Source organism: Lemur catta, chromosome 4, assembly GCF_020740605.2.
Source record: "Lemur catta isolate mLemCat1 chromosome 4, mLemCat1.pri, whole genome shotgun sequence".
Lineage (NCBI taxonomy): Eukaryota > Metazoa > Chordata > Mammalia > Primates > Lemuridae > Lemur > Lemur catta.
In genome coordinates this window covers 35,665,099-35,809,277 of record NC_059131.1, presented here as the reverse complement: position 1 = coordinate 35,809,277, position 144,179 = coordinate 35,665,099, and the positions used below count along the sequence as shown (strand labels likewise).

Here is a 144,179-nt window from a genome sequence, read left to right as displayed (position 1 = left end):
GGTTTCATTTTGCTTAAAGTTGCAATTTCCAAGAACCTATTGACATGTTAAGTGAGACTTACTGTACTATGTTCTGAATTTGTTTATGGCTTATCTCACCAAATTAGAATGTGAGCTTCACAAAGCTAAGAGTTTTGTCTTGTTGTCTCCTCCTAAAATATCCTTAGCACCTAAAACAGTGCTTAAGTGACTGAATGAATACTGCTTACAGTAGAGAGGCCACATGGTAGAGTAACAAAAGCACTGGAATTAGAATCAGAAGTGGGTTGGAATTCAAGCTCTGCCACTTACTAGTTGTGTGATCTTGGACAAGTTAACCACTTGAAGCCTTCGAGGCTGCAGCAAGGCCTTGAGATGTGAACATGCTCATCAGGGCAGGGCAGCCACTGTAACTGCAGCGTAGAGAGTAGGCAGAGCCCCGTGGAAAGAGATGAGAGAGTTGAGTGTTGAGAGGCAGATTGTGTAGGTCCCACGGGCTATTTTAAGGATGTGGAGTTTTTCTCTGAGTGAGAGGAGAAGCCAATAGGAGAATGTCAAACACAGGGATGACATGATTTGTTTTGCATATTACAAAGACTACATAAGGGCAAGGGCAGAGGCAGATCAAGTAGGAGGCTTCTGCAATAATCCAGGTAAGAGATGATGGTGGCTTGGGCCAGGATAGTAGCAGTGGAGGCAGTAAAAAGACTGTCAGATTCTGGATATATTTTAAAAACACAGCCAATAAGATTTGCTGATAGTTTGAGTATGGAAAGAAAGAAAAGAGTCAACAATACTCTTTTGGGGGAGCACTGTGGGAAAAGCAGATATGATGTGGGGGAATTAGGAATTTGTTTGTAAGAACAAATTAATTAAGGACAGTTAAGTTTAAGAAGCCTATTAGATGTCCAAGGAGAGCTTTCAAGTTGGCAGTTGGATAGAAGATTCTGGAGAGATACAGGCTGGAGATACAAATTTTAGTATTGTCAACAGACAGACCAGAAGTTTCTATCCTAGCTGCTCATAAGAATCATGTAAGGAGATTGTTTTTTTAAAACCAAACAAAACAAAAACAAATATCAAAAAACAAGAACTTGGGCTCCAACCTAGATCAATGGAATCAGAATTTTTTGGGATAGTGATTGGGCCGGTATTTTTAACAAATATACTGAGTGTTTAGACTTGAAAAGATAAAGGGGAACCATAAAGGAAATGGAAAAGGAACAGCCTATGAAATAGGAGGAAACCAGACAAGTGGGATGTCCCCAAACTCATGTACAAAAAGGATACCAAGAAGACAGTAATCAGATACTACTAATTGGTCAAGTTAGATGAGGACTAAAGAATGATCATCAAACTTAGAAAAATGTAGATAACTGTTTTCCTTAACAACCCCTCTTGAGATGGTTTCAAGAGAGATTTTATATTGATGTGCACTATTATATTTATTTATATTAAAAATAATGTCCAATAATATAGCACCTTTTGACATCAGAGCCCATTAGAAGTTCTCCATTCTCTCGTGTCTTGTGTATCACCTGTAACTCAATATTCAGGACAAGGTCAGTTGGTGATTTGGTCCCAGCCTGAGTCCCCTGCAAAAGGAGGACTGCAAAAAAAAAAACAATATGGACCTGCATATTGTTCTCTGAGCCAAAATGAAGAAGGAAACTTTCAACTTGATTACCCAGGAGATGGGATGATAAATCCATCTAGCCACTCCTAGGAGCCAAGCCAAAGTAAGGCAGAAGAAGGCTGTCCTAGAAGAAATAGGACAAATCAAGGCAAACACCAAGAAAACAGAGCTCCTCCTCTTTGTTTTTTTTTATTTCTTTTATTTGAGAAAAATGCCCTGTCTCCTCTGGCAACAATACCAAACAAATGCTTAACTTATGATGTTTTAAAGATTAACAAACTTGAGCTTTGCCAGACCCTGACACAAAGGGAATTCAGAGAATAGAGCTGTCCATTGAGAAAGATCTGCTGCTCAGATTCAAGTGTATGTTCTCTAGATGTCTCCCCTTGTCCTTCAGGGTCACTTCCTTTTTGCTAACTTTGAATCTGCCCTCAATTTAGTCATGAATCTGGTTAGAGGCATTCACTGCTTACCAAGAGCCTTTCTACAACTCTAAAGAACTAATGCTTTTTTTTTTTCCCTGCCTCACTCCACTCCCAAGGGACAGAAGGTCTGATGAAGAGGAAAGATAAAATCAAGGATAAATGCAAAATATAACATGGTAGCTCTAGAAGGGGATGATGTCAAAATTCTTGTCCTTCATGTTATTCACTCACTTCTTTCCTCTTACCTCATGTGGATGGTATATTATGAACAGACACCTAAGGGTCCCTCCTGCCCCTAGAGTAGGATTCAGGGGAGGACATATAGGCTTCTCTATAGGGTCAAGAGGTCTTCAAAAGCTATGTTGTCCCACCCAGTTATCAGAACAAGAGATAAAATAGAGGCCTGGAGTTGAAACTCCAGTAAATAATACAGAGGGGAAGTTTCCCAAAGCAGGGTTTCTCAATCTAGGGGCTATCTGTATGCTATGGACTGAGTGTTTGTGTCCTCCCAAAATCCGTATGTTGAAGCCCTAATCCCCATTGTGGTGGGGGGGGCCTTTATTAGTTCATCACGGTGGAGCCCACATGATGGGATTAGACCCATATAAGAAGAGATACAAAAGCTAATTCTCTCTCTCCCTCTCTCCCACTCTGTCTCAATTTCTCTTCCCACCATTTGCGATACAGCAGGAAGGTGGCTGTCTGCAAACTGGAAGGTACCTGCCCCTCATCAGGTACTGAATCTGCTGGCACCTCAATCTTAGACTTCCCAGCCCCCAGAACTGTGGGAAATAAGTGTTTGTTGTTTAAGCCACCGAGTCTATGGCATTTTGTTATAGCAGCCTAAGCTTGCTAAGATACTGTGGATGTTTGGAATGCTTCAGGGACTTTGCATACCTTTAGAAATTATTTAATATAAGTAATATTTTTTATAAAAGTGGCCATAACTCTCATCAGAGATTCAAAGGACCAAATCTGTGACCCCCAAAAGATTATAGACCACTGACTTGGAGGGACTCTTGTGTTCTTATCCTGTAGAATCACAAGAAACTTCAGGATTGGGGATTCTAGACCTGGTCTTCATTTCCTACATGAAGACATGACCAATCTCTAAGTGTATTAACAAATATGATGAAATAAGAAAGATTCAAGACGATACACACAATTTCTTTGTCCATCTGAGAAAGTTTACTATCCACAATAAAATGTGGAATTTTACCCTACAATCCTCTGTATGTATTTGTACTACATTTCCTATAACATTTTAACAATATCTACCTTAGGTCCAAGAAACTTAAATCATTGGGCCTGACCCTAACACTGCTTTCTACCACCTCCACCCCCATATTATATGTATTCCAAAGCCAACTATAATTTTTTAGTGGTTCATTGTGATTAAGTTTCTGTTTCACTGAGCCTCTCTGTAGAACAGACAATGCAACTTTGGAGAAAAAGGTAGTCTGGCTTCACTGGACTGTACAGCAAAGGTGGGGGGAACAATATGAGTATCATTATAGCGCCGAGGGAAAAGTTTTTCAGAAGAGATCAAGAGGCTGGGCACCGTGCCTCATGCCTGTAATCCTAGCAACTTGGGAGGCCGAGATGGGAGGATCGCTTGAGGCCAGGAGTGTGAGACCAGCCTGAGCAAGAGCGAGACCCCATCTCTACAAAAAACAGGAAAATTAGCCAGGTGTGATATCATGAGCCTGTAGTACTAGCTACTCAGGAGGCTGAGGCAGGAGGATCTCTCCAACCCAGGAGTTTGAGGTTGCAGTGAGCTGTGATGACGCCACTGCACTCTAGCCAGGGCAACAGAGTGAGACTTTGTCTTAAAAAAAAAAAAAAGGTATAAAGAATAAAATAACTTGAAAACCACCACCCATACAGGGCCATGGTTAACATTTTGGTGTATTTTTTCCAGGTTATTTTTCTATGCATATGTAATAGGGAAAATATTTTTGAACTATATGAATGTGATTTTCTCTTTTGCACCTCCTTATATGTCACCAACCCTCACTCTGTCTGAAGCATCCTTTTTCCTTAGACAATTAGGATTCTTACAGTAGGAATGCAGAATGAAGAAAAAGCCAATGTTCAGTTTTTTATTAAACTTCAAAAATAAGATTTTTGAGCAGACATTAACAGTTTTGAAAGCCAAACTTCAAGAACATAGAAAAATTTTTTTTTTTAATTTCCAGAATATTACGGGAGTACAAACATTTAGGTTACATAAATTGCTTTTTTATCATTTGAGTCAAAGTTATAGGTGTACCCATCCCCTAGATAGTGTGCATTGTACCCATTTGGTGTGAATTTACTCATGCTTGATTTCAGATGAATGTTATTTCCATATCTGCACATAAGTGTTGATCAGTTAGTTCCAATTTAATGGTGAGTACATGTGGTGTGTGTTTTTCCATTCTTGTGATACTTCACTTAAAAGAATGGTCTCCAGTTCCATCCAGGTTAATACAAAAAGTATTAGGTCATCTTTTTTTTTATGGCAGAGTAGTACTCCATGGTACATATACCACATTTTATTGTTCCACTCATGTACTGATGGGCACTTGGTTTTTCCCACGTCTTTGCAATTGTGAATTGTGCTGCTATAAAATAATTTTTTAAAGCGACTTCCTTTCCCATTAACATAAGAAGTAGAACCAGTCAACTAAATCTTAAATTTTCCTGAAAGCCAGGAGTAAAGAAATCTCAGGATGTAGGGAGTGTACTTAGAGGGGGAGCTTTAGCTCATGGGATTATGGGGAAAAGAAGGAAATGGCGGCAGGGAGAACAGATAGTCAGACATGTGTATTCTGACCGCCACTTTCTGGACCAAATTCCTGGAGGGGGAAAACATGTTGGGTAGATTGAAGGTAAAGCAAAAAGGCAGAGGAGCCTTTGCCCTGCTCCACAAAAGAAGCCTGGGAGGAGACTGCAGCTCAGGAAGATCCCATGCTAGAACCAGGGCGGCGTGAGCCGTGGCAGAGCAACAGTGGGAAGGGAGCAGACAGATGACACAGAACAGCAATCCCAGACTACTCTTGGCTCCACTGTGAGGCAGAAGGGACCCCTCCAAGGGAAATGAAAAAGTTAGCCGAGGCTCAGTTGGTCAGTTGGGGAACAGCTGGTGCCCATTGACCAGAACAGCTGCGTGCTGTGGAAACCACCCCCCGAAGCCACCCCCCACCCCATACCCCTGCCAAGGCCATGAGGACTGGAGGATGTCCCCATGCATACTCTATCTTGGGAAGGAGAAATAGCCTTGTCAGTGAGTTGAACTTTGAATCAACTGAATATTTACCCAATAAAGACCATTTTAAATCAAAAATAGACCGTTAAACCAACAGAGATTGTTTAATCTGGAGGAGACTAAGATAACTTTAACTAGAAGGGTGGGAGAAGATTAGATCGGTTAAGAAAAGTAAAGAAGCTACTTGGCTCTTGCCTCTGAGTAGTGATTAGTCTATGTCCCCAGTGCAGAACTTACAAATATTCTTGGCAAAATGAAATAAATAGCATGAATAAAAATTTATAAATATCTTTACTATACACATTTTTATAATCTGATGTTTTTCACGTTACAATACTGTTTAAATTTTTTTGTTTATATATTTTTTCTCCCAACTAAGCTATAAATATCTGGAGGACAGGGACTGTTTTATCCTCCTTTGTATACTTCTTTGAGTCTACCGCAGTGCTGATCACAGAGCAGACACTCCATGTCACTGCCATCTAAAACATTTCTGGTTCTCTCCTTATGCACGTGCAATTAAAAAACAAGCAAACAAAAAAACCTTGAAGCAAGCAAAAGATAGTTTGGTAGAAAGAGCCAGTGGAACAGGCATCTGAGTTCTCGTCTCAGTCACTGACTTTAAGCAAGTCACTCACTTCTCTTGCTGTCTTGCTTTCTCCTTCTGTAAATTGGAGATAATGTCCTTACTACCTTACAGGCATGTTGCGAGACTCAAATAAGGAAGACTTCACGAGATCACTTAGAAGAGAATACAAAATGATTAAATACAATGTTTAATCCCAATTTAGTTTTACTAATGACCCCTGACTAGAATACCATAGTGCTTGAGATCAGGCTTTCTTTTCAGGCTTCCAGCCTTGCACAACCTTCCTCCCAAGTCTGTTGCTACAGCATCCCCCAGCCCCACCCAACCACCACCCCAGGTCTCTCTGACTCAGGCAGTCAGACTGCAGTCAATGATCTCCCAGGAAATACTTGTTTTTAAAGAACAACTGAAAGATTTTTATTTAGCTGACTTGTGTGTATTTCCTGGATCATTTCCTCCAGATGGAGAAACGTTATTTCGAGACAGGAAAACAATAAGGGCATTTTTCGTTCTAATAGTGATTAAAGATCTTTAATCTTTTCTGCTTCACCAATTAGCGGGTCTTACAGATGTTGACCAAAACCCAACAAACAAAAATAGGGATTTTCTCCACACACCAAAAGTCATTTATGGCATAAGCAAGCTGTGTAGCCAGAATATCCCGAGGCACGGCACCGCACCTTGATTCTGCTGTCACTTTCTGTGACATGTGGAAAATGGTTCCAAACCTTCAGTAAAACCTAGAGCCTCCCTCCAGTGGCTTCACAACCTAAAGCAAGCATGAGTAACTCTGCTGTTGTTGTTTTTAATCTAATTCCAATTTAAGTATCGTTCACATAGCGAAACAGATCTCTGAGAAGCATATTCTTGAAAAACAAAAACACTTCTTAATGTTGACCAATTATTCATTCACTCAGGAAACATTAAATGAGTATCACGTGTCAGGATCTGTGCTAGGCACTGGGATACAAAAATGTTCAGTTTAGTAGGAGAAACAGATATGTCAAACAAGTCCTTGTTCTACACTGTAGTAAATGCAGTAATAGGTGTTCACAGGCACAGAAGAAGGAGGGAGCAACTCAGTTTGGAGGCTGTAGGAAAGGTTTCATGGAGAAGGCTCTTGAGCTGGATGTTTTCATTTATGTACTCATTCCACAAGTATTTACTGCATTCTATATCTGTGTGTCAGGTCCTGTTCTAGATATCGGGAATATAGTGGTGAATGAAACAGATGAAAATCACTGCACTCATGAAATTTACATTCTTGTGTAAACAATAAAGAAGATAAGTAAATACATCAGCTATTTATCTAGCTAGTGATAAGTGCTAAGAAAGAAAAATTAAACAGTGAATGTAGAATGGCAATTATAGATGAGAAGGCCATGGAAGGTCTCACAGAGAAGGTGATTCAGTAGCTAAAGCAGATGTGGGTACAAGGCTTAGGGGTGGCAAGATATAGCAGAGGGAGTAGCAAGCACAAAGGCCTGAAGTAGACATGTGCTTGAAGGGTTAGGAACAAGAAGGTCTGTGTCCCTACAGCTGAGTGAATGAAGGCAGGGTGTTGGGAAATGAGATTGGAGGGGCAACTAACTGATGAAGGGGAGGGCAGACTTTGAACAGGAAGTTATTGGAAAGTTCTGAGCAAGGAGTGATATGATCTGACAAGATGACACTGCATGATATGGTCACCAGGCACAAGCAGACATGACCAGTTAGGAGGTCATTGCAGTAGTCCACATGAAAGGTGGTGGCTTGGACCAGGGTAGTAGCAGTGGGGGCAACGAGAAATAGTCAAATTCTGGGTATATTCCAAAATTAGAGCCAACATGATTTGTGGATAGTTTGAATGTGAAATGTGAGACAAAGAAAGGAGTAAGAAAAAAAAAAATAGCGAAGTTTTTGGCCTGACCAACTGCAAAGGTGGAATTGCCATGGAAAGAGTGGGGTGAGGGGGATAGATTGAGAGCACGACTTCGAACGGGTTTGGGTTTGAAATGTTTACGATATCAAGCCAGAGATGTCAAATAGACAATTGTATATTTTGGTCTGCAATTCAGGGCGGAGATTGAGTTTGGATATATAAATTTGGGCCTCATCAGCATGTAGATTGAATTTAACACCGTGAATTTGGATAAAATCACTTAGAGAGAAGGAGGATATAAAAGAGAATGAAGAAGAATAAAGTAAGAAAAGAAAAGGATTCCAAACAGAGGAGAAAACAAATACAAGGACAAGAGAGTAAGTACAGATATTAGCTTGGTTAAGTTAGAATAGGAGTTGATAAAGCTTTTCTGGAAAGGGACAGATAATAAATATTTTTGACTTTGTAGGTCATATTGTCTCTGTTACAACTACAGTCATCCTTCAGTATCCTCTGGGCACTGGTTCCAGGACCTTCCGCAGATACCCAAATCGGCAGATGCTCAAGTCCCTTATATAAAATGGCATACATAGTAGTTGCATGTAACCTTCACACATTCTCCCTTATACTTTAAATCATCTCTAGATCGCTTATAATCACTAATACAATGTAAATTCTGTATATATAGTTGTTATACTGTATTGATTTTTATGTGTATTTTTTATTCTTGTATTGTTATATTTTAATGGTTTTTTTTTTTTAAATATTTTCTATCTGTGGTTGGTTGACTGCAGATGCAGAACCCGTGGATACGGAGGGCTGACGGACTATACTGTACTTTGCTATCATAGCACGAAAGTAGCCATAGACAACACCTGTATAAGCCAGGGTTCTCCAGAGAAACAGAAACAATAGGAGTCACAAATATATACATAACGAGAGGGACTGGCTTGCGCAATTATGGAGGCTGAGAAGTCCCATGATCTGCCATCGGCAAGCTGGAGGCCCAGGAAAGCCAGTGGTGTAGTTTCAGTCCAAACCCGAAGGACTGAGAACCAGAGGAGTCGGAGGTGTAAATCCCACTCTAAGTCCAAATGCCCAAGAACCAGGAGCACCTGATGTCCAAGGGAAGGAGAAGATGGATGTCCTAGTTCAAGCAGAGACCAAATTTGCCCTTCCTCTGTCTTTTTGTTTTATTCAGGCCCTCATTGGACTAGATGATGTCCACCCACATTGGTGAGGGCACCTTCCGTATTCAGTCTACTGATTCAAATGCTAATCTCTCTTGGAAAGAGACACACCCTCACAGACACACCCAGAAATAATGCTTAATCTGGGCACCCCATGGCCAGTCAAGTTGACACATAACATTAACCATCACAACACCTAAATGAATGAGAGTGGCTGTGTTCAAATAAAAATTTATTTATGGACACTGGATGTTGAATTTAATGTAAATTTCACATATCTTTTGATTTTTTTTAACCACTTTTAAAAATCTCAAAACCATTCTTAGTTTGCAGGCCATACAAAATCAGACAACAGGACAGATTTGGCCCACAGGCTACCGTTTGCTAACTTCTAAGCACAAATATAAGATAAATTAGTGACCAATGGGAAATGAAGTTTCAGAAGTAGTCAGAGTTTATGTCATGGATTAGAAATACTAGGTATAAAGTGACTGGTACATGATATGCACTCAGTAAGTGGTAGATATCATTATTGATCTGATGTGTCAAATATAGAGAATTAGAAGACAACTTTAAGGAAGTAAGATTTATAGTCAAAACTGGGACCTACAACTGTAGGATTTAGCAATAGCTAAACAGAGAAGAAAGAGGATAAATGGAGCTTTAACTGAACTAGGATGAAGGATGACTTGAAGGGCCCCAAAGGTATCACCCTTGGTGATAGGTACTGTATAAATGCATACATGGATGATAAGATATATACTTTAATTTTAACAAAATGTGTGGAAACTCATTGGGGTTGCAGGCATGACTCATTAGCAACCCATGAACTAAGATCTTAAATCATTAAAATGAAAGAGCATGCCTATAGTCCCAGCTACTCAGGAGGCTGAGGCAGGAGGATCGCTTGAGCCCAGGAGTTTGAGGTTTCAGTGAGCTATGATGATGCCACTGCTCTCTAGCCAGGGTAACAGGGTGAGACTCTGTTTCAAAAAAACAAAAAATAAAAAACAAAAGAAGCTTCAGAGCAAATGAACCACATTTCTGTGATATAGGAGCTTATTTAATTATATGCAAGCTTATCAAACCATAATCACGCTGTACCAATGTTTGAGCTTCAAGCGCTCCCATCCTCCTCAGACTCACCAGGCAGAATGTAGGCTGCTGCATAGTACAGTGACCTACCAATCTTCCCCTCTAAACCACCTCCCCAGCAGCAGGACAGAAGGTTGAGTCTACTTGTTGTTCTGCTGCCTACTAGGTGGGTGATCTAAGCCCAAGTGGTTAACTTTATAGGACCTCACTCTTCTATAAAATGAAGCTAATAATATATTTACTTATTCAAAAGCTGGAGAATAAATTATTTACCTTTTGTTTCCTTTCAGTTAATTTTTTTGTTTGTTTTTGTTTTTGTTTTTGAGATAGAGTCTTGCTCTGTCACCTGGGCTAAAGTGCAGTGGTGTCATCATAGCTCACTGCAACCTCATACGCTGGGGCTTAAGTGATCCTCCTGCCTCAGCCTCCCAAGTAGCTGGGACTACAGGCACGTGCCCAGCTAATTGTTTTCTTTCTTTCTTTCTTTTTTTTTTTGTAGAGAAGGGGTCTCTCTCTCTCTCTCTCTCTCTTGCTCAGGCTGGTCTCTAACTCCTGAGCGCAAGCAATCCTCCTGCCTTGGTCTCCCAGAGCACTAGGATTATAGGTGTGAGCCACCTTGCCCATCCTCTCAGTTAATTTTAATGAAGAAAATAAAACAAAAAAACTACCCAGTGACCTGGCCTTCATGATCTCTAATTATAATTATTTTAAAATAAATTGTATTTCATTATAGATGTAAGATATGCTCATTTAGAAAATATGGAAAATACTGAAAAGGAGAAGCATGGTTGAATGGGGGTAGAGAATCACCCTCACACTCCAAGAAAATCACTATTAAAATTTTGAAGTATTTGGTTTTCCTTTCTATAATTATTACATTTTAAATTTCCAAACTTTTTGCCACCACAAAACTTCAGCTTTCAGCCTGCCATAAAAATAACCTGAAAACACCAGAATGTATTGAAATTATAACACGTATTTCTTCAGTACACAAAACAGAACCTCATAGTCCACCAACAATACATGATTAAGATTCTTGAGGATGTGCTTCAGGACTGTTTGTTGAATACTTAAAAATACAAATCAGCATTCCATTTTTAAAGAACAGCTGGCTGTGACTCCTCTGCAATTTTTGCTTTATGATCCCTTCTGATTCTTAGCTGTAATTAATTTACTGGAAAGATTTTACGAGACTGAATTAACAATGCAAACACACAGTTGTATGATAAAAGTCTGTTTTGTTATTTTTCATGTCTATATTTTTTAAAAATTATAATTATTTTTCAAAAAGCCTATCACATACAGAATCAAATTATATTACATGACAACTATACAACCCCTTTTTAACCACAATAAAAACATTCTCAAGAATCATCTAACAGCCTACAAATGAACTTTAAGGAATATTTGACAAAATACAAATTTCAGCCCAGCAAGATACTGTTCCTTAAAAATTGTTAAGAAGGAACTAGAGCTATGACAATGAATTAGCATATGGCTATGGAGCATTTCCTGGCTGTTGTTTCAGTTCTTATATTCTGTTTTGCCCTACATAATAGTATTGTTGTGTTGGGGGTGGAAGGTACAGCTAGTTAATGATTTCTGCACCTGTTGTTTTGCAAGTGAAAGTTGAGCATTTGCTAGTGAATTCAATGTCAGGGTCAATTGTTAGGGTCCAGGAACCCTCCTGTGAAAGGTGGTTTGGTATGAAGAGCACTGGACTAGGGTCCTGGTTCCTAATTCTGACCCTGCCACTTTTTAGCTTTGTGTCTCTTAACTATTCACTCAAACTAAATGAGCTTTCATTTCCTTATTTGTAAAATGAGGGTAATAATAACTGCCCTGACTACTTCTCAGAGTTGCTGTGAGGAACAAATAAGATAATGCAAGTGAAAAGTGCTTTACAAACTGTAAAGTACTAAGTAACTATCAAGTACTTTGTTTTACCTTTTTTTGGTAGTAAAATATACATAACATAAAATTCACCATTTTAACCACTTTTAGGTGTACATTTCAGTGGTATCAAATACTGTCACACAGTGGTACAACCATCACTACTCTCCATCTCCAGAACTTTTTCATCTTCCCAAACTGAAACTCTGTACTTATTAAACAACTCCCTGTTCCCTCCCTGCAACCTCTAGAAAAACCACCATTCTATTTTGTATTGCTAAGAATTTGACTGCTCTAGGTATCTCATATCAGTGGAATTACATAGTATTTGTCCTTTTGTGTCTGGCTTATTTCAGTTAGCATTATGTCCTCACAGTTCATCTATGTTGTAGCATGTGTCAGAATATCCTTCCTTTTTAAGGCTGAAACATATTCCATTGAATGTGTATACCACATTTTGTTTGTCCATTCGCCTGTCAATGGACATTTGGATTGTTTTCCCCTTTTGGCTATTGTGAATAATGCTTCTCTGAACAGTGGTGTATAAGTCTGTTCAAGTTCCTGCTTTCAATTGTTTGGGTTGTATACCCAACAGTGGAATTGCTAAATCATATGATAATTCCATGTTTAATTTGTGGAGGAACTACCATACTGTTTTTCCACTGCAGCTGCACCATATTTTAATACAATCCCACCATCAGTGTACAAGATTTCCAATTTCTCCAAATCCTTGCCACCACTTGTTATTTTTTGTTTTTGATTTTGTTTTTGTTTTAATAATAGCCATCCAAATGATTGTGAAGTGGTATCTCATTGTGATTTTGCTTTGCATTTCCCTAATGATTAGTAACATGAAGCATCTTTTCATGTGCTTAATTGACTATTGGTTTTTCTTCTTTAGAGCAATGTCCACTGTTACAGCAAGTATTACAGCGGGTGGTCCCAGGGACAAACCAAGCAGCACACAGAGTCAGAGAATCAAGGTTTATTCACCAGCGGGCTCAGAGGGGTCTCACCACCAAATTCTGAGCCCCGTCTACCTGATTTTTCCCACTTTTATTAAGTTGGGGTGGTCCGAGGGGTGGGGTCTCAGGAGGCTAGTGCCTGCCAGGTAATAGATTAATTGATGGGCCAGGTAATAGGTTAGTACTATGCTGATGCGGGTCTTCCATGAGGGTTGGGAGGGTCTCTGGTGGCTACTGTGCCAAGTAATAGATGGGGGTTTTCCTTATCATTCCCCTCTTTGAAACTCTTATATGTCTATTAGAGGGCATCATTTCCCAGTGGGTGATAGCCTCATAAGGCCGTTATGTGAGCTGTTGCTCCCCAGGTTACAGTTGTCTCTACGAATTTTATAACTGTGCTCAGTATGCAGGGGCCTACAGTGACAAGGAGAAGAATAGTTATTAGCGGCTTGGCCAGAGGTAGTAGCCATGAAGTCCATTGTCCTAAGTTGAAACCCCAGGTTTGTTCTAATTCCTTGTTTTTTTTCTGGATTCGTTCTCTTAACTTCCTGACTTTTGTGGTTACTATTCCTGTCTAGTTTATATAGTAGCAGCACTCTTCCCCTAGAAATATACAGGTTCCCCCCTTTGCAGCAGTGAATAAGTGTAAGGCCCACCTATTCTGTAAGATTACTGCTGCTCGTGAGTTAGTTGACTCTGTTACTGAGGCTCTCTTAATAAGCTGAGCCTTTGTGTCTTCGACCTGCTGGATTTTAGCCTGGTCTTGGACTCCTCCCCCATCAGACATTGCCAGTGAGTGTAGTAAGTCCAATAAGCTGGTTTGCCCCTTGGGGCTATACAGGTTCGAATATCACCTGTAATGGTGCCAGTCCAGTATTTCTTTCCCCTGCTGTGGCACACCTGAGCCTGACTATAACATGTTTTTGGCATGTAGGTGTGGACTGTGAAACCTCTCATGGTCCAGAAGTCTCTAGTAATCCCGTTAGTGGAGGGAATCCAAGTCCTAGCATAACAAGCCTCAGGGCAGGGTTTCTCTGCCATAGTTGTTAGGGCAAGTGCCCCAACCAACTGAGGCAGAAGTAGACATCCTATAATGAGCCAAAATACCACAGAGACGCCCCCTGCAGTCCAGTCCAATCTCCCAGAGCTACCTAGAAAAGTCCCATCCCCAGTAAAGTCACTACAAACCCAATGAGGGCCAGGGCCAGTGCTCCCATTTACTCCTGTTCAGTCCTGGGTGTGGCTGTTCTCATTGAGAGACGGTTAAGCTGGATCTTTAGTGGGTTCTGCTGGTCCTGATGTGCAGTCCAGAGATCACTTTCATTGTCTGGTTCAGCCTTTTTCACCCGGGAGTGGTGGATCCACAGAGTGATACCTGCAACTTCAACAGCAGTGGAAGTAACTAGTATCACAGTATGGGGACCCTTCCAGGTGGGCTCTTGGGGTATTCTTTTCCAGACCTTTACCCAGACTAGATCCCCAGGTTGGTGGGGCTGGACAGGGAGACCCAGAGCAATAGGGTTTTTTTTTTCTAGGATGGTGCAGTCGGTATGGCACATAGTTTTGGCTAAGGCTTGGAGGAGTGTGTTTATATTCAATGCCCCTAGTTGTCTGATGTCTCCCCTTAATCGCTTAATGAGTGGGGGAGGTCTACCGAACAGAATTTCAAAGGGTGAGTATCCTGTCGGCCCTGGTGTGCACCTGACTCTGAACAGGGCTAGGCTTAGCATGTCTACCCAGGGTAATTGTGTTTCCTGACATAGCTTCGCTAGGGTGGTCTTGAGGGCCCGATTTATGCTCTCTACTTTCCCTGAGCTCTGTGGCCTGTAGGCTTTATGTAGTTTCCATTTGATTCCTAGTGCCTTGGTGAGGATTTGCATGACCTCTGCAATGAAGCTTGGTCCATTGTCACTGCCAAAGGAGAGTGGTAAGACCGTACCTGGGGAAGATTTCTCTTAATAGAAACTTTGCCACTTCCCTGGACTTTTCCATCTGGGTAGGGACTGCCTCCACCCAGCCTGAGAAGGTGCATGTCATTACCAGCAGGTATTTTAGCCCTGACATGGTTTTGCTTCTGTGAAATCAACTTCCACATCCTCGAATGGAGAGGTTCTGGTGTACTGAATTCCTGGGGCAGGTCTTGGCCTGACCATTGCATTGTTTTTAGCACAGGTCTGGCAGCAGGTGCTGACTGCTGCCGCAATGGACGGAAGTTTGGTGATGCAGTAGTACCAGGCGAGTAGCTGTGCGAGGGCTGTTTTCCCCAAGAGAGTCAGGTTGTGATGTTGGGAGACAATAGAGTATGCTAATTTACTGGGGATAAAGATGTTATGGTTCCATAGGTGCCACCCATCTGCGTCGTTCTTGGCCTTCTCCTGCTCTGTCCGCTGGTTTTCTTCTGGAGTATATTTTGGTTCTTCGGGCCACTCGGGTGCCAACAAGATTTGGCATTGGGTTGGAGTGTTGTCCTCTGAACATTCTCAGGTGGCTGCATTTTTGGCTGCTTGGTCTGCCAGGCTATTGCCAGTGGCAATTGGATGTGTGCCCTTTTGCTGCCCTCGACAGTGGATGACCGCAACTTCTTTTGGCTCCCAAACTGCCTCCAGCAGTTGGAGGATTTCATCCCTATTTTTGATCTCCTTTCCACCTGAAGTCAGCAGTCCCTTCTCCCTGTATATTGCCCTGTGGATATGTATTGTGGCAAAGGCATATTTAGAGTCTGTGTTTATGTTTGCTTTCTTACCCCAGGCATGCCGGAGGCTTGGATGAGGGCCCATAGCTCTGGCCTTTGTGCTGACCACTCTTGGGGAAAAGGAGCTGCCATGATAACCTCATTGACTGTGGTGACTGCCAAGCCCACCAGTCATTTCCCATTCTGGATAAAATTACTGCCATCCGTGTAGAGTTCTAAGTCCGGTGCCAGCAGAGGACTATCTTTCAGATCTGGCTGGCTGGCATAGACCTTCTCTACCACCTCAGTGCAGTCATGGTCCTGGGGCCCTGGCTCGGTGGGTAGGAGGGTGGCAGGATTCAAGGTTCACACAGGCTCCAGGGTGACCTGCGGATTTTCACATAGCAGTCCTTGGTACTGCACTAACTGGTTGCTTGAGAGCCACCAGTGCCCTGAGGTGTTCATTAGAGATATTACTGTATGAGGAACTCACACACAGAGGTTTTGTCCCAGTGTGAGTTTGTCTGCTTCCTTGACTAGCAGGACGGTGGCCACCAGTGCACAGAGGCAAGGTGGCCATCCTGCCACTACCGGATCTAATTGTTTTGAAAAGTAAGCCATTGGTCTCTGCCATGGGCCCACAGTTTGAGTCAAAACCCCCAGAGCCACTTGTTTCTTCTCATGTACAAACAGGTTAAAGTCTTTGGTGAGGTCTGGTAGCCCTAGTGCAGGGGCTCTTTTTAGTAAGTCTTTTATTTCTTGGAAAGCCCTTTCCTGACTCTTGGCCAATTCCAATTCTTTGTTTTCAGGCCCAAGTAGGGCCTCGTACAGAGGCTTGGCCTTTAGGGAGAAACCTGGGATCCAGATGCGGCAGAATCTGGCTGCACTGAGGAATTCCCTGAGTTGTCTCCAACTGGTTGGCCAGGAATTGTACAGATGGTGTGCTTACACTCATGTCCCAGTGTCTGGCGCCCCTGAATGATGTGGAAACCGAGGTACTTTACCTGTTGCCTCCAGATCTGTGCCTTTTTCCAGGAGACTTTGTATCCTTTGTCAGTGAGCAGTTGGAGCAGGCACCAGGTTCCCTGGTGGCAGTCTTCTCTGGTTGGGCTTGCTAGAAGGAGGTCATCGACATACTGTAGAAGTGTGCAGCAGGTTTTTCTCGCAGAAAGGAGATGAGGTCAAGGGCTAGAGCCTCTCCGAATACAGATGGTGAATTTTTAAATCCCTGTCATAGTTGCGTCTAGGTCAGCTAGGTTTTCCTTCTAGTCTGAGAATCTTCCCACTCAAAGGCGAACAGGGCCTGGCTCTTCGAAGTGAGCCACATGCAGAAGGCATCCTTTAAATCCAGGCAGGAGAACCAGGCAGCAGCATCAGGAGGAATGAGGCCCAGGAGGGTTTATGGAATTGGTACCACTGGGTGGAGAGTCACTGTGGCCTCATTAATAAGTCGCAGGTCTTGGACAGGCTGGTATCCACCTCCGTTGGGCTTTTTGACTGGCAGGAGGGGATTGTACCATGGGGATTGGCACTCCACCAAAATCCCCTCCCACTGGAGCCTATTGATGTGTTCCTGAATTCCCTCTCGAGCCTTCTTGGGGATGGGGTACTGTTGTCTCCTGGTTGGCTGGATGCCCAGTTTCATCTCGATCATGAGGGGTGCATGTTGATGTGCAAGATGGAGGAGGGGGAGGGGTGGGTTATCCTCTGCCCATACCAATGGAAAATCCCACCCAAAGTCAGGCGGGTTCTGTTCTTCTTTGGCCTCATCATATAGTTTCCATTCTGATTCCTGGGGCAGGGTGACCACCATTATAAGAGTCTCTGGAGTGCCAAGTGTGAGGCTCATGATCCCTTCTGGGTGGAAGGCGATCTGGGCTTCCAGTTTGCTCAGGAGATCTCGACCTAGGAGGGTCATGGGCAGTCTGGCATGTATAGGAATTCATGTCTTATCTGGTGGCTCCCCCAATCTGACATATTTGGGATTGGCAGAAGGGTCGAGCTACTTGAGTTCCAGTGGTTCCCACGATGGTGGTTTCCTGCTTTGTAAATGGAGCCACTGGGGTTGTTACCACCGAGTGTTCTGCCCCAGTGTCCACCATGAACGTTATTGGTCAGCCCCCTACTTGCATTACGACCGTAGATTCCCAGGGGCCAAGAGTCAGGGAACCCAGTCTGTCCTATTCCAAGTCAACTCCAGTGAGACCGATGAGGTCCTGGGTATCCAGCTCCTGCTGGAAGCCCCTGAGCAGGTTCCTGTTTGGCGGTGGGTGGTTTCTTTTGTTGGGACATTCATGCTTCCAGTGACCAAACTCTTTATAATAGGCGCACTGGTCAGGCTTCAGGGTCCCTCGTCCCCTGGGTCCTCCTTCCTGTGGTGAGCCAGGTCTCTTGGCTGGGTCAGGTCTTCTGAGGACAGTGGCCAGGAGAGCGGCTTTCTGTTTCATTTTCTTGTCATTCTCCCTCTAGGTGGTCCGATCTCGATTAACATAGACCTTCTGGGCCACTTCCATCAGCTGCATGATGTTCATTTCTGCAAACTCGTCAAGATTCTGGAGTTTCAGTTGGATGTCAGTATAGGACTGCCCAACAAATGCGGCATTCACCATCTGCTGATTTTCAGCTGCCTCTGGGTTGAAGGGTGTGTAGACTTGGTAGGCCTCACTAAGGTGCTCATAGAATTCTCTCTGTGATTCCTCTGGCTTCTGGGTGATCAGAGCAACTTTATTCATGTTGGTTGGTTTTTCTGGCTCCCTGCCGGACCCGGTGGAGGAGAGTTTCCTGATACCTTCCAAGTGCCTCTTGTCTGCTCAGGCAATTGAAATCCCAATCCTGGTTGGTCTCAGGTGTTGTTCTCTGTGCCCACTGCTCCACATCCAAGGTCCCTGCTGGAGCTTGGTCCTGGAGCCACCTCTGGGTCCCAGCTACAATCTGGCGTTGTTCTTCCGTGTTAAAAAGGGTCAGAAGGAGCTGGCGGCAGTCTTCCCAAGTGGGACGGTGAGTCTGAAAGATGGATTCTAGGAGGTCAATGAAGTCCTGAGGTTTTTCGGAGTATGGTGGGGTGTGGTGCTTGCAGTTCAAAAGGTCAGTGGTGGAGAAGGGCTGGTAGTACAGGACTGGCTGCCCTGGCTGAACGGATCCATCTTCCATAAACTGCATTGGACCTCGCATTTTATGCAGGGGCATCTGGAGGGCTGAAGTTGGGGCCTGAGCTGACCGTAGCTGGTGGGTGATGGGAGTGTTGGCACCTGATTGGTCTGGAACTGGTGGTGGGGAGACTGATGGTCGAGAGGTGTCTGGTGGATTCGGGGGTACTTCAGGAGGTGTCACAGTACGGTTGTAGGGTGGTGGTGGATCCTCTTCAGGAGCTTCCTGATAGATGGGTTTGGACAGTTTGGAGTCTCTGGTCCTTTGGGCCACAAAAATCCTGCTCTGTTTCTTATTAGCACAGAACCAGACCCAAGGGGGCAGGGTCTGAGCAATCTCTAGCCGTGAATCTATGTAAGGGAATTGGTCAGGGTGGCCGGGAGTCCCAGTCACGATTCTCCAAACTGCTCGCACAGTGGGGAAGTCTAGGGTTCCTCTTGCAGGCCAGTCAACCCCGAATGTGGGCCATTCGTGTTCACAGAGGGCTCTAGGTCTACTGGGACTCACTGTGATCCCATAATCTCCCATGAAACCGTTCTTAAAGTTTTTTAACATGCATCTAAGGACTGTAGGCTTAGATTCTACACTACCCATCCTAGACCCTTGAACGGTGTCACAGCTTAATAGACAAGGGAGGGCGGGTTCTCTCAGATGTCCGCCTGGCTGTGTCCCTCGCGGGAACTTAGGTGCGAGGAGCGAAGATATTCCGCAAAATGGTGGTTGGTGCCAGTTTGCTTCTGTTGCTGAGGTCCTGCCGGTTGCTGTGCCCATCTCCGAACTGGTGTCTTCAAGGGGCCACAGCGAGGTCGGTTTTCCCAGTCAGGGAACCAAAAATGTTACAGCAGGTGGTCCCGAGAACAAACCAAGCAGCACACGGAGAGTCGGAGAACCATCAGAGAATCAAGGGTTATTTGCCAGCGGGCTCAGAGGGGTCTCGCCACCAATTTCTGAGCCCCATCTACCTGATTTTTCCCACTTTTATTAAGTTGGGGTGGTCAGAGGGGTGGGGTCTCAGGCGGCTAATGCTCACCACGTAATAGGTTAGTATTATGTTGATGCATCAGGTAATAGGTTTAGTGTTATGCTGATGCACCAGGTAATAGATTAGTTGATGGGCCAGGTAATAGGTTAGTATTATGCTGATGCGGGCCTTCCGTGAGGGGTGGGGGGTCTCAGGTGGCTGCTGTGCCAAGTAATAGATGGGGGTTTCCCTTATCACTACTAAGTCCTTTGCCCATTTTTAAATTGGGTTGGCTTCATTGTTGTTGAGTTGTAGGCATTCTTTATATACCCTGGATATTACCCAAATATTTTTTTCTCCCAATCCATGGATTGCCAGGTATTTTTATTTTTATTCATATACCAGATCCTATTAAAAAAATGTGCTCAACTCCTCACCTTGGAGTTTTAGGAACTGACAACATTCCCTCAAACAGACTTCCTCTATACAAACACGATACCATAGTTTAAAGACCAGTTAAGAAATTTCGAGAGGTGTGGCAGGGGAGGAAAAAAAAAATAAAAAATAAAAAAAAGAAAGAAAGAAATTTCCATTGGCAAAATTTTTTCAAGTTTAAGTAATAAGAAAAAAATATTTCAAACTTCCCCTATTCACAACCTGTATCAGTAAGATATTTAATTTAGTAGCAAGCTGGAAAGCGATTTTCTTTACCTGCTTACACACAAATTACATTGATTAACAAATTTGACAACAGGAGGCTAAAGCATATAGCCCTAGTGGAGAATACAGAGACAACTTTTTAAAATAACCATTCCTGCTTGGGCCTTGCCATTCACCATCCACAAAGGAAAAGCCAATAAGCCATATCCTAGCAGATAATAAATGCCCTCCTCGGCAGCAAACTGTTAAATTGCATGAGTGGAAATAACATTAAAAAAATATTGAAGACCTATGGGTCTTTCATCCATTTCTTTATTTTACAAACTTGATAGGCTTGAATCTGTGTTAGGTAGGTGCCAGAGACACAAAAATGAATGAGCACAGTTCCTGCCTTCAGGGAGCCCTCATTCTGGTGGGAAAAATGACCAAGTAAATAGACAATTACAATACGATATAGTAAGTACCAAGGAGCTCTAAGGATTGTTTCCATCATAGGTAATTGACACCTAAGTGCTGTGAAGATTACCACAGATGTATGAAGCCAATTGCTAACGTGTAGGGGCTTATAAAATCCATTATGAATATAAAACCTTATGAAATGTTAATTACTGTTATTACATTCTCAATACTCTTTTAGAACTAAAAGATAAGGTGCATAAACCACCTGAGATTTTGTGTCTAAAATTCTTTTAAAATTTGTTTTCCTCATAAAAGTAACGTACCTTCATTGTAGAAAGTGTAAACAATACAGAACTCCCCAGAGGTAACCACTGTTAACAGTTTGCTGTATTCTATTTTATCTAAGATGCCATTGACTGCAAAATGGATTCTAAATTCAAGGGTGCTGAAAAGTAGAGGAAAAAAAGTACTTTTTAAGCACTTGAAGCCTTGAAGCTATATGAGCAGAGCATAGAGACACAGAGGTAGGCCTGAGCAAACTGCACAGGGGAATCAGCAAGAAACCTGCATTGTGTGATTATAAGAGGATTATATTAATTTTCATACTAATGTTTTTGTACCTCTAGGTGTACTTTTAAGTATACAGAACAAAGAGATAACCATTCCAAAAAGCCCTGCTCTTAGAAGATACTGTTTATATTCCCAAAGTTATACTTAGTACCTTATGAGTAGGTTAAAGAATATGATCCTCACTCTTTGAAAGATTTAGTCTGTATTACTTGAATGAATCTTTGCCTGGAAGAAGATAAATCTCTAGTTTCTGAAACATTGGTCAATATGTATATATATTGGTCCCACATGGACTGAAAAAATATGAAAGAGCATATGGCTTTTTTTTCATTCATTGTCTTACATTTATTTTCTCTACTAAAAGGATTTTAAGGAATGAAAAATGTTGGGATGCAGCCTGACCAACTGTCAGGTCTCTTTGTTTTGGAAACATTAAGTAGGCAGCATGGTATATCATAGTATAACCTGTGCATGGAGAGACCTAGGTTCTACTCTTAGCTCTACCACTAATTAGACGTGTAATTTTAGATAAATCACTTAACCTCTCTAGACCTCTGTTTCTCATCTCTAATTACTCTATCTAGTCCATAGGTTATTATAAAGATCAAAAGAAATCATAAATATGGAAGCACTTCAAAAAATGTAGCACATGCATATTATAAGGTATTATTAATACTTACATTTATTATTGGTCTGCAGTGGCATTCTTTGACTCAGGCAAGAAGATCCCCTCCCTGAGCCTTGTACTTCTCAGAGCCTTGCATACCACAAACACACATGCCCACAAATTTATTAAACATCTATCAACATGTTCCTAGGAGACAGGGCCTCAACTCTGACAATAGCAATGACATTCTTTGGAGTAATTCAAAGATTATGTACAATATTTTCTAGATCTGTCCAAAATGGATCAATTTGTTTAAACACATAAGAAATTTGACCTCATAGCCACTCTTGGTTAACTATGGAGACATGATTTCAATGCAGCTAGAGCAGTTAGATTTAATTTAGACAGGATAGTGAGCTGCAGTAGGATAGTTAAGTAAAACACTAGAGGATCCTCAAATAAATAAGGAAGTGTGGTCTACAGTGGGTAATACTTTTGATTTTGTGCTAACCACAATTATTTGGTATGGACTATTGCTTGCTGTTAACGATGTTAGCAAAAGCTTACAAAACACGCAGGCTGATCTAAGGTTGGCTAATTCACTTTTTAAATAATTTAAAATATTTTTAAAATTTTTAGATAAAATGATTTTTCTAAATAGAAAGATATTAAATGTGGTATAGACAACAAAAATGACATTCCAGTAAGATAAAGAAAATTGAAACAATGAAACAAAAATGTGTGATTATAAAGGAAAAGTTCATGTACAAATCTATATCTATATATTATGTATACACATTTTCTATACATTCCAGATAGCAGTATGGTCTCCTTAAAGAGAGATTTGAATAAACTGAACCACATATTTTCTCTTTGTTCTTCTTTATAATATCCCAGCATTGAAAAAAATTGACAGAAGAATTTGATACTATATAGATAGATATTGCATTAAGGGCTGGCAAAAAGATTACAATATAAGTGATAGAATTCATATGATAAAATTAAAAATTTATAATATTTTCTATAATGATTATCACTATTGCAACTCCATTAAAATGTCTGAATATGATATGTAAAATTCATGATTCATTTCCAAATGTATTGATTTAAACATTTTATTGACAATGCCAGTTTCTACTGCCTCAGCAGAATAAAATGTTTCCAATTCCATTGAAATTAATTTTAAAAACACTTAATATTGAGGAATTATTTTTTGATGTGAAAATATTATTAAGGTAAATTTTTCTTTCTTTCTGTTTTTGTTTTTTCTTTTTGAGACAGAGTGTCACTCTGTTCCCTGAACTAGAGTACCATGGCATCAGCCTAGCTCACAGCAACCTCAAACTCCTGGGCTCGAGCGATCCTTCTGCCTCAGCCTCCTGAGTAGCTGGGACTACAGGCATGTGACACCATGCCTGGCTAATTTTTTTCTACATAGATTTTCAGTTGTCTGGCTAATTTCTTTCTATTTTTAGTAGAGACGGGGTCTCGTTCTTGGTCAGGCTGGTCTCGAACTCCTGACCTCAAGCGATCCTCCCGCCTCAGCCTCCCAGAGTGCTAGGATTACAGGCGTGAGCCACCGCGGCCAGGCTATTAAGGTAAATTTTTAAGAGGTCTCCTTTTCTAGAGATGCATATTGATATATTCATAGATAAAATTGTATACCTATGATTTACTTCAAAATAATTGGGTAGAGAAAGTTGAGGAATATAAGTGAAGCAAGACTGACCAAGAGTTAATTATTGAGGCTAGATGATCAGTGCATGGGAATTCTTTATACTCTATTATCTACATTTCCTATTGAAGTCAAACAAAAATCTAAGAAGTATGTGAGGGAGGAAAAAAAAACAAACTTTTCCTCTGCCCTTATAGGTTGTGTGCCTTAGGCTTGCAAATTAAACTGGCAAAAGACAGATTTACAGCAGAAAAAGCATATAAATTTTATTTAATGTTAATATTTTAATTTTTACCTGCATAGACACCTTCACAGAAATGAAGACCCAAAGAAGTGGCTAGAACTGGGTCTTATATACCATTTTAACAAAGGGTGATAAATTGTGTAGGAGAGACGAGACAAAGGAAAAGCGGTTTGGACTTCTAGGAGGAGTAAATTTCAGGAAGGCAAATATATGGGGGAAACTAATGGAAGATAAGGGTTTCAGTAAGGTTTGTTTGTGCAGATCCATCTTAGTGATAAAGGTTGTTCTGTCTCCAGTGATAAGTGTTGCTCTTCCTCTGGTATTGGAAAAGAGAGAGAGAACACCTTCACGAAGATATATTTATGTCCTGTCTTAGGCACATACGAGGACAGAGTTCTTTTTGTGTTTGCTGCTTCTTAATTACCTTCAGCTCAAAATAATCCTTATGCCAAAGTAGCAAGTTTTAGGGGGAAATATTCTGACCCCCGTCAAGTACACTGATTCAAGAAAAGTTGTCTATTTTGCTATCATTGTCAACAGAACACAAATTACAGGAAAATCTGGATTATAACAATATAACTATTTTGCTGAAAAAGATAAAATATAATACTTATGCAATTAATGCACAATAATTTATGAATTATATACATATTTTATTAGTATCCAATATTACCAGTCCATCAATGTAACACCCAAATGCACAATAATAACTAAGTCAAATCATTTTTGCTGTTTAGCTGAATTTCAATCATATAGTAACCATTGTTTTATACATATTTTTAAAAATTCTGTCATAATAAAGGTATATTTGACAATTTGTCAAGGAAGGTGGATAGAACATATTTATTTAATGGTTTGTTAGCTTCACTTATAATTTTTAATGATTTAGATCTATTGTATGTAGCCTTCTACTTATACTCTAATCTTAGGTACTATAAATGTTAGGGACAAGCATGTTATTCCCAGAGTTTCTATTTTATTCTTAATTTTAACAAATAAGAATGTTCAGATGAGGATCCCTAGAATAATAATTTTATCTTCCCCAAAATGTTTTAGAAAAACAATTTATAATTTCACTGGATCTTAGAAATGGAGCTCAGATATCTGAATATTTTACCCTCAGCAGGAAACATATATTCATGGTTGTGTTGACACTCTCTGCCCCTCTCCAAAAAGACCCATCACCTCTTTAGCAAGAATAGGTGGGATCAAGTTACAGTCCTTTCAGGGAAGAACTTAGGGGTGATTTGAGATAACTGGTCATCCACATCAAAGATGTTCTATAGAGAGTTCTGTTTATAATCCCAGCCTCTTGTTCAACATAAATATGAGACCTGAGAACCATTAATGTAGAGAGAGAGTTTGAGATCCCTTATCTTCTATATGATGGTGGTATTTAGCTTCATATTTCCTTTGCATCTAATCCCCAAATAGAAAATGCAAAGAGGTAAAGGGGCTAAGGTAATTATCTGGATAACAGCTAGTCCAGATAATCAACTAACAATTAGCTAATTCATTTTGCCTTAACTATCTATATCTTCCTACCCCTAAAGTCCTTTTTCTGCTGTATGGTAACTCAAATATCCATGTGTAACATTTTCTGACTCTTGAAAAAACTGGTTGTCTCTAGTAAAGTACATTGATACAATATATCTCCAGGTCCAAGATACTTTTGATTGTAGAAGGGGCCAAAAATATAGCAATTACTTTTTCTAGGAGAAAAAAGAAAAAGACTGTAAAATTAATTCTAATTTCAGAAACACTGAAATGTACAAGTAGCACACACTGTATGTCTAAGAATTGAGAAAACACTAAAATATTTTTAAAGTGTGCTTTAGAATTAAGAAAGTTATTAATTTTATGGGAGTCCTTAGGGAATGACAGGAGTCAGGGAAAGATATACATGTGAATGATTATATAGGAACAGCATGGTGGGCCTCAGCTCTGGTCATAAGGGCACAGCATTCAAGTCTGAGGACATGGAAGGAAGGACACCAAGAGTGGGGAAAGGGGGCTTGAAGGCAGCCATGGTAATGCAGGGGTGGGGCAAAAAAATACATTAGTTACATCAAGAAACTGGCCTATGTCTGGCTTTGACTCCAAATAATCCTAAACAACCAGAAACCTACAAGAAGTTATTGGGGTGAGGCCTCACATCTGAAACTTCTTCCCCTGGCTTGTTAAAACCTAACCATCAGGCCAAGCACAAGACCTTACAGTTAGCCTGCTTGAGAAACAGGGCTGAATGTTCTACCTCCTTGAACATTTTAAGATATATTTAGTTCTGTTTTAGTGTAATGTTAAAATATTTTTAATTCTATGTGTTAAGAAATGCAAAATGTTTTGAGACTAAATACCAGAGGGTATGGTCATTAGGTGTTACTGTGTTTGCCCAATAATTGGCTCCTTTCCTGTAATAGATGAATCTGTTTCAGAATGGAAAAATAAATTAAACAGAAAACAAATTCTCTACATAAAGGTCATATGAGCTCTTTGTAAACAGGAATGAGGTATTACAGTAAGTTTACTGAGCACCTGGTATTTAGTTCAGGTGGCTTACTTCACTCTGTAAATGCCACTAGCTAGTGTTTGTAACTATGAACTATTATAATGGTCACTTTATGTAATAATCATATCCTTATTCTTTAACTGGAATAAACAACATAAAAATTGTGAGCAAGCACTACATGACTAAATAGGTGAAATAAATCTCTTTTAACAGTTTGGGAATAGGAACAGTGTTTGAAGATGGAGAACAGAAAAGGAAAAGAGGCAGTCTGGATATTTTCGGCAATTTTGTTGCTGCTTCAGAATCACTTTGGAGTTTACTTCCAAAGTCTAAGGTGGATACAAACTGCTACAAAATGCCTTTAATGTGTCTTCGTATTCCTCATTCCCAACTCCTCTTCTAGGTAGAGAGGACAGGACTGTCCTTGGGTTGAGAAACACTTTGGTTTTTATGTGTCATTCTGTTTCTTAAGCCCTAGGTAAGGGGATATGAGATAGTAACCAAAGGAATTGCCTCTTTGTTTCATTGAGCTCCTACTATGTGCCAGACACTGTGCTGGGCATCATGGAACCAAAGATGACTAAAGTAGAAGCTTTAATGTACTGGAGAGAGGGGGGTCAGAGGTCGGGGTCAGATGGGTAAATAAATCATTAGGCTACCAAGTAGTAATTACAGATAGGGAGTACCAAACGGGATTACTTAAATCAGCCTGTGGGGTATGTCTTGGAGGTGGGAGGTGGGGCAACAGTGGTGTACAGAAAGGTCTTCTTGCAAAGGAAAGACCAGAATTTAAAGTCTTAAGCAATGAATAGGAATTAGCCAGATGGTGTGCAGCAAAGGACTGTGGAAGAACATTTTTAGCAGAAGGGGCAGAATACAACTGGCAGAAATTAGCAAGTCATTAGTTGGGGGCTAGGGCAAAAAGAGAAAGAGGAAACTCATAGACGGGCAGGTAGAAGCTGCAAAGGAGTGAACAGAGCAGTCAAAACCAGGTTGTAATCAGATCCTTCATCTGCCAACTCTGGGGGAATTCCCCTTCCTCTCTTTAACTGGTCCCTTTGTCCTAACTCATGTCATGGCTTCTAACCTGGCTCCAGTAAAGAATAGGCCAATAACTAACCTCACCCTTCTGGGTTTGGCATTTTGGCAGGTCATCATCTTCCTAGCTCCCTCCCTGCTCTCCGTCCCTGACATTCTTTCCTGTGAGACCCTTTCATTCACTGCATTTTGCTGCTTGTTTGGCTGGTGCTCCAGATGCTTAACTCCCAGTTAAATTAAACTTAGTTTTATACTGATTGATCTGTCTTTGCCAGAAAGAATATAATTATGTGAAATAAGAACTTTCTTAGTTTTTTGGTTTTTTAAAAATGATTTCCAAAGAAATAGCGAAGAGCCAAGAGCTGAGGGCCAAGAAAGCCAATAATAATGATAATAGCTACTATAGTGGACATTTGTTGGTTACCTCCTCAGTAACCTTCTTAGTCTCACCTTTTCTCCTCCATGGTACTTTGATTTTCATTTGGGGAATCCACTCCTCCCCATACAGCCCATGCGCTTCCAGAGAAGCTGACCCATTCCCTGGCTTGTTAAAACCAACCATCAGATTCCATCTTCTAATGCACAGCTTTTGGTTCCAGGGCAGGTACGTGGTTTAAGCAAGTAAATGTCAGGGACCAAGTCATTCTCTCCAAATGTGGAGAAAGGAACATGTACTTCTATGGAGCCGCTCCAAGCTTTAGGATAAAGATGACATTGCAGAAGGCAGAGTGGAAAGATGGAAAGGAACTGAGTCCTTAGTGATATGGCTGAATCCTTAGTGACAGTCCTTAGTGACTAAAGACTTAAAGAATCTGAATTCTTGGTGATATAAACTAACCAAAAAGTCTGCCCTACCTCTAGACTTTTCAATTTCAGGAACCAATATATTCTCTTATTGTTTAAGTCAGTTTAAGTTTGCTTTTTTGTTACTTGTGATACAAAATATTCTATGCTAAACAGTTGCTGTTTGTTGAGAGCCAACTATATGTCAGACATTGTAATAAGTGTTCTACAAAGACTAAGTCTCACAACCACACTTTTTTAAATTGTGGGAAAATATATATAACATAGAATTTCCCATTTTAATCATTCTTAAGTGTATAATTCTGTGGCATAAAGTGCATTCACAATGTTGTGGAGCCATTACCACTATTTCCAATCACAATCATATTTTTAGGTGGACATTAATATCTTCATTTTACTAAAAAGGAAACTTCCTCAGAGAGATGCATTACACCAGTTAGTGGTATAGTCCGATTTAAATCCAAGTCTGCCTGACTGCAAAGCCCATATTTTTCCACTTCATTATAGGGCCAAATTAAATCATCACACAAGCAAACAGGAAATTTGGGTTAAATTACCAGCTCATGGTCCACAACATAGAGATTAGGATCTTGGGAGGAGGAGATGCAACAAATAGGAAACAAGGTAAGTAACAAAAAGTGATCGGAATCCAAGTCACTAAAGGTAGGACACTAGAGACTGGAGTCAGAGGGAATAAAGGAAACCATATGGGTTCATGAAGTAGGGTTAGAAAGGGGCCTCATCAGTGGAGGCTTCAAGAATATCTGGTTGTACTTGTTCACCCTACTTTGGTTTGTAGGTGAACAATCCTTGCCCTGCCCACTTTCTTCTCCAAAGGATCCTGACCTGAACACTAATAACAAACTATACTTTGAAACAAAAATGCCCTCAATTTTATGTTAAGCATTCATTAACATAAATCACATAATGAAGTTGATCTGTATCAAGAGGGAGACACATCCTGCGGTGGGGCCTGGCCCTCTAAATGAGGTCTGTAATGACTGGACAGCTCTATTTCCTTCTTGTTAGTAAAGAGGATCCCAAGTAGTCCCCCTCCCACCCGCAGTGCCCCCCCCCACCCCCCCCAAACCACAAGCTTCTGGGCTAAAAGCTATCTACCTTTGATGAGTAGCTCTTAATTGTTTACTTTTCAACTAAGGGTTTTTAACTAAGGCTATTAGAACTCTAGAAGGTGTTTAATCTGTTGATCTGTTTGTTTTCAAAAGTCTGACTCATTTCATTTGTGATCCTCGGTAAGTAGTAGCTTAAAGGGTTTCACTAATACAAAAAGATCAGTTCCTTAATTTTCAATTTCCACAAGTATAAATTTCTGAAGTGTCAGAGGCTGTCTTGAAATGGAGGAAGTGAAGTTCTGAGAATGGATTGGGTAAGACTCCTTGATGTTTTCACACCCCAAAACCTGGAACTCCACACCAAGGCCTCTTCTCCAGCTGTGTCCTGAACACAACTACTAACATTTTCTAAAAAATTATTTTATATATAAATCTGCCTAGTGATCTTAATAATTCACTCTCTGCCCACTGATATGAGGCACATGCAGGAACGCTATGGGGCCATGCCATTTGGCATGGTTAACACCTGTATGAAGTTTTATCACCCTTCTTCCTCTAGAGCAGCATTTGGGGAGTGAATGTCCCTATGTGTGGACAGTCTATTTGGGAATATAGGGTTTTTTGTAAAACAAAACACAGAAAACTGAATTATTTTCTCTTTATCTTTTCAATTTTTTCTCTTGTTCTCCTCTCTACTCCATAACTCCTTGCAGTAGCCCATCTTTTCAGGAGCCACAGATGATGAGACTGTGCCACACTGTGCAGTAGGTAGCACCAATTAAGCAACACTAGATAGACTATAGGGTAAAAGAGAGGCTGAGAAGGGACTGGCTCAAGTCACGTGGGAGGCCTGGGAAAAGAAGTAATCTGGCACCCCTTCAAACCAATATTCTTTAAATAGCTGAAGGCAGAGAGAAATTCATTTTCTATTAATACAAAATATATAGCTCTTTATGGTCAAAATAAAGAATTTATTATAAGCATTAGATATGACAATATTTTCACTTATTTGGAATTGTCTTTCATTTCACATTTTTTCCATCACTTATCACTTGAATAGCAATAGTTACTCACTTACCAAGTGAGTGCTAAATTATAGCTTAAAATTTTTTCCCAAAGTATATTTACAAGTTCTTTTTTTCCCCTAGTTTTTATGTCATAAAAACATTTCTAATTTTTCCAAAGTACTCGTTCATGCTTCATTTTTCTTTTGGGAATTTCTGAGCTAGACAACCTCTTGTAAGACATGTTCTGGCTTTAAAATGTAGAAAATAATGAAATGTCTCCAAAAACAGTGTCAGAAATTTGGGGTAGAATTCCAAACCCAAATCCTATCCCTACCTCTTCTTCCAACTAGCTTCCCCAAGGAGGCATGCACACCTGTATCTATGCCCAAATGAGAACCCTAGTACCATCTTATTAGTAAGCAGGCAAATGCCCAAACTTAGAGTGAAGCTTGGGTCATGGCTGGGTAGAAGCCAGGAAGCCTAAGTAAGGCCTCTTACTTTTCCAACTCCAAAACTAAATCTTGGGACCCCTCAAGTGTGCCATAAGAGAGAAGGGTGAGAGTGAAGATAAGAACAATGTTTAAGTAGGGAAGCATCAATAGCTGAGCATAAGTCCACCTACCTGACCAGGTGCCAGGATGAGGTTGGCCTGCCAGACCCATGGAGTTGGGAACAGAGAGGGAGGAGGAAGAGAATAAGGCCTTCTCACCAGGGTAGCCCACTTGCCTCCTATGCCACACCCCCACCACCTCTTGATTTCCTTACTACATGGGGAAAAAAATATACAAGACAGCCTGCTGCTCTTAGGGGTAGGAAATGAAAAACCAGGCATTAGGGCCTGTAGGAGATGAAGTGAATGCCCATTAATGTCACGATCTCTAGTGAAGTGACTCTAGTGTCTCTGACCAGACTAGTCAGTTATTCCATGTGGAGAATATAACATGAGAGTACACAGAGGGGCAGAAGCTTGGATGGAAGTTTCTTTCTTCATGTGTTCTGGCAGAAATGCAGGGAGACAAGCTGACAACCCCCACCCACCACCCCCTGGGCCCCAATATTCTCTCTTCTACAACCGAGCTTAATAATCAAACCTTTGTTCAACTAAGACTGTCCAACTAGGAGAGATCAGCAGTTCCTTCAGTTATTACCACCGCTCCTCACTGTAGCTTCACCCTAGGCCAAATATTGACTCCCTAGTCTATTTTCCATGTGAAATTAGGACTAGTCATATTGTCCAAAATTGGTCAACAGAGAAGATTATTTTTAAAAGTCCAAATAAAACAATGAATGGCTGAAAACTGAACAATGTAAAGCCCTTCCCATTAAGTTCCCAGGGAAATTCAAGTCCAAAATGAATTTCTCTTCCTATTGAGGACCTTAAAGCCCCAAATATTCTTCTCTTTAGTTTCCTGATCTTTTCAGTCCCTGTCAGAGGCACTCACTTCAATTTCTTGCTATTTGGGGTCCTTCAGCAGCCACTGCATATTCTTCGGTTACAATAGGTATAGCACCTTCAGTACCTTCAAAATTGAAGTAATTCACTCAAATATCTCGTGTCCCAAAAATATAGAAGCAACTGTGACTCCTGTAGTAACAGCATTGTACAAACAGAATGATGTTCCTAAAACCCAGTATATAGACCTTGTTTGCTGTTGCCTATCAAAGATTTCAGCAGACTTAGTGTTCTCTTGGGGAAGGGGAATAATGCGGAGGGAACAAAAGATGAAGAGAAGATATCTTCTTGCTTTCTGTCTTGCCAGGCTAACTATTAGAACATGTCAGTTTTCCAACTACTACCTGTAAATTTAAATTCAGTTGGGATAAATGTCTTATTAAGAGGTTAACTGTGACACTATGCTTTTAATAAGGACATAGTTGACTTTCTATACAACATCTTCCTCCTTGCCCTCCCAACTCCCCCATTTTTTCTGGGGACCTATGTCCACCCCCATCCAGTTCGCCCCATCTGGAGCTACAAAAGCAAGTCTGATTGGTCTAAGAGTAATCCCCTCACCCTTGCCAGAGAGAGTAATTCAAGAATGGGAATAGGGCCTAATTAGTTATAAGGAGGCATGAGGAGGTTTTCAGTGGTAGCATCTCCAATGCCTAGAACATACCTAAGTCTTCCTTCTTTTTCTTGGTATTCTTTCCATGTTTTGAATACTTCTATTTCCATTTCTCTTTTGAGTCTGGTGTTTCTGGTCAGGAAATCCAATTTTGAATTTAGCCTAATTTCTACCTATAGCTTTTTCTTTCGCATGTGTGAACACAGCACCCTACATGTATAATAGGCAACCCGGCAGTCCATGCTTATGGCCTTGCAGCAGATTTTTTTTCTAGGTATTTGTCCATACCCAGCAGGAGCCCAAGACTTTTTAAACTTTATGACATAGCTGTTGCCACTGTTTCCTGCTCTAGAACTCTTGAGGTCTATTAATCCTGCTTCCAAGATCCTCTTTCCTAAAGTGTATCTTAGCTGGATAATCACCCTCAACAGATTCCTGAAACTGAAGCTGCTATTGATGCTTCCAAAGGCCATAATCTCAGGATCATAGTGGGGTCTCACCTGTCCTCTGACATGTACTCATCCTCTAAAACCCCACTTTCTTTAGCTTTCAGATTCTCCAACCTTGTGTATTATTTTCTGCCATTTCTTTCTCTACTCCTGACTCCTGTTCCGTTTCTTTCTATCATTTACTACTCCTTTCAAGGAGGCCTGGATGAGTTTTTAAATTGTAACTTGCTATTTAAGTGGATCCAATTCTTCCTCTAACACAGATAAACCTTCAACTGCTGCCTTTTTCTCTTTTCATTTTTTTTTCCTTAGGCCTATGTATTTGTTTCCTGACCTACTCAATAGACTCTTTCTTGAGAGGCTACAATAGTGAAAAACTATCAGGCTGTTCTGTATCTGCCATAAGATCCTCAGTTCAAATATTGCTTGAATGGAGAAATCCTGCATAGTAGGTCTCCTCTCATCAGTTTCAACCAATGTCTGATCTCTACCTATTGTTGTTCTGCCTCTTTCCTTTGGTGTTGTCTTTCCCATATCCTTTTAAAAATTTTCTAAAATCATTCATTTTCTAGGCATATTTTCTTATAACCAGAATATACCTGCTTCCCTATATACAGTGTCCATGTAATCTTGAAATTCATCAAGTAAAGCCTAAAATAACACCATCACCTGCAGCAACAACAGCAGTAACAATAATGGCTAACAGTTTACTGAGCTCCTACTAGGCACCAGGCATTATTCTAAGCATTTTATAGGTATTAATTTACTTAATCCTCACGGCAATCCCACAAAATGAGGAATATTATCATCTCCATTTTACAGATGCAGAAACAAGCACAGAGAGGTTAAGGAATTTGTCCAAGGTCAAACAGTCAGCAAGTGGCAGAGCTCCTTCTTGGTTTTCCACTCTCACATCTCCCAAACTTCTGTCGTCTATCAGTCCATTCATAATATAACACACTTTTATTGTTTTGGCCTAGTCTTCTTTCAACACTAGGTAATTGGTTTCTGCTTTTAAAAAGCAAAAATAAAGATTTACAACTGTCTATCATAGCCTATCCTAAAACTTGAACATAATTAATTTCTTTTAATAGTGCTCTGCCTGTATTATCCCACAGGGAAGGGTATTAAAGTTAGATTCTATAATTCTATAAAGATAACTTCTGAGTTTCACTGGATTGTGTGCTTACCAAGTTTTCCCACATATACATTAAAGTTAAACCCTTAGTTCCAAGTTAATTTTCACTACCTAACTGATAAAATATTATCTGAACATGTACTAAAGAATGAGTTTTTGCAGCTTAGTAAGATAAGTCATTCATACTCTTAACAAGGATATTTTAAACAGAGCTGGTTATTCCTGCAGGGAAACCATATTCAGATCAAACTAATTTCTTAAGTGACATAAAAGGAATGAGCAGCTTTGAGGTGTCTTATGTAACTGACTGAGTGCTGATGGCTTGGGACTAGATGATAGAATGACAGAGGAAAGGGAAGCTGAATCTTTGAAATGATAAAAATTATAATTTAAAAATCACAGTAAATATCACCTGCCAGGTATTAAAATGATTAAAGAGCTTATTTTTTCCACACTGCTATTGTGATAGGTTTTATAAACAAATAATTTTAAGTACACTAACCTGTTAAGCACCAGTAATTAGTTGAGAAAAACAAACACAAATGTTCTTGAAGAGAGAGCAAACCCTGAGGGAATTTAGTCCTCTGAAATTATGCTAAGTGTTACTGAAATAATTCTGGGAGACTCCTACCCCAAATAAAGATCACCTTTAAATTTTTCTCCTGTTTTCTATCATATGTAACTTCTACAACAGCTAATTGACAGGATTATTTACTAACACAGGTAGACCTGTGATGGATAAAACCCTCGGTAATATATTGGGTTTTCACCAGAAGAATCAAGAAACTATAACACCTGTGACTGGATTGGTAGGCAGTTGTGGGATTTGGTTTTGTTGTCTCACTTCTCTGGACTTAGTTTCCTAGTCTGTTGAATACAAAAATGAGATTAAATGATCTCCAAGGTCCATCCTAACAATCCCCAAGTTCCAAAAAAAAATTTTTTTTTTGAGACAGAGTCTCACTTTGATGCCTGGGCTAGAGTGTCGTGGCATCAGCCCAGCTCACAGCAACCTCAAACTCCTGGGAACAAGCAATCCTCCTGCCTCAGCCTCCTGAGTAGCTGGGACTACAGGTGCAAACCATGACGCCCAGCTAATTTTTTCTATTTTTAGTAGAGATGGGGTCTTGCTCTTGCTCAGGCTGATCTTGAACTCCTAAACTCAAGGAATCCTACCGCCTTGGCCTCCCACAGTGCTAGGATGGTGTAAGCCACTGCGCCCGGCCAAGTTCCACAATTTTAAGTTAAGATGGTTTTGAACACTTTTGCACAAAGAATACTTTAACATTTAATCCCTTGAAGTAAACTAAAAATATATAGAAACCAGTAATAAGGGGATAGAATAATATTTTTAAATATCTCCTAACAGATGTTCCATTATTGTTAAACTAGTTTCTCTCTTTCATTTCATCACCCATTATGGCTCCATGACAGGGAGCAGAGCAAATACCACCTCATGAATGATAAGGGGCCGGTGGCTCACTCCTGTAATCCTAGCACTCTGGGAGGCTGAGGTGGGAGGATCGCTCGAGGTCAGGAGTTTGAGACCAGCCTGAGCAAGAGTGAGAACCCTGTCTCTACTAAAAATAGAAAGAAATTAGCCGGACAACTAAAAATCTACGTAGAAAAAATTAGCCAGGCAGTCCCAGCTACTCGGGAGGCTGAGGCAGTAGGACTGTTTGTGCCCAGGAATGTGAGGTTGCTGTGAGCAGGGCTGATGCCATGGCACTCTAGCCCAGGCAACAGAGTGAGACTCTGTTTCAAAAAAAAAAAAAAAAAAAGAATGAAGAGGATATAGTATATAAGGAAAGTTCCTTACATACAAGAAGGAGAATATTCCATTTCTTGTAACCCTGGGAGATGATGGAAAGAAGAAAAGGGGACTAGGAAAAGGTAATCAGACCCAGTGTGTTTCCTTTCCATCTCCTCTCAGGGTGGAAACTAGAATTGAAGGTATGCAGTTGATGTATTCACACAGATAGAGAGAAAACTGAGAAAGTTGGGGATAGTGGTTTGCTTTCGTGGGCATGTCTGTGGACGGCCAAGACCTCTAGGAGCTCCATCTTCAGCTTGACAGCATGCTCAATATGACATGGGGAGAATAATGTTAACATTGGTGGAGGGAGGTAGCTCAATAAACAAGCCCAAAGCAAGGCTTCTGGCTCATCAAGGCTTACGTATGGTATTCAGAGAATCCAGAAGTGCCCACTGAGTCTCACTGAGAAGACTGAGTGGTATCATAAGGATCAATGGACCTGTAGAGAATTAGGGTCAGTGCAAAGAGGCTGCAGTATGTGGGGCAAATGGCTCAGGTATAGATTTTAGCAAAAGGAAAGTCAGCATGACCTCTCAAAAGGACAGAAATGACCAGTTTTATCTATGAAGATAACAGTCCTGCCATCAGACCATACCAGCCACTTCATACCAAAGGACAAAACAAGGACTAGCATTTGTGGCTTAGATGCCCTTCCCTGATGCCATGTAAGCCTCCCCATCCCTCAACGCTGCTACCAGCCACTAGTCACTGTGAATTAGAAAAAGGTGCTCCCTTTCTCAAGATGCTTTACTTCCATTTACCAGAAAATAGTCATAATATGCTGATTTTGTTAGAACAAGCATTTAACTGCCATATATCAGAGAATTGTTGAAATAAATTTAGAAATCTAGGGTATATAAAAGATACCCCTTACACAATATCCAATACCCCTCTACTTTCCTTCATATCTTGAAATGAGAGGGAGGTAGGGAAATAAAATCTGAAAGATGACATTTATGTTTTAACACATTGAAGTAATGTGGGGGCTTAAGGTTAAAATTACAGAAAATAAACAAGCTACATATTCCCTTTGTACATCTGAATTAATGCAAGTAAATCTTCAACTCATGATTTTGCCTTTTATTTTATTGGTATTCCCCATAACATGGAAGGAACCAAGAAGTACCTGTTAAATGAAAAAGTAAATTTTTAGAAAAATCAGAATTCTGGACACACAATATGTGCAGTATCATGTAATTTTCCTGTACTTTTACTTTTTTCCCCTATGTTCATTTGAACAAAATCTAAAATTTTACACAATTACACCTAACTAACAACTATAAAAATTTAGAATCGTCCAGTTGTTTTGCAACAGCGGCCCTCCTCTGATATTTTTTTTGAGCGGGAAACATTGATCTAGGTTTCTACATTTTCTAGACGGAAGAGAGATCATCTCACAATCACAGAACTTTTAAAAATTGAAAACAGGGCTATGTAGTCTAAAATAAGTTCTTATTTAAAAGACTGTGTGTGTTTGGGGGGGGAGGGGAGGAGCTGCTGTCTAGAAAGGCAAAGTAATTTGCCCAGAGTCACATACCAAATCTAGGATTCGAATGCACTACACAATAGTGGCTTGCCTCTCCTTTCTCCCGAAATAACACATTCAGCCTTCCTTTATCATACTTTGTAGTTCTTTATCTATCTCAAACCTAGACAGTAATTGATCAAACTCAAATGAGAGCAAAATCGCCCAAAAGTATGAAAACCAGAGAATCAGGTAAACTGCCAATTTTACCACATCCAAAAAATGGCAAACAAAAATGAGACGGGGAGAATTGAGAAATAGTACATTTTCAGTTATCATAATAGCAGCTAGGGGGGAAAAACGCGTTTTCCTTGGGGAGAGACTATGTTGAGAGGACCAGATACAGATACAAAAGATACTTTATCTTGGGGATTTTTTTTTTCCTTTGAGTTGTGGGACCTAAAAAAAGAAAAATTGTAAATCACATAAACAATCACGACCTCAGCACATTTACTTCTCTCACATATTATTTTCCCCAGCATTGTATACACCGATTCTTCAAAGAGCAAATCAAATTGACCAAAGATCAAAACCTTTCAAGGCTTGGATGGCCCCTCTTAGACTACGATTAGACACCGACTGCAAACTTCGGTTACCAAATTTAAAGCTTGGTAAAGTAGATCTCCAAGGTTTGCAAATACCCTCAACTTGGCTAAAGGGCACAGAATCTCTAGCGCTCCCTACAGCTCAGATTTTGAACCCACCTTGCACAGAAAACCCGAGTTACCAAAGATCGGCTCCCTCGCTCCACTTTTTTTCGGCTTAAAAAATCGGGTGAAGGTTGGGGTGGGGGAGAAGGCTGAAACGGCGAACCGAAGGATTAATCACTTCTCCCCATTACATCAGCAGCCCCCGCCCTTTCCTCCGAGCGCCTCCTCTCCCAGAACCGTCGCTACGCACTGGCGCTCTCTTCGCCCACCCCCTGCTCTATTATATGCCCTGATACCTCCCCATTATCACCCGCCCCGCCACACTCCCCCTTTCCTCTTTTCCCCCTCCTCGGCGGGGGAGGGAGGAAACCCGAGAGAGGAAACAGGGCGTTGAAGGAAGGGACTTCGCGATAAGAGCGGAGGCCCCATTGGCCTGAAGGTTGTGTGGGCGCCTCCCATTGGCCGCCTGGCTGGAATCCCCGCCCCTCTTCTTCCCCGCCCATTCACCCCTCCCCCAGCCGCCCCGCGTCCCTCCCCCGCGCCCCTGGCCAGCCCCGCGGTGGGGAGGGACCGACTGGGCGAGTGGAGGCTCTGGCGGTGTCAATGGCTCCTCCTGCCACGGAGCAGCAGCAGAAGCAGCGGCGACGGGGCTGAGGAGGAGGAGGAGGAAAGGCTCCTTTAAGGAGGAGGAACGACGACGCCTCTTTTCCCCCCTATCTCCTCCCTTCATACTCATTTCCCCTTCGCAGAGGAGAGAAGGGGGGGAGGAGAAAGAAGAGGTCGAAGAAAGAGAGAAAAAATTCCTCACAGAAATCTCTTTCAGGGGGTGTGGGGGGAGGAAGAGGGAAAAAAAAGAGCCGGGCGCCCCCTGCTCCCTCCCTCCCTCTCTTCTCCTCCTTCTCCCTTCCTCACCCGCCCGCCCACTCCCCCCGCCGCCGGAGACGCCGCTCGGGAGTCGGCGGGACCGGGATCTGTCTCCTTAGCCGCCGCCGCGCTTCGCCTCGGGATCCCCAAGCGGCGGACGCCCTTTCTTTCTTTCTCTCGCTCTGCCAGTCTTTCTGTCTCTGTCCCTCGCGGCCGCCCCGCCCGGCGGCCTCGGCCTTCCCCGTGCGTCAGGCCCGCCCGGCCGGCCTCGCTCGGTTTTCTTCTGTCTCCCCGGGCCTTTCTCCTGACTCGGGGTCCCGCTCGCCCCCTCCGCCCTTACCGTCTCCCCTTCCCCTTGTCCCCTCTCCTTCCTCCCCCCGCTCCCCACCCCCTTCTCCTGCCCCGGAGCTCGCTGTGCGTGTGCGTGTGAGTGTGTGTGTCCCTCCGCCAACGCCGCCACCTCAGCCCGGCAAATGAACTCCGTCCGAGCCGCCAACCGGAGACCCAGGCGAGTGTCGCGGCCGCGCCCGGTGCAGCAACAGCAGCAGCAGCCCCCGCAGCAGCCGCCGCCGCAGCCGCCCCAGCAGCAGCAGCCGCAGCAGCAGCCTCCGCCGCCGCCGCAGCAGCAGCAGCCTCCGCCGCCACCACCGCCGCCTCCGCCGCTGCCTCAGGAGCGGAACAACGTCGGCGAGCGGGGTAAGGCCGCGCTCCCTCCTCGCCGCCCGCCGGCTCGGGAGCCCGTCCGGTCGGGCACCGCGGAGAGGGAGGCCGGGGCGGGCGGGCGGGGGCGGCGTGTGCGCCCCGGGGGTGAGGGACGGAGGCTGAGCGGAGGCGGGTCCCCGGTGCCGCAGTGTCAGCCCGGGCCGGGCCCCGGCCGGCAGGAAAAGCCGCGGCTTCCCCACTCGCCCGGGCTCTCGCTCAGGCCTCGCTTTGTTTGGTTTCGGGGGCCCGGCAGCCTCCACCCCCACCCATCCCTTTGGCTTCCCGGGGAGCTCACTGACCCCGCGGGAGTCTGTTGGTGGCTGGGGGGGAGGGCGAAGGGTGGGATTTCCCCCTTTTCTGCCGCCTTCCACGGTTTAGTCTGCCTCTTTCTAATGGTAGGTGGGGGGAACGACTGGGACTGATGGGGCGGTGGGGTTGGCTGGGGAACTTGTTTTCCCCCTTTTTCTGTGTTAGCCTCCCCTTTCCTGTGGAGGAGGGGGAGAGGGGGAATCGGAGTGGTCTGTGGTGTTGGCCGGGGAACTTGTTTCCCCCGCCCCCCCCTCCCTGGTCACGGGGTAGGGGGAGCAGCGACTGCTCTCCCAACCCCACAGTGTTTGCTACGCAGTTTGCCTGTAGTTACGGAACCCCTGAGAAGGACCCGTTAAATCAGGACCTGTAAATAAATAAATATAGAATCCATCGGCCATTTCCAGCCCCCTCCCTCGTGTGCAGTGCAGTTACCCTTCCGCTCTATCGACACCCCCCCTCGCCTGTCCTCCCCTGGCGATCCCCCACGCCGCGGTGCTACCCTCCATCCCCTAGTGGGGTTTGAACGCCCCTTCCTTTGAACTGGCCCCTTGGGAGTGTGTGTGCGTGTGTGTGTATGTGTGTGTGCGCGCGCGCGCGCGTGTGTGTGTGTGTGTGTGTGTGTTGTGTCCAAGGCCTAGTGAAATGTGTCATTTGGACCCAACTGTGCAGCGCTGTCTGGTAACCACCATTGTCTAAGGGCTGAGACTCCCCGGGGTTGAATTCCTGCTTTAGCAAAAATAATGTTCAGTTCTACTTGGTTGATGTGGTTATTTTGGGAGGTTTATGAGGTGGGGGTGTTGCACCTTGGTCTCGAAACATAAGTATTCTCCTTATTAATTAGCTGCTCGCAGTAGGGGTGGAGGTCAATACCGTATTTATGTGTACGGTTGTTGTTTTAAGGAGGAGGAGAATTGTTAGGAGACATTTTGCGTGTTTTAGTTGACGGATTAAGGTTAATTTTACATGCGTTGGTTGTCACACCTCCTTTGATTAAGGGGATTGAGATTAAATGTCTTTTTAAAATTACACAGTCTTTCCTTAACTGTTTCATTGTTGTACTTGATCAAAATATTTAACAAATGAAGGAGGGAGATGTTAATCTGAAAAATAGTTGAAAGGGTTTTCACTAGTCACTGTTACAGATAGTCTTTGAGAACGCAGTTTGCTATATGTTGCTTGAAAGAATGTGATGTTTCAAGCCAATTTGAGGTCTTGTGCAACATGATTGGTAACGTTTTAATGTTTCTTTTTGATATTTACCAATTTATTTTGTAAATTAAAAAAATTTGTAGTCTCATCATTTTCTTTCACATATGCAGATCAGAGTTTTTATGGTGTTCCATTCAAATAATATTCAAATGTTCTTCCAGAATTGGCACTGTATGTAATAGAGTTGTCAGATTTTTTTGAGAAAACAGTGACACTTGGTTGAAATCCTAGTATTTAATATTAAAGATTCTGTTGCTCCTGTAAGCTTTTTCAAGATGTAGTGATTTGTTAATAACATTAGCATTGAATCAAAACCTGTCCGATAAACTTAATTTAGTCCCTTCATGTATTTTAAAATGTTTATTCTGAGTCTTCATTTCATGATTTGTGTGTAATTTCAAACTTTTCTCTTGGACACTTCATGTGTTCAAAAGTATTAGTTACCATAGTCTGTTTCCATTTGCATTTCCATTTGAAGTAAAGTGACTTGGTTGTTGGCAGTCACATGTTAGAGTGTCAGTATTCTTTTCATTGATGTCCATAAACTGTCAAAGATGTTCATGAATCAAAATTTCAGTATGTACCTAACCAAATGGTAAATGAAATTCACTGTAGAATTGTTGCTTTGCTGCAGGTTGTAGAAACTGTTCTGGAGATTCTGTGTTGGCACAGAGGGGAAAAGAACTTGCTGATTAGCCTTCAGGGAAAATAGCATGAGTCTTTCAGAGAACAAATAAATGGCCTTACAATGAATAACATGTTAAGATGAATTAGAAAACAAAAATATAAAGACTTTGCTAGCCTCATGTAAAAATTATGTCACTCTGAAAAATTGTCATTTTAATTACATTTTATAAATGTGTAATTTATATGATTAGAAGTTAATTAAGAATGCTCTTGATTTTAAAAGTTTTGTGGAGCATGCAAAGTGTCACTGTTTATACTTTGGAAATGAGTGGTTTTATTATTTGTTAGTTTAAGAATATGCTGAGTTTAATCATTTTGATAAGGTAATCAAAGAACTCAAAGCTAACAAATGCTCGTTTTATTTATTTTTTTACCTTTTACTAACTCTTGCATTAGGGTCTTGGATAGAGTTACATAATAGTGGATCAGATAACTTTCCAGGTGGGAAATCAAAGTGAGACTCACTGTTTTAAGACAACTTAATTTAGTCTAATCTACATATAAAATCACTTATTTCATATAAAGATACACTTTAGGTGTTTTAGTGGTAATAAAATAGTTACAAGGTAATATTTTTTTCAAGTGAAAATTCTGTCAGACTAGTTTTTAGCTACTTCTTCGCCCAGGTTAGTATAAAAACTTCCTTGACACAGCTTTTAAATATGTACATGCACACAGATAATATATGTGTGTATATATGTATACTTTCTCTTATATGTCATGGCCCATGTTTCAAGAAGAAAGAAACTAAACCTAATAGAGTGAAGTCTTAATGAGCATTCTTCAAAGTCTTCCATGGAGGAGGATTTCTTACACCCCACATTGGGAAATGTTAGCCTGTGTATTCGTGAAATGTGTTCATTTTCATTGTCTGAAATGATCATCTGTCTTAAGACTGAATACTAATCATTAGCCTTTTTAGTCTCTTAAATTCCTGAGTTTGGAATTTCACATACCACTTTAAGCTAGTAGAAAATAATTTGTGTTCCACATAGTGACAGTTTGATAATATATGCTATAATTTAATGAAACTGAAAGTAGTGTGGGATTGGATTTTTGATATTTGTTGTTTTAAAATTCTAAAACGATTTAGCTTTGCAATCTGTTCTGCTGAATTTATCTTTACTGTAGGAATGTATTTTGTAATCTTTTTCTAGATGTATGGGGAAAGCTTACAAATCTACAGAAGTACTATGTATTCTGCTCAGTAGTTTTTAGTTGTTAAAATTAATTACTGTGAATAGGTAACAGATGCACATAATTTAAAATTCAGAAGTCTCTTTCCTTACACCTGCCTCCAGCTACTAAATTCTCCTACCTAGAACCAATCACTGTTATTAGTTTCTCATTTATTGTTTTTATTTTTTTCTTTCTTTTTTGACTTTTCTTTCTACAGTTTTCTTGCAGCATTTTCATAGGTTCTCATTTATTATGTTTTAATAAAAGATGAAATTTGAATTCTGAAAATAATCTTGACATGGGAGTTTTTGAAAAATGGATGCAATTTTTTTTTTCTGGTTATCAGAAAAGTCACAGGACTGTTTTGAAGTGCTGAAAATTTAAGTATGTTATATTTATAGTTTAAGAAATTTAATGAATGCAATATCTTAAATTTTGCCATTAATTTCTAGTTTGAATTAATAGAATAAAAACAGTCTCTTTAATCGCATATTTGTGAGATAATAAATCTCACCTATGAACATGGAATTACAGGTTTTTTTTTTTTTAATTGTACTTATTGGAATAATTCAGTAACACAGTGTCACATAAAATATTTCTAATGGAGCTACATATTTATAGTATGCACTAGCCAGGACACTCTTTGGTGTTGTAGTCATGTATGCTAGTTATACCTTCTGTGGGATTGTTCTAGCTTGTGATATTTTATCTTAAGGTTCTTTCTACTATTCATAGAATAAGGAACCTGTGCAACCTTAATAGATAGAGAAGTTCTGGACAAGGAACATGACTTTTCCTGTTTTAGGAAGTAAATACTGTGGGACACTACTCTCCCATCTGGTGGCTAAACATTCAAATTATATCCCATGAGAGAAGTGCCACCCAACGTTTTTGTGTTTGTGTGTGTGAAGCAAGCCTGTTTTCTCAAAGCTTGGAAATTATTTGAGGGATAGAAATGGGGTAGTGTTGGTGTTAAAGTTCTGTTCATGAGGCCAAAGGGCTGTCCCTATACTGCATTTCTCTTTCTTTACTGGAAATTCTGGCAAACCCAAGAAAAGGCCAACCAGCTTGGAGACCTACCAGGTAAGGTAAGAACCACCAGTAGTTCCTGACCTGTTAGTGAGGACCCCTGGACTTAGATTTGGCAGAATTCAAGGCTAGTGAGTATTTCCTGTTTTGTTTTGTTTTTCTATTTGTTTTAACTTTGAAAATGACTAGTGTATGATAATGAGTGATTTCCACCTGAGGTCTCTTTCTGTTCCTCTGTTTATCCCTAACTAATGTTACTCTTATTAATATTTTGTGTCTGTCTTGTCCCACTTATCTCTGAAGTGTTACTCTGTTTTAGACCTTCCAGTTCACTAATTTATCAGTCCATTGAATTACATTCTTGTTTTCCAGAGAACTCTGATTAGTATGTGAGATTGTTGGCAATGTATCCCCCAAATTGCAGTTGTTACCCTCTGAAAATAAAATTATGAAGATACAAAATATAGTTGAGAAGTATGATGTAAAGAGTTCTGAGGTAAAGCCAGCCAGTAAGACCTGGGTTCTAATCCTGGCTACACACCCGATTAGCTATTTGATACTGAGTATGCAGCGTTACTTCTCTGAGCCTTACTTCATAATCTTTAAAGTAAGGATAACACCTGCTTTTATAGGACAATTGTAAGGATAAGAGATGGTAAAGTACCTAGCACATTGCAACTGTTTTAAATGTAAAAAAAACCAAGGGATTGTATCAGCTGTATGTAAAATTAAGCCCAAGAGATAAAGTGTGCATGACTTGTTGAAGAGTTTCTGACATACCCCAAAATGCAAGCTAGATGACTTGGTATAACCTCAGAAAGACTGATTTGTAATTGTAAATGAGCAACCTTGCATCTAATGAATTGAAATATTCTTTGGAGAAAGAATAAGAAAACAGAAGAATAATAAATACCATCTGTGTTTCTGCTATGTGTTGGTCTATGCAAGATACTCTTTCTTATATAATATCTCATTTAACCTTTTAAGCAATTCTATGACGCAGATTTTATTATGCCTTTTTTAACAAATGAGGAAACTGAGGCTCACAGTTACACAGCAATGAAGATGCATAGTAAGTAGCAGAAAAGAATTTCAAAATTAATTTATAGCACCCTTCTTTCCATAAACAAGGAGAGATACCAGAATACATTTGGCAGAATGTCTCTGTCACTTTCAGGAGAGAGAATAAGCTAGTCCTTGCAGCAGATTTGTTCCCTTATCCTATTCCATCTATCCTGTTGGAGACAGATACCTTAGTCTGATGCTGTTGATTGTTGAATCATCCAGTTTCACATTTTCCAAGTAACCTTCTGGTCGTAATTTTACCTCTCATGTAGATTTGTCTGAAGAAGAGACTGCACTGATTGACCAGCATATTTTTCCAGTGTGTTGATGAGACCATTAAGCACTCATTGTACAAAGAAGGGTAGATTTCCCCTGGATTACTCATAAGTTATGAATAAAGGGTATTAACTCATTTTAGCTCATGGTTATAGACTGGACTATTTCAGGAGGGGAAAAAAATGTAAATTAAATTAGTATTAGACTTCAGTAGTAATTTTGACTGGTTTGTGGACTGAATAAGGGAAGGGTCCTCACCATAGTTTGATGTGTTTATTATAGCCATAGCTTGGGGTTTTTATATATATTTGGTTAACACAAGAAATGTACTTAAACTTAATCCTTAGAAAATAGAGAAATGAAACCAACTAACTTCCTTTACATAATTTATTTTGGTTGAAGGCAAGTATCAAAAATATTTAATTTATTTTGAATATGAATACATTAATTGCATTTAAAAAATTTTTTTAAACACCCAAAATAAGATAGCATGTTAAGGCAAGTATAAGTTCTATATATGTTAATAGCTTACTCTCCCAGTTTCTAAAAATGCAATTGTCAAATATTCTGCTCTTCTAACAAATGAAAGATTATGGGACTGTGTCAAAGAGGGGGGAAAATTATTAAAAGCTTTTCTCTCATATGGTGACTAAATCTTAAAATACATTAAGAAATACTTTCACGTCATGAGAGAAGAGGTGTCATTCATCTTTTTTTGTGACAAGACCCTACTTCTTTATGTTGTCAAGCTTAGAAATTATTTAAAGGATAGAAATGGAGTAAGAATCTGTGCTTTAAATTGTTTTTCTGATAATAATGATAATTTCAGTTTCACTCTTTTCCACTAGTGAACACCATCACTCATTTTCCAGATGGCTGAGTTGGGTTGTGGTGGAATCTTTGTTGAAAGTTTTTCTTTAGTGTGGAATTAACTGGCTACTGTGTGGATTCAACCTTTGACGTTGGTGTCTTTGGTACCATAATGTACCCACCTGACTTGGATCAGTTTGGCCTTTACAGGTTTGCCAACTGTACTTGGGTTTAGATGCTTGCTTGCTTGCTAGTATTCATGGTTTAGAGACAAGAATTCTTTTTTACATCTAAGTATTTTGAATCTTGCACCCATAGTATACAACAGAATATATATAAGAACACGTGGCTTTGTGAGAATCTAACACTTAGGAGGAAAGGGGTAGGGAAGAAGAAGAGCATACAATTCTATTTTTTATTCGCTTGTTATATTTTGAAATGGAAAGGATTAGTATATGTCACTAGTCATTTGTTTCTTCTCACACAATTGATCATAACTTTTTGGGGGGAAAAAACAGGCTTTAAGAAGAATTAGAAGTGAATAGAATTTAACAAATGAAAAGTAGGAGTCTTTCCAGGCTTTTGTATCATAGCAGAGAAGAAAGATCAAAAAAGACTTGTTTGAAAGAAATAGGAGTTGGGATAAGGCACTATATTTTGTTTTTTTTTTTTTTTTTTTTTTTAAGGCACTATATTTTGAAATCTAACATTTTTATTAGCAGAGCGATCTTACGGTAAAGGAAATTGTAGAATAGCTTACTTTTCATATAACGTCAGCTGTATGTTAAAAGTAGCCGCTGAATTAACTAATTCACAGTTTTGTATGAAAGTCTGATATCCTCATAATCTCTGAAAGGTATTGCATTTCTAAGAGACTATGATTACTTGTCAGTTTTTGATATTTTAGGCCTAGGAAAAGAGGAGAAATTAAACAATTTGGAGAAAGACTTTTTGGGTAGGAGTGCTGCTTCGGAGACAAATAAGCACATCAGCAGAGGGAGAGAGTAGAGGATTCGTGCAAGAATCACTTACATTACACGTTTATTTCTTTTCCTGATCTACGTCTGATTTCAAAATTTTTCTTAAAGTTTCACTTCTTTTTTTTCAAAACACTAATTTTGGGTTGAGGATTGAGATGGAGAGAAGAGAAGTAGGGTTGGAGCAGGTAGGGGTAGCAGTATATATGGGCCAGTTGAATTAGCAGCGGTCCTTTGAATTAGAAACAGTCTCTCTGTATATAGTTTATATATATATAATAGACGCTATATGCGTATCTTTATATAGTTATTTAAATTGTAGAGATAATTTTTATGAATCTTTTAAATTAAGCTTTTAATTGAAGTATGTAAGTATACAAATCATCGGTATACAAGTTGATGACTTTTCGCAAAGTGAACACATCTGTGTAACCACTAATACCTAGATCAAGAAATAAAAAACTGCCAGCATCCCAGAAGTGTCCGCCTTGAGGGCTTTCCCTGTCACAGTTCCCAATCCCATCTTGGATTGGTTGTACCTGTTTTTGAACTTTTTGTAAATGTATTAATTCCTTAGTATGTACTCATGTGTCTGACTTCTTTCCTTTAATATTAGTTTGTGAGCTTCATTCATGTGGCATGAGTTTATTTTTGTTACTGTTTAACATTACATTGTATGAATATATTACAATTTATCCATTCTATGATTGATGGACATAGAGTTTTTGTTTTTAGCTGTCAGGAATAGTGCTGCCGTGAGCATTCTTATATGTATCTTTAAGTGAACACATGACACATTCCCTCTGAGTTTTATACCTCAGCATAAAACTTGTATTTTCCCAAAGGCAAAACTTCCATTTGCTTTAGAAGAAATGGAAGCTAAAACAGCTTTAAGACATATGAATATGGCCTCTCATGTTTATGTTGCTAAACTAATTGGAAAGGGTGATTTTATTTTAAATAATAGTGTATGTCTGCTCTTGCATCTTTAACAGTTTAGTCTTGGGGCTTATGGTCAGTTTTGCCCACAAAAAACAGTGGCGGAAACTGCCATGTTTATTTTCATTTTTTGTAGATAGCCACATTTGGTGTTATAATATGCTGGGTTACTATAAACATTGTTTTTTTCCCTCACCCGTCACCCATAAACATTGTTTTTGTGCTAAAATCTTTCATATACAGATTGGAGTCTTTTAAACTTTGGAAAAATAAAAATTTAGTAGTTTATTTTAATATTTTATAGGTATATAGTGTCAAAATCTATGGAATTTTTTTTGGGGGGGATACAGAGTTCTGTTCTGTCACCCTGGTGCAGTGGTGTCATCATAGCTCACTGCAACCTCAAACTCCTGGGCTCAAGCGATCCTCCTGCCTCTGTCCTCCTAAGACTACAGGTGGCCGCCACTTTGTTGAGTTAATTTTTCTGTTTTTCATAGGGACAGGGTCTCGCTCTTGCTCAGGCTGGTCTCGAACTCCTGAGTTTAAGCTATCCTCCCATCTTGGTCTCCCAGAGTGCTAGGATTACAGGCGTGAGCCACCGTGCCTGACCAGAACTTTTTTTCAATAGTGAGAAAATTTACCCATCAACTTAATGTTACTTTGATTTTTCTCCAAAGATTGGAGGTTGGGTTGCTTTGAGGAGGAGGGACACCTTTTTCATAACTGAGTTAAAACAAATACTGTGAACTTTAATAGGTGATTCTTAGCCTTCCTTCCAAAAACTGATGCTTCCTTTTCATGCTGAAGTAGTCATAGGTATTTTTGTTTCTCCACTTAAGTTTGGAACCTGTTTCTTCCTTTAAGCTTATCTGTTTAACTCCTGTGTAAATATTTTGCAATTATTTGATCAACTCATTTTGTTTCTGGGTTTCTGCATATCCTTGATTATCCTATATCATCTTATAGTTAGCTTCTTACAGTCAGCTTTTTTTTAAAATTATAAAAATATCACAGAAAAATTGGGACACATTTTGCTCCCAAAGATACTTTTCTAGTCCTTATCTGGACGTATCCATTCCCAATGTATAGGGGGAAGGTGAAAAAGGTGAAAAAGTGCCTTTGCCAGCATCCTTGATAAGTTCTTCAGGTGAAAGCTTATATTAAAGTGCGAGTGGCATATAAACTTATACTCCCCCGATACAAGTATCCCCTGAGAATGACAGATGGGGTTCTCTTCTTAAGGAACTACTTGCTTGAAATTGACAATGTAGTAGCCTTAGGTACCAATGGAGGAACATCTGCTCTTTCAGCACTTACCAGTTTAGTGTTAGTGCTAACAGTTGATCTTTCTTTCTTGTCCACAAGAAGCAATGTGAAGGAGACTGCTATCTTCCTTTGCATTTCTCTACTCCTTCTCCTCCTTCTGCTCCTCCTCTTATTTTTAAACATGTAGCTGCATTCAGTAAATGTTGCCATGAAGTTTGGGGATATGGAGCCTGAGCTGCTTCAGAATGCCTTTTTTTCCATCTCTTTTTCCAGAATGGCTTCTTAATCTCATTTCTAAATTAGGGGATTTTTGAATAAGATGACTTCTGAGATGCTCTGAAATTCTTTCTGTATCACTTGAGTTACCAGTATAAATCAGTGAGGTTTAAATTTGTTAAGTATTACTATATAGACATAGTTCTTGCCCTTATGGAACTTAAAATGGAGTTAAGAAACTGAATTTAAATAAAACTTGAGATTGGGATGAATTGCAAGTAAGTTTGTTGGTACTGTTTTCATTTTTTTTTTTTTTTTTGCTCTTTTTTGTCTATGCCTTTTTCTTCTAACAAGTAGAAATCAACTTTTTGATTAGTTAGATCAATTATCTCCTAGCCGGGCGCAGTGGCTCATGCCTGTAATCCTAGCACTCTGGGAAGCCGAGGCGGGAGGATCACTCAAGGTCAGGAGTTTGAGACCAGCCTGAGCAAGAGGAAGACCCCCCATCTCTACTAAAATAGAAAGAAATGATCTGAACAGCTAAAAATATATATAGAAAAAAATTAGCCGGGCATGGTGGCCCATGCCTGTAGTCCCAGCTACTCGGGAGGCTGAGGCGGAAGGATTGCTTAAGCCCAGGAGTTTGAGGTTGCTGTGAGCTAGGCTGATGCCATGGCACTCTAGCCCGGGCAACACAGCGAGACTCTGTCTCAAAAAAATAATAATAATAATAATTTATCTCCTGAGCTAGCCTATATTTTTCTGCCTAAGTAAGATTTGTATTTTTAAGGATGTAGATAAATATTAATAGGTCTATCTATATGTTTATATTTCCAGTTATATATGTATAACTGGAGATTCATTTGTAACCTTAGCCTTAGTTGGATGAAATGATGAGGATGCTTGGGATTAAGCAGCCAAGATTGGTCACTAGAGACAGGCCAATCCTCTTGCAAGATAACGCTCAACCACACGTTGTACAAACAGTGTTGCTCAAACTACAGAGGCTGGACTTGGAAGCTCTCTGTCATCCACCATATTCACTAGGCCTTGTACCAACTGACTGCCACCTATTCCAGGCTTTGGACCACTTCTTGCAAGGAAAACTATTCAGTTCTCAACAAGCCATGGAAAACGCCTTTTGTGATTTCATTGCTACCCACTCTCCAGGCTTCTTTGCTGCTGGCATAAACAAGCTACTCTTAAGGTGGCAAAACTTTGTGGATAGTTCAGGTGCATACTTTGATTAATTGTACTGCTTCTTGTTTGAGAGATAATAAACTAAACTTACGATTCGAAGTTGGACATTTTATATTTAATGACCTAAATAGAAATTTAAGGTAGGAATGACAGGTTTAAATTAAATTACATATTGTTTAAAATCTAAGCACCTCAGTTGCAGAGATAAAAACAACACTTTAAGTTTCCCCATAAGCCTCTATAATCCCACATACCACGTAGTAGTTGTAACTCCCAGGGTACCTTTATGGATCTTGCTGATTCTTAGTGTCTCTGTTGCAGTATCTCTCAGGGAACCTGTACTCTATTTCTGCATCATTTCTGAACCTCTTAGCTGAATAGCGTTGAAAAACTGAGCTGGGAGATCTGCATATAGGGAGCTTGACCAGGGTTTTTCAAGTGGTTTTAGAGGGCTAGGAAAATGTTATATACCTATCATAGACATGCATTAATAACACATAAACACAGTGAAACTGGGAATATACATTCTTGATTTGGTGACATGTCTAAAAATTTTTGGTGAAATGTCAGATAGTATCTTGAGATGGTGGAGGTAAGGTGATTTTTGTTATTTTACATTTCTTTGTTTTTCAAGTACGATATATGGAATCTGGAGTGAGGAAAGCTTCACGATATTGGTCTTGGCAACAGTTTTATGGTTGTGTCACCTAAAGTGTAGACAACAACAGTAAAAATAGACCAGTGAGACTACATCAAACTAAAAAGCTTCTGCACAGCAAAGGAAACCATTAAAGAGAATGAAAAGGCAGCCTATGGAATGGGAGAATATATTTGCAAGCCAAATATCTGATAGGGAGTTAATCTCCAAAATATTTAAGAAGCTTCCACAACTCAGTAGCAGAAAAACTAATAACCCTGTTTTAAAATGGGCTAAGGACTTCAGTGAACATTTCTTCAAAGAAGACGAATGGCAAGCAGGTATATGAAAAAAAGGCTCAGTGTCACTAATAATCAGGGAAATGCAAATCAAAACCACAATGAGATATTTCCTTACTCCTGTTAGGATGGCTACTGTCAAAAAAACAAAAGACAACAAATGTTGATGAGGATGTGGAGAAATTCAAACCCTTGTGCACTGTTGGTGGGAATGCAAAATGATGTAGCTGCTATGGAAAAAACAGTATGGCAGCCATCAAAAAAGTAAAAATAGAGCTGTTGTATGATCAGGAGTTCCACTTTCAGGTGTTTATTCATAAGAATTGAAATTGGGATCTTGAACAGACATTAGCACTCTCATGTTCATAACATCATTATTCATGATAGCCAAGATGTGGAAACAATCCATATTTCCATTGACAGATGAATAGATAAAATGTGGTATATATACAGTGGAATATTATTCAGTCTTAAGGAAATTCTGCAATATACAACATTGATATACCTTAAAGACATCATGCTGAGTGAAATAAGCCAATCACAGACAAATAGTGCCTGATTTCACTTACATGAAGTTATCTAAAATAGTCAGATTCATAGAATCAAAGAGTGGAATGGTGGTTGCCAGGGACTGGAAGGGAGGGTAAAATGGGGAGTTACTAATAAACAGGCATAAAGTTTTAGTTAAGCAAGATGAATGAGTAAGTTCTAGAGATCTGCTGTATGTTATACCTATAGTCAACAGTATTGTATTGTACACTTAAAAACTGGTTAAGAGGGTTGATCTCATGTTAAATGTTCTTACCAGAATGAAATAAAATAAAAATAATAATTTAATAATTCTGATTGTGATGTGAACTTACACCACTTGGTTGATGACACTGTCCCCGTGTGGGTCATTTTAAATTTGAATAAAAGCTTAAACAGTACATTTTTCAATGCTTAAAGTGTTTCAAGTGCTTATTAATTTATGGACATTTTTTGTCTTTGTATTCACAGTAACTTTAGGATGATAATTGGCTATCATTCATAGGAAATGAGGATAACTGATGATCAGGAAGTCAGTTTAGAATTTAAAAACAAAATTTGATATTTGAGACTTTGTTTGAGCCAGTGATGCTGTCTTTCCAAGATAAGTTTGTGACTGTAGCATAGAATTCTTTTTGCATCAAATAATTTTATTATGGTAGTAAATATATACAAATAATATTTTGCTTATATGCCTGGCTGACTGATGAAAGATGGAGATTTAGTATGCAAACAAACTGGATGATTAGAAAAGAGAAATTTATTGTTGGTCACAACAGGTAGCTATTTCTTCTGCAGCATACCCAGGTCATGTGAACTAATATCTGTTTGATAATTTTATGTGGGGAGGGGATATTTTTTTTTCCATAAAACTGGATTTATCTCTGAAGAAATTGACTGTCAGTTTATTAGGTGTTGAAGCAGATGGCTAAGGGAAATAGTTTCATCATAATTAGTAAAAAACCACACCCCTCACTTTGTAAGGTATTCTAAGAATTTTTGGATTGTGGGACCTAATATGTTTGGGAATACATAAGAACCATTTTCCAAAGAAAATCTGGGCTTTTGACTCTTTAGTTATTAGGTTTTTATATTGACTCATCTCAGACTTACTTGATTAGTCATGTCTTCATCTTAAAAGCTGCTTATAAACTTAAGCCAAGAGAAAACAAGCATTTTCCTATTAGAAAATACACTAAATATTACCTTGTTTAAAAGAGATCAACTAAATTTTTTTGGTTTTTGTTTGTTTTTTTAAGTAGAAGCTATTGTACTAATGTGGTTTAGGGAAAATCAATAAGCGTAGATTCTAGATAGTAATCAACATGGTTTTAGAGCTGATCACAGATGTATTTAACATTTCTTTGAAACAGTGACTTTTGACAACTGAGGAGGGAACGGGAAAATCAATAAGCGTAGATTCTAGATAGTAATCAACATGGTTTTAGAGCTGATCACAGATGTATTTAACATTTCTTTGAAACAGTGACTTTTGACAACTGAGGAGGGAACAAAAGCAACATAGCCAAATTTAAATAAAGCTTTCATTCTTTTCATGGAGCATTCATATTGGTATTGTGGTGTTGGGAGATATTTTAAAAAGTTGTGTTTGTGTTATATGGATGGAAACTATAACTTATAAAAATAGTGCTGACCATTTGCAAATAGACACTTAGTGAATGATTGTTTCCGTTCCGCTTCAGCTTTCTTCTCTGGACCCAGGTTTGTTTATATAATTAATAATTCACATTACTGAGCCTGTTAAATATGTTCATAGATAAAAAATTGGCTGAGGTTAAGTACTTAAAAAAACCAAGAATAAAAATCAATATTTTCTTGAATAATGTTACCAAAAAAAAAGAGAAAAAAAGCAAATGAACTTTAATATGTGTACAAACAAACAAACAAGACTAGACTCTTAGAAATATCTAGCCAGAAAAACTAAGTATAGTAGATATGGGTTATAGTTGAAGTTCTAAAGAGTGTGTGGAGAGAGAGAGAGAGAGAGAGAGAGAGAGAGAGTGTGTGTGTGTGTGTGTGTGTGTGTGTGTGTGTACGTACGTACGTGTATATAACCACATGATATTGTATCTTAGCAACAAGATTTGTAAAACATTGGAATGGTTGAAACATTGTGTGCACTGAAAATTTTAAGTGATATTCCAAAGAGGGTAACTTATCCTTTCAAGGGATTGGAAATAATTCTTGTTGCTGAATTATTTTATTTTCTGTATGCTCAAAAGATAGGTAGAGAAAATGAATTTATATTAGATTGATTTAGATTAACAAAGAATATCTGGTAAATTCTACAACAGGGCACTAAAGAAGATTATATACTTTTTTTTTTGGTAGCAGCTATTGGTATAGATACTTTAATTATCTTAGAGATGGTAAACTAGAAACAGAATTATAGAATGTTTGAAATAGAAGGAACCATTGCCCTAATTCTTAAGGTTTATTCATTTGTTCAATGTGACATTTGGATTTAGAACCCAGTAAGTGTCCGCTTATGATAATGGTGGTATTTCAGATCAATGAGGAAAGGATTTACTATTCAATAAATGATACTGAAGCTATTGATTATTCACTTGGAAAAACATTCAGTTAATTCCCTACTTTAGTACCAAAAAATACACTCCAAATGATTAAAAAGTTTAATTTAAAAAAATTGTTAAAGAATTAGGGAAAATACTTTCTCCTAAACAAGGCCAAAAAAATCCAAAGCCATTAAGGAAACATCAAGAAATTGGCTACATATCATAAATTGAAAGTTCTGTGCAGTGCAGGGTGCTATAAACAAAGCAAATGACATACTGGAAAAAAAAATTTGCAGCTTATCCAACGTACAAATGATTAATATATAAGAGTGTTTATTAAAAAATTTTTAGACATAAACTATCAATTATGGAGTTGAACTCTCTCTTTAAAACACCACCTATGGCTGTCCCCCCTTCTTTCACCCTTCTCGGAAGCAATAACTATTATGAATTTCATAGGAATCTGTTCATTCCATTTTTAAATACTTATAAATGTGTATCTGTAAACATTTAGTTTATGTAAAGTGTTACGGCTGTCACTGTGGAATATTAAGAACTTGCCTTCAAGATATTTATGGTTCCAAGGGATAGATGGGAAGGTGGAATATTCTCTCAAAAGGTATTTAATGTGAGTGCCAATTGAGTGATATAGATTATGAGTGCCAGACACCTTAGAAATTCGTTGATAATGACTAAGTGAATTAAAGAATATAGAAGGATATAAAATTTAAAAAGAGAAAGTCAGTTGTTTTGTGTTCATTTGTCCCTTCACTCCCCAGAGGTAACTCTTAACTGTTCTTTTGTGTTTTTTCTTTTGTGTGTATTCTTTTGAATTTTTTAAATGCAAATATGTATAAACTCATTTTTTTCATGAAAAAGAAACCACATTGTATGTATTAATTTGTAACTTAAATTTTATTTTTTACTTAAAGATACCCTGAGCAGTTTTCTATGTCAGTATAAATAATACAATGTTACCTTATTCTTTTTACAGTTGCAGAATAGTCCATTATATGAATGTACCACAATTAAATATTCTTCTACTGATTAGTATTTAAGATGCTATCATAGAACTGTAGCATACAACCTTGTACAAGCAAGTCTTTTTTTTTTTTACCTGTTCATGTCACAATTTTACTAAGTAGATTCATAAAAGTGGGTTATTGGGTCAAAGGAATTTTTATTTTATTTTTTAAGCTTTATTGAGGTATAATTGATGTGCCAAAAATGCACATATTCAGTGTATACATTTTAATGAATTTGGAGGGATATTTGCATTTCAAGGTTTGGTGAATGTTGCCAAATTTGTTTTCAAAAAAGGTTGTATAATTTATAATCCCTTTAATGTGTATGAGATTAAATGCTATTGAGTGAATGAATATGGAAATACTTAAGAGTAGAGGGGCAAATAGTCTTAGGGATTTGAAAAGACTTCTCAGAGAAAGTGAGTACTTAAACTAAGCTGGGTGTGGCACTCACCTATAGTCCCACCTACTGGGAAGGCTGAGCCAAGAGGATCGCTTGTGCCTGGGAGTGCAAGGCTTCAGTGAGCTATGATCCTGCCACTGTACTCTAGCCTGGGCAACAGAGCAGACTCCGTATCAAAAAAAAAGAAAGTGAATACTTACACTAGATTTTGAAGGTGAATATGCCACAGATAGAGAAAAGGAAAGGGGAGGAAAAAAAAAATATTCTTAGTGAGAGGGAAAGGGCCAGACAAAGGGCATGAAAGAGTTACCAGGAAACAACTTTTACTTTGTCGTCATACTGTATTTATCTCTTCTTTCACCTCTTTTTCCTTTTTTCTTTTCGAGACAGGGTTTTGCTCTGTCATTCAGGCAGGAGTGCAGGAGTTCAGTGGTGCAATCATAGCTCACTGCAACCTCAAACTCCTGGGCTCGAACAATCCTCCTGCCTCAGCCTCCAAAGTATATAGGACCATAGGTGTACGCCACCATGCCCAGCTTCAGTTCACTTTATGTTGGCATATCTTTGCAAAAAAAGTAGAGTTAAGCAATCTCCTGTCTTCAAGGCTTTACTCTACCACCTGTGGAATAATCTAAATCCTTTAGCCTAGAATTCAAATTCTCCTACACTTTGGCTGCTTATTTTTTCTTACATGATTCTTAGGTAGAGTCATCTACACATTCACATTGTTCTTGAATAAGCCCTTACACATTACCACTACAGTTTTTTTACTGGACACTTGTAAAATTGTAAACTGAATGGTTGCTTGACTTTAGTATTTGATTGCTTCTTTTTATCTTCCTTTTATATGTCCTCATGCCACCTTTTTTTTGTTTTCTTTCTTTCTTTTTTTTTTTTTTTTGAGACAAGGTCTTGCTCTGTTTTCCAGGCTCGAAGTGCTGTGGTGTTATCACAGATCACTGCAACCTCAAACTCCTGGGCTCAAGCAGTCCTGCTGCCTCAGCCACCCGAGTAGCTGGGACTGTAGGCATGTGCAGCCGTGCCCAGCTAATTTTTCTATTTTTTGTAGAGACAGGTTCTCACTATGTTGCTCAGGCTGGTCTCAAACTCAAGCTGGCCTCCCTCCTTGGCCTTCCAAAGTGCTGGGATTACAGGCATGAGCCACCATGCCCGGCTCCTTGTGCCTTCTTGATAGCTACCCATATCCCAACCTCAGGTACTTGCTGTAATTTACAATTGTTAGTCTAATTTATGCTTCATGGGTGAAGAATTATTAGCCAATATTTGATAATTTATATAGTAAGCTCATCTTGTTCACCGTCCCGAATGTTTTCTTTATAATACTGTTTGACTATGAAGTCTCTAAATACTCACCAAAATGTATTTTCCTTGTTAATAGATGTCTGATATAAGTGTATGAATTTAAAATACACAAGAGATATGATATGTAATTCACATATTAAGCATAACAAGAAGAAAATATTTTTGAAAGCATTCAAAGTATCAGTTTACTACCTTGATACATGGGAAAACAACACAAGGAATTTCTGTAATAATAATTATAATTACTATTTAGTAGTGATAATAGCTGTCATTTATTGATCACTCTATTCTAGGTAGGCACTAATTGCTTGTTTTATTTTTATAACAATTCCCATCAAGTAGGTAATATTTTACCTACTTTTACCTATTTTACATATAAGGAAATAGAAGTTTAGGGAATTTAACTAACAAGAGCTACAAAATGGCAACCACAGGATTAGAATCCATGTCTTTCTAATGAAACAGCCTGAATGAAGTTTTAATATTCTGTTATACTGCATCAATAATCATTATCTTCCATGTAAAAGTTAAGAATACATACTTCTAGGAAGAGTAGACATCTTTGTTACATGAAAATGATCACTAATTGCACTGCTTTGAAAATAATGACAAATTGTTACCTCCTTTTGGAAAGAGGGAGAGGTAATTAGTCATCAATTATACTATTTAAAAGAAAATTTTGAAAATTCAGAAAAGCATAAAGAGAAATTGAAAATTAGCAATAAACTAGAGAAAACTGTATTTCTTTCATTCTTAAAAGTAAAAATCTATGATATATAGAAATATGTAAAATTGCATGTAATACTGGAATCATACTATGTGTATACTTTTATGTTCTCCCTTATTTAACATGTCATTGTTTTCTGCTATAAACATATATGCACATATATTCCTTGAAAATGGTTCTCAGTGGCTAAATAATGTATTGCATATACATTATTTGAGTTTATTTAATCTTGAATGAACTTAATCCTTTTTTTTTTCTTTTTTAATGAGACAGGGTCTTGCGCTGTTTCCAGGGCTAGAATGCAGTAGTGTCATACTAACTCACTACAACCTCAAATGCCTAGGCTCGAGCAATCCTCCTGCCTCAGCCTTCAAGTAGCTGGGACTACAGGTGCACGCCACCATGCCTGACTAATGTTTTCTATTTTTTATAGAGATGGGGTCTTGCTCTTGCTCAGGCTGGTCTCGAACTCCTGGCCTCAAGCAATCCTCCGGCCTTGGCCTCCCAAAGTGCTAGGATTGTAGGCGTAAGCCCCCATGCCCAGGCATAAGACCCCATGCCCAGCCCTAATCCTTATTTTTTAATTCATTTAATCCCTATTACTAGACATGTAGGTTACCTCTAATTTTTCTCTGAGTTACACTGGAAAGAGAAACCATCAGGGTGTTGCTGTGAGTTTTCAGCATTGAGACTCTCCATCTCTCCAGAGATAACAATGATAGATGAAACATACACATACATACACAGTTAATAATCATACTTTTGGAAAGAATATGGCTGTATAAGTCTGTGTCTTTTCCCCTCTAGAAATCAAAAAACAAAAGAAAGAAGAATAATAAGAAAAATGCCTCAACTTCCATTTTCAGTGAACTGAAAGATACATAGACTCCAGATAATGTTTATTAAAGGCTACCAAAAGCATCTAAGAAAGGGGCAGAAGCTATGAGCTTAAATATGCTTATTGGCAGTGAGGGGTTCACCTTGAAGTTCAAAAGCTAAATCTCTTGTTCGTAATGACAGAGTTGGTGGCAGAAGTACCTGGTTTGATTCAGAAAAGAAGAGCAAGTATACACACACACATATACACACACGCACAGTGGAATATTATTCAACCTTAAAAAAGAAGGAAATTCTATCATGTAATAATACCATGGATGAACCTTGAGGATGTTATGCTAAGTAAAATAAGCCAAAAAAAAGACAAATACTACATGATTCCACTTAGATATGTAAAGTAGTCAGACGCTTAGAAAGTGGAATGATAGCAGCTAGAGGAAGGGGGAAATAGTTGTTCAGTGGGTATAGAGTGTCAGCAAAACTTAATTGCAACTGAAACTTATTTTCAGTTAAAAACTAGCCAAACTTATTTCCAATTCATGTTTCAGACAAAGGCAGTTTTCCTAGCCTAACACACATATAAGGAGCTCTTGGAGACCCGGTAAGAAAAAGACCTTGCAACTCCATAAAAGGTGTGCAAAGATATGAATAGATAATTGACAGAAAATTAAATGTAAATGGCTTTTAAGCATATGAGAAGTTGCTGGTTTCATTCACAGTAAGAGAAACTAAAACTATAATGATATAGTTCACCTATTAGGCAAGAACATAAAAATTGGACAGCATATTCTGTTGGTTGTGGGGCTTTAGGGAAAAAGGTGTTCATATGTTGCTGTTGAGGATACAAATTGAGATAACCCCTGTGGATGGCAATTGAGCAAAGTCTACCGGAGTAAAAATGTATTTGCTATTTGACCCAGCAGGTTGTATTTCCTGGAATTTATACTTGCACATATGACACATACTGGATTATTTTGTAGCCTGGTTTATAATAGCAGAACGTTAGAAACAACCTAGATGTCCATCAGTAGGGGATTGGTCAAAGAAATGATGGAAAAACCATACAATGGAATACCATGCAGCTATGAGAAAATATAAAAAAATTTCTGGGGATACATAATTTATATTCATATATTTTTGTATATTCATAAACTTGGAAAGGATGCACAAGGAAAACATAATGAGTCACCTGAGGGAAAAGGGAGAGAAACTGAGCAAATAAAAAGATTGGGAAGGAGATTTTTCACTCAAAAAAAAAAAAAAAAGGTGAAAATAATACCTGCTGAAAACTAAAAGAACAAAACAAAAGTAAACATCTCTGGACTTAAAAGAACAAAAGGCAAAGTGTTAAGTAGGAGCTAAACAGTGAGTCTGTCAGGATCTGGTTTGGAAGCCGGTAGCTGCCTCTGAGAGGTCATTTCCTGCAGGATAGAGACCAAAACTACTGTATATTGGTGGACAGGTTGGGAAAGGGAGGTACAGAACTTGTGTTTGCTACCCAAGAAACTAGAGGGCTGAGTCAGAAAGGAACTGGAAAAGAATGTGTGACCACTGCTTAGCAATATGGCTTATATAAATTGCATGTCCACAGTGGTATAAGGAAGCAGTTGAAGCCTCCTGTATAAGAGCTGGGCCTACCTGCCTATGTCTTATTGGCTGGATCTTCAGGAGACATGTGCGAGGAGACATCTGCAGCAATTATGAAACCTAATTTTGGGTTGGGAGGTTTGGGTGAGAGGTGGCAGCAAATGAAAAATTGTTAGTGAGGTGAGTACACAAAGACATACATACACATAGGCACGCAACTTTGAGTTATAACGACCCTGCAAACAATTCAAAAATATACAAGAAAGAAGTAACCCTAAAAAAGTGAAAGTCAATACCTTTATTAAAAAGAAAAGAAAATACTTTCTGTGTACCGATATAGAAATATCTCCAAGATTTGTTGCTTAGTGGGAAAAAGGAATCATGATACAGTGTTTATAATATGTTTTCTGTTGTGCAGGAGTGGGGAGATAATTGATACTCTCATTCAAGTGACTCCCTTAGCCGGTGAACAATTTTAAAGTATATGTTTAAGATCCTTAAGGATATAAAGGAAGAAGTAATAACGATAAAAGAGAACCAAAATTAAGTAGATGTAAATGACACATGGATATAAAAAGAGAACATTAGAAATCATTAAACTAGTCATATCATGAAATGTACTAGACTGAACGTAGTCAATGAATAATTAGTCATTTGGAATATAATGTTAAGGAATTCATCCAGAAATTAGCAAAAGAGAAGTGAAAAAATAGAGAAAAGATATTAAGAGGATAGATTGAGATAATCAAACATAAGTCCAATGTCCAAAAGAAGTTTTAGAAGAGAGATTAGTGAGAAAAAATACTTAATGAGATAATGATTAAAAGCTTTTCAAAGTTGAAATTGCGCGTTGCTGAACAATTGCTTACAGGATAAATTTTAAAAACTTCTTGATGCTCCATCATGAAATTGCAGACCATAAAACAGAGTTCTTTATGATGATGAAAAAAGCCACGGTACCTCCTATACCAACACATCAGTTAAATTAACAACTTATTTACCAAAACAATAACATCCAGACGTGGTGGAATCCTCTTTCCTCAAAATGGAAAGGATATAACTGTTAACCTTGATTTCTGTGCTCATTTAAACTACTATCAGCAAGAATGAGGCCCAAAATGAGGCTATATGCAAAACTGAAAGTTCCTTGCTTATAAAAGCTTGATATGAGAACCAAAAGATGTATTTCAGCTGAGAGAATAATAAACTAAAGGGAGGGGGGAATTGGATAAAAGAATACAGTGGCAAGCAAAGAGGTGGTAAAATATGTTGATGTATCAAGTTGACTATTGATTGTAAATATATATAATATTTTTAAAGGTAGAACCAAAGTTTTAGACAGTAGCAAAGCAGCTGTAAGAAAATGGAGTTCATTGAGTCAACAATGATATTGTCTTGTTCACAAGAAGTGTATAGAGTTACTGACCAGTTGGTATCTCAGCAGTTAGGGTATCTTACAAAAATACATAGCTGTTTTTGTGGCTCTGCAGCTAAACTACCTGAATGAAATAATAGCTTATCCTTTACTTGCTGTGTGACATTAAGGAGTTATTTACCTTCCTGTGCCTAAATTTCCTTATCTGTAAATGGGGATGACAATAATACCTTCTCATAGTGTTGGGAGGATTAAGTGACACAAGTATAAAGCCATTAGAACACTGCTTTGTGTGTGCAAGTACTCAATACATGTTTGCTGCTGGTGCTCTTTTGTAACTTAACAGTGACCACACAAAGAATAGAAATAAACTATATGTCTTCAGGCCAGCAGAACTAAAATAAGGGAATGAAGAAGGCTTACCCCTTGATATACCATCAGGGTCAGCTGGAGTAATTTTAATTTTTGATTTTTTTTTTTTTTGAGCAGTTCTAACTACTTACAAGGGTTGATATTTTGTGACTTTTGTTCTTAGAGATCCTAAGAACAGAGAGAAAATTTACTTATTAAAAAAATTATTCTATCTTCCAATTACCATATGGATCAATTAGACCCTTTTTTATAAACCTCTAAGGTACATTATGGGATCTTAAGAATCTTGCTTTTCCTATATATTGAAATATTTTGCTATTTAACTGTAGGAATTGCATCATTACCAATATTTCATACTTTGCCAAGAAAAGACTAATAAAGAATGATAGACTCTCCTAGAAGGAAGATATAATAATTAGTCATTTTTCAGTTTTCTCATTGCATTGCTCAAATATTGCATCCTCCTTAAAAAGGTATAAAAGAATTTGGGAGATGTACAAATTAGAAGATAAATGCAAAGAGAGAAGTAGCACTCCAGACCTCATCTGTCCAATGTGGTAGCCACTTACCACATCTGACTATTTGTATTTAAATTACTTAAAATTTAAAATTCCATTTCTCGGTCACACCACTTTTAAGAGTTTATGTAGAGGGGACTCACTGTGCCTAGCTACCATGTTGGACTGCACAGATACAGAACATTTTCATCACTGTAGAAAGTTCTGTTAGATATTGCTGCTCTAACTCTAATAACCACAGTAAAAGTGATCATATTAGTGTAAGCTCAGACTGTGATTCTTTTAGATGATCATATCCTATATGAATTTTCTTAAATTTAAGAACTGATGAATGTACAAGATATTTCTAAGGACAAAAAAAAAATAGTATTTTTATCCAGTTATTCAAGAGGAATATTTTGCAACACAAACCTGAACCATCTCTTTTTGCTTAAAAAAAAAAAAAGTACTGTGACAATGTTCTTTCCATCTTTTATGTTTGTGTGTGCAAAAATTTATTTGGTACAAAGAAGTTTGCTATATTTAAATTATTATTAAAATGTCCAAGAAAGTTGTCTTGTACTATCCCTTTATTCTTCTGTAAATTATTCATAAAATGACCTAAACTTTTTTTTAAAGGAGTCCTGTGTACCCAGGTAGTAAGTGGTATGCTGACAGTTGAAGCATGAGAAAAAGACAGGAGAAGGGGAAATAGAAAGTAAAGAAAATGCCAGGTAAATGTAACAAAACAAAATAGAAATATAATCAGTTATAATTAATGGCTTAAGTATATGTACTTAAAAGTTATAGCATGTTAAAAATAATTTAACTGCTACTTACAATAGGTATACTCAAAGCAAAGGGACACAGATTAAATGTAAAGGGATGAAAATGTGGTGAGTTGAACACTGTGTATATCTTTGTTTCTACTTGAAACACCATGATGTTACAGTAAAATAGTTTGAAGGCATAAACTCACAAGAACAGAGAAAAGAAAAGGGGAAGAGGGACAAAAGAAATCAAGAATTTGGAAACTGAAAAGTGAATGAATAGGTGGCAACCAATTTAGTGTACCCAATAAAGTTGAAAGCAGGCAGGCAGAAATGGAAGCTATTAATATAAGAAAGGAAACAAGCCAAATCATGCCAAAGAACCCCAGAAAAACTAAGAAATTACAGGCACAAATACCTCTAAAGTCTGGATGTAGAGCAAGGATAAAACTCAGAGTACTGGTTGGTTGTAAGACTTTTAAAAGGGCAGTTAGACTTCTAGTTCCCTTCCTGCATCTTGTGCAACCAGGTATTTGCCTCATCAAGGCAGAAAGCTGAGGCTTATTATGGGAGAGAATATACCAGATACAGATGAGGGATGGGCTTTCAAACCTAAAATGGTGATTAAATGGAAAGTCTATATATGAAAAATTGAGAATCCCAGTGCCTTAGCTGTTTGCCTCCTTGAATGCTAGCTTCTAGATATATGCCTTCCAAGGAAGAGATTAGAATACTGTCTGGGAAAACTACCCTGTCTAAAAATAAAGCCATAGACTTACCAGTACTGACATTGAAACTTACTATGTCCCTATTTTATTACTCTACAATAGCGGTTCTCAAACTTTCTGATTTCAGGAACTTTAGCTGCTTTAAAGTTATTGAGGACCCTCTAGTAGCTTTTTTTTTTTTTTTTTTAATAAGAGATGGGGTTTTGCTCTGTCACCCAGATTGGAGTGCAGTGGCGTAATCATAGCTCATTGTAGCATTGAACACCTGGGCTCAAGCAATCCTCCTGCTTCAGCCTTCTGAGTAGCTGGGACAATAAGCACATCACCACCATGCCTGCTAAGTTTTCTTGTTTTTTTGTAGAGACAGGATCTCTCTCTATCTTGCCCAGGCTGATTTCAAACTCTTGGCTTCAAGCGATCTTCCTGACCCAGCCTCCCGAGTCACTGGTATTACAGGCATGGGCCACTCGGCCTGGGTCAGCTTTTTTTTTTAATGTGGGTTATAGCTATCAATATTTACTGAATTATAAAAATTAAAACATTAAATATTCCTTTAAAAACAACAGTAATAAACTTATTATATATCTGAGATGTTATACTTTTTATGAAAAATTATTTTCCAAGAATTTTTCAAAATTTGGAGTACCATTGTTTTACATTTTGGTGAATCTCATGTCCAGCTTAATAGAAACTGACTGAATTTTAATATCTGTTTCTGTATTTGCTCTGTTGTGATATCATGTATATAGCCTTTGGAAAACTCTGCTATATACTCTTAAGAAAATGAGTATGATAAAACATATAATGTCTAAATGTCTATTAATAATGAAAGTAGTTTTGACCATAATATTCTCTGAAAGTCATCCTTTGATGACTGTCAGGGATTCCCAGGTCACACTTTGAGAACAGCTGCTCTACACTAAAGCCTACCAGTCATAATCCCACACAGAATTTTCTGAACAGCATTTAGTATCTTACTCTAATATATGAATGGACAGCTAGAGATTACCAGACAATTCAGGAAAACTTGTAACATGAAGGGTAGAATCAAGTAAGTTAGAAGAAGCAGAAATGGTACAGGGAAGAAGAAAATTTGAAAGAAACTCATAGATTCAGAGGGCTAAAAGAAGCCTACAGGTTATTGTGAAACCAGAACTGGAGAAACATCAGAGTAAAAGTGATGTCTTAGAAATTAAAAATATCAAAGCAGGTATGAAATGTAGAAGGTGTAACTATAAAGTAATAGAAGGAAATATTGACAGATTAACTTTGTATCATAGTAGGGAAGAACTTTGTATATAAAATTTCAAAAAAAAATTACTTGTGTCAAAAAGTGGAATGAATTTGTTTACTTCAGAATTAAAGAGTGCTGTGCATTGAAGGGGCATCATGATAGAATGGGAGAAGATATTTTCAAAATGTAAAATCTGACAGGGAATTTAACATTGAGAAGATTCATAGAACTCCTGAAAATCTAGAAGAAAAAGCCTCCCCAATATGAAAATACACAAAGGGCCTGGGGTAGTGGCTCATGCCTGTAATCCCAGCACTTGGGAGATGGAAGCGGGAGAATCTCTTGAGGCCAGAAGTTCAAGACCAGCCTGGGCAACATAGCGAGATCCTGTCTCTACAAAAAATGAAAAAATTAGCTAGGAATGTTGTGTGCACCTTGGGAGGCTGAGTCAGGAGGAATGCTTGAGTCCAGGAGTTCAAGACCAGCCTGGGCAACATAGTGAGACATCATTTTTACAAAAAACAAAAAAATTAGCTGGGAGTGGTGGCACCCACCTGTGGTCCCAGCTACTAAGGAGGCTGAGGCAGGAGAATTGCTTAAGCGTAGGAGTTCAAGGTTACAGTGAGTTGTGATTGTGCCACTGCACTCCAGCCTGGGCAACAGAACAAGACCCTGTCTCTAAAAATAAAAATAAAAAATATGCAAAGGTTTTAAACAGGCAGTTTATAAAAGGAGAACTTCATAGCTAATATACCTATGAAGACATGCTCAAATCATTAGTTGTCAGAAAAAATATAAATTAAAACAATGAGATCTCACTTTATACCTATCAGTTTTGGGGAAAGAACAAGAAAATTGATGGGACGTGGTGGTTATGCTCCCAGCACTTTGGGAGGCTGAGATGGGCGGATTGCTTGAGGCCAGGAGTTCAAGACCAGCCTGGGCAACATAGCAAGACCCTATCTGTACAAAAAATAAAAATAAAAAAATTAGCCAGGTATGGTGGCATCCCCTATAGTCTTCAGGAGGCTGAGGCAGGAGGATCCTTGAGCCCAGGAATTCGAGGTTGCAGTGAGCTGTGATTGTGCCGTATACTCCAGCCTGGGCAACAGAGCAAGACCTTGTTGCAAAAACAAAAGAAAAACCAAAAAAAAAGAAAACTGAATGCATTTAGTTACCATAACAGATTACACCAAAATTTAACATCATAAAATGGCAGGCATTTATTATCTCATAGATGCTGAAGGTTGGGAATCTGGTGTAGTGGCTTAGCTGGGTGGTTCTATGTCAAAGTCTCGTTAGATTGTAGTCAAACTTGTCAGGCAGGGCTATAACTATTTGAAGGTTTGATAGGGGCTGAAATACCTGCTTTCAGGATGGCTTGTTCACATAGATGTTGGCAAGAGGCCTCAGTTTCTTGCTGGTTGTTTGCAGAACATCTCAGTTCCCTGCTGCATCGACCTATCCACAGGGCTACTTGAGTAGACCCATAAGACTACATCTGGTGACATGGCCTCCTCCAGAGCAGGTGATCCAAGAGAGAGCAAGCAGGAAGCCACTGTGCCTTTTATGACCTACCCTTCCAGATTGCATACTGTCACTTCCTCGTCATTAGAAGCAAGTTACTAAATCCAGCCAATACTTCAGGGAAGGGTAATACAGCTTCAACTCATGAAGGGAAGAATATCAAAGCATTTGTTGACTTTCTAGAATCCCTACACTGGATAATGTCAAATGTTCATAGGAGTGTAGACTCTGCAGTCATTCTGGAGCTCAGTAGAGCTGTTCTTAAGTAGGTGAACACCCTGTGGCCCAGTAATTACATTCTTGAACATACATCTCAAGCTATTTGTAAGAGTTCCATAAGGGCATATATACATGGATATTCATTTCCATATTATTTGTAGTGGCAGAAAGTTGGAGATGGTGTACTTGTCCCATATATCAGTATGAGTGTAGATATATAAAATTTGTGAATGTTACATTGTAGTAGTTTCCTAGTGCTGCCATTAACAAAGTTGCACAAACTGAGAGCTTAAAACAACAGAAATTTATTCTCTCACAGTTCTAGAAGTATGTGAGGAATTCTTTCACGCTTCTGTTCAAAGTCAGAATTAGCAGCACCATGCTGCTTCTGAGAATCTGGGTAGAATCCTTCCTTGCCTATTCCTGGATTATGGTGGTGGCTGTTAATCCTTGGCATTCCTGGGTTTGTAACTGCATCACTCCAGTCTCTACCTCTGTTGTCACATGGCATTCTTTTGTCTCTGTCTTCATATGACATTTCCTCTTTTTGTAAAGACATTAGTCTTGTTGGATTAGGGCCCACCCCAATGACCTCATCTTAACTTGATTGCATCCACAAAGACCCTATTTCCAAATAAGGTCACATTCACAGGTACCAGGAGTTAGGACCTCAGCATATCTTTTTGAGACATACAATTCAACTCATACACACATGGACTATTATGCAACAACTGTAAGCAGCTAATTAGATGTGCACATAATATGTAGCAAAAAATATAAGAAACAGAATGAGAAGGTAGTAGCAATAACATAAATTACAAATCCATGTGTATTAGGGTTCTCCAGAAAAACGGGACTCAATAGGAGATACAGAGAGAGACCAAGGAGAGCTGGTGATACAGGTGAGCTCTGAAGGCAGTTGGCTGTGGAGGCCAGTCTTTTTCTTCTATTCAGGCCTTCAGCTGATTGGATGAGGCCTGCCCACATTATGCTGGGCAGTCTGCTTACTCAAAGTTCATCGACTTAAATTTAAATACAAAAACACTCTCCAAGTTAACACATAAAATTAACTACCAGAGGTCCACCCCTTTTCAACTTGACACCTATATATATCTCCTTAAACCATATTTAATCTCCAGATAAATATAGTAACAAGGTCATACTTTCACTTAACACAATACTACTGTCCTGTATTCAACCGAAAGTATACTAACCCTTTCTCCTAAAGAGGATGCAGAGCAGTTGGGTGTTGGTTGCTCTTCTCCTGAATATTCTGCAACCTAAATACTCTTTGTTATTCATAACTGCCTTCTTCACTACCCATTCTGTACTCCCTTTGCCTTCAGCAAGCACTTCAACTAGTCATGGTTCTTTATCTGATGAAGGTACCCAGACTTTAATTCTTGACAGGCCATTAGTAGTCTTACCTGAATTGGGTTCTTGTAGTTTTCCATTGACTTTGACCACAGGGCATGGTCTTACTAAGAGACACCCTAGGGGATCTCCTGTATTCTAGACATACTTTTCCTTTCCTCCATTGTGGAGTAGCAGTCCAAATTTCCCTTTGGTAGTCAGGATCAATCACTCCAGCCAGCACAATATCTCCCTTCTTTGCCTGTTGATTCAGAGGCATGAGGAGTCCAGAATGGCCAGGTAGGAAGTTCAGTGGAATCAGTGTTGTGTCTCCTGATGGGAGCATTCCTCCCTTTACAACTAGGACTTCTAGGCCAGCAGAGCATAAGCTCACAGATAAAAAAAGCAAAAATTTTGTTAGTGGGTCACTGAGGGTAGTAAGTGATGTTACTCCTATTTCCACTCCTTGATTCCTGGACCTGTGAATCCTTGCTATGGGAGAAATAGCACCATATATTGGACACTGATTTAGAGCATATACAGTCTCCTGGAGAACCTCGCCCCAGCCCTTTAAGATATCGCCAGTTAGCAATAGCAAGTACTGTAACTGAATTTTCAAAAGGCCGTTTCACTGTTCTGTGAAACCAGCTATGTCAGGATGCTGGGGAATGTGGTAAGACCAATGAATTCCGTGAGCATGGGCCCACTGCTGCTCTTCATCTGCTGAGAAGTATCTATCTATTCCAGTAAGAAAAAATCCTGCCCTTTTTGTGATGAAAGTGGTCCAATGTAATCAACCTGTCACCAGGTAGCTGGCTGATCATCCCAGGGAATGGTGCCATCTCAGGGGCGAAGTATTGGTCTCTGCTGCCAGATTGAGCACTCAGCAGCAGTCATAACCAAATTGGCCTTGGCAAATGGAAATCATGTTGCCGAGCCCAGGTATAACCTCCATCCCTGCCACTGTGGCCACTTTGCTCATGAGCCCATTGGGCAGTGACAGTGGCTAGGGAACTAAAATTTAAAAGTCCAAAAATAGGAAATACGGGCAAGAAAAGTAAACTGTCAGTCTGAGTATTTCAACTCTCAAATATTAGGATTTCCAGAAACAAAACTGAGAAGAAATTCAAACAGATATTTCAAGAAAGTTTCTCAAAAAAGGGCATGAATTTGCAAATTGGAAAGAACCACCAAACATTCATGACTGTGAATGTTAAAAGGCTCACATTGTGGCATATTACGGTGAAATTTCAGGATACCCAGGAATGAAGAGAAGAACCAATGAAGAGAAGAACCTAAAACTTGCAGAGATTTAACATAATCTTGGTTCCCAGCTTTTTTTCACATTTCAGACCATCTGATAACACTGGTTTGAATTCCAACATGGCAGAAGTTGGCCAGGGTTAGTATTGGATAAGGATTGCATGGGCCATAAATTTTTTAGTTCTCACTGTTTCTTAATGTTTCATTTCACTCAGTTTCTTTACCTGTGACTTACGTGGGCATTTAAGTGTGTGCCCTTGCTAACTTTTTGGCCCATATTCAGAGCTTTTTTTTAAAAAAAAAAAACTTGTTTCTAATTAATTGTGGCATCAGAATTAGAGATAAATAAATGGTTTTGTTTAAAAAGCCTCAAATTTGGGCTAGCATTGTCATATCTACTTCCCTGGAAATGTATTAATACTAGGTCTTTAGGAGAATATGTGTGTATGTATTCATCCATGTTTATATAGATACCAATATATAGATATATATATCAATTCTTTATTGACTCCAAGCAATTTGACATAGAGTCCCCTAGAGTGTGGTAGTTTATGTTTGTGAATCAGTGAAGTTTAACATCCTGATTTTGTTAAGTGATCATATGGCTATTAGAAGTAATAATTTCTCAAATCTATATCACTAAAAACATTTAACCTCTTTCATATGTGTCATTGGACAGGGCCTTGGGGTGGTCAATTTATACTGCTTAGTAATTGGTTTTGGCTCTCCTCCATCTGGCACGTCTGACCTCTTTGTCATTGGGCAGTGTGAACAGTTCTGACGAAAGAGTTGTAAATGGAAATGAGTATGTCACTTCTAGGCCGATCATTTAATTGCCAGTTGCCAGTATGAGACCATCCAGAACTCTTTTCTTCCTGTGGCCGCAACTAGCAGTGTTTGAGATAAGCCTGAATTCCAGTAGAGGATGATTCTATGGAGCAGAGCTCTTCACCACCCCATTATAGAAACATAAAGTGAGTGAGAAATAAATCTTTGTTGTTTTAAGCTACAGATTTTTGGGATTCTTACTTCAGCTTATCTTAGCCTATCTGACTGAAACTATACTGCATCAGTAAGGCAAAGAAAGAATAATGAAATTAATTAAAGCAATTTATTAAAGGAAACCATGTTAAAACTGGAACCTGGGAACAATTAGAAGATTTTTAGTCTTTAGGATAATTCTTATTTATAAGTTGTGAGCATCGTAAGAGGCCTTAATTCTTAGAAATTGCAACTTTGAGAGTACATACAAAAGATGCTAGAGATCACAGAACATTGTGCAGAGTCAGCCCAGTGTTATATACTTAAGATGATCAAGGCTTATGTAGAATTCTGGCTTTTATCAAAGTATGTGTTGGGGTGTGTTATTTTTTTCTCAAAGTGGCATGGAGCTGGAAGTTCTTAAGAAAATTTGCTAGAATAGATATCTGTAACAACATAATTTTGTGATATAATTTTAGAGCTAGAAGAACCCTTAGAAGAACACCTTCATTTTGTAGATGTTGTATGTTACAAAAGATGAGATGGCAGGGCGTATTTGATTTTGGTTTGGGTTTTTTTTAATGTCCCTGGGAACAGAGTATATTTGAATTGACTGCTTTCTGCATTATTTTTAGGCTTTCAAAATACCGTTTTTATTTCTCTTTCCCATCTAATATCTTTTTAAGCTCTCTTTGCCAATATCTGTTTTCCTTTTGCTTTCTCTTTTCCCCTCTTCATCATATTTAATCCTCACAATAATACTAAGAAGTATTTCTACCATTTTATACTTGTGGAGACTGAGGTTCAGTGAGGCTAAGTAATCTGCCCAACATCTTAAAGCTAAGTAACAGAGCTGACATTTGAACAAGTTCTGTTGACTGTAATGCCTGTGTTATTTCCACTAATGTTTTAAATGAATTTAAGATTTTTATACAAATGTAGAGAATGTTTTTACTTTGTGTGACTGTTAATTAAAATTAGATTTTCCAGAGTGACAAGAAACCCAAAACAATAGTTACTTAAAAAGAAAAAAATTTATTCTTCTCGATTGTGGTGAAAGTCTAGAGGTAAGGAAGGATCTAGAGTTGGTATAAAGGCTCCACAATGACATTAGGGGCCTAAGCTCTGATTTTATTAGTCCGCTATTCTTAAACACTTGATTTTATTTTATGGTTCAAACTATCTGATCATGCTCCAACATTCTATTCTGCAAGGATAAGAAAGGGTGGAGAAGGTCCCTCTTCCTTTCTTTTATTAATAGAACATATCCTAGAAGTCATGCAGGACACTTACATATCCCGTTGGCCAAAACCCAGTAAGATGGCTAACTCAAGAGACTGAGAAATGTGGGCTTTATTCTAGATGTTCATCTGCTCAGTTAAAAATTGGATCTGACACAGAAGGGGTGAGTAGATTTGTAGTGATAGCAGTTTCTGTCACAAAGATCTAATCAGGTTCTGTTTCAATTTGTTTCTTTATAGGTATTTATTAAGCAGACCTACCAGACATTGGTTCATAAATATATACAATGGTAAACTATATTAATTCCTGTGAACCTAGGAAAGAGTTTAGGAAAATTGTATAATTTTATTCTAAATAGGTTAAACTAAAGAGTACCCAGGTGTTTTATTTGTACAGATAACAGAAAAGTCTGGTCAAGTGTTAAGTTGATATTTTACTTTCAAATATTAAGCCAGGCACAGTGGCCCACATCGGTAATCCTAGTGCTTTGGGAAACCAAGGCGGGAGAATCACTTGAGGTCAGAAGTTCAAGGCTAGTCTGGGCAACATGGTGAGACCCTGTCTCTGCAAAAAATTAGCCAGGTGTGGTGGTGCATGCCTGTGGTCCTAGCTACATGGGAGGCTGAGGCAGGAAGATCGCTTGAGCACAGGAGTTTGAGGCTGCAGAGAGCTGTGATGCCTGGGTGATTGAGCAAGACCTTGTCTCTTGAAAAAAAAATATTGTTGGCAAAATAAATAAGCAAAGCGTGTTCTTAATTCACATAGCAGATAGAATATGATCAACACATTGAACAGCCACACTAGGAAAAAAAAAACTTTTTCCTTCGGGCCGTGGTGTTTTATTACGAAAATAGAAGAAAAACTCCAAAAACAAAATAATCCTTTCTAATTTAATGAAAAATGAAATTTATTGACTTCTATTCATTTAATCCACGTTTTTAGAATTAATTTGTCAATATTAATTATAACAGTAAGAACATCAACTAGTAAGATTTTCAACTGCAGGGTTTTGCCCAGGTTTTGCTTCACGAGGCCCTGGGCTCAAAACTAGCATGAGTTAAATAGAACTCACGTGGCATTTAATGTATTAATAAAACAATATATGTGGATTTATTTAAGGATCTTAAAAGTAGAATTAAATTTCAAGGCTTTGCCTATTACTTTTCACTTGAATCACTTATTGTGGGTCAAAATACCTAACTCATATGCATGTCATTGCCCTGGTGAATAAATGATTTACCTAACCTCTGTGGACTTTTACTCATCTTGACAGAAGCCCCTATTGTTTGCTTATAACATAAATAATTTATTAAATCTGGATACTTACTGTTTGTTACTGTCTTTAATTATGAGTTGTTCAAAGGAAGTTCCCATCTCTGTTTCGTTATCTTTATATGGTTTCTCATGAAGTACCATGAGTACTTAATAAATGCTTTTTTATAATGAATAGGAACATTTATTTAGGAGGGATTCTGTTTAACTATCATAGTTATGTTAGTCATAATGGAAGATCAGTGAAGTCACATGCCTTTATAAACATGACCAAATTACCAATTTTTTAATTGAAATAAGTTTAAAATTCTAGCAAGTATTCCATATTGTAGATTGATTACCATTTTCAAGCAAAACCATAAATCCAGCTTTAGATTTATCTTTATGTTCTAGTGGAGAATGCTATATTTTTCAAAATTAGCCAATACCTTTGAAGAGTTTTGTATCATACCCCAAAATATTAAGTCTAATAAAACTATGGGAAACTTTTGAAATAAAGTTATAACTTTTAGGTATTTCATAAATTAGGATTTGCTTATAGACCCTTATTTAGAACAGTTTATTAAACTGTGTCTTTATGATTTGATTATAGGTTTCACTTGTTTTCTGTAACTGAATTATTAATGCTATAGAGCCATGTAATTGAGCCATTTTAAGAGCACTTACAGAAATGAAAGTGTATTTTCATTTAATTATGCTTCTCTATGGACCTTAAAGCAGAAAATCTTGTTTAAAATCAACCAGTGATTATTTTTATTTTTGGAGACAAGAGTCTCATTCTGTCACCCTGGGTAGAGTGCAGTGGCATCTCGTAGCTCACTGCAACCTCAAACTCCTGGGCTCAAGCGATCCTCCTGCCTCAGCCTCCCGAGTAGCTGGGACTACAGGTGCACGCTATAACACCCAGCTAATTTTTTCTATTTTTAGTACAGGGTCTCAACTCTTGCTCAGGCTGGACTCAAATTCCTAAGCTCAAGCAATCTTCCCGCCTTGGCCTCCCAGAATGCTAGGATTACCAGGTGTGAGCTACAGTGCCTGGCCTCCCTTTTTTTTTTTTTTTTTAGGAGCCATTCACTTGAAAATTGATTATTCCTAACAAAAATGTGTAAATAGGATTCTGATTTAATACTTAGCTCATTAGCTTTCCTGTGGTACCAACAAGTCTACAGTGTTTTTAACTTGAGACTCCTTCACGTTGAGCTGATTTAGCAATGTTTTGGTTTTATTTTCTATGTTGAAATAGATGTGAAGGCAGGGGAAACATTGTTTTTGAGGCTAATGTCTTTGAACTCAGTGTTTTAGGTTTGTTATAGTTATTAAACATCATTCATATGCCTGATACTATGATAATTACTGCAGATGGAGGATGCAGAGAAAGAACTATACATCTCTATATATTTTGAGAATTGTGCTTACATGTTTATGATTAGGAGTTTGCCTTTGTAGATTAGGTTTTGATTCTTATTTTCACTCTTCCTTACCAGTTATTCACATCACTCTGCTTTGTTTAATTCCTTTTGAATTTCAGGTTATTACTTCTGTAGTCCAGTGGCTTTCAACTCTAGTATATCATGAGCAGTGGAGCTTTTTCCAAAGTCAAGGTGCTTTTGGCTGTGAGTAACTTAAATCTGACTCATACTGGCTTAAGCAGTAAGAAAATTCACACGACAGAAAGTTTTATCTCTGATTTTCTGTAATTATGTTAGCTCACCCCTCCTCAGTATGTCAATATGGGCCTTAGGTTAGTTCTTGTCAAGGACCTAGGATGGGTGCCTTCCATAAATAATGCAACATTTGTCCTTATTTGTGTCTATCAGGAGAAAAGAGAGAAGGACCTGTCTTTCCCAGAAGCCAAAACCAAGCAAATTGCTTCTTGTGTCTCACTGGGCGAAATTGGCTTGGGCCTGTCTATCCTTGAAGGGTATGGAATTACCACAGATGGCCAGACTCTTCATGTGGGGTGGAATGGATGTTATGAAGTCAATCATAATGTCTACTCCATAGGAAGTAAAGTGTGGATGTATGTGTTTTTACAAGATCTGCAGGTGATACAGTATACAACTAAGTTTGAGAACTGCTATGCTTCCCAATTTAAGACAAAAATAGAAGGAAAAAAACTACGTTTTAAAACTGTTTTTCCAGTGGAACAAGCTTAATCTGTGTAATCATTTGGTTTAACTTATCTGCTGTATCTCTCCTACAGAAACTAAAGTTTTGATTAGCTTTGGTTGCTGTTCCAGGGTAAAATAATTCTTAATTAAGGATAAGGATTAAAACTTATATTCATAATTGTCATTTAAACTTATTAGCCAGCCACGTGAAATATAGTCAATTTCCAATGCCCTGGCTGTTGGAGATCCTTTGGTTGTGTGCTGTGGCACAATGATAAAAATAAGTATTTTAACTATGTGAAATTCATTGCCCAGAAGTCTCATTTATGTTGTTAAGAAATATAAGCAATAAAGAAAGACTTTTGAGCAGCATAGCGTAGTTCTGAAACCTGTGTACTTTATTCTTAGAAAAATCTCTTTTAAGCTCCCATTTAGTGCCTGTTTGCCCTTTAAAAACAGATGTGTCTAGCAAGTTTATTTCATTGGTTTATTGGCGAAGGGAGGATTTTATAGTTAGCTGTCATGGACAGCTAGAAGTGACAGCTAGCAACATGACAGCAAGAAAGCAGGGGTGAGGGGTGGGGAGTCTATAAACTTTCAGAGTATCTCAAGAAAAACCCAGCAGTTTAGGACAACTTATTCTAGAAAATAGCTTTGTGCTGATAAATGCGTCCTCAGAATCTCAGGTCTCATTATATCACAAAACAGAGTATTTCATGATCCTAATGATTATCTTATAGTAATCAAGAAAGCATTAATATTATTTTAAGGATAATTCTTTTAAAAAACAAAATAATTTACTCTGGAATTTAATCGAAATGATTAACATTTAAAATCTTTTATTGCTTGAAGGTTGTAAACCCTTAGGCTATCTTGAAAATGCAGCTATGAAAGCACTTTCTTGGAGGGCTACAGATAAGAAAGATACAGTAAAAGCTTTAGCTATTTGTATACAAGGGATTGGAACAGAGTCTTTCAGTTCTCATCCATTTATGAATTTATGAAAATATGTTATTTCTTCCTCTGTGTAACTCGCGAGCTCATTACTTTTAAATCTTACCAAGTCATCTTCTCCTTCCCTTCACTCCCAGTCAATGAAATAAATTTAATCTTAACCCAGATAGATATCATAGAAGTAAACCATTGACTTTGGTACAGGCTGTTATCCAAATCCCCAATTTTTTTATTTTTTATTTTTTACTTGTTAATATTTTGAACTCTAGATGATCTTGAGATCATTTGGCATATTGTGATAGTATTCCCTCTTACATACTTTAGAATCAAGAAAGGGAATACATTTCTGTAAAGAGTGCTATAAGTTACCCATATTGCTGATGAGTTCTGTTACTGCCATTAATTAAGAGTTTATTAAGTAAATGTTAATATGAATCCCTTTAATTTTGTAGATATTAGTGCTTTTTCAAGACTAGTAACGCCTTTGTAAGAAATGTAAATGTTTAGTAAAACCAAAAGTACTTTGACTTAGTTCAGGTTTTTACATTTGATATAACCTTGTTTTTTTTTTTTAAGTATTCGTGCTTTAGAATGTTATTATTAACTTCAATCCATGTATGCACCACATAAAAACTTGGATAATTTGTAATTTATTTTTGTAGTTGATACTCTTCAGTCCTAATATGAAGAGTTTTTTTCCCATTAGTTTCAGTTAATCATTTATAGTGACCCAAGGCAATGATTTTTTTTGAAAGATATTTTGGCGCCATCTGCTGTTCTTTACTGCTGTTCATCTACTTTGGTAAAACTTTTAGTTAGTAGACTTGAATATATATTATTTTTTAATTGCCCATATTAAGCACAAAAATAATGGGGATTTTTAAAAAACATGTTCTGTATCTGCCTTATAATTCCTGTATATCCAGCTGCCAAGGCTATTTCTTGTAATTTGGGTGGTAATAGCTTTGCGTAAAAAATACTTCTGTGCTCCTGCCTCTGCCAGTTATATGTATTCATTCAGTGCCTTTGAGTTTCTGAAGACTTCCTTTTCTAACTTACTATGTCTTCTCATGAAAAAGGCTCCTGAGTTAGACACGTTAACTAGACTCCTTATTTGCTCATGTTTTCTGTGTCCCTTCTCTCTGAACACTTGGTTTTTCATTTTTCACAGTCTGTCCATATTTTATCCTTAAACCCCATCTTTGTCCATGCTATGAAATTCCCCCTATGATTCTAAATGACATTTAATTTTTATCTCTTTTTTATAAGTTTTATGTAAAAAATTTACACAACAGATACAGCATTTTATTTCATAGTCTCTAATTGTCTCACATGATGTGGTACTCTAGTATAACTATATATATATATGATATGTATGTGTGGGAATATAAAAATACTGTTTTGTTCATAAATTGCCATTATGTCTTTTCTCTCCCAACAAGTGGCATGTTCTTTGTTGACTAGGACAATTTATATACTGACTTTGTAATCTTTAGATAACAAATGCAAATGCATTGCAGCTGAATTTTTGAAGGGTACAAAGAAAAAAACACAAATGCACATGCACTATTTACTACGCAGATTTGGAAATGTGATGCCCTAATAAAAAGAATTATTTGCAGAATATGTGGATCCTGAGTGGTGAACTTTGAGTAAAGTGGATGAGTTTCTATGTATAAATAGTGCGATGTATATTTTGGCTGCTAAGAGCTTACCCTGCTGTTTTTCTATCACATTTAAACATCATGTATTGATTTCTGCTGTGATGGTCTATGTACAGCATTCTCTCCACCCACCTTATCCCAGTGTAACTTTAAATCACGTACTTAAAGCTTAATTTTTTCTCCCCTCCCCCCTGACTCAACACAGTAAAGCCTAATTTTATGTTTTCTCAACTTGAATATTATCTGTAGACTCTCTCCTTTATGTAAAGATGTCTGTGGCTCTTGCCTTTTACCATTGTGCTCTTTTAGTTCTACATTTTCATTATCAAAGTTGATAATATATTTATCCTATTATTAATGAAGCTTTTTTCCAGTGATTTGCGTATAGATTGATTCTAGAAGTTGAAAAATAATATCAGTATTCACCTTATTATGAATATGGACTCTAGTGCTGAGCATGTGCTAAAATTAAATTTTTCTCCACTACCTTATATTATTATTCCTAGGCCATTCAAACGAGATTATTCCTAGCTGTTGATGGATTCTTTTTTATAGACCATTTACTGCCTTTATCATGTCCTCAAGTTTTTTCGAGCTCCCTATTACCTAATCTATTACCTTTTTTTGAAAAAAGCAAATTTCATTCCTGGAGTTCTTTTCCAATGTACACTAGTTTCTTTGGACCTGCTTCATACCCTTCATTTTGGGATTCCTTCCCTTTGTTGCATTTCTGAGATAATTTCATTAATTGCTGGATACTATCTCTTCCTTTTTCAGTGTTTACCCCTTAGTTTTGCTGAAATACGTCCTCCAGTAACTTCCTAAGAAAGGTCATGGGGGAGAGATTAACTTTATAATCTCTGCGTGTCTGGAAATGGCTATATTCTACTTTTACTTGGTGGTTTGATAAGAGGAATTGACTTGTTTTGAAATCCATATATCACAGTTGTCCTTTGTTATACTTACGTTTTCAGAGTTGAAAGCTTCTCTGGGTTCTCAACATTTTACCCAGGCTGGTCTTGAACTCCTGGCCTCAAGTGTTCTCCTACCTCAGCCTAACAAAGAATTGGGATTATAGGCATGAGCCACTGAGCTCAGCTTCTCTGAGGTTTTGAAGGAATTGGACAGCTGCCTTTTCTGTTGTAGGTTCATCTATACTTTACTATGTATGCCATAATAGCTTCTTCTACTTTGCTTCTTTTATTTTTGTGTCTTCCAGAAATCCATTGATATCTCTCATGTGCACTTATGGTATCCATCCTGTTTTCTTTGTTGGAGGGGTTTATACTTTTATATTTTATTTTATTTATTTTTTTATTTATTTTTGAGACAGAGTCTCACTCTGTTGCCCTTGGTAACGTGCCATGGCGTCAGCCTAGCTCACAGCAACCTCAAACTCCTGGACTCAAACGATCCTACTGCCTCAGCCTCCTGAGTAGCTGGGACTACAAGCATGTGCCACCATGCCCGGCTAATTTTTTCTATATATTTTTAGTTGTCCAGCTAATTTCTTTCTATTTTTTAGTAGAGACGGGATCCACTCTTGCTCAGGCTGGTCTCGAACTCCTGAGCTCAAACAATCCTCCCACCTCAGGCTCCAAAGTGCTAGGATTACAGGCGTGAGCCACCGCGCCCGTCCTATATTTTCTTATTAGTAACATTAAAGGAGTCGTGGAGATGAAATGAGTCTACCTAGTCTGTCATTTTTCCCTAAATTTTTATTTTGAAAAGTTTGAAATTGAAATGTACTAAGTAACTTGAACGCTACATCCCTAACAATGATATCACGATCTCACTATACCAGAAAGTGAATCCTAATTTCACGTTCTGTTTTATAAAGAAATAGTAGTATATACCTTTAGCTTTTCAGTGGATACTGGCAAAAGCATTAGCAGGGCTGAGTGACTGAGCCATAGTGATCTGGGGTTTTGTTTTGTTCCTATTCTTACTTCCACCACTCCAATCTAGGCTTCCTAGCTTACTGTCATTATTGAAGGAGTCTTTTTGTTATGCCCTAGTTTCTTAAGACACATTGCTGCAAAGCCATCTCTTAACAAAAGTTTTGATAAATGTTATAACACTAATTGAAATTTTCCCACTTTTTTGGCATTCAGGGACTTTTCTTTGTTTGGCCTCAGTGTTTTCTCAAAGTATAATCCTGGCCCATCAGCATAAGCATCCCTGGGAACTGATTAGCAGTATAAATTTTCACTCCTCCCTGATTATCTGAATCAGAAATTATGGGGGATGGAGCCCAAGACCTCCACATGATTCTGATTGATGCAAGCCTGGAGGACTGTTGGTCTCATCTGTCTCTCATTTTGCAGGCAAAGAATTGAGATCTAGAAAGGTTAATTGACTTGTCCAATGTCACACAGCCGAGTATTCTTTCTAATACTTCCACATTTGATTTGACTTTTTACAAGTTGTAATTAGAAAGGAATCAGAGATGGGCAAGTTTTGAAAGACTTATAGAGAACATGTGGTTTGAATAACATTATTATAAGTAGACAGAAAAGAGATGGATGGTTCTAAGCAGGTAAACTACAATGAATAAAGGCACACACACATATACACACACACATACATACATACATATATATATATATGTCCTGGGAACAAAATAGGCAAGTTGTACTAATAATAACTAGGTCTTCCTTTATAGGAGTATAGAGATAATATATGTAAAATGATGATTACAGTGCCTGGTGCATTAATAAAATGTTAACTGCACATTATTATTTTTGTTGGGTGGTATTACTGGTTGTATTGTCGACTTTGTTGTGGTTATTTTAATTAGGGAGGCAATACAGAACAGAAGTGAAGACTGTGGATTTCTGACTCAAACCCCAGCCCTGCCACTTACTAACTGTTTGACTTCTAACAAGTTAGTCTCTCCAAACCTTAGTATCCACATTTGTAAAATGGGAATAATATTAATAGTTTCAACTTCATAAGTGGTAGTTACAATTAAATGAGAAAATGTATGTTGATGCCATGCCTTATTATATCATAAGTACTTTAATAAATGTCAACTTGAGCTCGGTGCTGTGGCTCACGCCTGTAATCCCAGCACTTTCAGAAGCTGATACTGGAGGATTGCTTGAGGCCAGGGGTTTGAGACCAGCCTGGGCAACATAGTGAGATCCCATCTGTACAAAAAAATTTAAAAATTAGCCAGATGTGGTGCATACCTGTAGTCTCGGTTACTTAGGAGGCTGAGGTGGATGGATTACTTGAAGCCAGGAGTTAGAGGCTTCAGTGAGCTATGATCTGGCCACTGCACTCCAGCCTGGGTGACAGAGCAAGAACCTGTGTGTTAGTCTGTTTTGAGTTGCTATAAAGGAAATACTTGAAACTGGTAACTTACAAAGAAAAGAGGTTTATTTGGCACCCGGTTCTGCAGACTGTACAAACATGGTGCCAGCATCTGCTTCTGGTGAGGGCTTTTAGGAAGCTTCTAATCAAGACAGAAGGTGAAGGGGGAGCAGATGTGTCACATCGCTAGAGAAGGAGCAAGAGAGGGAGGAGGTGGTGCCAGGCTCCTTTAAACACCCAGGTCTCACATGAACTAATAAAGCAAGAATTCACTTATTATCATTGGGACAGAACCTAAGTCATTCATGAGGTATCTGCTGCCATGACCCAAACACCTCCTACTCAGCCCCACCTCTAACTCTGAGGATGGAATTTCAGCATGAGATTTGGAGGGGACAGATATCTAAACTTACATCACCCTATCTCTAATAAAAAAAAATAAATGTCAACTATTGTTACATCTTAGCTTGATAAGTCATCTTATTAATATCTGACTCTGAATGACTTAGGGCTAACGTCAAAAATCATATTTATTCTAGCTGGGTGCTGTGGCTCACACCTATAATCCCAGTGACTTGGGAGGATTGCTTGAGCCTAGGAGTTCAAGACCAGCCTAAGCAACATAGCAAAACTCTATCTTTAAAACAAAAAAAATTTTTTTTAATTAGCCAGGCATGGTGTCACGTACCTGTAATCCCAACTACTTGGTATGCTGAGGCAGGAGGATTTCTTTAGCCCATGAGTTTGAGGCTGCAGTGAGCTTTGAATATCCCACTGCACTGCAGCCTGGGTGACAGAGACCCCATCTCTTAAAAAAGAAAAAAAAATTATTTATAAAGGGTGAATTGTCATGATTGAAGGAGTTCACAACTATAGCCAAGGTAGAAAACCTTAATAACAGGAGACTGATTAAATAAATTTTAATAACAAGGAACTGGTTAAATAAATTATGGAACATTTATATCCCGTGGCCATTGAAAACCGTATTTCAGAAAAAATTTTATGATATGCATCATGAACATAAAATGATACAGTAGAAATGAAAAAGTAAAGGACTGCATACAATGTTTCAATTATAATTTGCATAGAGAAAAATACCTAAACATTTAAGAATATTCTTCTAGCTGTTTTCTTTATACTTTAAAGGGGACAATATTCATTTTTATATGTGGGTAGCCTGTGACATTTGTGGATTTAACACTATATTTTTTGCTCTTCAAGAACCATTCTAAACACCTGTCATGAGTAGTATTTTATAGTAGGAATCATTTTCTACCTTATAGAGTTTTTAGAAGATTAAATTGAATATTTTTTCAAAAGCCTCTAGCTGGAATTTGAAATGTGTTTTGAGTGCACCTTGCTAACTTTCAGTACCCCATCTCAATTATGATAATAGCATTGGGATGTCGTTTTTGCAAGGTACTATCTTAAGTATTACCAATCTTACTTAATCTTGAAAATAATTTAATACGGTAGGCACCATGATTATCTCCACTTTTTAGCTGAACTGAAAATCAGTGAAGGAAATTAAAGAGGTTAAGGAACTTGTCCAAGATTATATAGGGCTACTAAGTGAGGATTCTAACCAAGAACCAGACACAGTCTTTTTCAAGCTTATGTCCTTAGTCAGTGTGCTACATTGTCTCCACATGTTATTGATTACCTACTATTGAGCTACCTATTATGAAAATAAAGAGTTATGATGTTCTTATATATTTGAAGAAAATACGACATGAAAAAGTATTATTTGATTTTTTAAAAATTCTTTAAACATTTTTAAAAGGTGTATGCCCCATTCCATTGGTATTCTTTTCTAGGCTAATATACTAGTTATAAGTATATCCAGTATTGTTTGGCAGGACTAATTTGTATTTAGATAGCACAGTAGTTAAGAGTATGGGGCTCTGGAGCTTGACCATCTGAGTTCAAATTCTGCCTCTGCTACTTAATGCTGTGTGACCTTGAGTAAATTGTTAATACTTAACCTCTGTTTGCCTGGTTCCCTCATCTATAAAATAGGAATGATGTGTTCCTTATGGAGTTGATGTGAAGATTCTGTGAGTTAGTATGTATATAAAACAACTGAAACAGTAGTGCCCGTCACATGTAAGTTTTTAGTGTTAGGTACACTAGTAGTAGTAGCAGCAGTAGTAGTAGTAGTATTACTATCATTATTATCATCACCATCATTTGTACTGATTGTATAATAAACTTTTTAAAGACATCCAAATTATCCTGTAAAAAATAAAAATAAGAACATTGTACTTACAGTCCATTGACCTAAAAATTATTTTGCTATCACTTACTGGCTTTCTAACCTTCAGCATTTCACTTAACCTTAATGGCCTCAGGTACCCATCACTAACACAGGCTGATACCTTTCCTGTTGAGTGATTTCTTGATCTGTAAAAACATTACTAAAAATTATGTTGCAGTCCCAGAAATAAGAAGGAGGAGAAAGACGGAAGAGATGCAGGGAGGGAAAGAAAGAAAAATTTAGCGTGTTCACATGAAATTTATAAATTTATAGAAGTATCTTTGTGAGTTTAATTTTATGAGGACATAACAGCCAAGAGCAAGAGTGTGAAGTATGAAGAGCTGCTGCCTCCTCTCCTTGCCCCCCACTCCTCTTTTGTTGAGGCAGAGTCTCTTTTGCCCAGGCTGGAGTACAGTGGCATGATAATATCTCACTACAGCATTGGTCTCAAGTGATCCTCCTGCCCAACCTCCAGAGTAGCTAGGACTACGCACCTGGTGCTTTTTTTTTTTTTTAAGATGTGGGGTCCTGCTAGGTTGCCCAGGTGTGCCCAGGGTGATCTTGAACCGCTGGGCTCAAGTGATCCTCCCATCCTGGCCTCCGAAAGTGCTGGGATTACAGCCGTGAGCCACCACGCCCAGCCAGAATTGTTTTCTTTTAAGCTGTGTGCATATAATGACATCTGTGTTTAATCTTATACTTTCATAGCACCTTGTGTATGCCTGTAGCATGACACTTACTATATTGCTTCAGTTTTTTGTTTACATATCTAACTCTCCTACTAGAACAAGTCCCTTAGTGGTGGATCTTTATATTCGCAGTTACTAGCAAATAGATGAAAATTAACAGCATTTAGTTGATGACTTCTGTGAATCCTAGTTTTAGCCTAAAATTAAGTTTGACTTAATTATAATTTGGAGCCATGGTCATTCTGATCTTAAATTAATGATGCATTTGATACTCTGGTCATATCAGCTTCTATTTGGGTATAAGGCTACTTTTGAATTACATTGTTTAATTGAACTTGGATTGAACATGAAAACATTTAACATTTATGGAAACTACTAACTTTAAAAATAATTTTTTTTCATATTTGGTAAAATAGAAAAAAAAATGTATTTTACAAATTTTGACTCTTAGGAAGTATTAAGCATGTAAAAACCTAGAGGAGCAAATAGAAGGCTAAATGAAGGAATTTTAAAATGTTCCATTTTGGGCAGGTAGAGGCTATTCTATACTTTTCTTTGTCCTGAGAGCAATGAGAGAAAATGTCTTGGGAGGACAGAATGTGATATATAATAGGAAAGAATGAAAATAAAGTTAAGCTCTTCCCAAGGGACTTCAATGCTTGAATTAGTATTTGTCAATCAGAGGTTTTCTTTTAGTTTTCCATCAAGTTAAACTTATGAATTCTTGTCACTTCTGGGACCCACGGGCATTTTTTATATACACTATCAGTAATTTTAATATCCACAGATAGCCAAATCCACTTTACATCATCTGGCTATCTCTCAAGAGTTGAATGGCATGTCTACCATGAGATATCAATATCATATACCATATGTAAATGATAGCTAGTCTGTGCTTTCTGTTTTTCCACTTAATATAGTGTATTTTCAGAGTGATAAAATTCCCTAATTCCTTATCTCCAACCCAAATGACTCAGTGGAACTTGAGATCTACATATTTAGTTTTATATTGGACATTTCCACTTCAATGCCCCACAGGTACCTCAAACCTCACAATTCAAACTTTAACTCATCTTTTTTTTTTTCCTTCCCTGTCCCTCTCTGTCTCCAAAGGTCCCTGCCTTAGTACATGTTTCCCCCATCCGTCAGATTTCCCAAATCAGTATTATTCCTGGCTCCAACCTGTTCTCCACCCCTATCCATATCCAGTCATTCATCACATTTTATGAACTTTACCTTGTAACTGTATCTCATCTATTCGTTTCTTCCATTTTTATTACCATAGTTTAAGCTATCTTCGTCTCTCAATTGTATTACTGCCATAGCTTCCTAACTGGTCTCCCAACACCAGTGCTCTCCATTTCCAGTTGTTTTATATTGTTTGGATGATCTTCCTAAAACACAAATCAGAATGCATTATTGTTCTTTTTAAAACCCTTCAGTGACTATCTTTGTTTTTAAGATAAAGTCTAAAGTCTTTTAAGTGTTTATAGCAGTCTTCATCATTTGGCCTCTGCTACATGGCATAGCCAAATGGAGCAGCTGTCAGTTTCTTGAAACCTGTGCTGGAGGTGAACACCTTCAGGTCTTCACGTACACTGGTCCTTTTGCTTGACTAATTTCCAGTTGTCATTCAATTCTCAACTTGGACTTTCTTCAAGAAACCCTTTACTAATACCATAACATAATCTAAAATTGGATTAGATGTTCCTGTGTATTCTCATAGTACTTTTCTGCTTATCCGTATTACAGTATGTGACACTGTGTTGTTACTGCCTGTTGAGTTGTCTCTGTCTTAGGCTCTTGAAGGGCAAATGCAGTATCCTGTTAGGTTGATCTGTTTCACCGGTACCTAGTACAGTACATGACAAGATTTGGCTTCTGAAGAGTGTCCTTAAGTAGTCAGAGTATATATGTATGTTTTTTTCTTTGAGTTGTAAGTAATTCCGATAGTTTATGTAGTGGTAAAAATTCAACAGAATAGTGTGTATGTATCTGTGTAATAACTGAATACATTAATGAATGTATTATATAGTATCCTGAGTAAATTTTTTTTAGATTTGTAACTAAATATAAAATACAATCAGAAACATCTGCTTACAGCACAAGTCAAACTTTTAAAAAGCAGTTTCTTATAATGACTTTACTTTTGGATTCCCTACTATAAAATATTTAAATTTTAAGCAAACTAAGTATTTAAAATAAATTTTGTCTTGATTTTACTTTATGAATTTTTAGTAGTCAGAGAAAAGCTGTGGTAGTTCCCCTCTGTGTTAGAAACAGTTGTCAAGTGTGGTTCTTTACACGGTGAGACTGGGAGCTGTTTCTAAACACAAAGTTGTTAGTTAGTAGCACAGATTTGCCCAAGTTTCCAATCTGATCTGTGGCTATGGGTAAATAACTTGGAATATGTATAGTATTTGTGGGGAAAAAACGTCTGTAAATTAAATTCCACAAACTACTCTCCAGCTTTAGCTTAGTTTATAATTTAAAATGTATAGACTTTAAACTCCAGCCAATCAATAGTATTGTTTTTTGCAAATCTTTAAGGTAGTTATAAAGTTATATAAAAATCAAGGTATTCTGCTAGCCTCAGAATGGATAGACTCAAGACACTTGGGATTCTTATTTGAATCCTAATATAAATTTTCAGTGCTATTTATTCTCAAAAGAGTATCTTTTAGTTAGAGAAGCATGTTTATTCTCCGGAAGGCTTTGCTTATCCCTGTGGTTCCCATTAACAGTGAAGATTCTGGTATATTTATAGTATAGGACTTATAGTAAAATCTAGAAATTACAAAATAAATTTTGATATTATGTGTTTGTATGTAACATCCTTTTTAATTGCATATTATTATAACTTTTTATCCTTTAAGGGAACTGATAAAAGTTTAATGAATGATATGTATGTGTATGTGTGTGTTTTTATACACATAGTCATGTGCCACATAACAACATTTTGGTCAACAACAGATTGCATGTACAGCAGTGGTCCCATAAGATTTATAATACCATATTTTTACTATACCTTTTCTATGTTTAGATATGCAAATAACTTACTATTGTGTTATAATTGCCTACAATATTCAGTACAGTAACATGCTGTATGTTTGTAGCCTAGGAGCAGTAGGCTATGCCATTATAGCCTAGGTGTGTAGTAAGCTGCTATACCATGTAGGTTTGTATTATAAGTATACTGTGTGATGTTCACATGAGGAAATTGCCTAAAAACACATTTCTCAAAACATATCTCCATTGTTTGGTGATGCATAATTGAATATGTCTGCACTGTCCAATTAGTGTAGCCATGTGGCTGTTGAGCACTGAAATATGGCTAGTCTGAATTAAGGCGTGCTGTGTTTAAAATACATACTGATGTCAAAGATTTAGTATGAAAAAAGTGTAAAATATCTCAGTAATAATTTTATATTGATTACATGTTGAAATAATATTTTGGATACAATGGGATAAATAAAATACATACTAAAATTAATTTTACTGTTTTATTTTTAATGTAACTACTAGAAAATTAAAAATTACATATGTGGATCACATTTTATTTCTATTGGACTTCTCTGGTCTAAAACATTTTTTAACTACAAATTTAAGTTTTTTGTGAATGATAAAATTGAACATTTTTGGTATTGAGTTATTTTTTAGTAATTTTAAATTACGGCTTGACGTCTAAATATTGGCATTCTGTGATTAGATGCAAAAGTGAAAACTATAAAGTTAAAAATTTTTTTAGCAAATTATTTTGATTGAAGTCTTGTTTTAAGACTTGACACAAAACCATATGTAACTAATCCTTCATAATTTCGTGGTTATTGAGTTGGAGTCAGTTTGGTATCTACTGTAGATCACTGGCTTATTCATTTTTATTTATTTATGTAACAAATATTTTTTGTTTGCTTCATGTGTGCTAAGTCTGTCTTGGGGAATACTTCCCCATAATTTCAGAAGGGAACAAAGAATAATGGAAGTACGTGTAAATATGTTTGTGGATTTGTAGGTAGAAAATTGTATCAGTTCTTGTCTGACTTTTTATTTTTTTCGGTAAAGTAAGACATAAGGTCATCATAGCCCACCACTAGTGATGGTTTCTGGGAAAAAGTCCTTGAATTGAGTAAAATTGAAGTGTTTTCCATAGATGGGAATCAACGTTTATTGAGTACTTATTTGGCACCAAAGTAAACACTGAAGAATATAAAAGAGAACCCTTGCCCTCAGAGTTTATAATTTTTGTTAGGGAAATACGGCATGTAACAAAAAAGTAACCACAACATAAGGCAGCTAAGGTATAGTAAGGAATATATAGTACATTTTCAGAACTATATCTAACTGCACAAGTTTAAGTGGAAAAAAAACCAACAACAAAAAAAACTATAGGAGTTCAAAAGATGAAGAGAATACAAATGGAGATTTTTTTTTTCCCCTAAGCTTTCTCCTTTGCTGCTTATCACAATCCTAGCCAAGTAATCTTTCCAGAATGATCCCTGTGTAAGTACCTTCTGGCACTGCATCTGATTCTCAGAACAGTCACTGGTAATTTATTATGAGAACTACATAGAAATTTAGCACAAATTCTTTACCTCAGCACAGAGTTCAGTATAGTATTTTTAGAACTGAGAGATTTGAGTGCTTTAGAACAGGACAGTGTTTACAAATGGGAATTTGAGATTTTTTTTTTTTCTGTTTAATTTTAATAGAATTCATTGGTTTTCTTTGAGTGCCTCTGGTCAGGCTTTGGAAGGCTTCTCTGGGTTCCTCTGGTTATCTTGTTTTTGAGCTGCTGCTTCTGTAGATAAAGGCCCTTTTTTGCTGCTTTAGCTTTTGAGCCTCCTGGAAAACCCCAGTACACAGAGCCACCTTGGTCACAAATCAGTGGTGGGCTCTTCGGTAATACAGGGAGGGAAAGGTATACTCAATTCCCAGCTCCCTGCATGTCTTCTCAAAGACATCATAGTTGGTCTATAGTTACACATGAATCTATATAGAACTGCTTTACATTTTGTAATAGCCATAGAATAGTTTATTGTATAGCTGTACCATAACTTATTTAACAATTTCTTATTGATGAACATTTTTACCATTATCCTGCTGCAGTATCATAAACAATGCTGCAGTGAATACCTTGATGCATACTACTTTCCCCACACATGTGAAAATAGTTGCAAGATCAACTCTAGAAACGGAGTGGCTAAGTAATAGCTCTTGCCAAATTGCCCTCCATAAAGCAATTAAGAACTGTCTTTTTCCCTCATATTATCCTTTGATAATACTAGTATGTTACTGAACTTTTTGACCTATGATAGATAATCTGCTAGATAAAAAATAACTTATTGTAGTTTTTATTTGTATTTCATTTGTTTCCTTAATTCTGAACTATTCATGTCCTTGGCCCAATTTTCTATTGAATTGTTGATCTTTTCCATATTGATTTATAGGCACTCAGTTATAATAAGGAAGTTACCCTTTTGTGATATGTTTTGCAGATGTTTTTCCTAATTGTGTTTCTTCTTTTGACTGCATTTGTGGTGCTCATTTTCCTAGAAGAATTTAAATTTTTTTATAAATTACTCAAATTTATGAGATTTTTAAAATCTAAACTTAAACTTTATATATTACTCAAATTTGTGAGTTTTTTAAAATCTAAACTTAGAAAAGAGGAGTACAATACAAAGAAATCCCCTTGAACCCTTCAAGATTTAAGTTGCCAACCTATTACCCTGTCACCTCCTAATACTTTGGTATATATATCCTATAAACAAGAATATTCTCTTGAGTAACCATACAACTATTTTTAAAAATTTCTTGTTTTTTTATAGAGATGGGGGCCTCGCTATGTTGCCCAGGCTAGTCTCAAAATCCTGGCCTCAAGGAATCCTCCAGCCTTGGCCTCCTAAAGTGCTGGGATTACAGCTGTGAGCCACTGCACCTGGTCACTACAACTATTAAAGTCAGATAATTAACACTGATACATTACCGTGTTATAATCTTTAGACTCCACTCAAGTTTCGTTAATTGTTCTAATAGCATCCTTTTTGTAATCTTGTAATAGCATCCTTTTTGTAAAATAATCTGGTTCAGAATCACACGTTTGATTCAGTTATCACATCTCTTCAGTCTCCTTCAATTCCAAACAATGTCCTTCAGTCTGGAACAGTTCCTTAGATTTTCTGGATTTTGACGGTTTTGATGATTATGGACCATTGATTTTATAGAACAAATCAGAACAAATTTGAGTTTGTTTGATGTTTCTTTATAATTAGATTCAGGTTATGCATCTTTGTCAGTAATATCATAGACATGCTGTGATCTTATTGTGTGCTTATAAGGTGGCATATGATTTCAATTTGTCCTATTAATGATGATGTTCACTTTGAGCACTTGATTATGGCATTGTCTGATTGGCATCTCTACTTAGGAAGTTATTTTTCTCTTTCTACTTAAATATTTTATGGAGATACACTGTAAATATCCTGTTCATCATCATACTTTTTTTTTGAGACAGAGTCTCATTTTGTTGCCCGGGCTAGAGTGCCATGGCATCAGCCTAGCTCACAGCAACCTCAAACTCCTGGGCTCAAGCGATCCTTCTGCCTCAGCCTCCCGAGTAGCTGGGACTACAGGCATGTGCCACCATGCCCGGCTAATTTTTTCTATATAGATTTTTAGTTGTCTGGCTAATTTTTTTCTATTCTTGGTAGAGATGGGGTCTCGCTCTTGCTCAGGCTGGTCTCGAACTCTTGAGCTCAAACGATCCGCCCGCCTCGGCCTCCCAGAGTTGTCGTCATTCTTCTGATTCACTTATTTATTTATATCAGTACGGATTTATAGGTTGCTGTTCTATTCTGTAGGTTATATAATCCCTTTGCTATAATTATTAATTTTTATTTTCTAACATAATTTTGGCAAGTGGGAGCCTTTTCAGGCTGACTTCTGTGTCCTTTTGACTGTCCTCATCAATCTTTGAGTACTTATTTCTTTGTGCCACAAGATATTCCAGACTCCTCTTATACTTTCCTGCCTCAGCCCTTGAATCAGCCATTTCTCCATGGACTCTTCATTCCTTTACAGAAAATGTTATTCAGAATCCAAGATCCAGTTGGTAGTCACGCTCATTGCTTTTGGAACATCACTGCTTCCAGGCTCTGTCAGTGGATAGAGCTGGGGAATATATGCACATACATCCACACATATCTAAACGTTTATTTCTATATCTATCTATGTTTGGAAACCATGAATTTACACTGATACCTCCAACTTCAGCCTGACATTAAAGGGTTTATTCTAGCTTTTTTCTTTCTACATTTATTATTCTCTTCTCTGACAGTGACATAGCTGGCTTCCATTATCCTGTTTACTTATTTGATCAGTCCTGCTGTTGTATGTAATCTTCAATCTCTGCCATCCCCTCTCTTGTGTGATGCCCTCCTTTGCCTACGTTGGCTCTGATACCCTATTCCAGGCCATTTCCCTTCCCCCATGCAAACTTATTTCTTACTCCTCTTGAAGTCCAATGCCATATGCCAGACCACTGTTGGATACCCTTTTTACCCTACTTGGTATCTGTTACCCTATACTGAGCTGTCCCTCTCTGTAGACACCTTCCTCACCCCTTTGACTGTGACACCCCTTGCTTGGCTACCCTCCTCGCTCAATTTGGGGTCTGTGTGGTATCAGTCCCCTTCCCACTTTTTTTAGCAAGTGGACATCCTCCTCACTTTTTTTTTGTAAATGTGTTTCAAGTTTTATAGAAATCTAACATTCCAGTGGCACAGATGGTTAGCCTGCGGTACTTATACAACAGTATGTGTGGAAATCTAACAGTTCTTTTACATGGTTATCCAGTTGGTTGGAATTTTACATAAAAGTTGCATCTCTCTCCTGAATTTGAAGTTTTAAAAAAGTTTTCTGTATCCATAGAACTTTTTAAAAATAGGTGTCATTTTTCTTACTGCTTTTGTTTATAACAGATGATGATGTACCTGCAGATATGGTTGCAGAAGAATCAGGTCCTGGTGCACAAAATAGTCCATACCAACTTCGTAGAAAAACTCTTTTGCCGAAAAGAACAGCGTGTCCTACAAAGAGCAGTATGGAGGTAAGTTTAAATGTCATTGCTTTTCTTTTTATAATGAAAGAATTTTTAGGAAACAAAGTAATGATTGTGTGTGGTAAATATAATTGCTTTATTAGTTTTCGGGGTTTTTTTGTTTTTGAAGGGTGCCTCAACTTCAACTACAGAAAACTTTGGTCATCGTGCAAAACGTGCAAGAGTGTCTGGAAAATCACAAGATCTATCAGGTATTTCCTATAGGGAAATAAGGGATAGAGTAAGATATTTTAAAAATTTTGTTCGGTATGAAAAATAAAAATTAAATGCATTTGAGTATTACATTTGAGATTGAGAAAGTGATTATTATAGAACATACATTAGCACCCTGACTTCTCCCTCTTTGACTTTTATTGTTGTATAAAAATACTTTTTATATATTTATTTTAACCAGTTTCTGAGATGGCACATACCTAAAACAAAGAATACTTAAGTCAGGATAAATGGAGAGAAATGTGTATCATCTGTGAAAGCCAAATACTTGATGAAATTACAGTCGTCAAAAAATAAGAGCTATTCATTAGATAAAAGGAAAACTGTGTTCTTTAAATAATGAGAAAGTCATTGCTAGCATGAAAAATAGTTTATACTTTGTTTGTTAATCTCTTCATAGCAGCACCTGCTGAACAGTATCTTCAGGAGAAACTGCCAGATGAAGTGGTTTTAAAAATCTTCTCTTATTTGCTGGAACAGGATCTTTGTAGAGCAGCTTGTGTGTGTAAACGCTTCAGTGAACTTGCTAATGATCCAATTTTGTGGTAAGTGAAAACCTATTCTTTATTATCTTAGGATATATTATTTACTGCCCAAAATGCTAAACATGGTAGGGAAGTTGAAGTGTGAGTTGCTGGTTATAGTTAAATAGTCAGAACAAATTAAAATGCTTATAAGTTCCAAGTTACTTGTTTATCACAAATGTGGGCTGTCAGTCCAGACGGTATTTATTAATCAGTAAATGAAGTATTTTCTCTGCTCTTGGTCAGTTAATAACAACTGAGTGATTATGGTGTTTTTCATTTAATTACTTTTTAGAAACAGAACTTAGCATGATTTAAAATAGCTAATGCATTTAATCTAATAGGTTAGTGAGAGTATAGATTTTGTACATCACTTTTGGAAAACAGTGTGGAATTCATGAATCTTAAAACATGTGTGCCTTTTGACCCAGTAGTTCTGCTTCTGAAAGGTTTTTTGCCTTATGTAAAAATTTTTCATAATAGCATAGTTAATAGTGAAGAAAAATTAGAAGTAATCTAAATGTCCAGCAATAAGGGAATGAACTAAGTAAACCATGTAATGTTTACTTGAAGTATTGTGATATAGCTGCTAACAGTGATTTTTACTAAGTGTTTTTGATAACATGAAAAAATGCTATGTAAAAAGTGAAAAGAACAGAATACAAAATTTGATATGCTATAAAATCACAGCTATAATAAAAGAAACGATCCATAAATAAAATGACTAGAAGGAAATGTAAACTTAATAGTGCATATATTGAAACTATAGGTTATCTCTTTTCTGTATACTTTTCTGTTTTATAACAGTTATATCTATTATTTTTATGATGCAGAAAATAAGGCACACCTTATATTTAAGAGAAAAATTATACCTATGTTAGAAAGGAGAAATGAGAATGAAGAGTAGAAGAAGAAAACAACAGTATGCATTGTACAAGAAATGATAATGGTTACTCTACTCCAGTTTTAAGATTTGATGGTTCTTGATAGGATATTAATGGACTGAAGATACAGAAAGAATTCAGAAAGTATTTTTTAAAAAATTATCTTTTTAAATAATAATTGTATGAAACTTTTACGGTAGGGGTAGCTTTTTTTTCCTCCCAAGTAAACAATTTTTTAAGAAATTGACACTTTCCATTCTTTTGGGTGAACTAATTTTTATATGTAGTTACATTGTTTCAGCCAAAAACTGTTTCCGCATTTAAAATCCTGCATTTTGATATTCAGCTTTGTCTATTCTTATCCAGGTTTTTGAGGCCTTAAATAATTATCTGAGTAGTTTAAGATTTTATTAGTCTAAAGAATATTTTATTAGGAAGTTCTTAATTCTTCTCCTTCAGGAAACGATTATACATGGAAGTATTTGAATATACTCGCCCTATGATGCATCCTGAACCTGGTAAATTCTACCAGATTAATCCAGAAGAATATGAACATCCAAATCCTTGGAAAGAGAGTTTCCAGCAGTTGGTATGAATTATATTATACATCTGTAAATAAAAGTTTCTTTTTAAAAAATAAATTTAGCTGGGCACAGTGGTGCATGGCTATAGTCCCAGCTACTCAGGAGGCTAAGGCGGGAAGATCACTTGAGCCCTAGGAGTTCAGGTGCAGCCAGGGCAACATAGCAAGACTCTGTGTCGTAACAAAAAAAATAATAATAAATTAATAAATTTATTTAAGCTCAAGAATAGGTTTTAAAGGTGAATCAGTGAACACTTATCAACCAATAGAATATTTAACAATTCTTTTCATTACTGATATATCTATAAATAATTTAGTGGCAATAAACATCAGTACTGTGAGAGCAGTTATCATTTCAGTGGGTCTATTTGAACTTGTATGCCACATTTAGCATAATTTTCATGTGGTCCTTTATGAGTGGTTCTCAGCTGGGGATGATTTTGCTCTCCAAGGGATATTGGGCAATTTCTGGAGACATTTTTTGATTATCACAATGGGAGGAAAGGGTGCTGCCTGGTGTCTAGCTGGGTAGAGGCTACAATGCACAGGACGGCCCCCACAACAAAGAATTATCTGGCTAAAAATACCAGTAGTGCTGAGATTGAGAAACACTGTTCTTTCTTGATATTACTGAGTTGTAACTCATTCTGGATTTTACATTATACTCTGTGACAGAAAATTATTTGAAATAATTTAGAATTGTTTTTGATATTTAAAAAAAGTTATTCATGTAGTGGTACATTAATTTAGAATATAATGTTTACATTAGCCAATGTTTGGTTTTGTTTTGTTTTTGACATTTTAGTATAAAGGTGCACATGTAAAGCCAGGATTTGCTGAACATTTCTACAGTAACCCTGCAAGATACAAAGGAAGAGAAAATATGTTGGTATGTTTGGTTTGTATTTTTCTGACTTAAAATGGTAATCTTTCAGTTCTATACTGACATTTTTATTTTCTTCTAGTATTATGATACTATTGAAGATGCCCTTGGTGGGGTACAAGAAGCCCATTTTGATGGACTTATCTTTGTTCATTCTGGAATATATACTGATGAATGGATATATATTGAATCTCCAATCACCATGATTGGTGCAGGTATTTGGAAATGCATTGTCATTAGAATTTTAACATTTTATTCATATTATTTGATTTATATGATGGGATTTTAAAATGCTAGTGACTTAAAATCCAGTTGAACTTTGATAATACTAGTAGGATAGGAATGAAGATATCACACACATTTTATGTGAAAGATATGAAAACGTGTTCAGAATTTATAGATGTGTATATTTCTTGATGTCAGTACTTTTTCCAGTTGCCTTTAGTTATTCATTTAAGAAAGAAAAATGTGGCCAGGTGCAGTGGCTCATGCCTGTAATCCTAGCACTCTGGGAGGCCAAGGCAGGTGGATCGTTTGAGCTCAGGAGTTTGAGACCAGCCTGAGCAAGAGTGAGACCCCGTCTCTACTAAAAAAAAAAAAAAATAGAAAGAAATTATATGGACAACTAAAAATCTATATAGAAAAAATTAGCCGGGCATGGTGGTACATGCTTGTAGTCCCAGCTACTTGGGAAGCTGAGGCTGGAGGATTGCTTGAGCCTAGGAGTTTGAGGTTGCTGTGAGCTAGGCTGACGGGCACTCTACCCTGGGCAACAGAGTGAGACTCTGTCTCCAAAAAAAAAAAAGAAAGAAAGAAAAACGTTTTTTATTTGAAAATAAGGATGCTAATGTTTTTATTGCTATGTTTTTAAAGGAACTGAAATGTAACTTTTTAAATACTTTTTGTGCTGTTTTATGATCAAGTTTCTAAGAATAAATGTAATGAAATATCTGTTAAACACTGATGAGTCATTTGAAGATTTGTTGCTATCTTGTTTTTTGAACAGTATGTAGACCATTTTAAGATAGCTAATGATTATTATTTGCTAATGAAATTTGCATTTACTGCTGCTTTTGCTTCCCTCCCCTATCTCCATCATAAAGAAGAAGGGGAGAGAGTGTAGAAAATTTTTGTCTGGTGATTTTATTACATTCCAAATTGAGGCCACTGTTGGAAATAAATTTAAATAAAAAGATCTCTTCTCTCCCTGAGCTGCTTTTTCCAGCGCTACTGCTGGTGTTGCTTTTGTTTTCACAAGAAACTATTTTTTAATATGCTGTTGCATTTGACGATAATGATAATTGTAGTTGAATATAACTAGAATTATTCTTATTCATGGATTTGAGTATAATGGTAATCAAATAATATCCCCCGTTAAATATGAATGCTTGTAGTAAAGCTAATGAAACATAGTTAATTGATAAAGTGCATAGTAGTCCTACTACTCAGTACTAGTATTTTTAAAAAGTTTCCCCTCCATGGAAGTACCCATCTGTTGAAATGGAATAAAGGTAATATGCCTTAAAATATCTTTTCTACAGCACCTGGAAAAGTAGCAGACAAAGTTATAATTGAAAACACTAGAGATTCAACCTTTGTTTTTATGGAGGGCTCTGAAGATGCTTATGTTGGATATATGACAATAAGGGTAAGAAATTTTAAGATTTAAAATATACATATTGAAATCATAAAGGTGGTGGCTGTTTATTTGAAACAAAATTTCTGCTTTGCAGTTTAACCCTGATGATAAATCTGCTCAACACCACAATGCACACCACTGCTTAGAGATTACAGTAAATTGTAGCCCTATTATTGATCACTGTATCATCCGAAGTACATGTACGGGTTAGTGTTTCCTTTATCTTTTACAGTGAAATTGAGTCACAGTGTTGTTGCCAGTAGGTTTTTAATAAATGAATAATTTTTCTTACAGTTGGTTCTGCAGTATGTGTTAGTGGTCAAGGAGCATGTCCTACTATCAAGCACTGTAACATCAGCGACTGTGAAAATGTTGGACTGTATATAACAGATCATGCACAGGTATTTTTGAATTTGGGGTTTTTCCTTTTTAAAAAATTTTTTAAAAGTCTACTAATGTTGTTTCTGATGAATTTTTGTAGGGAATATATGAGGATAATGAAATTTCCAATAATGCTTTAGCTGGGATTTGGGTTAAAAATCATGGAAACCCAATTATTAGACGGAATCATATTCATCATGGACGTGACGTTGGTGTGTTCACATTTGATCATGGCATGGTGAGAACATTTATTTTTAATAGAAAAACTGATGCCTGTATCAGTTAAATTTTAAATATGTTTCATCATTATTTTCTCATTACCAAATTATCTGAATTAAAGAGTATAGGATGGTTTAAAAGCAGTTTCAACATTATATTTTAAAATCAATATGCAATATTCATTTGATAAATTTATGCATCAAACATTATATCCATGTAGAGATGATAGAGTTCTTAGGGAATTGATGTGGTCTTTGGAGGAACAAAAGGTCTAATCCAGTAGTTGGTTCTCCATCAGTAGTTAGTTCTCCAATTAGTAGTAGTTTGCATAAAAATTACCTGTAAGCTTGTTTTTTAATGAAAATTCCTATATTTTACCCCAATATGATAAATCAGAATTTCCAAAAATGGGGCCTAGGATATGTGCTTTTAATAAGCACCATAAGAGAGTCTAATGCAGGTTATTGAGAAATAAGGGATTCATCATTAGTTTCGTATCCATTTTATTGCTCTTGAAAAAAATTTTAACTGGCAGAACAATAGGAGATATAGTGATAATAAAATATCAGTTCTAAAACTGTTACGCAGCAATTATGTTAGATATCCTTATGGATGATACTATGTTTTAAATACTGCTGTATGATTTTACATAATTTTCTAGAGACATGACCTTTTTGAGCTCTCTGAGATCACTATTTCAAAATAATGTTCTTGGATGTCTATTCAGATTTTTTTTTCATTTAATATATAATTTTCCTTCAGGTAATTTTCAAATCCTAGTACAGCATTGACAGAATTTTTTGTGGTGGGATCAAAGAGATGGGAAAGAGAGTGGTAACATGGTGGCAAATAAGGTTATGGTGAGGCTTTGTTGCCTATTGTATGGCATTAACCAAGCAACCTAGGAATGCTGGATTTACATATACAAATTTTCAGTGGCAAAGGAAATTTTTTACTGTTTGTGCCTGGAATCTTAACACAGGGCTCTTTTTGAAAACTAAACTAGATCATAAGGAGTACCCTGTTGTCAAATATTAATTAGACGTAAATAGTTTCAGACCAGAGATCAGTTCATCATATTAACTAGTTCCTGGTGTAACTGTAACCCGAGAAAAACAATTCAGTTACAACTGAGGCTGTAGTTTGATCCTGGAGATGACCACTTACCCTTCTCCAGCTGAAATAAAGAAATGGACATTTTGTTGGAAAGTGTAACTCTTTTTCCCAAGGGTTGGGAAATAGGGAGAGTCTGATAAAGGTGTACAGGATGTTGAAACAAAAGACTCTTGAGAATCTCTGCCCTCCCCTAGAGACTTATATTGGTTACAGTTCCTAAGTGGAACTCTCATTTTGTAAAGGAACTATACTGTGCTGGTATTTTGTTGCCTATGTTTTCTTTAGGCTATGCCACAGAGTCACATACAATTCAAGTATATTTATGTGTGTTTCTGTCTCATTCACAGATGATTTGAGGTACCAAGATAATTTTAACCTGAGTACAAGTTCCTCATTTTTGAAAAGTCCTGTGATGATGGTCCCTTACTAAAATTAACCATAGTAATCTACTCCTCATCACATACCCCTTATATAAGTTTTTTTTAATATAGATTTGGGTTTATAAATATTACAACATTTTTTAAAACAACTCTAGGCAATGCTGTAGGTAAATATTCCCGTTAAGGATTAATGAGAAGATTTGTGAAGTATTGTAGATTTGTAAGGAAAGGATGGAAATAAAGCATATCCAGGGGCTATCATATCTATTGTGTCTGTTTTAGTACTGTGATACAATCCTTAAAAACCCTTTGGCAGGTTCTTCCATTGGAGGCTTTCTTTTGGCTTGTCTTGACAGCTCATGATTGATAAAATGACCTCCATCACAAAAGATGACCTTTTTCTAAAATTTGACTTTTTCTGTAGACCTTCAAAGAACATCAGAATAAACATTTGATTAGTTAATACTGCACTATCCTTTAAAAGTATGTTCATATTTGTGTTTGTTTTCTGAAATTGTGTCCTTTTTCTTATCTATGACATACTTAGAATTCCTGCATTTCTAAGAATGAATCATAAAGTTTTCTCATTTTTATTTTTTAAAGAAAATCAGTGTTTTTGTAAAGGTACTGTATGTCTAGTTTAAAGAGCCCTCTAAAGTTTCAAAGGGTATGACTTTAGAGTTTGTCTTTGTAAGCTGCACATTTAAACTTTGGAATAAAGCATGAACTTCCCCATATGAAAAAGGAGTAAACAAATATACTTTATGTTTCAACCTCTCTCCACCTCATCATTTATACCCTTATTTTTTGGTAAAGGTTTAAAACATTCATATTCCTAAGTTATTGGTCTATATTTACTCTATTTTTCATTAGTTCTTTTATCTGTTTCTCCATTCCTGAATTTTTTTTTTTTTTGATTCATTCTTGGTGTGGCTGGAGTTTGTCATCCATCTAGCCATTTTTTAAATTTTGTTTATTTGGGTATTATATGGGTATTATAGCTTGAATTCTTGCCATTTGAGAATGTCTGTTACCTTTTCATTTAGCTGAGTATACAATTTGATTATACTTTCTTGCCCATAGAATTCTATGGATATTTTTCTATTCTAGCATTGAGTGTGGCTAAGAACTCTGAGATCACCCTGGTTTTTTTTTTTTTTTCCTTTCTAGTGTTGATTTGCTTTTCTGCCTCAGTATCCATATTTTGCTTTGGGTTTTTGTGTTTTAGTGTTCTTTCTTTAGAAATTTGGCTGTCATCTCTGTTTTTTATATTGCTGTGTTCTTTTCCTTTACCTGTTATGTGATTTCCTCAAATCTGTGTCCCTTACTGTATCTCCATAGTTTTATCTGTTTTTCTGTTGTTATTATACTTCCAGAGTGTGGGTTTTGTCTCTTAATTTTACATTTCTAGGTTGGTTTTTTTGTTGTTGTTGTTGTTCTGTTTTGTTTTTTCTATGTTTTAGTAGAGACGGAGTCTCACTCTTGCTCAGAGCTGGTCTCAAACTGTCCTGAGTTTGAGCAATCATCCCCGACTCGGCCTCCCAGAGTGCTAGGATTATAGGCATGAGCCACTGCACCAGGCCTAAATTTTACATGTCTTAATGGAATCTTTCTAACATACACAGAAGTAGAGAGACTAGTATAATGAATCTCCATGTACCTGTTGTCAGCCTTCAACAACTATCAATTCATGGCCAATTTTGTTTTACATATAACTCCTCAATTACTCCTCACTCCCATTTTTGTACTCTGGATTATTTTGAAGTAAATACCAGGCATCATTTCATCTGTAAACATTTTACCATGTATCTTTAAAGGATGGAGTTTCTTTATTTTTTGTTTTTTGTTGTTTCACATAACCACAATGCCAGTCTTACTCATAAAAGAATAATTAAGAGTAATGGCTTGATATCATCAAATTTTCTGTTAATGTTCACTGTTCCCCAGTTGTCTTTTGTTTGTTTAATATTCAGTCCATTGCAGAGTGTTATTTTTGTAAAATGAGATTAAAATGTCATAGCATGCTGGCCCTGGTGACTCCCACCTGTCATCCCTGTGCTTTGGGAGGCCAGGGTGGGAGGATTACTTGAGCTCAGGAGTTCCAGACCAGCCCGGGCAACATAGCAAGACCCTGTCTCTAAAAAATATATTTTTTTAATTAGCTATGCGTGGTGGCGTGTGCCCGTAGTCCCAGCTACTCAGGAGGCTGAGGTGGGACAAAATCATTTGAGGCCAGGCGTTGGAAGCTGCAGTGAGCTATGATTGTGCCAGTGCACTCCAGCCTGGGCAACAGAGTGATACTCTATATCTAAAAAATAAAATAAATGTCATATGGGTGGCAAATTGCTATAAAGTTTTTGAAGCATTCATTCTAAATTTCTGAATTTTAACTCATCACAGGTGACAGATACCCCCTGTTCTTCGTGTTAAGATCTGGCTGTCCTCCCTCTCCTCCCTCTTCTCCTTTCACTTCACCTCACTTTGGATAGTCTCCCTTAGATAGGAAGTGTAAGTTTTAGATGGGGAAAATTGCACATTAGTTTTCTTTTCCAGATTACCTCTTGTGTCTAAGTTACTTCCGTGAAAATATATTACCTTTCTAGCCTGTGGCCCATTCATGCCACTAGATCTCTATCACTTTAGAAGATTATTGGCTAGGCTTAGAGTCTTCAGTTACTTGGGGAAAACTACACCTTGTTGAAGGTGTAAGGTGCCATTTTTATCTCTTAGCACCCTCCTCTTTAACCAGATTCACAGTGTTTGACAAATATATTATAGATTATAGTTTGGGGTTGTAGAAGTTTATTTCAATGAAGATAGCATATTTTTTTCTACTTTTTTTGTTTTATTTGGAGAATTTCTGGTGAAACTGTTTACTTCATACTTAATAAAGAATATTTCACTTTTAAAAAATTAAAAGAGCTTCTATGATTTGCATCTTAAAAAGGCAAAGCAGAATTCTGTCTAAGTCTTAGAGTTCTGCATTGGATTATTTTGCACTAGAGGTATCTCTTAACAAAATAGATGCATTTTATTAAAATATATTTTAAAGCAAAATTACATCAACTGAACCCATAATAAAGAGGTAAAATTGTAGTAGTACAATATGTAGTTGTAACTACCATGGAAGGTTACAGTGTGGGAATGTGTGTGATGGGGTAGGAGAGTTGAATTCTCATCGCCCCCTAATAGGAAGTCAGTAGATGATACCTGAAACTGAAAAGTCAAGATATAATAATACAAGTATGTTACTTAGAAATATAGAAGTAAGTCAAAAGAATCAGCTAAAAGAATTGAAAGTGGGGGCCTCTGGATAAGGGAAAATGAGGAGAGAGGGATGCCGTTTGCCTTAATGATCTTATGGATCTAGTTGACTCTCGTAATGATATGTAAAATCAAAACCTAAAGAAAGCAGAGAAAGAGCATCCCCTGCATTTGAATATAGTGTTTAGACAATATATGTCACAGTTCCAGTGCTGTATGTTTAACTAGTATAGCCAGGACATGACCATGGCCTCTTATTGGAATCTTCAACAGAGCCCAATAAATAGCACTTCTTTCCCTGCCTCATTTCTGAACAAGTTAAGAAATAAAGTCATAAAGTGTCATGAGGAGGCTGGATTATCACCTTTATTACTCTTAAAAGTTAAGTTGAGCTGGGTGCAGTGGCACATTCCTCTAATCCTAGCTACTCAGGAGGCTGAGGCAGGAGGATCACTTGAGGATAAGAATTAGAGACTGTGGTGCACTGTGATTGTACTTGTGAATACCCAGTGCACTCAAGCCTGGGCAATATAGTGAGACCCCGTCTCTAAACATAAATAAATAAAGATTAAGTTGGAGGACACAGCTTAGGATGAGAGCCAAATGGGTCTGTTTAAATGAATCCCAAAATTAAATAGGTTTGTCCACTTAATCACAGGCAGGGTTCATGGAGAGGTAGCAGAAGGAATGTCCCTAAGGGCAACTCACTTCCATGAGGAAAAAGGATGAAGCTGAGTCAAGCATACCCAGTTTATTTTTTGACAAGTTTACCAGTTAGCTATGTTATTCAACTGCTGGCAGAGAAAGACGGAGAATTATACTAATTGAATTTCCTCCTCATGGATAAAAACATCAGAAATGGTGAATAGTCCCAATCTAACATTAAGGACTAATAGTCTGTCGTCTTTTTGTTTTTTTTTTTTTGATAGTCAGTTTTGCCATAATAATATATATATGTATATACCAAGTGTACATTAACTTTTATTTAGTATAACATCAAAGAAGAAAAAACTTGACTATTTGAAGATGCTATCTTTAATCCCATAATCAAAAAAATTATAATCTAAATGTAGAGATGTAATTTATAGATAATTTGTCCTTTATTTGTAGAAAATGAAACCTGAAAACTACTTCTGAATGTTATTCTTAGAGATCTGTTTTCTTTTAAAGAGTTAAATATATGATGGGTCAAAAGTATTCAGAATTACACCCTGTTTTAATCTCTACTAAATTTGGCAAAAAAATTGAACAGATCCAGTTCGCTGTGTGTATAGTCTCGTGTGGCTGCTTCAGAAGTTAGAATAGTCTTTTTTTCCAGGAGTTTATAATCAGGTAGAAATGAACACAACAAATACAGAAATAGTACAAGGCAGGCAGTACATGGAAGTAGTATAAGAAAAATACTTAGTGCTGAAGGGTTCTTAAAGGGAGAGAAAGAGCAAGCACAGTCAGTTTTTGAAGAGAGATAGAATAGGGGTATTGAATGGCTTTTTACAAATGCCATCTTATAAATAACTTGTTTTTCTCTTAATGTTCAGTCTTGATTGAGTCTTTGACATTTAGGATATCAATATTATAGTAACTTTCATTCTCGTTAAATATGTCTATAATAGAAAATTTAAGAAATTCACAGTATAAAGAAAGATATAATTATCCATAATTCCACCACTCAGATAATGACCACCTCATATTTTTGTTCCATCCTTCAAGTTGGTATTCTTTAAATAAAATTGAGATTATACTTAATGTATACTATTTTAAAACCTGTTCTTTTCATTTAACGTGTATAGCATGAGCATAAGTCCTCAAAAACATTTTATGTAGCCAGTTCTCTATTATTGGGCAAAGATGAACTTGTTTTGTTTTGTTTTGCTTTTTCTGTAAGTCTCCAATTATCCTGCCTCAGATTCCCAAGTAACTGGGACTACAGGCATGTGCCTCCATGCACAGTGAAGTTTTCTATTTTTTGTAGAGACAGGGTCTCGCTCTTGTTCAGGCTGGTCTTGAACTCCTGGCCTCAAGCAATCCTCCCGTCTCAGCCTCCCAAAGTGCTAGGATTACAGGCATGAGCCTCTGCACCAGGCCTGTAGGTCAACTTTTAGAAATTGATTTGTTGGGACATTTCTGAGGCAACCAGGGTTTGTTTTCTTTAATGATTTCCATCTTTTGTTGAAGGATGTATACTTAATGGGTAATGGTATTTATTTACATTTGTTGAATAGCTCTTTTTCTGTTTTTCTTTCCTGCCTTTGAATGTTCTTAGACTAATTAGAGGATGTGTAGTTCTTTATTTTACTAAAACATTTAAATCTTTTTCTTTCCATGTTTATTATTTCAAGTTTAGTGTTTATCTACTTTTCATTCTTAACTCTTCAATACTTCTGATACTTAATTTTGAGATATACATTAAAAAGTTTTTTAAATGGCATTTCTTTTTTGGAAAGTAGCCTTTACCTACAGATTTAATTTCTGTATTTTTCAGGGTTACTTTGAAAGTTGCAACATACACAGAAACAGGATAGCAGGCTTTGAAGTAAAAGCCTATGCTAACCCCACAGTGGTTCGATGTGAAATTCACCATGGGCAGACTGGAGGAATATATGTCCATGAAAAAGGAAGAGGACAGTTCATAGAGAATAAAATCTATGCAAACAACTTTGCAGGTGTATGGATTACTTCAAATAGTGACCCAACAATAAGGTATTTACATATAATTGTGGGTGGAAATTACTTTTTCACTTCAGGGTATGTCTTATAAGAAAAATCAAGATATTAAGCTTTAACTCTTAAAAGCCTGTTCTTAGAAATTTGGCTATTGTAAAATTAGATTTTCTAGTTAAAGTCTGCACATCTGAATGAGAATAGCTATTGCATATTTATTTTTTGGTGTTCCATTTGTTTTTTTATTAGTGATCTAAGCCATGCACAATATCATTTTATGAACAGTTACAAATGCTGTAATTTTTATTTTAAATTCATCAAACTGCATTACAGATGAGTAAATAGGGCTGTGGCCTCCCCTTAGAACTTGAATGAATTTGTCTTCTCTTTTTTTCTGAGAGTTAGCAGACAGAATAACTCAGGAAACTAATTATCCCAAAGATTCTTGGACAGAGAGACTAAAATTGTCAAAAACTGAAAACTTCAAGCTGTCACTTTCCCTTAATGGTTCCTACAGCCCCTTCTGGCCACAGTTAAGGAAGCAAATGAATGTAGTCTTAAAAGCATTGACCAAGACTGCAGAACAGAGCTATTATGATTTAAATAAACACCATGCATTATTTTTAATTGTCAAATTTTATTTTCCACTGACTTTATGAAAGTAGATTATGAGATTTCCATCTTGTTAATATTCATCAAATGTTCCTAGATCAGCTAAAAAAATGTTTTGAATGTATTAGCTGTTTTGAGGGGAATTTCAAGAATGGTATTTGTCTCAGATAATAATTGGCTTTTCCAAAGCCTTAGGTCTTAAAAGAGCTAAAAGAGAATTTAGAAATCATCTGGTCTGAATGTCTCATTTTACAATTAAGAAACTGAGGCCCATAGAAGTTAAATAATTTGTCACATGACTATGAGAGACCCTACAGTTGTGTAAAACAAATAAGCTTTGCTGAATAAATGCTTATTATTTCACATAATTATAGGGGGAATTCTATATTTAATGGAAATCAAGGAGGAGTTTACATCTTTGGTGATGGACGAGGCCTTATTGAAGGAAATGACATTTATGGTAAGCACATGGTTTTGTTTTATAAAACTTAAAAGATTGGCCTGTCGTCTTTGAGCAAACTGGACCATTTGATTCTTTTATTTTTTTTTTTTTTATTGTTTGAGACAGAGTCTCACTCTGTTGCCCAGGCTAGAGTGCCACGGTGTCAGCCTAGCTCACAGCAACCTCAGACTCCTGGGCTTAAGCAATCCTCCTGCCTCAGCCTCCCAAGTAGCTGGGACTACAGGCATGTGCCACTATGCTCAGCTGATTTTTTCTATATATTTTTAGTTGTCCAGCTAATTTCTTTCTATTTTTAGTAGAGACGAGGGTCTCACTCTTGCTCAGGCTGATCTCGAACTCCTGAGCTCAAATGATCCACCCGCCTCAGACTCCCAGAGTGCTAAGATTACAGGCGTGAGCCACTGCGCCCGGCCGAAAATGGACCATTTTAAAACTATCTAAGTGGGAGAACTAATCCAGTTTCTTTACATTCTCAATAAAGATTATTCTCTGATATTTATTCATAGACACTATGCCAGATACCAGGGATGAAAATATAAATAAAACCCTAGTCTTAAGCAGTACCTACAGTTTTCCTTAGATTCACTCTATTGTTTAACAATTAATAAATTATTTCTGTGGTAGTGTAATATACTTTGTACTAACTACAGAAAGAAAATACTTATTCCTCATGAAAGCTTTAAAACATTAATTAAGCAATTAGATATTTGTGTGCTCTTCACCAGTGTGTTCCTAGGCTTTCTCTTCTGCTGACACTAACCTGGATAATACTTACATAAATTATGCTTACTAAGTGTCAGGTGCTTAAGTCATATAATACATGAACCCTATGAGGTAGATACTGTTAAATATTCATCAGGATACTAAAGCACAAAAATACTTATTGATCAGTATACAGATGCATAAAGAGGTTAAATAATTTTTTCAAGGTACACAGGAAGTAGAATTCCTGGGATTCAAAACTTGGCAGTCTGGCTTCAGAGTCTCCCCTCTATTTTTTCTTTTGAGACAGGGTCTCACTCTGTTTCCCAGGCTACAGTGCAGTGATATCATCATAGCTCACTACAACCTTAAACTCCTGGGCTCAAGTGATCCTTCTGCCTCAGCCTCTAGGGTAACTGGGACTACAGGGGTGCACCACCATGCCATACTAATTTTTAAAAAGTTTTTGTAGAGACGACGTCTCACTGTGTTGCCCAGGCTGGTCTTGAACTCCTGGCCTCAAGCAGATCTCCTCCCTCACCCTCCCAAAGTGCTAGGTTTATGGGCGAGAGCCACCGTGTCCCACCCAGTCTCTTAACCACTGTGTTATATTGCCTGCAACCCGTATGCATCTATTTGCACTTCTAGTTCCCTTAATTTTGTCTTGTTAATGCTCACTAAACTTCTAGTGTAAGAATTGTAACTACCTAATGTAAAACTTTTACTGTGTTCTTCTAGGCTTCAAATGTTGACAATGTAACTTTTATTTTTAAATAGGCAATGCCTTAGCAGGAATTCAGATTAGGACAAACAGTTGTCCAATTGTTCGACATAACAAAATTCATGATGGCCAGCATGGTGGGATTTATGTGGTAAGCTAATGAATACAATTCTATAAATTCATGCATCAAAAGCAAGAGTGAGAAAGAGTTTCCTCTTTAGCTTTAGGTAGGCCATATTCAACTTCCCGAGTATGAATTTGTGACCATCTTTAATATTTAGACAATAAATAAGACTCTTGTTCTCCCTGCCAGTATCTGAATGACTTCTAATTTTACTGTGTGTGTAGTGTTCTGTAAAATTTAATCAGCAGCTGTCTAAATTTAGGCACAGGAGATACACCTTTTTATTAAAGTCTTTATTATTGGCAGTATGGGCTAAACACACAACTGATTGGCAGTCTGAGTTATATTTGTTGCACTGGACTTTTGCCAGTGTGACTACTGTATGAGTCTCTGAAGTTTTACAGAAGCATTAAGTAAAATTGTAATGTCACTGAAAGTAATAATAATACTAGACTTGAATATTTTTATTTTCTAAAAAAGCCAGCTTTTCATTTGAATTTATGTTGAGACATAATTGAGTGTCTTTCAAAATTTTGTGTGTTAGGTCTTGTGTCTTCTGTCATCATGATACCTGAAACCATTATAATTGATTCAAATAAGAAAATATGGGAAATTTCAAAAAGAGTTCACCTGATATGCCAGGTGTGACTTTTAATTTTTATTTACAGTTCTAGAGATGGCCATGTCTTCAATTTTCTGCTAAAAGTAAAAATTTGGGGGACACGAAACCTTATAATTTTGAAGTGATGTCACCAGTAATATGAAATAACTATTAATTTACTACTAAATAAGAGGTCTTCTGTTTGTTACACAACTTAGAATGGAATAAGAAGAAAATTGAATGCTACTACTACTCTTAACTGTGATAGATGTAAAAATATAAAACCACTTAAAGAGCAGTATAAAAACTTTGGAAGTTTAAACTGAGGTAGAAGCTGCATAAAAAGAATGTCGTCATTACCTCCTTACCCAGATGAAAAAAACAAAAATTGAAATTTTTTTTCCCAACGGTCTATTAAGGTAATAACAGTATAAACTCCTTGCTTATAGAAGATATATAGTGTAACCAGTGTAACTTTTATTTAGCATGAAAAAGGACAAGGCGTAATAGAAGAGAATGAAGTTTATAGTAATACTCTGGCTGGAGTCTGGGTGACAACTGGCAGCACTCCAGTACTGCGAAGAAACCGGATACACAGTGGCAAACAGGTAGGATTAGCTTGGACACTAGGATGGGAAATGCATTATTTCATAAACACTTGTCATTTGAAATTTTTTTTTTTTTTAATTTTAGGTTGGTGTTTATTTTTATGACAATGGACATGGAGTGCTAGAAGACAATGATATCTATAATCATATGTATTCGGGGGTTCAGATAAGGTAAATGTTTTAACATTTGACTTTCTTTTGGGAGGGACTTGGGAGTATATAGGGTATGTGGAAGAAATTTCCTTGTTGTTTAATGCCCAATCTTTATTCCCCTTTTGAAAATATATTTACATTCTTATCACAGTCTTGACTTAAATTATCAGAATTTAGCTTTTCTTAGTAGGTGAGGACAGAAGCCAATGGCACATGTACCATAAGAGCTCATTTCCACTGTACTGCTGTCCACTATGAGAGTCACATCAGCTACTAATATGCTCCTTCATACTTAAAGAGGGGAAGTCCATATAAAAATACTTTTGCACTCACTATGCCTGGCATATAGTTGACACTCAGTAAAATGGGAACTTCTGTTTTTATGCTGTTGTTGTAAAATTAATAGTTTCTTACATTCCGTTTCTTATATTTTAATGGTTTTGGGAAGTTTAGTAGTCCTAATGATCATATAGAGCCATACCTCATTTTATTGAGCTTTGCTGATGTGTTTTTTACAAATTGAAGGTTTGCAGCAACCTTGTGTAGAGCAAATCTATCAGTGTCATTTTTCAGCAACATGTACTCACTTTGTGTCTCTGTGTCTCATTTTGGTAGTTCTCATAATATTTCAAACGTTTTCATTGTTATTATATCTCTTATGGTGATTAGTGATCTTTGATGTTACTATTATAATTGTATTAGAACACCAGGAACTGTGCCCATATAATGCAGCGGACCTATTCAACATAAATGTTGTTTGTGTTCTCACTGCTCCACTCAGTGGCTGTTCCCCAGTCTCTCTCCCTCTCCTCAGGGCTCCCTGTTTCCTGAGATACAACAGTCTTGAAAAGTAGGCCACTTAATAAAACCGTACAATGCCCTCTCAGTGTTCAAGTGAAAGGAAGAGTCATACATCTCTTATTTTAAATCAAAAGCCTAGAAATGATTGAGCTTAGTGAGGAAGGCATGTCAAAACCTGAATAGGATGAAAACTAGGCCTCTTGTACCAGTTAGCCAAGTTGTGAATGCAGAGAAAAAGTTCTTCAAAGACATTAAAGGTGCTACTCCATTGAACACATGAATGATAAGAAAACAAAACAGCCTTGTTGCTGATACAGAGATAGTTTGAATGATATAGATAGAATATCCAACGAACCACAACATTCCCTTAAGCCAAGGCCTAGTCCAAAGTAAGGCCCTATAACTGTCTTCAATTCTTTGAAGGCTGAGAGAGGTGAGGAAGCTGCAGAAAAAACGTTTGAAGCCATAACAAGTTGGTTCATGAGGTTTAAGGAAAGAAGCCATCTCTGTAATATAAAAGTGCAAAGTGAAACAGTAAATGCTGATATAGATGCTACAGCAAGTTATCTAGAAGATCTAAGATAATTAATGAAGGTGGCTACACTAAACAACGAATTTTCAATGCAGACAAAAAAGCCTTATACTGTGTTGGAAGAAGATGCCATCTAGGACTTTCATAGCTAGAGAAGAGAAGTCAGTGCCTGGCTTCAAAGCTTCAAAGGGCAGGCTGACTCTTGTTGGAGGCTGATGCAGCTGGTGACTTTAAATTGAAGCTATGGCTCATTAACCATTCTGAAAATCCTAGCACCCTTAAGAATTATTCTAAATGTGCTCTGCCTGTGCTCTAGAAATAGAAAAACAAACCCTGGAGTACAGCACATCTGTTTACAGGATGGTTTATTGAATATTTTAAGCCTACTGTTGAGACCTGCTCCTCAGACAAAAAAAAAAAGTTCCATTTAAAATACTACTTAATAACAATGCACCAGGTCACCTAAGAGTTCTAATGTAGATGTACAAGGAGATTGATGTTCTTACAACATCCATTCTGCAAGGAGTGATTTTGACTTTCAAATCTTTTTAAGAAATACTTTTTGTAAAGCAGTAGTTGCCATAGATGGCAATTCGTCTGATGGATCTGAGCACAGTAAATTGAAAACCTCTGAAAAGGATTCACCATTCTAGATGCCACTAAGAAAATTTGTGGCTGGGCACAGCGGCTAATGCCTATTAGCACTCCCAGCACTCCAGGAGGCCATGGTGGGAGGATCACTTGAGCCCAGGAGTTCAAGACCAGCCTGGACAACATTGTGAGACCCTGGCTCTACAAAAAAATTTAAAAATTAGCGAGATGTGGTGTCATGTGCCTGTAGTCCTAGCTACTCAGGAGACTGAGGTGGGAGGATCACTTGAGCCCGAGAGTTGGATGCTATAATGAGCTATGACCACACCACTGTACTCACCTGGGTGACGGAGCAAGACCCTGTCTCTTAGGGGAAAAACCATACAAACCACTTGTGATTCATGGGAGGAGGTCAAAATATCAACATTAACAAGAGTTTGGGAGTTGATTCCAACCTTCATAGATGACTTTGAGGGATTCAAGACTTAAGTGGAGGATGTAACTGCAGCTGTAGAAATAGCAAGAGAACTAGAATTAGAAGTGGAGGCCAGGCCAGGCGTGGTGGCTCTCGCCTGTAATCCTAGCACTCTGGGAGGCCGAGGCGGGAGGATCATTTGAGCTCAGGAGTTTGAGACCAGCCTGAGCAAGAGTGAGACCCTGTCTCTACTAAAAAAAATAGAAAGAAATTATCTGGACAACTAAAAATATATATAGAAAACATTAGTCGGGCATGGTGGCGCATGCCTGTAGTCCCAGCTACTCGGGAGGCTGAGGCAGGAAGATCGCTTGAGCCTGGGAGTTTGAGGTTGCTGTGAGCTAGGCTGATGCCATGGTACTCTAGCCCGGGCAACAGAGCGAGACTGTCTCAGAAAAAAAAAAAAGTAGAGGCCTGTTGAGGTGGCTCATGCCTATAATCCTAGCACTCTGGGCGGCCCAAGTGGGAGGATTGCTTGAGCTCAGGAGTTTGAGACCAGCCTCAGCAAGAGCAAGACCCCGTCTCTACTAAAAATAGAAAAAATTAGGCAGGTGTGGTGGTGTTCACATGTGGTCCCAGCTACTCGGGAGGCTGAGACAGGAGGATTGCTTGAGCCTAGGAGTTAGAGGTTGGTGAGAGCTAGGCCGACACCAGGGCACTCACCTGGGCAACAGAGTGAGACTCTGTGTCAAAAAAAATAAAATAAAAAAGAAGTGGAGCCTGAAGATGAGACTGAATTGCTGCAATTTCATGATAAAACTTGAATGGATGAGGAGTTGCTTCTTATGGATGAGCAGAGAAAGTGGTTTCTTGGGTTGGAATATGCTCCTGGTGAAGATGCTATGAACATTGTTAAAATAACAAAGGATTTACAATATTATACAAACTTTTTTGATAAAGGCAGCAGCAGGGTTGGTAAAAGATTGACTACAATTTTGAAAATAGTTATACTGTGGGTGAAATGCTACCAAATACCATTGCATGCTACAGAGAAATCTTTCATGAAAGGAAGAGTCAATCAACTTGGCAGACTTCACTGGTGTCTTATTTTAAGAAATTGCTGTAGCTACCCCAGCCTTCAGCAGCCATCAACATCGAGGCAAGACCTTCCACCAGCTAAAAGATTATGACTTCCTGAAGGCTCACATGATCATTAGAATCTTTCAGTCATAAAATATTTTTAAGTTATGTACGTTGGGTTTTTAGACATAATGCTTTTGCATGCTTAGTAGACTATAGTGTAAACATAACTTTTATATGCACTGGGAAACAAAAAAATTCTTGTGACTCTCTTTATTGAGATATTCATTTTATTGCAGTGGTCTGGAACCAGCAATATCTCCGAGGTATGCCTCTGTAATTCAGCCCTTCATTTTACATATGAGGAGAGTATATAATAATAATAGTCATTTAATCTAACCCCCTCAGTTTATATATTAGGAAACTGTGGTAATAATATAATCCATAGCAAAGTATATTCTGTGGGAAATACAGGAGTAAGCATAATTAAACCACTTTATTTAGTATGTTAATTATTACTATGATTAATATGGGTTTCTCCATTATTACCTCATGTAACATGAGATATGGGAGTAGAAATTACTGAAATGGTATTTTCTTTCTCATCCGTAGGACTGGAAGCAACCCCAAAATTAGACGTAACAAAATCTGGGGAGGACAGAATGGTGGAATTCTAGTTTATAACTCTGGTATGTCTGATCTGTCATCTCTTTCTCTGTGTTTATAATAGACTTTAGAAATACACCTTCTAGGCTGGGCATGCTGGCTCACACCCATAATCCCAGCACTTTGGGAGGCTGAAGCGGGAGGATTACTTGAACCCAGGAGTTTGAGACCAGACGAGCAAGACCTCGTCTCTACAAAAAATCAGCTGGGCATGGTGTCATGTGCCTGTGGTCCCAGCTACTCAGGTGGCTGAGGCAGGATTGCTTGAGCGCAGTAGTTTGGCGCTGCAGTGAGATACGACTATGCCACTATACTCCAGCTTGGGCAACAAAGTGAGACGCTGTCTCAAAAAAAAAAAAAATCTTCTAAATAACCTAAATTTTTGCATTTATAGGTCTAGGCTGTATAGAAGACAATGAAATATTTGACAATGCAATGGCTGGAGTCTGGATTAAGACAGACAGTAATCCTACACTAAGAAGAAATAAAATCCATGATGGAAGAGATGGTGGCATCTGTATATTTAATGGGGGTCGAGGTATTGTTGTTAATTTTGCATTAGTGAAAAACCCAGTTTTCCATTATTCTTCCATATCTTTAATGATCAATGATATTGCCAACTAACATTAAGTTATAAATGATATAACATTAAGTTATAAATCCTTATCAAGTTGAGATGGGTTTAGGTTAGTGCCTAGAGTTAAAGGAGACAAATGTTTACAGTATTTTCCTTTTGTAGCCACCTTGACTCTGCCAGTTGTCAGTAAGGCTTTTTTAAGATAGCAGAATTTGTTTACATTCTCTCTGAAACTTTTATTATTCAGAATAGCCATATGATTACAATAAACTTCAAAGTCAAGTTATAGAACTAGGTGTGAGAAATTAATTGGTCTGTAAATATCTATAAATGTCTGTAGTAAACGGGTATTGCTTTTGTAACTGTTTTCAACTGTGTTTGTTGGAGAATGGAATTAATGAAGCCAAGATGTGCCTGGTTTGGTATCCATAAAGGTCAAATCACTTTGCATTGAGTCAAAAGTTCCACAGTGCCTGCCCTTTGCAAATGTACGTGTTCACAGAGATTGGGGAAGAATGTCAAATGCAAATCTATCACTATGCCTGAAATATCAGTAACAAAACATGTATATCATATATGGGGGGATAGCTAGTTACTACTCTAATATACCAGGATCTAATGAACAAAATTTAATACTATGGCCAAGCAGTGATGATTCCATTAATGAAACTCTCAAGGAGCTTAGAATCTAGTCAACTTAATGAAGCAGCATATTTGATAGGAACCTTTACAAGATACAGTGATGACGCACAACACAGAATGGTTGGTTTTGCTTGCAAGGTGTTGGGAAAAAAGGTTCATGCAGTCAAATTGCTCTTGAGCTGTGTCTTGAAAAATCAAGTATTAATAGATGCTCAATGGTAAATTGGGGGCGTGGGGGGGGGTAAACAGGCCATTCCAGATGTTGTTATTACACTTTTATTTGTTCTTTACATACTGATTGAACACCCCTGTACCAACCACTGTGATACAGACACCAAAGATGTAATGATAAATAAAACAGTACAACATTCATATAATGTACAATCTAATGGACATTGTAAACAAGTCGAAAGGAAACCGAAAGTGGTTTAGTAAGGCAATAGCTACTGAAAGTCGAGGCTACAGAAGGGGCAAGGCCCAAATCATGAGGTTTTCTATATGCAATAAGTTCATCTTAGCAGTGGCCCTTGAAGAGGAGGCTGTACTGGAAGCACGCATGTTTGGAGTCAGGGACTTGGACTAGTCCAGGCAAGAAATAATGAGAGCTTGAACTAAAGTGAGGGTGGGAGAAGGAAGAGGGGACATATTAATGATATTAAAAAGGGTAGAACCAAACAGGACTGGGTCACATGGGGGTTGAGAGAAGAAGGAAATGAAACATCATGCTCAGAATTCTGATTTGGGTGATTGCTCGGTGGTACCTTTCACTGAGGTAAGGAATATAGGAAGGACTGGTCAGTTCTAAGCATATTGAATCCAAGATTATCTTTGTGATATCCCAGTTGGTATGCCCACAAGGTGATTAATTACACTAAGCTAAACAGATTTAAGAACTAGCATTTATAGTTGTGCCTAAAGAGTGTGTAGAGGGTGAGAGTCAGGGATGGAACCTAGAAATACTAATATCCAAAAAGTGAAAAGAGGGAAAATTCCAAGAAGCCCGAGTCCTTTCAGAGAAATTTTACCCCGGTCATCCAAGAGAGAGGAGTTTACAGGTCAATACTGTGAAATACCAGGTGTCATATGTCTACAGAAAAACATGCCTCACGTCTTTAGGGAGCAGAGAAACACCAATACACAATTATAATTCACTGTATGTAAATAGGTTTTGTAGGAATTTAAGGTGATTTTACAGGAATAGTATTAGATAATACTTAGTGCTATGTACTTTTACCTGTATTAACTCATTCAGTCCTGATAGTAACCCTCTGTGGTAGTGCTATTATGTCCATTTTACAGTTGAGGAAACTGAGACAAAGAAAAGGTAAGTAACTTGCCCACTCATATCTACTAAGTGGTGGAGTCAGGATCTGACGGCCTTAAGTCTGATTCTTTAGCCCACTCTTCATTATTGTTACACTGCCAGAAGATGTAGGAAAACTGAAAACTTCCCAGAGGAAGCAACGTGAGGAAAAGAGTACAGAATATTCTAAAAGGCTTTAAATGGTAGATTGATTTTGAAAAGTATCTTTCAGTAGTTGTGAAAGCAGAGAAGGGGCATGGTAAGAGGGAACTGATCAGGGAATAATTACAGAAATTAAGGCCAGAAATAATAAGGGCTTGCTTGCCTAAACTAAAACAGGTTGCAGAAGTTCTAGAAATATTTCAAAGGAATTATTCATTAAGAATCAACTATGTACTAGGCACTGAGGATAAAGTGGTGAGTAAACTTAGACATGGTTGCTGCTTTCATGGAAATTTGAGTTTATTGGTTAGAATGCTCTTACCTGTCATTTTAGCGTTTTTTTTTTTTTGTTAAATCCTTATTACCTCTGAATAATAAACTTTCTTTTTGGCTGAAAAAAAATAGTCCTGTCAATTTTACAGTGTAGTTAATAAGAAACTAAAACCTAAATAACCAGCAAATCTAGTAAAGTTTGTTATATGCATTAGCCTTAATCTAAGGAAATATTTTATTATAGGTCTCCTTGAAGAAAATGATATTTTCAGGAATGCTCAAGCAGGTGTTCTCATCAGCACTAATAGTCATCCAGTCTTAAGGAAAAACAGAATATTTGATGGATTTGCTGCAGGTTTGTATTTTCTTTTGTTACCTGTGGCTTATTTATAATTCTGTAAAGTGTTTGATTTGGGGTATATTAATTCTCTTTTGCTTACTAACTGAATGCCTGTCTATTAGTAATCATTTATGAGAGCACCTAATCAAGTTCTGGATTCTTCCATTCTAAGCCATATTCTAAGAAATATTGCTCTTACTGTTTAATAGTAATTATGAAACATTAATTGGAATAGTATAAATGCAGGCTTGTTACTACCATTAGGAATACAGATAAATTCAATCCCGCTTACCTCACAGACACAGATGTTTAAAAAATATATATTGGTAAATGAAATTCCTTTTCAATATGTTAAACTAGCTGCCACCTAAACATCCTTTTGGGCAATATTCTCCTCTACATAGTTCGCAACAAAATTTTTTAAATGTCATTAATAAAATTTATGAATCATCTCTATCACTCCTTCCTTTAGCAAGGACAGTAAGCCATTAACAGTGATAAGTGAATGTTAGTTACTGTCAGTGACTCAGATATCTGCATTTTATTCTTTAGACATTAAGAGAGTTAAAAATGTACTTTTTATATAAAAGAAGCAGTTTACTACATTTGCTAATTTCAGGCTTCTTTTAAGAAATAGTATACAAAGTGATACATCTACTTGTTTGTAAATTTTACTTCAGGTATTGAAATTACAAATCACGCAACTGCAACACTAGAAGGCAATCAGATTTTTAACAACCGGTTTGGAGGCTTATTTTTAGCATCTGGTGTTAATGTGACAATGAAAGGTATGTTGGAGTCTGTTCTGCCTATAAATACATGAAATATGCCATGAGAAGAGAATGATAATCAGAAGTCATTGTTTTTTATTCCTTCTGCCACTCTACAAGTTGGCAACGATTTAAGAGAACTATTTTGAAAGAAACAATCTTCATTTGGTTCTAAATAGTTGGAGTATTTTGCACAAGGAAAATTCATTTCTAAGCTGTTTCTTACAATTACTTTCTTGGTTAGCTTTGTTTAAAGCTCTTAAAAATAGTGGCTCTTCTATTAGGATAATCCTATAATTTTTACTTATTCTTTCTTTCATTACAGATAACAAAATAATGAACAATCAAGACGCCATAGAAAAGGCTGTTAGTAGAGGCCAATGTTTATATAAAATATCAAGTTATACCAGCTACCCCATGCATGATTTCTACAGGTATATTTCCAAATTATTTGTGAGTCCTGAAAAGGGGAACGTAGTGATTTCCAAAATGCTGTTTGCCAGTTGAAAGAGAATATAACTGGAAATTTTGTAATTATCCACACTGGACTTCTATAATCAACCCACTTGAAGATCCTGTGTCTAAGACCATAAATACAGAAAAATGCAGTTCTACAGTGACAGGTGTCATTCAAAATGTGGGCCAGTGTAACATTGTTTTCTTAGGAGTTTCAGTAAAGCTGTCGCTAAGTGTTCAATATATCCCAATCACTGTGACAGTTTTGACTCCCCTTTTCCCCAAGTTGATTCAGCCCAGAGACTTGATAGGCTTTTTTAAACTGAAAGTTTGAACTGCCTTTGTACAACTTACAAATCATTCCTTTTCCTCAGAAGACACAAGACGACAGGAAATTCACTTATTCCAATTTGAAGTTCCTTTTCAGAATTAATCTGGGCTGGAGCCACAAAAATTTTCAGTTTGGGTCCTCTTTTCTTAAAAGCCAAAGGTCATAGGGTAATAAACAAAATGCTGTATTTTGAATTAATGACATGTTTGAGAAAAATAATGTAAGCTTTTGCTTTTTAGATGTCACACTTGTAACACCACAGATCGAAATGCCATATGTGTGAACTGCATTAAGAAGTGCCATCAGGGACATGATGTAGAATTTATTAGACATGATAGGTATGTAGCACACTTGCTTGCTGTGTTACCCAGTTGTTCTCCTCCCTTACTTTCCTAATTTTTGGGTTTTCATTTTGCTTTAGGTTTTTCTGTGACTGTGGTGCTGGAACACTGTCTAATCCTTGTACATTAGCCGGTGAGCCTACACATGATACAGATACACTATATGACTCTGCTCCACCTATAGAATCTAATACATTGCAGCACAACTGAATTCCCTCCCTAAAGAATAAAGTCCTGCCATTCTAACATCATAACTTAAAACATTTTTTGGAAGAAGATTTAAAATATTTGCCCATGCTACAGGAAGAGACTGTATTAAAAATGGATACACAAGGTCAGTTGACACTATGAAGCGCAAGCTACCAAAAAGAAAGTGGCAATATATTGACTCAGGATCTCAAAGCTGGGTGTTTTAGCATTACTGTGTAAAGACTTTTGAAGGGACAGAAGTGAAGAAATAAGCTGCAATTTTGTACAGATACCAACTTCTGAAAAGCTGGTGTTTTTACAACTAGCATTGAATGCAGTCCAATTTGCAGTAGTAATCTTCAATAGACAAGCAGCTTTGTTGCTGCCTTTATGGACATGGGTACCAATTGCTTTTGTAATATGGTAAAAATGTGAGCTAGCACTTCTGCGTTTCTTTTGATTTTTTTAAACATGTATTCAGATTGAGAAATATGATTTTAATGCTTTAATCTCATGTAGTTTGTTTTTAATTTCAAGCAAAATCTTATTGTACTTGAATGTGCCCTGTTTTGTTAGCACACCTAGACTTGCTGTAACTGTACTCATGTCCCAGTATGTACGTTCTTTCTATGAAAGAGAAAACACTAATCTTAAATTATATCCAGCAATGTTTCTGGTGTCCTTTAAGAAAAGTTAAGACTATTATTTCCTTCCCTTCCCTGTGCAGCATTCAAAGCCACCCCTAGAAAAAGTGAGTGTTTTAATGAGACTTCCTAGGAAGGGATGCACTGTAAAACAAAAGTATTCTTGTAACTCAGTTTTGTGAAAGGTAAAAACTACTATGTTTTAAAGTACACTTTAGAAAGTCTCTTCAAAACAGTCCTGTATTTGAACTCTGTTCATAGTTTTTTTTTGAACAGTTTAGACAAAACTGCTGGAAATTAAAACAATTTCCTGCATTAAGCTGAGACAAGTATATATACAGCCCTATACAGTTTCATAGCTTTTCCTCCCCCATTTATGTGTATTGGTGACAGTGGGTATAAAACAGCCTGAAAGTGTATGCATGTACCATAACATCTAGACTTAATATATTGTGGAATATTCAATAACCATTATGTAGAAGGTAGATAAGAATTAAAAGGGTTTAATTTCCTAGAAAGAAAATGGAAAAATGGTCATTTTTAAAAAATAAAGTTTATTAGATCATAATGTTGTCTGAATTTACCACCTTTGTCAAAAGTCAACTCACAGCTTCCAATGTAGTCTATGATTCCTTAATCAAAGTCAGCAACTTATGGACAGCTTCAGCATCTACAGTTGACCTTTCACTAGCCAGGCAAACCTCCCTTAAAATCAAAGAAAAGAAAAACTTTTTTGTTTGTTTGTTTTTAAGTTTGCGTTTTTGCACAGTGCATCACTGTCCCCCACCCCCTTACTGTTTTCCCAGGAAACTTAACAGGGTCAGCCACATGGTGAAGTTTATATCCCATTATAATTACCGAAATAATCGCAGTGACTGATTCATCTTCTCAAATTCTCTTGCTTTTCTATGTCCCTTTTGAATAACTTCCTCTGGAAGATTAGCAAGCCTTGCTGCATTAAAGCCATAGCTTTTAGGACAAGCTCCTTTAATGAATTTATAGAGGAAGGTAATAGTCTCCTGGCTGGGGTCTTCACATTCATTTTCCACCATGCATGCCTTAAAGAAAGAAAGATATTCATGCACTAGCAATGTTAAGTACCCAAAACTTGATTCCTTCAAGAAACTGAACAATTTTCAAATAAACAACTGCACATACCATATGTCCCAGGCGCACGGCAACATTTTGAGAATAATCTTCTACCAATGAATGGTAGTGGGTAGAGAACAATGTACGACATTTTATAGTCTCAGCAAGTTCTTTAACAACCGCATTTGCTATTGCTGTCCCATCAAACGTAGCAGTACCTCTTCCTGTGAAAGTAAAATATGCATAAATTGTATACTATACAATCTGCCTTTTATCTGAAAATGATGACCTCACAAAGGGATAGAAAACTAACATTAGGCAACATATCCAAAAGCAAATTTATTAAAACATATTACGCTAAATAGGTCTGCTTAGCAGCCCTGGGGGAGTGGGGTTTAAGAGTACTGCTCAAGTTTAGAAACTTCCTATTAGTGAATTAGTAAGTATTCTCATTATCCTCATAACTTTAATAAGGCTAAGAAATTTAAAGCCTTAATAATTAATAAAAAATTAAAAACCTTTCATACTATCACCTTGTATCTCCACCTATGGGTCTGTGCCACAATTGTTGAGTACATGCTCGAAAAGCATTCATATTTAGATGTCCTTCGGATGATCTTCCAGAAAAACAGTTCTTTATACTAATAATGTTTTTAAGACAGGCTTCAGGTTGGGCGTGGTAGTTAGGGGCTCATGTCTATAATCCCAGCACTTTGGGAGGCTGAGAGGAGCCCAGGAGTTGAAGATTACACTGACTATGATCAGTGGACCTCCAGCCTGGGCAACAGAGCAAGACTTAAAAAAGATGGCCTTCAAATGTCTTACCTAATTCATCCACAAGCACCAGAGAATGTGCTGTTGCATGCATAAGTATGCTAGCAGTTTCACTCAATTCAACAAAAAATGTACTTTCACCTAAAGAAAATAAATGGATAATCATTTTGCAAATCATATTAACAGTAGCTTCATCTTTCAGATTATACCATTTAATCTATCATGAGCTACACAGAGTGGCACAAAAGATTAAATCTCATTAAAAGACTATGCAACTTATACTAGAGGTGATGTTTTTAAATACCTAAAGCAGTCAGTTTTTCATAAACACCAGAAAAATCAAACATCAAATTTAAGTGGCTCATGTACAAAAGGCAAATGTCTGTATCATTTCTCAATGAATTGTCACATAATAAAGCCTTAGGTGGGGGGGGGGGGGGTAACTCACCTGACATTATTCTATCTGAAGCACCAAGTCTAGTAAACACTCTATCAATCGGTGTGAGCCTACATACTTCGGCAGGTACATAACAACCCATCTGGGCCATTACAGCTAATAAGCCAGCCTGTGAATGAGGGAGGAAAAGGTTTTTTACCACTGGTATTAAAAAACCTATAGACAAGAAGGGTTCTGTTCTTATACCCACTTGCTAAAATGGAGAAAAGTGGGGCTAAGGGAAATAAGAGGCTTAGGGCCTAACTGGCCTTCAAAATATCATAGCCTGAACACTAACACACTACACACTACAATGCCCCTGGCTACAGAGTAGAATCACCCAGGAGCTCCTTAAAATTGAAACCTAGAACCAATTCCAAATCAAATGAACCTACATTTTTAAAGTAATTTTTAAAAAAATGTTGGAAACCACTGCACACACACTACTCTGCCTCTCTAGTTAGCAAATTTGGTGAACAGAAGTATAATATGGTGTGGGGGGAGGTCAGCAAAGACTACTTTGTTTTTCTTACAACCTTTTAAAAATATAAAAACCATTTTTAAGCTTTGTGGCTAGCCAACTCCTGATATAAAGGTTAGATAATTATATCAAAAAGGCCATCATGTCATCCCTATAAGCAGTTCTCAAAAGTTGCTAGAGGTCATGAGCTTTATTTGCTTTTCTACTTCAGTAAGTCTGTCATAGGTCTTTTATAAGGGTTTCTACAAATGAGTCTAATTTAGGGACGAACCTGCAACATTTCATCTTTTCTTACAGCCTTAAGTAGTTTCCCCTTGCTTCCTAGTTAAGTCATTAACTGAATTTTAGGTAACTCTGTGCTGTTTGGAAAATGATGGCCTAAATATGTAATATATTCATTCCTAGTGTTATAAATAACTTTCTGATAACAAAACCTTAAGAATCAGTTACCTGTCTCATGAGCGTAGACTTGCCCCCCATATTTGGTCCAGTAACAAGCACACAATAGGCTTTGCCATTTTCCTCCTCCTCTTCCGCACAGCCTATTACAATGTCATTAGGAATAAAATCATCCCCAAAAAAAGTCTTCGTGATGCAAGGATGGCGTGATCCTTTAAGCTTTAAGAAGGGGACAGTGTCTTCCCCTGGCAACAGAATTACTGGGCGACACATAGGACCATCACCTCCTCGACTGTAGTTAGCCAGGCACAGTAAGACATCTGTTAAAGAGAGGGTAAAAGTGAGGCTTCATCATTTTGGGGGTTTTATCAGCCTAAGTGTTTTACATGTCTTTATGATAACACTTACAATGAAATGAGAAATAGCTTCCAATTTCAGCCCCAAAATCTCCCCCCTCTCAAAGGACTTAGCTGCTAACATCTGGACCAAGAGTGCTGAGTAGAAGATACAGCAGAGAGATGCTATATTACCTTCTTACTTGATATAATCCTGGGGCTAACACTCCTTGGGAGAAACAGAATGTTCTGAGAATTGGCACACTGATATTAAAACAATCTTGAGAGGAAGATAAATTGATTTTGAACACCCATGCTGAGGAAGGATTTTAAATTATCTAATTACCAAATGGAGCACACTGAAACAGAAGGATGCTATTCTATTCCATGGTTGTGTTCAGATCAAAATAGCTTTGTTTTACAAATCTGCGTAAACTATGGTTGCTGTATTTAAAAAAAATAAAGAATACAAAACCTAAACTGTAAAATAGCAAAGGCTCCAGATATGTTGGCCGTGGCATCTAAAGAAAAAGGAAATTATGTATGAAGCTGAAAACGTTGCCAAACTGTAGATGCATAAATCAGGGCTTTTCAAATCAACTGTAGTTGATTTTAAACTGTAGTAAAGAATGTGTGATAATCTGGCTAATGAGAAAAAGAAAAGATTAATCTTTGAAATGTGTACACAAATTGATTCAATGAAATAAAAAATGGAAAAATGCAAAGGTTATAATAAAACTAAATTAAGGCCGGGCGCGGTGGCTCACGCCTGTAATCCTAGCACTGTGGGAGGCCGAGGCAGGTGGATTGCTCAAGGTCAGGAGTTCGAGACCAACCTGAGCAAGAGTGAGACCTCGTCTCTACTAAAAACAGCAAGAAAATTATATGGACAACTAAAAATATATACAGAAAAAATTAGCTGGGCATGGTGGCACATGCCTGTAGTCCCAGCTACTCGGGAGACTGAGGCAGGAGGATCACTTAAGCCCAGGAGTTTGAGGTTGCTGTGAGCTAGGCTGACGCCACGGCACTCACTCTAGCCCGGGCAACAAAGCGAGACTCTGTCTCAAAAAAAAAAAAAGATAGATCAAGACACAGTCCTAAATTACTGTACAGAAAAGCACTTTAAAAAGAACAGTTATTGAACACTTAAAAATTCAATTAACAATAAAATTTGATCTAAAGTAAAGCTTGACTTATTATGTACTATTAACTCTTTTCAAAATCAATATTTTGTTCAATTATTCAAGACTAAAGAAAGGCCAGAGGGCTATTAAAAATTAAAAGCAAGTTTCAAGTGAATAACTTAAATTGCTGTGGCAACCTAGTCATTTTGCCTAGTGAGGAAGCAAGTATGTACATGTATCTAAATATATACTTTGTAGGCCAGACACGGTGGCTCACGCCTGTAATCCTAGCACTCTGGGAGGCCGAGGCAGGAGGATGGCTCGAGGTCAGGAGTTGGAGACCAGCCTGAGCAAGAGCCAGACCCCATCTCTTCTAAAACTAGAAAAAAAATCAGCCAATCAACTAAAAATAGAAACAAAATATTAGCCGGGCGTGGTGGCTCACGCCTGTAGTCCCAGCTACTCGGGAGGCTGACACAGGAGGATCGCTTGAGCTCAGGAGTTTGAGGTTGCTGTGAGCTAGGCTGATGCCACGGCACTTATTCTACACTCATTCTAGCCTGGGGAACAAAGCAAGAGAACCAATCAATAAATAAATAATAAACAAACAAACTTTGTTACATTTAGGGATATACAACTGGGACACAGCATTACTAATCAAAGCCCGAGGAACAAGCTTGTTAAGTCTTACCCAGTACTGCCATACATTCTACAGCTGTCTGCCAGTCCTTGTGATTTTTGTCAAAGTTATAGAACAGTCGCCGCATGCAGTCCTTCAAGGATACATCTCTCCGTTCTTCTGCATTTATCAGATTGGCCAACTTCTTCTCAATAGTTTTGGTCCAGTATCGTTTACAGCCCTTCTTGGTAGATTTCAACTCATACTCTTCGGGCAAATTACGGGTGGTGAAATTCTCTGGAATTTCCAACTGGTAACGGTTCCTGCCAATGCCCCAGTAGACTATGGTCCTACAGCCAATTCGACTGCGCTGTTTCTCTAGGTATTCCAGGAGGCTCTGTTCATTTTCTCTTATGTCAGCAAGAGCTTGGTCATAATCAGAATCAAATCCTGCTTTGGGAGTAATCAGTCCAGTCTTTCGAGCCTTTTCATGGTCAAAGGCTGTATCCCATCGGTTCAGTTCTATAGTCAAATCAGGAAAACGACCTTGAGAATTTTTTGTCTGCAGAGTAATGACCTGCTTAAGGATTTTAGACTTAAAATTATCAACAACTTCTTCCATAATCCCTGTAATTTTACATATTACTTTGAATCCTTCCAAAGCAGAAAGAAAATCGATAATCTTTTTTTTGCTATATGTAGTTTCTTCATACATTATAGCCCTGCTATCTGGGTGGTTCTGACTCTTCATGGGAGACCCAACATTATGAATTTTGCTCAGTAGTCTCTCAAGATCTGGAAGCTTCTTCAGAAGGTCTACAACTTCTGAGATTTTGTCTGGCACAGCCATGAGGTCTTCTATGGCATCTAGACGATCATTGATAGCACAAGGGCTACAGAGTGGAGCAGAAAGCCATTGCTTTAGCAGCCGCTTACCAAAGGGAGTATGGCAAGTATCAACCCTCTCTAGCAAGGTCCCTTCAGTAGAACCATTTGTTCCATTCTGAAAAATCTCCAAGTTGCTTAAAGTCACTGCATCTAGCACCATTCGTTGATTGGTTTTTGTGAAGATAGCACCAGGACTTGTAGTACTGACTATGTCAGAATCCAAAGGAATATATTCTTCAAAATTAGCCATTGATAAAAGCTCCTGATCAATAAGGCATTTTTTGAGGTAGAAGACACAACCACCTAGAGCAGAGAGGGCCAATTCACTCTTTTCTCCTGGTGTCAACCCAATGGAATCAGACTCTGAAGTCATATCTTTAAGCACCTGGGGTAACATCACCCCACTGTCCTCATTTAGCTTTTCTCTAAAATATCCTTCCTCAAGGAGAGTTCTCAAAGTTTTGGATGCATCCCAAAATTGGGAGCCTGGTATCAGACCTTCCTGAAGACAAGCGGATAATGAACCCTTTAGAACTGTCTTAGTTTCCACTGAGAGATTTCCTTTCTCAAACAAGACTTGTACTGGAGGATAGTGTGCCACTAGAGTCCTAAATCTGGAACAATGGCGATCATCTGAAAACTGACCTATGAAAAACTTTCCCAGTGAAGTATCAACAAAGCTTACACCATACACACGAGTGTGGCCAGAAGAATCTTCTTTTTCTTTAAGGCTAAGAAGATATTTACTGTAGTTCTCAGAGGGATCACCTTCCAGCACACTGTAGGTCTGTGTACCCTTGGTAATGACCCTACAGATCTCCCTCCTCACTACTCTATCATGCTTGGATATATGTGCCATCTTGCGGCACCGTGCCTCCATCATTTCCGGAGTCTCAGTCTGTTCCACTCGTGCTACTTTATAGCCCTTCTGCACCAGGGAATCTGAATAACGGCCAAATGCAATTTCAGGAAAACCAGAATGGGCCCAGTTGCCCTTCATGAATACCAGCCCCAGTTCATTGACCCCAATCAGAGCATCCATGTGGTACAGTTCATAAAACTTCCCCACCTTATAAAAGATGACTAGATCAAAGTTCTGAGACTTAATCTGCCACCACTTCCTCATTCCAGGAGTACAGGAATTAAGAAAATCCTCAGGTACATACAGTGTAGATGCATCAAAATCAGGGTGATCAGCCTGCCTCCGGTGCTCATCTCTTCTCTTCTCCTTCTTAAGCCACTCTAAAGTTTCATGATACCAGATAGTGGAGCGACCACTGTCATCACCTCCTCCACTAATGTGGGCTTGAGATTCAGAATTTTGAGAGGCAGAGAAAGCATTCAAAGTACTCTTGGTTTCTGATGAAACGCCGGTTGCTCTTTTGGTGGCTGAGGGCATTTCCTTCCTTGAACTTTTCCTTTTAAGAGAGCCATTTCCAGCCATTTTCTTCCGCTTTCGAGCAACTTTGACAGGGCTGTCAAAGCCTTCACTCTCACTATCCCCCATTCCACTGCTTATTTCATCGCTGCTTCCTTCCTCCTTAGCGTCTGGCTTGAATTCCACATCAGAGCCACCAATGTCACTCTCAGAGTCTGATATGACCCTTCGTTTTTTTATTTGGCGGCTACTTCGCCTAGATCCTTGAGTCTTAGGCTGTACTTCCTCATCACTCTGTATTTCATTATCTTCTTCACTCTTATCTGATACATAAGTTGTGCCTACCTGCCAGGCAAGGAGAGAGTATTTTAAAAACAAAGCAAAACTGGAAAACTATAATACAGTTTGACTTATGTTTGACTTTATGGTGGAACCCATACAGCCATTCTGTTTTTCATTTTTAGTACAGTATTCAATATATTACATGAGATAGTCAGTAACTTTATTATAAAGCAGGCTTTGTGTTAACTGAATGCTAATATAGGTGTTCTGAGCATGTCTGAGGTAGGCTAAGCTAAGCTATGATGTTCAGTAGGCTTAGGTGTCTTAAACACATTTTCAACTTACAAAACCCCACAAATTGAGTTCTGTACTGCTGTGAACTCTCTCAGTATGCTACAACTTCATATACCAAGAACTCGCCTCCAGAAAGGAGAAACTTTTCTTTCTCAAGGAATATCAATTTCAGTTTCACCTAACATTAAAACTAGTTGTCACACAGGCACCCGTGGTGCATGCCTGTAGTCCCAGCTACTTGGGAGGCTGAGGCGGGAGGATCGCTTGAGCCCAGGAGTTTGAGGCCAGCCTGGGCAACATAGCAAGACCTCATCTCTAAAATAAAAAATTTTTTAAATTAAAACAAGTATCACACTACAGGATTAAATGACTGCTGTCATGGGAGTTCTGTCCTATAGAACAGTGATGAAGCTGTAAGCATGACCATGTATCATAAATGCCAGGAGGTGAAGTCTTCGTTAACAGTATAAGAAAGCAGTAGCAATCCATACTGGTTCTAGTGTTTGCTCTTCCACAAACCATGTGTCTTATCTCAGGCCTCACACACTCACCTATCATGGATCTCCCTCATGTGTAAAGCAGTATTGGGCTAAATGATCTCCGTAGTTATCATACATTTCTAAACCTCTGATTAACATTATGATCCTTTGTCTCGAACTTAAAAATAAGATTAAAATACCCACTACATTAACATGCTTATTCCCTATCTCATCTATAAGAAAAAGTTATAAAACATAAAATTAAGCTTAGTTAGGGATGAATCTATTTTGGGACACAGCTCATTAATTTGCTAAATAGAAAATAATGATCTTGTTTTAAATTAACTACTTATCTGTTGACTTAGCAAGTTTTAATTCACTTGATTAATAACCATTAACATGTGACCCAAGCTTATATTTCAAGGTTTATTTAACACCTATTCTTATCAGTGCAAAATACAACAAAAAGTATTAGAACTAAAAGCATAAACCTAGACAATTTCCAGGGCCTGGCTGTACCCTCATATAGAAGCCTACTACCAGACTCCATGACCAGTTTTATTACTACATCCTTATTGTTCCTAGTTCTCTACTTCTTTCCAAAATGGTACTACTTCTTGCTTGCCTGCCAGTAGGCTTGAGAACTTAAGTAAAAAAAGGATGTTAACTGTTGAGATTCTAAGTAATCCAACTACAATCCAGGGAAGTCCAGAAGTATGCGTGTATGTGTGTGTGTGTACTAAAATAATACATATAACGAGAACATTACTTTAAGACACCCTTCTCCCCTTTTTTCCCATCACCCTCCTCACAGAAGTAACAAGTGAATTTTCACAATGTCCCACCTCCATCTCTTCCTCCTCTTCTGGCTCTGAGGGCTCATCACACACTGCCAATTCAAGCCTCTTAACCTTGTCTTTATTTAAAGCTTCATCTGCACGTTGCATTGCTCTGAGTATCTCAGGCTTTGAACTGTAAAAATGACCTCCCTTCTGGGCTTCCTTTGATTTTGAACCTAGAAAGATGTATTATAAATAATAACTTGTCTGGATAGTTGACTCAATCTATAACATTTGCCCTAATGAACAAAAATGATAACAATTAAGTATAATTTGTAATTTCCATTTTTTTATATATAGCTAGATAAATAAAGCCCACAAGGAAAAGAATTTTCAGGGAAAAACTAACCGTGAAACTGAAATCAACAACTTCACTTCCTTGAAGGTGCTCTATGAGATTACCCAGGACCTATTATTTGTAGTCTCTCTTCTAATTACCTGGGACCATGGACCTAAAAGGGTAGGGGGTGTACCTCTTCAAGTGAGGCAGGAGATGTCAAAGGGGTTTGTTTTGTGATCCTCTCTTAAAAAGTTATTTCAGGAAGGCAAAGACTATACTATCAATTAAATGCAGCTATAATATGACAATTAAATGTAAGTTTATTTCATTATAATATTAAATGACATTCCTATGCACTGAGCAAAAGGCTAGGTAGAGAAGATCACAAGTCTAATGGTATATAATTGTTTAGTTGTTTTCCAAGAGATATAACCAGAAATGTCTATTCTGCCCAAATATAACCATAATTGGAAAAGAAACCTTAATTTATTTAACATATCTAAAAACACGTATTTCCTTTTTTCTGTACACTAAAACTAACAGGACAACATAAATTTCCATGGAATTAGTAACTTTTAAAGCTATAATACCCCATTTTTCTAAAGAGCTGCCCCAAAGCTACAAATTGCAACTAACAAAATAAACTGGAGCGGGCACTAAACTTTTCCCAAAGCACCTACTGCAGCTGTAGTCTGCCCACACACATCATATCTAGTGATACCATTTCTCAAGAATGCTTGATCCAATCTCTACTTTACAAATCTAAGACAAAAATCTCAACATCAACAAAAAGGCCTACTTTTTTTCACCTATACCTCTCTGCTAATTTATTAACATGCATGTATTGTAAAAACTGGGAATTTTAAAGGCCAAAAAGCAGTGTGCACAGGGATAATTTTATTAAAAATGACAACATAAATGTAACTATGTTCTTGATCTCTTATTTAAAGTCATTCTGCTTAAGCCTTTTTAAAATCTCAAAATAAGTCCTAGAAGAGACCTCATTTATCATCTGGTCCAATGAGATCACTTTATGTATGAATAAACAGTATCAGAGAATAAGTTACTTTGCTGGCCAAGATTACACAGCAAATTGGTAGAGAAGACAGAACCAAATTTCCTAATTCTCTTTCCATCCTGTATGTCAGATTTCCATTTAAATTTAACTTTCTTCAGTTCTTCCCACCCCCACCCTTTTACAGGATCAGCACTATACTAAAAGGTATGATTCCCAGATATTTTTGAGAAACTGACCCTTGTTCTGATTCTACAATACTTGAGTTCAACAGTGTACTAGCCCAGGCTGGGCACGGTGGCTCATGCCTGTAATCTCTGGGAGGCAAAGGCAGGAGGATGGCTTGAGGCCAAGAGTTCCAGACCAGCCTGGGCAACATAACAAGACTCCATCTCTAAAAAAAATTTTTTTTTAATTTTTTTAATTTAAGAAAACACAACATACTAGCCTGGAGAATCTGAAGATAAAGGATAAGGACTTGTTCATGCCCTTGTGTACAGTGTACTATATCCACAATCATACTATGCATGCACTGTATATAATTCAAGAGACTGATGGGGTGTACCTAGCTCAAATGAGGCTAAACATGCAAGACTGATGGTTATCTGTGATACATATGGCTGGGTCTGGGAAGAGAAAGTATGGTTCCAAAAATATGGTGTGAAACTCAACTCAGATGTGTTCATAGGTGAGTATTTTAGAGGCCAAGTAGTGTGTATCTCCATCTGTCCTAGAGCTGGGTGTGGTGGCACACACTTGTAGTCCCAGCTACTCAGGAGGCTGAGAAGGGAGGATCGCTTGAAGCCAGGAGTTTGAGGCCAGCCTGGGCAACATAGCGAGACCCTGTCTCTTAAAAAAAAAAGAGAGAGAGAATATCACTAACCTATAGGCTATGTATACGAACCACACTACCTTTCTTTTGGATCCTTCAACATGGGGACAGTTTAACCTTATGTCTGAATTTGGTGTTTTGGTTATCACCTCCAATCATGAAATGATTTTTTTCCTTCAAGAGCTTAATATTGCTGTAGTCACTGAAAGGACAGAAGTGAAGAACTCCATTCCACAAAAACAAACTGGCTGAAGACCAGCTCCATCTTATCTCTTTCCCATGCTAGAAGCTTTCACAACCACCACTCTTGCAATTTACTGGAGTAAAACACACTTAATTTCACTATATAGAGAAGAGATTTTCTCTCTCTCTCTCCCCCTCCTCACACACACACACACACACACACACTCTTTCTCTCTCTGCAGTGACTCTTACCTGTATATGGCTTTAATAGCCTTTTGCTAACCCAGCCCCTTGTTGGGCTGTCATCAAAAAACTGTACATGAATGCGTACTGATTTCCCTTTCTCTCGGACGAACGTTCCATCAAAGGGGTGGTTATAAACCAGGCAAGGCCACCACGGGTAACCCTCCATCTTGGCCCAAACCAAATCACCTGGTGAGAAGTCACAAGAACTGCTGCCAAAAGGAAATACATAACTTAGTTAATATTTGGTTAAGTTTCCTTAAAGCCAATTACCTATAAATAAACAATTCCAAGGAAAGTATCATTAAGTCTCCTTTGAAATCTTCTGACATTAATAATCAAGCATAGAAACTTTAGAATTAATGATTTTTGAAGTCTGGAGTTCAAGTCATTTTAAAAACAAGCTAACATAATGCTTGCTTAACTATTAAGACGAACAAATATAATAAATTGTGATATTAAGAAACTTTCTCAGAATCATTCAAAGTTTAAAAACTATGGCGGAATTCTGGGTACAATGTTGATGGCAGGAAAAGGCACAGACTCATTGTACATGCTCTCTGAATTATGGTGAATAGCACGCATAATACAACATGGTATGTATATATCAGAAATAGGATCTAACCCACAGTACTAATATAAAACACACCCATTATATAATTTATTAATTATATTAAGTATCTTATTCATTAGACTTTGCTTAGAATCTGTTTCCAGTTAAGATCCTGTGTATTCCAAAAGCTACCTAGCACTCTACTAGCACTACCCCCGCCAGCAAACTATAATAGTTTTATAGAAAAACAAGTCAACAAATAAGTGCCTAATGTGCCAAAAATAGTGAGTACATATGCCTACAAAATCAAAAACAGAGATTCAATCTTCACAAAAACTGGGTTAGCCCTGTGAGTTTTCTCAGAGAAAGGGAGGGGAGGGGTTAAAGGAAAGAATCCCGCTAACAGACTACATAGGAGCCAACCCTCAGTGATGTAGAGGCCACAGACAGCTGATAAGCCCTGCCATGTATTAGATACCAAGATTTTCCTAGCCTGCTTAAAGGTTTTCACTGAATAACCACGAAATTAAAAATAAGCACATTACAAACAAGAGTATTTTAGATATTTTTGAATAGTAATTAGTTGGTTGAAGTCACCTGATTTAGACCCAATCATGCAATATAAAGTATCCCTTTCTTCAAAAAATAAAAAGAAACCTCTAGGCTAGAATATTTAAAAGAGAAACAAGAACAGGAGCATTACTTCAGGGTGTACTTATCTCAAGGGCCCTTACAGCAAAGTACATGCTCTCAACTTACAGAAATCTAGTGACCTGCACAAGTTTATAAATATTGCCCTCAGGCCCACCACATAGGCATCTCCAAACAGGAAGCTGTGTCTACACATGCAAACTTCTACCATAGCTGTGCTTCCTTTTCACTAACATAGCCATTGATTAACAGGAATAAAAGACTGTGTGGAATAGCTTGTTCACAAGCCTCCCTTCTGTCAAGCAGGCTTTCCCTTAACTTGGGCCATTTAGCCACTTAACCACAAAAGCCTATCACACTCAGAAGCTTTCCTTCTAAATTAGAAAAGAATTTCTTCCCTAAGTTGTACTCCTTTATTTTTGCTGCTAAAGAAGGGAAATAACCTTTGTCACTATAAAGGAACTATCAATTCTCAGTCTGAACTCTGACAGTAACTTCTGAAAGATTGGGTCTGCGTGCAGTGGCTCACACCTGTAATCCTAGCACTCTGGGAGGCCGAGGCAGGAGGATCGCTTGAGCTCAGGAGTTGGAGACCAGCCTGAGCAGGAGCAAGACCCCGTCTCTACTAAAAATAGAAAGAAATTAGCTGGACAACTAAAAATATACATAGAAAACATTAGCCGGGCATGGTGACACATGCCTGTAGTCCCAGCTACTCTGAAGGCTGAGGCAGGAGGATCACTTGAGCCCAGGAGTTTGAGGTTGCTGTGAGCTAGGCTGACGCCACGGCACTCTAGCCCAAGCAACACAGCGAGACTCTGTCTCAAAAAGAAAAGAAAGAAAAGAAAAAAAAAGATTGGCCACAGAGAAAATAAATGTCAACAAATATGTCTCTCCACATCAAGCATATTTTAGGTTTCAAACTATATTGGCTAAGGCACCTTCTTCTGAAGAGGGGAAGGGTAGGGATACCTATCGGTAAAGCCTGTCTGCCCTACCTGAAGGCAACTAAATCCCTTAAGAGATGAAGACTTGTATATAGTGAAGCATTAACCCAACCACTGGCCAGTTTGAGGCAGTTCTTCCCTTGCATATTGAAATTATAATACAAAATTTCACCAGCTATTTCATACATACAAGTCTATTAATATAAGGGTTCCAAATTCTCAAGAATGGAGTTACTATATGAGAGACTTTGACAAAAACACACATTGTGGTACGCCTGAAGTTCAAGGGAAAAGGATGCCCCAAACCCAGTAGAATTCTATTTTGCCTGGTAAGAAGCAACAAGGCACTTACAGGAATCTCAGAGTTGTCTCATAGGAGATCCCAGAGAAACTAAATGACTAGATCAAAATTCTTGAGCAAAATAATGTGAGATGGCCAAACTTGCCTCCAAAAAGTTCTCTTCTGTGCTCAATTAACTCAAGTTTCTGACTGAGATCCCAAAGATATGTGGAGGGAAAACCGATTTTTTAGTTTTCTACCTATAATACGTAATAAAATGGTATCATTTTAACATGTTTCAGTTAATCATTCTAGTTTTTATCCCAAAGGAAATACTGTTGACCTGCTGTATCTTTGGGTTCTGCATCTACAGATTCAACCACCCATGGATCAAAAATAAAAATAAAAAATATAAATTTAAAAACAATACAGAATGACAACTATTTACATAGCATTTACATTGTATTAGGTATTATAAGTAATCTAGCGATGATTTACAGTATAGGGGAGGCCTGCATAGGTTATATGCAAGTACGACATCATTTTATATAAGTGACATGAGCATCCAAAGATTTGGGTATCCCAGGGGGTCCTGGAACAAATTCCCCTCAAATACCAAGGGGAGACTATAACTTGAGTCTTCTAAAGAGGTCTGTTACCTTAGAACTCTGTCATTTTTAAATGATGTTCAAGGTCTCACGGTTTCAAAAATGATTAGAGTAATGTATTTCCTTCCCAAGCAACCGATTTAAAAAAATAACATAGCCGGGTACAGTGGCTCATGCCTGTAATCTTTGGGAGGTAGAGGCAGAAGGAGTTTTGAGGCCAGGAGTTCGAGACCAGCCTAGACAATATAGCAACACCTTGTCTCTACAAAACATGAAAAATAAATAAATTTTTAAAAAAATCAGCCAGGTGTGTGGCACACACTTGTAGTTCGAGCGACTTGGGGGGCTGAGGTAGGACGATCACTTGAGCCCAAGAGTTCGATGCTACATGAGCTATGATCATGCCACTGCACTTTAGCCTAAGCCACAGAATGAGACCTTGCCTCTTTAAAAAAAAAAAAAAATTAGCATAAACTATCTTTGATCCTCCTGAACCACAGTTCTATGGAAAAAAAAAAAAAATCTTTCAACGTATATCTAAAAGACAAATGTTCATCCTCACTAGAGAAAAAAATGCTTGCATAAAAAGCTAGTTATAACCATTACCAGTTTTGAAATTTCTTTTTGAAATAAAATCCTATTAAAAATGTAACTGTTTAAACAAATTTTGTCTTTCAACATCGCCTTACCCTCAATATGACATTATACTTACAGAATCTTACACATAACCTAATTTCTCTGTTAAGAAATGGCAGTACAATATAAAATGCTATGACTAAAAAATTTAGTAATATGCAATTCCTCCAACACTAAAAAGCTCTTTAAGAAAAAGAGTAACACTAAAAATCTTGACCCAGGAAACAGTGGTTTCCAAAGCCAAAAAGATAGTTAAGCAGGTAATAAAATGTATAATAAAAATAAAAATTTTGAACATTTCTCAAAATTTTTCTCCACTCAATACTAACAAAGAATATTTTAAAAAAATTATGGACTCATTTGTGTGTGTGTATAAACTTTAATTCTTTAAAGGTAATTTTAGAATTTTATCTCTAATAATTGTGCAGTTTTCAAGAATGCCAAAATTAAGGAAACATTTTAATCCATGCAAATACTCAGATTTTTCTACCAACACTACCAAATTTTTAAATATAAGAACGGGGCCGCGCGCGGTGGCTCACGCCTGTAATCCTAGCACTCTGGGAGGCCGAGGAGGGTGGATCGCTCAAGGTCAGGAGTTCGAGACCAGCCTGAGCAAGAGCGAAACCCCGTCTCTACTAAAAAAATAGAAAGAAATTCTCTGGCCAACTAGAATATATATAGCAAAAATTAGCCGGGCATGGTGGCGCATGCCTGTAGTCCCAGCTACTCGGGAGGCTGAGGCAGTAGGATCGCTTAAGCCCAGGAGTTTGAGGTTGCTGTGAGCTAGGCTAACGCCACGGCACTCACTCTAGCCCGGGCAAAAAAGTGAGACGCTGTCTCAAAAAAAAATAAATAAATAAATAAATAAATAAATAAATAAATAAATAAATAAATAAATAAATAAATAAATAAATAAATAAATAAATAAATAAATAAAAGAACGGGATACCAACTGGAACGTGCTATAATTTGAATACCTGCAATCTATTATACAGTAGTCCTTAAAAGAGCCCAGACAATCTTATAAAGTCAAATAAACCTGTAAAACTGACTCTACTTAAAACTTTATCTTTAGCAATGTTATGTTAATTTAATTTTACTGTAGTTTAATATTTGGCTATATATTTTTTTTTTTTTTTTTGAGACAGAGTCTCACTTTGTTGCCCGGGCTAGAGTGAGTGCCGTGGCATCAGCCTAGCTCACAGCAACCTCAGACTCCTGGGCTTAAGCGATCCTACTGCCTCAAGCCTCCCGAGTAGCTGGGACTACAGGCATGAGCCACCATGCCCGGCTAATTTTTTTTGTATATATATTTTTAGTTGGCCAGATAATTTCTTTCTATTTTAGTAGAGACGGGGGTCTCACTCTTGCTCAGGCTGGTCTCGAACTCCTGACCTCCAGCGATCCACCCGCCTCGGCCTCCCAGAGCTAGGATTACAGGCGTGAGCCACCGCGCCCGGCCTTGGCTATATTTTTGAACAATCTTAATATCTTTCTCTTTTCCTATAACTAGAATTGTGTTAATATTAACAAGGATCTAGCCCTATGCAATGTAAACCCAATTTGAAAATATCTGGGTCAAAGTCACCTTACTCCCTTCCCCCAAATAATTCCAAAATACATCAGCTCTCCCTAAACAACAACCTAAAATGCCAAAATATTGAAATTATGATATACTTAAATAAAATTCAATTTTGATTTTGTAAGTGTTTTTAAAGCTTTAAATAATATGTCTTAAATGTTCGGTATTCCTGGGATTTTAAAGACACTGGAAAAAAAGCTAAGAGGGAAAGCTGACAGCTCAGAAAAATAAATGTAAAAGCTTTGATATACTAAAAGAATGAAATGACTTAGTAAGTCTACTAAATACACACTGAACAGATTTTTAAAATTCTGCCTTAAAATCACATTGGCCAGGCGTGGTGACTCATGACTATAATCCTAGCACTCTGGGAGGATAGCTTGAAGTCAGGAGTTGGAGACCAGCCTCAGAAAAAGTGAGACCCTGTCTTTACTAAAAATAGAAAAAATGAGCTAGCTGGGCATGGTGGTCCTCGCCTGTAGTCCCAGCTACTCAGGAGGCTGAGGCAAGAGGATCACTTGAGCCCAGGAGTTGGAGGCTACAGAAGGCTATGATAATAAGGCCACTGCACTCCAGCCTGGGTGACAGAGCGAGACCCTGTTTCAAAATAAATAAAAATAAAAGGAATCAGCAGATACCAAAGCATTGCTAGAATTTGCTCCTATAAACAAAAAAAGATAAACAGGGCTTATCTAACAAAAAAACCGTGTACATAAACATTGAGTGGTCACAGATGTGAAAAACACTGGACTCAACCTTAGAGATGAAAACTACCAATGTTTGCACCTACCTCTCAAGGTGAACCATTAAGTAGATTTCCCCTACCCTCAAATAACTAAATGTGGTATTGAGAAAAGAGGAGTAATCAGAGTAATTCCCATCACATCTACCCATTGACCTGCATATCTCTGCCTGTATACACAGTCTTCTTTCCTGATTCAGCTATGGATAACTATGGCCCAACATCACTAGTGCGCTAGGTCTAGGAGGACCATATAAATTCTTCAAACTGGCCTCTAAACTATAACACTGTATTAGAAAAGAAACCTAAAAGAAACCAGCGTTGTTTGGAGAGCAGCTTAATTCCATGCCTTGTGGGGCAGGGTGAACTGAGAATTGTCATTAGAATGAAAGAATGCTTTTAAAAGTTTCTGAGACAGTGTTAAAAAGACATAAAAGCCAGCTTAAAAGAGGTTTCTGGCTGTATAACCTCAGGCCTTATTTTTAAAAAAATAGAAAATAATTTTTTAAAAAAGGTTTCCACTGGCCAAATTATGACAAGTTGAGAATTTTTAAAAAATATCAGGGGCTGGCCAAGCATGGTGGCTCATGCCTATAATCCTAGCACTCTGGGAGGCCGAGGCGGGAGGTCAGGAGTTCAAGACGAGCCTGAGCAAGAGTGAGACACCATCTCTACTACAAACAGAAAGAAATTAGCTGGACAACTAAAAATACATAGAAAAAATGAGCCGGGCATGGTGGCACATGCCTGCAGTCCCAGCTACTAGGGAGGCTGAGGCAGGATTGCTTGAACCCAGGAGTTTGAGGTTGCCGACGCCACGGCATCTCTAGCCCAGGCAACAGAGGGAGACTCTATTAAAAAAAAAAAAAAAATACCAGGGGCCGCAGCTCACACCTGTAATCCCAGCACTTTGGGAGGCCAAGAAGGGACCTTGAGCCCAAGAGTTCAAGACCAGCCTGGGCAACATAACAAGACCCTGTCTCTACCAAAAAAAGTTTTTAAAAACAAAATTTTTGTAAATGTGAAAACACCTGTTTTATGCCCTAAATACCCTGGCTTGATCATCACACATTCTAGGCATGTAAAAAATATCACATGTATCCCATAAATATGTACAAATGTTATGTTTCAATAAAAAAAACCTGTTTTAATTAAATCGATTAAAACAAGTTAGGTCTGTAAATCTGAATCCATAATGATACTGTGGAAAAAGCTTGAAATTTTTTCTCTTACAATAAGTATATTAAGTGTGATATTATTCGAAATATATTTCTCTAAAAATGTTTAACTGTTTGAAAATTCTCAATAAAGATAACTAAAGGCTCTTTAAAAAAAGATTTGTCAGGTCTGACATACCACTCCTTGTCTATGAATGGAGACAGTCATAAACGTTTTTTAATCACCCATAATCAACAGAAACAATATTTATCAGGAAAATGGGATTCTGAAAAATAAACTAGCCAAGATTTGTTAGAAAGCCAGATTTAAGTGGTTAGATGCCTTGCTCACAGATCTCAATTATCGTCTTGATAAACTATAGCTGAGACACAGGCCCAGGGGCACATCTATGTCCTGCTGCTTTTCTCTTAGCTATTTACTTCAAATTTGTATCATTCCAATTCCTTCCATTCCCTCATTTCCCTCAATCAAAATCATCACAACTTATTTCCTGTCTGGGCCTCCCAACTACTCCTGGAAATCCTCCAGCCTTACTGCCACTACCCTTGTCTTCTCCCCTTGATCAGATCAGCTTCGGGTCTCTCCAATAAACACCACACTGCAGTTAGAGTGATGTATCTAAAGCATAAATCTCCCCTGTAGATTTCTTAGATGAAACCTACAGGCACCTTAACCATAAAGAAAAAGGTGGGCTGAGGCGGGTGGATCGCTCGAGGTCAGGAGTTCAAGACCAGCCAGAGCAAGAGTGAGACCCTGTCTCTACTAAAAATAGAAAGAAATTATCTGGCCAACTAAAAAATATATATAGAAAAAATTAGCTGGGCATGGTGGCGCATGCCTGTAGTCCCAGCTACTGGGGAGGCTGAGGCAGTAGGATCGCTTAAGCCCAGGAGTTTGAGGTTGCTGTGAGCTAGGCTGACGCCACGGCACTCACTCTAGCCCAGGCAACACAGCGAGACTCTGTCTCAAAAAAAAAAAAAAAAAAGAAAGAAAGAAAAAGAAAAAGGTGGACAAATACCACATTATACTTAATAACTTCTGTTTATCAAAAGATGTCACAGACTGAGTGGAAGATTTTGCAACCCACATTAACTGATAAAAAAAAAAGCTTCAAAAAAAACGGGCAAAAACGTAAACACTTCAGTACAAGAGGAACTCTAAATAACATTAAAAGATGCTCAAAATCTTTTAAAGCTTTCTTGGAATTAAGTCCAAAAGTCTTTGGTGGCCCATCAACCTGTTTATGGTTGGATCCCTGCTTACCTTCTCCAAGACTCCCTTCTCCCTCTTCGTTCTACCATTTTCAGGATCTTGTTCTTCCTGAACCAGCTTCCCCACTCCCACCATAATCTGGCTAACCCCATTTGATCTTCTGGTCTCACTTTACAGAGCTGAAAGCCTAGCCTGACCCACACCCTCTGCTTCCCCTCAAAGCACACAGAGCTCTTACGTTTCACTTTTGCTCTAGAACTGCCTTTTTGCTTGTCCTGTTCACTGCTGTACACAGGATCCGCAATGCCTAATATTGTGTTTGGCAGAGTAGGTATGTGAACGTTTGCTGAATGAAGGACAAACCTATATACACTGGAGTTTCTTTAGTAGTCTAGTATCAAATATCCATCTTTCTTAAATATCCTGTGATCTGGAGTATGTCTCCATAGTAGGAGGTCAAATAAATGTATACAATGTTATGTTTTCACAAGTATCTTGAATTCAGACCTCAAAAAGCAAATAGCATATGCCATTCAATATATGTAAAGTGCAACCTTAGAATAAATACACCCGTTTAGATAGAGGAAGAATCAGTTCACGCTCAAGTAAACATAATACATCATGCATTTCTAACCATGAAAGTCTGTTATTAGGATGCTGGCTCTGTTCCCCACAGGCAGATTCTACTAATGAACAACTATATACTTAAACTGTGGGAAAGGGTAGCTTAAACAAGAGTTAACACTATAACTGCACTTAGACAAACCTGAGAACTCCTGCAAGACACCTTAAACTCAGGACATTTTAAATAGATTTACTCAGAATCACTAAGTCGTTCTCTTATCCTGAATAAGTTACTTTTTCCAAGCTTAATTTCTTTGTACGCTTAAACGGCTACCATTACACTTTGAGCCTAATACAGTATCTGCTACACGGTAAAAGCAAGCTTTTCAAAATGTCGCCCGCTGCCCGGATAAAAGGCCACTCAAGCCCTGAACAGCACCGAACTGCCCAGAATGCTAAGAGGCCACCTCCAAGCAGGCTTCCCCGCAGTCTCGTGCACACATCCTTGTCCACAGCGCCAGATCCTGGCGTTTAGAGGCCCACCTTCAACTCCGATAAAATTACGGTGCCCCACACTCCCGTGAAATTGTCCATAAAAATTACATTATTTCATAAAACGGCATTTTTCCACTCCACACTAACTTCCACGCGCCAAAACACAGTTCTATTTTCATTTGTCTTTGTGCACGTGTTGTCTGATCTGCGGGACGACCCAGCCAGAACCCAGCACTTTCGACTCTCTCCCGCCCCACCCCCACAAACCTCACTCTGCCCAATCAGGCCTCTGGGTCCGGAGAGCGACACACCCCCGGCGCTCTCGGCTCGCGGCCCGCCCCCCACTCCCATTTTCTCCACAGCCCCGTCAGCCAACCCGAGGGCCCACCGCCCCCGCGGCGTCTAGGCGTCCGAGGTTCACATCTACCCATAAGTGTGCACCTCAAGTTTGCTGGAGCCCCAGTTCACCATCCCTGCTCTGAACAAGGAACCTCCTCACGCACCTCACACCCCCAGCCTCCGAGTTCCCGGAGCTCAGCCTCCCCGCAGGCATTCCTCCTTCCCGCCAGCCTCCCCCGCCCCGCGCTCCAGGCGAGCACGGCGCCTCCCCCTGCCCCCCCACCGCCAAAGCTCCCAGGTCCGTAGCCGCCTCGCAGCCCCAAGCTGCACGCACCTCCCCTGCCCCCACCCAAACCGCACCGGGAGGGCGCGTCTCCTCCCTCCCGCAAAGCGCCTTAACTACCCGCGTCTCCCCTCCCACCCTTCTCTCTTCACTGCCTATTTCCTCCTACGCTGTTTACAAGCTACAGCCCCAAATGCTCCAAACTCGGCCCCGGCACTCTTTCAGGCCAACTGTGCAGCCCCACCTCCTCCGAGCCCAGGGCTTGGCCGTGCACCTCCCCAGTCCCTCTCGGCGAACCTCCCTTCCCAGGGCTCGCTCGCTCGGTGCGCCCGCCGCCGTGCCCCCGCCTTCGACCCCATCCCCGCCCCGCTACCTGGCCGGGCCCGCAGCCGCTGCCGATCTCTGCAGTCCTCCGTTGAGGTTCTTCCTCTCTGGCGGCGATGCGGAGCCCACCAAAGGCCTGGGCCCAGGCCCTGCCTCGCTCCAGGCCGCATCCCCGCCTGGGGAAGGGGAGGCCCTGGTGGCAGCGGCGGCACCGCCGCCTTCGCGTGAGGCCCTAGTCAGGGCCTTGTTTGAATTATTCAGCGCCGGAGACTTGGGGAAGAAGTTGTACAGGGTACTCTGTCGCGACATTGCGACGGCCGGCGAGGCACAACCGTTCTGTTGGACCGAGCGTCTGAAGGCACGGCGTCTACCGCGCGGCTCCGGCTGGCGGGAAACCTGGGGGGAGGTGCGCTCCGCGGGAGGAACCCAGGTCCCAGCGGCCAATCGGCGAGCGCCTCGGCGTGCGCGGCGGCGTGCGCTCCAGGCCCCGCCCCCGGCGCGCAGCGACGTGAGGAGGGGAGGGGCCGGCTTGCCGCGCGGTGGGGTGGGGGAGCCTCCGCTGCAGCTGCTCCCAGCCCTCTGCTGTCACGTCGGGAGGCCGGCTAGGGCGGGAATACTCCGGCACGAAGTCTGTTGTGGCTGCCAGGCTGTCCGGCTCGGAACCGCCCACCTCTCCGGAACGGAAGTGGACGAACGCGGGGCCTATGGGGGCGCCCGAGTGTGCTCGCACTGCTTGGGCAGGGGTGATGGGGCGAATCCAAGGACCCTTGGGGAGAAACGCCTACCAGCGCCTGCGTGAAATACTGCTGTTAGAGCATTTTTGCCAAGGAACTGAGGGGAAAAGGAGTTTAGGCAAGAGTTCACGTCTCCTGTTGATATTGTATTTTCAAGGAGTTGCACATAGTAGGCGCTTGGTAAATGCAGAATGAATGTTAAGTGCGAGGCCCTTTACATGTTTATGATAAAAACCTGCAGCCATACAAAGCTTTCCTTTGCCAGGCACCGATCCACGCATTTTACATATATTAACTAATTTAATACTCTTAATAACCTATGAAGTAGATGCTTCAGGTCCACAGTCCCTTATCCGAGCCCTTTGATCCAAGTGTGCCTTAGAATGCAGGATTTTTAGATTTTAAAGGGTATGAGAATAAAAGGTTCCTATTCAAATTCGAGAAAAACATTAGGAGACTGGCGCGATGGCTCAGGCCTGTAGTCCCAGCTCCTAAGGAGGCTGGACACAGGAGCATTGCTTGAGCCCAGGGGTTTGAGGTTGCAGTGAGCTATGATCACACTACTGCGCTCTAGCCTGGGCCACAAAGCGAGACCTCAATTCTTTAAAAAAGGAAAGAAACTGGGAGACTGACAATTCTTTGGCCCCTATCCTAAGTTGTAAATAAGCATGGGAATCCAGAATCCAGGAAACCAGCCTCAATCAGCAACAGCTGCACTTTGGTAAAAAACCTGTATAAGATTAGCCTTTTGCTTTGTCCTTGAAGACTGTTTCTGTCACAGGGTTTTCCTTTGCTAGGCAAGTAATAAAACCAACTTTGCTTCAGGTATGTTTGAGAGATGGTCCCTTCCCCTGACAGGTGTAATATGTGGCACCTCCCAAAGAGTCCAGGAGGGAAACCCTAAAATCAAAACATATTTCTGCAGGAAAGCCTCATGCTTATTCACACTAAGTAAAATATAGACTATAAGTAGCCTCAGGTCAGCTCAGGTCAAAATTTGCTGCCAGTTGAATTTGCCACAAAACTCTTGGTTTTCAGAGCTTTTTGGGTTTCTGAATTGTAGGTGAGAGATTGTTGATCTATACTATATCTCCATTTCATGGATGAAGAAATTGAGGCACAGTCTGTCATCTCCCTTCTCTTGCTTGGGATGCCACGCCATCTCTCTCTCTCTCTGTCTGTCTCTCTCTCTCTTCTCTAAGGATAAAATAAACTTTTTACTTTTATAACAAAAAGAAGAAACTGAGGCACAGATGAGTCAAGTAACTTGCCCAAGACCACACAGCTAGAAAGTGGTGGAGTCCCAATTTAAACACAGGGAAGTTGGTTCTGGAGTCCTGTGTTAACAGAAATACTATATAATCCTTCCAACTGAACATCGCTTTACCTTATTTATTTCTCACAACAACCTTGTATTAGGTTGAACTATATGAAATTGCTAAAATTTGACCTTTCTTGAAGTACAAAAATTTAATTCCTTTTGGTTCAGCTTGTTATGATATTGTTCTTGTTTTACAAGGAGGAAATGGAGGTTCAGAGGGGATGAGCCAGTTATAGGACAGAGGTTAAGAGCCTGTGCTTTGGAGTAGATGGAGACGTGAGCTCTGATCCCAGCCTGACAGCCCGATAACTTGGAGCAATTTTACTTCTCTGAACTTGTTTCCTCATCTTTAATGAGGATGATAATACCTTTGGGCCAAATTTTGGAGGCTACAGTTAGGTGCCTCCCACAAACTTCACTAAAAGTTAAACAACTAAGAAG

At 38.2% G+C, this 144,179-nt stretch overlaps 2 protein-coding genes across 3 annotated transcripts; one reads left to right on the top strand and one right to left on the bottom strand.

Moving 5' to 3' along the window:
- The first annotated feature begins 38,430 nt into the window (after window positions 1-38,430).
- Window positions 38,431-119,880, top strand: FBXO11 (F-box protein 11). Its single transcript, XM_045549558.1, has 23 exons — window positions 38,431-39,452; window positions 92,329-92,456; window positions 92,578-92,659; window positions 93,082-93,226; window positions 94,549-94,678; window positions 95,478-95,561; window positions 95,638-95,770; window positions 97,097-97,203; window positions 97,289-97,400; window positions 97,489-97,595; window positions 97,676-97,813; window positions 105,037-105,254; window positions 106,202-106,287; window positions 107,770-107,864; window positions 108,924-109,046; window positions 109,132-109,217; window positions 113,231-113,307; window positions 113,679-113,822; window positions 116,486-116,596; window positions 117,262-117,369; window positions 117,677-117,785; window positions 118,378-118,476; window positions 118,560-119,880. The coding sequence occupies exons 1-23, from the start codon at window positions 39,230-39,232 to the stop codon at window positions 118,687-118,689; spliced, it is 2,775 nt and encodes a 924-aa protein (XP_045405514.1). The 5' UTR covers window positions 38,431-39,229; the 3' UTR covers window positions 118,690-119,880.
- MSH6 (mutS homolog 6) lies at window positions 119,847-142,075 on the bottom strand. Of its 2 annotated transcripts, none has more exons than XM_045549556.1 (10): window positions 141,733-142,075; window positions 131,295-131,497; window positions 128,739-128,908; window positions 124,645-127,183; window positions 122,543-122,811; window positions 121,624-121,741; window positions 121,227-121,316; window positions 120,471-120,625; window positions 120,171-120,370; window positions 119,847-120,017 (listed from the first exon to the last, which is right to left on the bottom strand). In XM_045549556.1, exons 1-10 carry the CDS (start codon window positions 141,990-141,992, stop codon window positions 119,936-119,938), a joined length of 4,086 nt encoding a protein of 1,361 aa, XP_045405512.1. In that variant the 5' UTR covers window positions 141,993-142,075; the 3' UTR covers window positions 119,847-119,935. The 2 variants fall into 2 exon arrangements, with proteins under 2 accessions (XP_045405512.1, XP_045405513.1); XM_045549557.1 differs by having other exon boundaries at window positions 131,295-131,494.
- Between the last annotated feature and the right edge of the window lie 2,104 nt (window positions 142,076-144,179).

Excerpts from the sequence above, each read along its gene's own strand:
- MSH6 (XM_045549556.1), bottom strand. The coding sequence starts at position 141,992 with ATGTCGCGACAGAGTACCCTGTACAACTTCTTCCCCAAGTCTCCGGCG. Across the intron at positions 131,498-141,732 it reads GCGGCTGCGGGCCCGGCCAG|CAGTTCTTGTGACTTCTCAC; the intron begins GTAGCGGGGCGG and ends TCCTTTTGGCAG. Across the intron at positions 120,626-121,226 it reads GGTGCTTGTGGATGAATTAG|GAAGAGGTACTGCTACGTTT; the intron begins GTAAGACATTTG and ends TTACTTTCACAG.
- FBXO11 (XM_045549558.1), top strand. The coding sequence starts at position 39,230 with ATGAACTCCGTCCGAGCCGCCAACCGGAGACCCAGGCGAGTGTCGCGG. Across the intron at positions 94,679-95,477 it reads AAGAGAGTTTCCAGCAGTTG|TATAAAGGTGCACATGTAAA; the intron begins GTATGAATTATA and ends TTGACATTTTAG. Across the intron at positions 95,771-97,096 it reads AATCACCATGATTGGTGCAG|CACCTGGAAAAGTAGCAGAC; the intron begins GTATTTGGAAAT and ends TCTTTTCTACAG.